This window comes from Rhododendron vialii, chromosome 10a, assembly GCF_030253575.1.
Source record: "Rhododendron vialii isolate Sample 1 chromosome 10a, ASM3025357v1".
NCBI lineage: Eukaryota > Viridiplantae > Streptophyta > Magnoliopsida > Ericales > Ericaceae > Rhododendron > Rhododendron vialii.
The window spans coordinates 4,059,766-4,203,271 of record NC_080566.1 but is presented as its reverse complement, the minus strand read 5'-3'; the positions used below and the strand labels follow the sequence as shown (position 1 = coordinate 4,203,271).

The 143,506-nt window shown below is 38.2% G+C and overlaps 10 protein-coding genes, 3 non-coding genes and 1 pseudogene across 15 annotated transcripts; 7 read left to right on the top strand and 7 right to left on the bottom strand.

The window, feature by feature from the left end:
- Positions 1–5,900: 5,900 nt before the first annotated feature.
- LOC131304141 (structural maintenance of chromosomes protein 4-like) lies at positions 5,901–18,249 on the bottom strand. Its single transcript, XM_058331270.1, has 28 exons — positions 17,857–18,249; positions 17,493–17,582; positions 16,767–16,868; positions 16,479–16,655; positions 16,263–16,393; positions 15,660–15,738; positions 15,426–15,583; positions 15,268–15,343; positions 14,921–15,049; positions 14,707–14,851; positions 12,953–13,083; positions 12,246–12,398; positions 11,968–12,157; positions 11,017–11,150; positions 10,268–10,426; positions 9,112–9,420; positions 8,858–9,034; positions 8,692–8,775; positions 8,403–8,612; positions 8,205–8,294; positions 7,993–8,114; positions 7,730–7,885; positions 7,529–7,636; positions 7,383–7,443; positions 6,889–7,023; positions 6,692–6,779; positions 6,513–6,585; positions 5,901–6,425 (listed from the first exon to the last, which is right to left on the bottom strand). The coding sequence occupies exons 1-28, from the start codon at positions 18,025–18,027 to the stop codon at positions 6,302–6,304; spliced, it is 3,762 nt and encodes a 1,253-aa protein (XP_058187253.1). The 5' UTR covers positions 18,028–18,249; the 3' UTR covers positions 5,901–6,301.
- Positions 18,250–19,953: 1,704 nt separating this feature from the next.
- On the bottom strand, positions 19,954–21,982 carry LOC131302760 (uncharacterized). The gene is made up of 5 exons (XM_058329564.1): positions 21,890–21,982; positions 20,860–21,789; positions 20,703–20,763; positions 20,517–20,608; positions 19,954–20,148 (listed from the first exon to the last, which is right to left on the bottom strand). The coding sequence occupies exons 1-5, from the start codon at positions 21,980–21,982 to the stop codon at positions 19,954–19,956; spliced, it is 1,371 nt and encodes a 456-aa protein (XP_058185547.1).
- An 848-nt stretch (positions 21,983–22,830) lies between these two features.
- On the top strand, positions 22,831–22,991 carry LOC131305741 (U4 spliceosomal RNA). The gene has a single exon (XR_009193303.1). It is a non-coding gene; the product is annotated as a U4 spliceosomal RNA (small nuclear RNA).
- Positions 22,992–23,248: 257 nt separating this feature from the next.
- On the top strand, positions 23,249–27,258 carry LOC131304143 (signal peptidase complex subunit 1-like). Its single transcript, XM_058331272.1, has 2 exons — positions 23,249–23,320; positions 26,824–27,258. Exon 2 carries the CDS (start codon positions 26,824–26,826, stop codon positions 27,100–27,102), a length of 279 nt encoding a protein of 92 aa, XP_058187255.1. The 5' UTR covers positions 23,249–23,320; the 3' UTR covers positions 27,103–27,258.
- A 1,585-nt stretch (positions 27,259–28,843) lies between these two features.
- LOC131302759 (small ribosomal subunit biogenesis GTPase RsgA 1, mitochondrial-like) lies at positions 28,844–41,824 on the bottom strand (annotated as a pseudogene).
- Positions 41,825–42,451: 627 nt separating this feature from the next.
- Positions 42,452–43,786, top strand: LOC131304142 (zinc-finger homeodomain protein 10-like). Its single transcript, XM_058331271.1, has one exon. The coding sequence runs from the start codon at positions 42,658–42,660 to the stop codon at positions 43,546–43,548; it is 891 nt and encodes a 296-aa protein (XP_058187254.1). The 5' UTR covers positions 42,452–42,657; the 3' UTR covers positions 43,549–43,786.
- A 41,207-nt stretch (positions 43,787–84,993) lies between these two features.
- LOC131305764 (small nucleolar RNA R71) lies at positions 84,994–85,100 on the top strand. Its single transcript, XR_009193325.1, has one exon. It is a non-coding gene; the product is annotated as a small nucleolar RNA R71 (small nucleolar RNA).
- A 3,947-nt stretch (positions 85,101–89,047) lies between these two features.
- On the bottom strand, positions 89,048–139,507 carry LOC131304650 (myb-related protein 306-like). The gene is made up of 4 exons (XM_058331985.1): positions 139,504–139,507; positions 91,162–91,417; positions 90,232–90,361; positions 89,048–89,938 (listed from the first exon to the last, which is right to left on the bottom strand). The coding sequence occupies exons 2-4, from the start codon at positions 91,292–91,294 to the stop codon at positions 89,245–89,247; spliced, it is 957 nt and encodes a 318-aa protein (XP_058187968.1). The 5' UTR covers positions 91,295–91,417; positions 139,504–139,507; the 3' UTR covers positions 89,048–89,244.
- LOC131304646 (uncharacterized) lies at positions 108,943–113,603 on the top strand. Of its 3 annotated transcripts, none has more exons than XM_058331980.1 (6): positions 108,943–109,142; positions 109,276–109,562; positions 110,019–111,256; positions 112,238–112,645; positions 112,914–113,143; positions 113,239–113,603. In XM_058331980.1, the coding sequence occupies exons 2-6, from the start codon at positions 109,444–109,446 to the stop codon at positions 113,491–113,493; spliced, it is 2,250 nt and encodes a 749-aa protein (XP_058187963.1). In that variant the 5' UTR covers positions 108,943–109,142; positions 109,276–109,443; the 3' UTR covers positions 113,494–113,603. The 3 variants fall into 3 exon arrangements, with proteins under 3 accessions (XP_058187963.1, XP_058187962.1, XP_058187964.1); XM_058331979.1 differs by having other exon boundaries at positions 108,963–109,190; XM_058331981.1 differs by lacking the exon at positions 108,943–109,142 and having other exon boundaries at positions 109,462–109,562; positions 109,993–111,256.
- On the top strand, positions 115,413–117,953 carry LOC131304651 (large ribosomal subunit protein eL34-like). Its single transcript, XM_058331986.1, has 4 exons — positions 115,413–115,644; positions 115,837–115,916; positions 117,334–117,443; positions 117,561–117,953. Exons 1-4 carry the CDS (start codon positions 115,566–115,568, stop codon positions 117,652–117,654), a joined length of 363 nt encoding a protein of 120 aa, XP_058187969.1. The 5' UTR covers positions 115,413–115,565; the 3' UTR covers positions 117,655–117,953.
- On the bottom strand, positions 118,801–118,881 carry TRNAL-CAG (transfer RNA leucine (anticodon CAG)). The gene has a single exon. It is a non-coding gene; the product is annotated as a tRNA-Leu (tRNA).
- Positions 119,922–122,135, top strand: LOC131304652 (uncharacterized). The gene is made up of 3 exons (XM_058331987.1): positions 119,922–120,159; positions 121,534–121,696; positions 121,805–122,135. The coding sequence occupies exons 2-3, from the start codon at positions 121,535–121,537 to the stop codon at positions 121,850–121,852; spliced, it is 210 nt and encodes a 69-aa protein (XP_058187970.1). The 5' UTR covers positions 119,922–120,159; position 121,534; the 3' UTR covers positions 121,853–122,135.
- Positions 123,628–125,804, bottom strand: LOC131304649 (protein FEZ-like). Its single transcript, XM_058331984.1, has 3 exons — positions 125,401–125,804; positions 124,828–125,129; positions 123,628–124,733 (listed from the first exon to the last, which is right to left on the bottom strand). The coding sequence occupies exons 1-3, from the start codon at positions 125,579–125,581 to the stop codon at positions 124,047–124,049; spliced, it is 1,170 nt and encodes a 389-aa protein (XP_058187967.1). The 5' UTR covers positions 125,582–125,804; the 3' UTR covers positions 123,628–124,046.
- Positions 134,338–142,652, bottom strand: LOC131304648 (protease Do-like 8, chloroplastic). The gene is made up of 13 exons (XM_058331982.1): positions 142,287–142,652; positions 141,817–141,944; positions 141,072–141,154; positions 140,857–140,955; positions 140,618–140,684; positions 140,283–140,358; positions 140,088–140,154; positions 136,904–137,121; positions 136,412–136,479; positions 136,137–136,216; positions 135,836–135,922; positions 135,347–135,454; positions 134,338–134,701 (listed from the first exon to the last, which is right to left on the bottom strand). Exons 1-13 carry the CDS (start codon positions 142,472–142,474, stop codon positions 134,573–134,575), a joined length of 1,398 nt encoding a protein of 465 aa, XP_058187965.1. The 5' UTR covers positions 142,475–142,652; the 3' UTR covers positions 134,338–134,572.
- Between the last annotated feature and the right edge of the window lie 854 nt (positions 142,653–143,506).

Here is a 143,506-nt window from a genome sequence, read left to right as displayed (position 1 = left end):
AACCCTATGAATGGTTCCGATTAGATCCACCCGGGATGAGCCCCATTGGCTAGATATATACAGATACAATATCCCCAACACTCGCTATATCAATATGTGCATTCCTATTTTATGATCAACGCATTCCTACGTTGTTGAATTTCAATACGCTCGAATGAACAGACTTGATCAAGTAGCTGGAGTAGCGAATAGAAGAGATGGCCCGTACCCAGGGACAAAGTCCCATGGTCGTCTTACAGATGTCTACATTACTCACAATGACATTCTCACGTCACATGTTCTAAGTTTGGAGGCTGGATTCCAGATTTCCTAAAAATTGGTATCAACCCATCAAAGCTTCTCTCCCGGTTCCCCGTTCTGCAAGGTTATTATCTTCTCTTTTACGAGATAGGTGACACCCTTTCCGGTCATTTTTTTTGCTGATTTCTCATGGGGACCCTTAAAATTACGTTCTGCACACATTGAACGGTTCGGATTTTCAAAATTTGATCGGGAAATGAAAGTCCCTCATTTTAACAAAATAAGGGATCCCTCACTTGAAAATTCCTCTATATATATATATATATATATATATATATATGTATCACCTTTAATTCAAAAAAGAAGTACTTAGTTTAGTTAGTGGAACACACCCGTAGTATATTCAAATTAAAGTCAAATTATTTAGCAACACCACGTGACTAGAAGAGGGTCTGTAGCAAAGGATAGTTGTTTTAGTTGGAAGTGTCATGGGTAGTGCTGGGGATTCATTTTCCAACCCTAAAGATATGACACATCTTTTCAAATCTTCTTCTTCTTCTTTTTTCTTTACAATTTTTTTGATTAGTTCATCTCTTCTAATCTTAATATTCTGTGCACCTCATAATTTGCGTTAGGGCGTCTCAATTAAAGTTTACCCAGCCAAAGATGGGTTATGGACACGGCATAACCAACTACAATACCCGCCAATTCTCCTCTCTGTGCCCCAAAAAAACTAATATCTATATTATAAAACAGAGCGGTTTTGTGTTGAAAATGTCGAGGCATATAAATGGGACCGGGGGAGTGTGCTGCACAGCTACGTGCTATGCAGCGTACTGTGCGGCCGCCGACGCCTCCTTGCCGGCATCGGCCCGATGATCGGAGACGTCCACTGTGTAGAGCTCGTCAAGTACACAAGTGTACCAAAAATCAGCCCGATCAAATATCATTAAGTGCCTCATCGGAACACATATAATTCAAAAAGAATGGATTCAGTGATTTTGATCCAGTGTTTCGTATCCATTAGGATTCATTTTTTTCCAAGTTATATGTATTCCGATGAAGTACTTAACGATATTTGATTAGGTTGATTTTTGGTACACTTTTATACTCAACGAGCTCTACGTAGTGTACGTCTCCGATCGTCGGACCGATGCCGGCAAGACGGCGCTGGCGGCCGCACAGCACGCTGCACAGCACACTCTCCCGGTCCATATAAATGAGAGAGCCTCTACAATCGTTATATCACTTTTATGATAAATTTATAGCCATATATCGGATCATATTTTTTAAGAATATGACAAATCTATCCCTCTGTATCAATGTATCTCCATGTAAATAATGTTGCCTTATATGATCAAACCGTTAGATCACTTTTATGATGATAAATTTATAGCCATATATTGGATCTTTTTATATTTACAAGATGACCTCTGTATCCTCACTTTTAGGCAATATATCTCTATGTAAATAATGTTGCCTTATATGATCAAATAGAAAAAAAAAATCTCAAAATGGAAACTGACGCTTTGTAGAAATTATAACTATTTCATAGAGCAATCAGGTAGTACGAGTAATTTATTTAAGTTAAAACTATGATACATTCGGAGGCATCAACTAGTAAGGTGATAAATAAGGAAATTTTGACACAATAAACATAAAATATACGATTCTTATTGCTTTGGTATCGATTGTGACGGCTGAAGCGATAAACATCCTCGAGTAAGTGGCCACTATTCTAGAACACTATGGAAGACTCCACCACATGCTAGAGTTGTATGGAGGAGCTCTAAAATATTGTGGATAAAAAAGAAAGGAGAGATATTTGGTTGGAGGATTCTAGGAGGAGAATGAGAGACATGAGATAGAAATGATCATTGCCGTTCATTGAGCTAATATAAGGAAATGAGGTCGTTTGTAAATAGCTCACAGAGTCCAAGGTGCACCTTTGTCCACATTGCTTAGATACAAGAACTTCATACCCTTTGTAATTACATTACAAAGCTCGGGAAACCCAATTCGAAAACCATTTTAGCTTCAAATGTCCCTTGATAAGTTAGCAATATTTTAGCTTCAAATGGTGAGTGGGGCTTTCTGATTGTGTATCATTTTCTGTGATGTTTGAAAAACACTCGTAAGTACGAAACATCAATTGCTCGGAAGGCTAATTACTAAGACTAAGGGTCTGTTTGATAAAACTAAAACTGAATGCTAAAAAATTAAGTACTGAAAGCTAAAAGCTGAATGCTGAATTTTTTAAGCTGACAAGCTGTTTGGTAAACATATTAAGTGCTGAATTAAAAAAAATGATAAATTAATTTTAGTTCTGATTCTCTCTTAATTTACTAATGGTCACAATGTACGTATAATATTGGTGGAATGGTGATTGTGGTGGTGGTGGTGGTGTGTTGGTGGTGATGGAGTGGTGGCAACAGCGGCGGTGGTGGTGGTGGCGGCGATGGAGTGCTGGAGATAGTGGTGTAATGGTGGTGGTGGAGTGATGGTGATGTAACGGTGGCAGTGAATGGTGGTGGTGGTGGCGGTGGAGTGATAGTGTAATGGTGACAGTGAGTGGTGTTGGTGGAAGGATAGTTGCAATGGTGGCAATGTGGTGGTGGCGGCGGCGACGGTGTGGTAGTGGTAGGGGTGGTGGTGATGGTGATGGAGTGATAAGGGAGTGGTGGTAGTGGTGGAGGAGTGGTGGTGTAATGGTGGTGGTGGTGTGGAGTGGTGGTCATGGTGGCGAAGTGGTGGTGGTGGTGGTAGTGGTGATGGTGGTGGTGGAATGGTTGTAGGAGTGGTGGTGGTGGTGCAAGTGGTTGTGGTGGTGGTATGGTGATTAAATGCAAGTACACAAGAATTCAGTCAGAATTAAGTAGCTCAAAGCTACTAATTTTTTTCAATTTTTTAGCCTACATTTTAAGTAGCACTTAATTTGTTAAGTAATGTATAATGTCGTTATCAAACTACTGAATCACTTATTACTTAATTGATTCAGTTTTAAGTGCTGAATTTAAGTTATCAAACAAGCCCTAAGTAAATCACTTCAGTAGCTGTGCATGCACCCGGATTGCCAGAATTGCAATTGGGATCTCGAGGCCCTACGAGACAAATTCCATTTTCTTGGTTATAGATAGCTGAGGTACCTAGACGGTACTCAGTATCACCTCCGGGGCAGCAGGAGATTGTGGATGCCACGTCCCCCGGGAGAAGTTGGTCTGAGGGGAAACCACGGCCGGGGGATGGCATTGGCAATCCAGAAATTCGGCTGCTATTATGTCGTGACCAGTAAGATCGCGAACATTGAATCTAGGAGCCTAAGCGTGGATCGTAGAGAATGGAGATTACGAGAATACGGAGCGTGTGTGTGGGAATGGAGTCGGCAAAAATAACGGGTTCATACAGTGCAAAAATCATAACAGCAATTTCTTAAACAAAAAACTTACATTGGTGGTAGAGATTATGTCCTCATCCTACACCAGAACTACACCATCAACGAGGTGCTGACAGAGAACACCAGAACTACACCATCCGACACCAGAACTACACCATCAACGAGGTGCTGACAGAGAACACCAGAACTACACCATCAACGAGATGCTGACAGAGAAGGAATGGGAGTTTTCCCACTGCTTTGACAGCAACCCCGTCGGTGTAAGCCAACTCCTCCAGTTGGACTCTATGACCATGATGAAGGGACAATGCAAGTTTATTATTTGACTCCAATAACCTTAACCTGGAGGGAGGGATAGAGACACGATCATTCGACTCCAATAACCTTAACCAGGAGGGATAGAGACACATCTAGACTGGGTAATCTATCGAGTGGGAAGTGTACATCGAAACCATCAAGTCACATGAACTTGTTTATGAATGTAAGTAGTCTTGGCAACAAATGATAAAGCTTAACCATGTTAAATGCATTCTCTGGTCATTAAGATCTTTGTATCCCGAATCCCGATTACTTGTGGTTGGCTTCATGTACCTTATTGCTCAACTCGCTAGATATTCTGGCCATCCTAACTGATGGCCAAATGAACCAATATTATCAAGATTACAAACAGTTTTCCTGTTTTCACAGGAAATGTTTGACAACCACCAGAGGATTTTGGAACCAACAGGGTCCTTGGCCCTTGCTGTAGCTATACAGTTTGCGAAATATTATGACTGCAAGGGTGAAGATCTTGTCGCGATAATTACCTGAGCCAACTTTGAAGATTTTGATTAAGATCGTCTACGTTCATCAATCGAGAAATTATTTTCCATGTCTTAGACTGGCGGCAGGAGTTTCGTGCTGCGGGAGGGGAGAAATGTTTTGTTTCAAATTTGGACTGTTTTTAGTTTGCTGAAGTATTTGTATGTTTTGGTTTGTCGTTCTCTACTTTTCTAATCTAATCGATTACAAGGTAGGTTATGTAGTTTTTCTAAAGCTTTAACTTGGTTGTTGCAGCATTTGGTGCCACATTTGTGCTGATATATATGTCATTGGCCTATATTTGTTAGCTCTGCTTCCTTTTGGGTTGGTGTTTATGTGTAATCTGATAGATGATTATTGTTTTGGCTAAAGCGTTCATTGAGCATGTAACATTCTGAGTACAAGGTTTGTTTGCCAAAAGGTACGTCTGAGATACGTGTTGCATCACCTGAAGGTAGCATTCCACATATTACCTTCATTATGAAGGTACCACAAAATGTGAGTTTAGAATCCATTCCTGCAAACAAGGTACTTGCTGGGAGGCGAAGAGCTAAATGAGTGGCTTAAATAATTCGACTTTAATTTGAATATACCACATTGTATGATCGGGAGAGAAGCTTTGATGGGTTGACACTAGGAAATCTAGAATCCAGCCTCCAAACTTAGAACATGTGACGCAAGAATGTCGATGTGAGTAATGCAGACCATGGGAAATTGTCCCCGATACTCGACCATCTCTTCCAGCTACTTGATCATGTCGGTTCATTCTATTAGCGTATTGAAATTCAACAACGTAGGATTGCACTTACATTCCGATCAAAAAATAGGAATGCATTGACATAATGATACAGTGAGTTTTGGGGATATTGTATCTTGTCAAGTGGCAACAAATGAATAACATGAAATCCTATACAAAAAAAGCTAACAGCAGCTTTGAAGATTTCTTGTGCCCTAGTGTGTTGTGCCAATGGGGCTCATCCCAGGTGGATATAATTGGAACAATGAAAAAATTGGTCCTGCTGGATTCCTTAGTTGTGATCCATGAAAAAACCATTCAACAACCCAACAAGATTAACAATTCCTCTCAAAGGACCAATATGTAACTAACTACTAGTAGTGTTGTGGCATTCACAGACCAGTATCAAGTGGATCAATGAACCCAGCAAGGACCGTACATATGTATCCATCACTCATCTGGGTGTATACGATTGGCCCAATTTCGATTGACAGACAAGCCAGTCCAAGATATTTCACCACATAGGTGCAAGTAGGGTTGTGGCTATTAGAAAGTTACAGCAGATGATCCTCTCAATCTTCTGTAGAATACAACTCGAAGCTGAGGCTACCATGCTTGGGTAATCCTAAGTGGTTTATCAAAGCTCATGTATGGCAATGGCAATGGCCACTTCTGATCTTGAGATCACATTTGTAATTTAGCTGTTTACTGAAATTCAAGCATGAGATTGGACAAGACAACCATATTTCTTTTGTAACAACTGATATTGAGAACTGATCAAGCTCTATCAGAGTTATCAAAAAAAATAGCAAAGTATAGGAACTTACAGACATAGATACAAAACAAACTACTGTTTCCAAGCGCAACGGATCAACATGGGGATGACTGCTTAATGATATCAATCCTGCTAAATAATAAGATAAACAAACTTGTAAGCATGCAAATTTCTCTTAACCGTATCCATCACTCATCTGTGTCCTAAAGCAAATAAATAGCCAAAATGCAATCAGATACAAGACCATTGACCAAAAGGGTTATTCACAAGCTCCAGGCATTGATGAGACTTCAATCCATGGAGAAAACACAACCATGACACAGGCCCCACGCAAATCTAGTGTACGAATCCCTTCTTAAGCAGCTGCTTGTTCACATACCACAAAACCTCCTGGGTTAATTGTGATGCTCTTAGTGCAATTATCTGTTTTGTAGATTCCAACAAGTCTATCCGCTAACTCAAACATGTTGTTCCTAAGGCTGCAGCAACACAAACCAAAAACACACCACTTAGAACACAACCATGAGAAACTTGGTAGTAATATCCAATATTTTCATCCAATGCACCTTATGATAATAAATTGGGCATCCTTCGTACGGTCTTTCACATAATGTCCCACAATGGAAACATTCTTAAAATCTGCCAATGTACGGGAACCAAAAAAAGTGAGAAATAAAGAGGGAAAAGTGGTTAGAAGAAAACAAAATAAAAGCCAATTTGTTGTTTTACCAACCCAGCAACATACCCAAAGCAGCATCAATCTCGTCCATGACATAAAGAGGGGTAGGTTTGTAGTGGTGGAGTGCAAAAACAAGAGCTAATGAGCTGAGTGTCTGAAATTAAAAGCAACAAAATGAGAAAATTCAACACAAAGAATCTATAAAAATTGGCTAGACTAAGACAACAGTTAATCAGGAGCCACTAATGCTTTCCAGAAAATACCTTTTCTCCACCTGATAAGTTCGCAATATTCTTCCAGCTTTTTTTTGGGGGTCTTACACTGAAAACAACACCCTCAGAAAAAGGATCCAAAGAGTCCACTAATTCAAGTTCCGCGTCACCACCGAGGGTGATCATCTGCGCAGGAGCACAAAACGAATATAATTCTCGACAAATGAATTACTAAAGATCAAAAGAAGTAGCATCTCTGAGGTACTTATAGAAGAACTCCCAACTTCAGCCACAATTGGAAAATTTTCCAATGAACCACGAGAACACAAGAACGGGAAGAGCAAAGTTCATGATTCATGTAAATGACAACAGCGCCAACTACAAGTAATATACTAGTGATACCACCAGCCTAAATTTTCAGCAAAGCAATAAGTAAAGATACAAGGTCAAATCAGGCAACCCGCTAATCCCCAAAATGTCAAGCAGGAAGGGAATCATCACAGATACTAGAAACCAACAGTTGAGAGAGCCAGTGAGCTTAGAACCTGATACATTTCTTTCAGCTTCAGAGAAATCGTGTTAAATCCTGCCATGAACTCATCTAACCTGAAAACCACCACCAATAAGCTAAGAAATAATTGGGTGGATAATTGTATCAAAATTTAGTGGACGAAATACCACTTAAACTTGCCTTTTCTTTCTCCAATCATCGTATTGTTTCTTTGTATCATCGCGTTGTTGGGTCACAGAGTTGAGCTCCTCTACTCGTTCATTGTACAAGGAAACTTTTCTCCGATATCTAGTACAATTAGGACTACACTTCAGCACAGAACATTTTGCACAGATGATAACTTCAGTTGTCCAATTCAAAAATCGACTAAGAAATGCATACTCTGAGATTGATTCAAGATTTGGGTTCATCTCTTTCAGTTGTGCTTCAAGCAGTGCCACCGTTTCAAAGGCCCTTTTCAAATCACAATCCCCAGCAAGAGTTTGATCTGTCAGAGTTGCTTGAAGCTTTTCTTGGTCCACCAAATCTTTTTGAATTCTGCATTTCGTGAAAATGAAGATAAAGCTGGAGACGTGGGGCTAAATATGCTTGAAAGTTATAAATGCCTTCTTGTTGTAGGATACAGCTTATAGATTGAGGCATACTGTTCCATATGTTCCGACAAAGCAATGTGCAAATCATCAAGCCTTTTCTTGTATCCTTTTCCCTTCATTTCCAACTCCTTGTAGGCCTTCTTCAAGTCTTGTAGCTTGAAGTCAGCATCAACCTGTGGCATCACCAATAAATTAGTTACACCTGTCACAATGTAAACGTACCAGAAAGCAGCCAAAATAAGAGAGAAGTTATTAGAAGGAACCTCAGATGCCCGCAACTCTTCGACAGATTTTTTCAGTCCTTCATAATCAGTTTTCGCTTTATCTAGTACATCTTTATGTTGATCAATAAGCTACACAAACAAAAAATAAAAGGGAAAAGCACACATTGGTTACAAGAGAGAACTCCTTTAGTTGATCTATCTTAACGGATAGTAAAACGAGAATGAATAAATAATAACCTCCTGAGTTTTCTTGTAGTTCTCTTGAACTGTAAATGCCTTCTGTTCTATCTCTTTGAATGTCAAAAGCAACTTCTCTTTCTCTCCAATAAGCCGTTCTTTCTCCTTCTTTGACTCCTCAATCCCCTTCATTAATTTTGCTATTGTCTTTTCAGCTGTTTCCATCTGAACTTTGTGACGATTGATCTCTGTGCTGCTTTTATCGATGTCCTAACAACCAGGACGCACGAATCTATATAAGTTTAAAACATCCCCTTAGGATAAATCTTCAAATCGTGCATGCACTTACAGTCTGAATCTTGGTGACTTTCGACTTCTGGTTTTTCAATTTTTCACCACCTGCATTCTCTATTTTATCCTGAAGCTCCAGAGACTTGAAAAGAGGGAAAAAGTGACACAATAAGCATTAACCAGAATGATCAGGTCGCATAATCGAAGATAATCCACCTGTCTACCTTTTCCTTCAGCTGTTTTGAACCTTGTGTAAGCCTGTCAATCTCAGTCTCTTCTGCAGATATAATCTTCCTGAGTTCCACAAGCCTATCAAGCTCGTCCTGTTTTGGCTGTGATGCAGCTTTCAGCGAATCAAGTTGCTTGTCAAGATAAACATGTTGTGTATTCAAACTGTCAATCTGTTCCATAACAAAGTTGTTAGCACGTAAATAAAACTCCAAATGGGAGCAACTATAGTTGACTTATTAGTTTTAACCTCTTTCTGGCTTTTAGCTAATTCCATCTCTAAAAGCGAAACAGCCTTTTCCGAGGCTTGGTAGCTTTTCACTGCATCAGCTATTTTTTGACGTATATTACTCAATTTCGCAACCATATCAGAGAGCTCAGTCTCAGCATTCGCAACAGCTTCAGCAGAAACACTTGTAGCTCGGATAGCCGTACCCATCTTACCACCACGTGGCTTGCTTCCCCCACCACTCATAGTTCCAGATCTTTCGAATAAAGCACCATCAAGGGTTACTACACGCCGAAAGTCCTTGTTTCCACCATAAGCAATACGAGTTGCCTAATAGTTCAGAAGAAGTGAATTAATACTTCTTGCAAAATAGAAGATGACTGTCATAGTGGAATTACTTTCAAGTTTGTTTCCATCATAAAACCAACCAAGCTCCAGATTTCAAGTTTGGCTTAAAAGCGGTCATTACTTTCAACTAGATGGAGGTTTGCGTCATAATAAAATGAATTCGAGTCACAGGGCTTCACTATATAAAAAGGGTTGAGCCTCGGGGAGGGGGAAAAAAGGACCTTTGCAGCCACTGACAAAAAATTATTTGACAACTTTCTGTACATTCTTTACCAGTGGGATGGCAAGACGTGCTCAAAATGTTGCGGCAACGAAAGGTGAGTTCGATTTTTCATTTTCTTCAATTTTTGGGTTAAAATTTTGATTTTGGTTAGATTAACTTGGATGAAGTTTGTACTGCAATGTCGAAATCTCAAGTTCGAAAAGAAAATTCTAGTTTGAAAGGGTGATTTCTTTCACAGCTCAGTGTCTGTCTATTACAGAAATAAAGGCAATCAATTGAGATCCTTCTTGAGAAAACCACAGAACTGGTCAGTTGTAGGAAACGCATGCATTAAGAAAGTAAAAAGGAAATTTATGGCAATACTATTTGCTTCTAAGCACTTTTTGCTTTGAAGGAGGGCAAGAGGGTAATTCCACATACCAACTCACCAAGGCAATTGCTGACTAGGGAGAGGCATAATGGACCCTTTAAACACACACACACAATACCCAAACTCCCGATGTGGGACCCAGCCCAGCTGACGCAGGCCCAAGAGCCGAGCACTTTTTGCTTCACCAAATAACAAACAATGTTAATTGTCTATGTGCTTGTGTAAGCCAAATATACCTGATCAATATCTTGGGCTACAATGGTGTTCCCCAATGCTGCATAGAAAGCAAGTTTCATTCTCTCATCGCGAACTTTTATTAAATCGTAAAGCCGAGGAACTCCCTCTGGAGTGCTTACTTTCTCCTTTAATCTGGGTGAATGATCCACTTGTTTCTCCTGCAACCAGAATAAACAAAAGGTCAATTCAGCAACTTAGAAACGTGTGTTCAAAATATAACCAACTTCTGATGCTTCGTGCCCAGGAAAAACTTAAAAGACTTAGCTTTGAACGTTTCAAAGCCACAAACGACTCCTTTGGAAACTTTTATTAACTATGACAGCCCTGTTATATTTCCAGAAAAACTTAAAACAGTAGGAGAATAGAAATAAACAAAGAGTTAAACGCCTATAGCATAAATCAAAGTGTCTCAATCCAGTTAAATACTTCATGTATAGCTCTTCTGACACCTTAAACTTTTGTCACAACTCGCAATCAGTGGTGGTAATCAATGTATGAAACTAACAGCAAAAAGTGAACTGGGTCATCAAATACAATTATAACCTGTAAGACAGTTCTACTCGTAATCGCTAACCACAAGTAGTTCATTAATCTAAAATCCACTGAACTGACTCATCATCCAAATTTGATTTCTAGCCAGTTGATTAAGGTTTTGGAAGCACTGTTCTAACTAGTACAGAACGAACTAAACAACATAACCAGAAAATAGAAAGCAGGGTCTGTGAATCACAGTTTACGAGATATCTACCAAAATCATGAAAGTAGCAACACCAAGGTTTTTCCTCCGGAGTAACTCCACACATGCTTGAGCTGCACTAGTTGTTTCCACAACAATATAATCAAGCCCAGGACAGGCCGTTGAGATGGCCACGTCATACTTTGCTGCACCAAGAAACCCAGTCAAACAAGAAAGGGATTAAAAAAAGTGCATAGGGAATAGTTACATTATAATGGTTATCAAAAGATGTACTAATGCAACAATCGATATGAACTTAAGCAAATTAGTAAAATAAGCAAACACAGGATAACTGTTTCATTTCTTTAAGATGACAAAAGCACAAAAAATATATAAACTAAAAGAGGAAACAAGATGTCAGTTTGTAATACTCCCTCTGTCACAAATTGGATGACAATTTTTGAAATTTGTGTCATTTTTCATTGCTTATATCTTTCAATCTATAATGTTTTTTACGAGTTTGAAAATTTTGTATAATAGAACTAATCAAGAACTATCAAACAAGATCCATGTTGCATATTTTTTGAGATTCATATTGAAAGATATAAAGAATTGAAATTGGCACAAATATCAAAAATTGTCATCCAATTTGGGATGGATGGAGTAATGAAGTTGCATTTAATGTATTTCAAGGACAACGGAGCAAGATAAGATCAAAGAATGACTTCGTTGAACAAACAGCACAGACAAATTGAAAGAAGTTAAGATCTTTTTACCGTAACATTATGAGTTGTTCCCAAAATTTTAGAAACTGTTGATGTTAAAGTATTTTAATGTTCTCAGTCTATTGGAACCAAGACGAGCTCTAGTTCTTTGATTCTTATCCACTTTGTGACCAAAAGGTGCAAAGAATCCGACGTGAGCATGCTCAATTACTTTTAACTTTACAAAACTATTTGGGTTACATACACACACGTAGGAAGGCAACCAGTAATTAATAACCTCATTAAAGGGAACTCTCACCATCAATGGCACCTAAGTCACCCATTCGACCATAAATACCCTGTATCTCGTTCATTTCTTTTGCTTGCAGTATTGCTTTCAACACAGAGCCCTGACTCTTTTCAGATTCCATGACGGACGAAAGCTCTCCAACCTTTTGCCTGGCAGCTTGTTCAAGAGGAATTAGTGCTTCTTGCTCTTTAAGACACTCCTGCAAAGGACTCTGTTGCTCTCACCCCGACGATCATGATCAAAAACATATATATTATAATACAAAATATCTACAAAAAGACATATACTTGTTCCACTTCACGAGCTTCCACTGCTTCAAGCCTGTTTTTCTCTAGTTCATTCTGGATGCTTAGGATGCCTGAAGTCTTTTTTCCGATTGTATTCTGTATGTCAATCATCTTTTTTTGAGCATCCCCATAAGCGGCACAACCAGCTTCGTGCTGAAACAGTTGACTATAACATTTAGATAAACCAAATCCACTAAGTTGAAAAGAGTAAACCAAAGAAATGCGGAACCATAACACTCCAAGTAGTCAAAGTAAACTTGCTTTGTCCCTGAGAAATTGTAGTTCCGAGTTTCTGACCCACTTTAAAAAGGTACTTTTATATTCAAGAGATGTTCTGTTCAAAAGCTCAGTCGGTCAATCAGTTTTGACAAAGATGTTTAAAAATTATCTTAACTGAGTACTATGTCAAATTTTACTAATTAAAACAGGTTTTCAAAGAAGGGTTAGCACACAAAAACTAATGTAAAAGATGCAACAAAAATGAAGTACTGGAAAGTAGTTTGATGCAGTAGCCAGTAGGTGTCTATGGCACTATTCATTATAGTTGGATATTTCATTCTGTACACTAATGTCTCAGGACAGGAGTGAAAGAAATAATGGTGCCGGGCAAGGAATATATCACCCTTGTCTAATAGCATTGCTTGTAGTTGTGAATGCTTTACCAAAAAACAAAAAACAAAAGCTCTCAGCTGGATTTCGAACCTCACCTTCTCATTCAGAAGTTTACTTTCCGTGGATGCAACATCAAGTTTACCCTTGTGCTCAATTAACTGTTTCTCCCATGGTTCTAGTTCTGCACGAACCTTTGCAAGATCACCACGGAACATCTCAATTTCAACTGTTTATCAACCAATTCAAAGATCAGATCCAATAATTATTTCTTCCACTACCACAAGAAAGATCAAGAAAGTACATTGCAGGAGTATATGACAACTTTTTGTTGATCAGGTTCCTATACTATAGGTAGTTCCATTGGCAACTTGACATCCATTCCCTAAGGTCTTTGGGGCACAATGGGGGAGAAGGAATACATGAAGTATGTGGATGCTTAATAATCTGAAGGACCATTATACAACAAAATAAAAGTGCAATATATAGAAAGATGGAAATCAATGGGGAAGCCTTGACCACAGCCACGGTATTTGTAATTATACTCAATGGGGAAGCCTCCGCGAGATCACATGCTAGTTTAACTTTGTATCTCAACACCATACTACCTAAGTTATGATACGTTTTGTTGGCTGCAGTAAAGATGAGTTTCTCATTTCCAACCAAACATAGTCAACAGACGACAAGACTGATAATGCCATGGAAACCAAGAAGGAAAAGAAAAACTCAAGGACATGAAAAGATGACCTTAAGTAATAAATCAAGAACCTCTGAGTTTCAAACCAGAGGGGGAACTGTGACATATTTGCACAAAGTGGCTATCCTTGACCCTCGTTATCCTGCTTGGAGTTTTTACCATTACACCAGCAACTTCCAATTGCAGTATTACCCAACCATCCAAGAAAAAACTAAGTACGCACACATTCACAAGGCCTAGTTGAGCAACACAAGTGGATAGGCATATTCACATAATGTGGAGAGAGAGAGAGAGAGAGAGAGAGAGAGAGAGAGAGAGAGAATCAGAAAGCACTCTACTTCACATAACTTAAAACATTATACACAACTTTTTTATGTGAAACAGTGTAACGAATAAATGGGAAACCTCCCTAATACTAAAATAGTCATAAGGGTAAATGATTTAGAATTGGGAGATGTTCAAAAACACGTATTTCTTACAGGAAAACGATGTAATGAAAAACCCACTTCATAATGAAGGCATTAAAAGCCCCGTTCTTACATCCAGCACTTGATAATATAACAAATGAGAAAATATGCATGCATGTTAAAGACTGAAAAATACATGTAAACTATGTAGCATGAATACTGACACAAGATTTCTAGAAAAATGGGGACACGGACACGGCAAGAGACACGACAAAAATAAATAATATTGCATTTACACCAGTGGAAATAATTAGATGTGTAAGCATGAAGCGTCAATATATGTAAACATGTATCATATATACATCATACTACAATTTCAAAACAAAATATTTGAAGTAATACACATTTACCCCCAAAAAATTAAAAAAAAATTGCATATTTAATCACTCATGTGTCCCGACGCGTCCCTCCTGTGTCCCTAACGCGTCCTTTCCGTGTCCCCGCTATGTCCCCCTAAAAAACTTAATCAAATATATTGGACACGCCATACGCATTTTGCCGGGTACCCACACCCCACCCCCCCCCCCCCCCCCCCCCCGCGTGTCCCCATATCGGGCACGGGAGTGTCGGTGCTTCATAACATGTAAATACTCCAAGTTTAAGATTTCCTAGATTATCAAATGAAAATAATACACAATAATAGACCAGCCCTCCCTCTAAGCATAACATACGTAAGAGAAGACAGCACCTTTAGCGCTCTCCTTTATATCCTCCAAGATTTTTTCCTGCTCTGACAAAAGATTTTGCAGCTTAGGAATATCTTCTTCCAGTTTTGGAATCATATTTGTGGAATCCGCTCCTTTTTTTTTGAAGTCATCAATCTTCGATGAATCCTGCAGTAAAATCCATCATAAGAGTCATGCCTTTGTTCATTTGTATTTAAGAATCTTCTATTACCATACCTTCTCAATTTTCTCATCAAGTTTCTTAATCCTTTGCTTCATGTGTTTCAGATCTTCTCTGTATTTAACATCCTGCCTTTCAAACTCTTTGAACTCCTCCTTACAACGTCTGAGTCCACTATCAAGTTCCTAGATTTTGCATACAAGATTTGCATAAGTGGTTGTTCCAATGTTTAAAAATCATAATGCTATAAACTTGTCACTCCTTATGGAAATACTACAAAGGTTAGTTAAATAAGCTCTCTTATTACAAGCAAAGAAATTATTTATGAGGAATGTGGAACTGGTATTCCAACAAGCAATTGAAATAAAAGCAACAAAGAATGTAAAACTGGTATATCAAAGACCTCTTGTTTCTTCATATACTTCATGTGCAAAGCCTCAAGCTCCTTTAATGTCTTCTTATTTTCCTGAATCTTCCCCCTGACATGGTGCAAAAAGTTTCACAATAATAAATTCTCTGCACCAAAACATGTGGTAGGTTTCATGTCATGACCAAAACTACCTTTCCAACTTAAGATTTTCTTCCAAGCTTGACACCTTATCTTGCTTTTCCGCCATTTCACCATCGGTAGCTTCAGAAGCCAGTTTTGTGGCTTTTTCTTGCCATTTCAACAATGACAACCTCTTCAACATATAGGCTTCTGCTTCATTTTTTACACCCTGATGGAACAGGATAAGACGACTAAAGGAAAGTACAATATTGAAAATGACCGGACATACAGCAACTCTAAAGTACCTCCAAACTATCTCTTTCTTTCTCTGCTAATTTAACCATTTGAACCACCCCAGACCTTTTATCATTAAGGACTTCTAGCCTACAAGAGGGGGAAAACAACATATAGTAGTGTTAGAAACTTGACATGCATCTGTTTCAGGTTGAGATAAAATTCATATGCTTATTGGTAGCAGTTGAAACTGCAGAGATGACATTAAGTTAAGGAAGTACTAGTAAAATTATATTCCAAAAGTGGTATTCATGTTGAAGTTACAAACAACCATGCAAGGAATCAGATGAACAGGGTAAATCACATTACCTCATTTTGGTAGGCACAGCACAGCAGGCAATGTCTCATCTTTATAAAGGTGGGAAAACGTACTTAAACTTACTTCAACTAAATAATCAAAGAGAATGTAGCCTAAAATTTTCCTCTTGTAAACTACTCATTCACGTTATACATCTCCAATTCCGTGTCTAATCTGTATGTCTTAACTACATAACAAGAACTGCATATTGAAAAACTAAAAGGACAGATGTGACACATGGCACCAACATAGAGGACTGAATGGGTATATAAAAGCATAGACTTGTAACTTTAGAAAATGAGGCAAAAGAACTCACTGCTTATATGACTCGTCTATCATTTCAACATATTTATTAGTTCCAATTATGTCCTCAAGATATTCAAGAAAACCTTCATCATGCGGTCCTTGAGCCTTCGGCTTCATCAGTGAAATCTGCTCAACTTCACCCTGATACATCCAACAAATACCCAAAGGAAATTATTAATAACAGACTCCAGGATAACTAGTACCACTTTCAAAAAGATTTCTGAACCTGAAGTATCAAAAAACGGTTATTGTCCAAGTCCACTCCTTTCCCTTTCAGCTTCTTGGTAACCTCTGTGAAATTACTCAGACGATCGTTGATGTAGTACTTAGAAGAGTTATCTCGGAACGCAATGCGTGTTATCACAAAATCACTTCCTGGAACAGCTTCATATGTACCCTCATCCTATTATCCATTCAAAGTACAACCGTAAACACCACACCCAAAAATGGAAATCCACAAAATACCATTTAAGCCGCAGAATTGCAGAAAACATAAGAAATGAAAGTTAGTTACCAAATCAATGATCTCCTGAAAGTGGACAGATACACCAGCACTATCCAGATTCTGGTGATTAGTTGAATTGTGGATAAGCTCTGATACTTTGTTGAGACGCATCTGCAAAACATTTAAACCGTTGTTCAACCCTAAATTGTGCAAAAGTCCACACATGTGATAGATCAACTTACATCCTTTATTGAGTTTTTCTTGTTTTTTTTGCTGAACTGAGTTTTTTCACCTTGTTTCCGATTCTTTCCTATAGCCCTTACTTGCTAAACAAGCATAGGAATAGAAAAGAACCCAGATTTGGACACTTCATATACTTTCCAAATGTTTCATTTGATGCACTGAGTATTTTTTTCCCCTCTTGTTGCGATTTTTGTCCAATTTCCTCCTACATTGACTGAAGAGAAGTAAAAGGTTGAAGGTTTTGTTTGGCTTTCTTGATCACTAGAAGTTTGGCACAAACTGTGTGTGCATACGTGGGGAGTGAATTGTTGAGCTTGAGAGATTTTACCACTTTGCCCAAACAGTTAATTCATGTTATAATATAAATAGTTGCAAAATTTTAACTTTATTAGGACAATGATGGAAATCACTGTTGTGAAACAACTTCAGAAATTTTGTTCACACCAATTGATGGTCTCCCTTTCCATTTTAGAAAAGATAGATCCTACGCCTTGTCTAAATAGAACCCTACCACGAGCATAGCTACATAAAAGAAAACGAATCAGCAATTACCTGCTTAGCTCGCTTTCCGAAGACAAATAACATGGCATCAATCACATTGCTCTTCCCACTGCCATTCGGCCCAACCACCGCCGAAAAACTCTGCCCTCAACCAAAAAAAAAATTCAAATTCAGTACTCCATATATAATTACATGGATGCATACATTAACCCCAAGGAATTGACATGTTTGAAACCTCCCATGTGTTATTAACTTCTTTAGGACCAGTGCATACAGGGCTTAACCCAGACTTTAATTGGGCCTCCCATCAGGGTGGAATTAGTCTCGAGAATTAGTCGAGGTGCGCATAATCTGATCCACACGCCTGAGTTATCGAGAGAGGGGGAAAAAAAGAACATAAGGCAGAAACCCTAACCTTGTGGAAGGGACCAACGCGTTGCTCGCCGGCGTAGGATTTGAAGTTCCTGAGGACCATTTCTCTGATGAAGAGCCTCGGGGTACTACTGGACGATCTCTCCCGAGTCGACTCGGAACCGGTGTGTGTGAACTCGTCGGTGGTCGGCGTCGTCTCCATCGGAACCCCCATCTGTTGATTTGTTTTCCTAAACCTAAATCGCTCCAATTTCTATGGATTCAACTTTATCCCGAAATCAAGCAGTCGAGGAAGTCGATCGATTGAATGTGGAATGGGATGACGATTCGATTTCCCTTGTTTTTCCAAGTTCTAAGAGCATAAATTAGTTGACGGGAGTAAAAAGGTGCTGTTTTTTTATAGAAAACGGAGATGGAAAGGGCGGGAAAATGAATTTACTCGGATTTTGAAACAAAAAGGCTGAAGGCTGGGCTGCTTCGTGAGTTTGTTCCCCACACAATTGACTAATGTTCGATTCTTAAGGTTATATCACACAAAATTAATTTCTTGTTAATTCTCTAGTCCTACCTAGGGTACAGTGACCGAACACGATTTATGTATTTCTTCCGGAACCCTCTGTTTTGGAATTTCATCCACATAATCAAAAACTGACGACATCAAAATGACATTACGACTTTTTCCTTCTTGATCGGATCCCCCAAACGTGTAGTGTAGATAGTCTGCCTTTGATTTTCGGCTTGACAAAAAAAAAATAGTCTACCTTTAACCGAACCGATGATATAATTAATTGAGATGCACGTAAGCTGGTTTAGATATAAAGAGGAGAGAAAAAAAAATACTTCTAGAGGAAAGAAATGATGGGGGGTTTTCACAACTTGGGTTTAGGCCATTGGGCTCTTCTCGATGTGGGTTCATAAATCGTTCACTGGTCCATCGATTATGCCTAGTAGATATGGCCTTAGAAAGTTGCACAGTAGCCCCAGTTAGACCCTGGTTAAGGGCCTTCAAGGGTGCGCATTTGAAAGTGAATTTGGGTCGTGACACTGAGGCTTGTTCCGGAACGTAAAATAAGTACTTATTTTTTAAGAAGATAATTTTAAGTTCAAAAATAATGTGTTTAGGCAAATAATTTTCCTACTAATATGGATCTTGTTTAATAGATATCATCAAGATCTTTAATACGGTGCAAAAAAAATTAAAAAATTATTTTTCATTTACATTATTTTTGAATTTAAAAATATGAAATAAACTGCTTATTTTTTAAGAAGGTTTCTGGAACGGGATTCCTCAACTCAAAGGGAAAATAACGGCCCATAACGTGTTTTGATAATTAATATCCGCCAATGACATTTCAATAGATCGAAGTATGTAGTTCTTTAGACATCGTTGTCTTCTCTTCTTCTTCGGTGGACTCAAGGTCAGTCTCCTCTCGCAAATCATGCTCTTCACTTTTCATGAACTTTTAAGCATGTTAGGCTTTCCATCAATATATGTATGCTTGATAATTCTCCGATCCGTAGATTGCGGTTCAGTTTTAGTGTTCTTGTGCCATCCATTTCTATTTTGATCCATTTGGCTTTTAGCTTTTATAATATGTAAGCATCGCATCTTCTATCAAATTTGGTTTCACAGAGTTTTTCAGAATGGATGTGCAATGCGTCCCTTGCTTGTGTGTATGTATTTATATATATATATATATATATGTGTGTGTGTGTGTGTGTGTGTGTGTGTGTGTGTGCGCGTATTTCGTTCTCAGGTGCTATCAACTCTTTTAGGCCTGGTCTGTTGCTCCATATTTAATTGGCCCCCATAAGTAGACGCTGGGATTGGTCCCCTGTATATCTTTGTGATGTGTTTCATGGGTTGAATCTGTGCAATTTTGGAATCCTCTAGGTTTTTTGAAAAAATTCGTACTAGATTTTGTTTAGGATTGTCTATGGGCGACCAATGGGTCTATCATAGTTGTCACGGGCGAAAAGCACACCAAGGCACAAAATCCTGTTGGGCCTGAGGAGAGAGACGCAAGGCGAGGCGCACCTATGCAGAAAAAAATAGGAAAAGTAACACACACTAATATTTCTAGTATTAATCACAAGCTTTTGCAAATTAGGTGTCGTAAAACCATATGCAACCCACCAATCAGTTATGTCCCTCAGCTTTCATGTAAACAATCATCTCATAAGTGATTTTATTTTGTATTTCTTCATTTGCTATCAACTCTGTTATGCAATTGTAAATCCCTGTCATAACCTCAACATTTTGCTCAACTTGTGGGTTTGAGTAAAAGAACTCCGGATTCAAAAAATGTCTCGCAGCATGCAAAGGACGATGCAACTGGATTGCTCACCTATTGTCAATAATATCATAGATATCATGGTATTTTTCAACCTTTTCGCCAAATGATTTGGCTATGGCTTCTTTTGCCAGCCTCATAGATGTATCCCATGGGAGGCTTTCTCTCGCTATCAAGCAATCTCAACACCTTCGCAAAAGGACCAACAACCGTAAGAGCATAGACAATATTATTTCAAAAAGAAGCCAACATAACATATCTTGCCACAGTTTTACCTAACTGCTCCTTTACCCATTTGCTAGATGTCCATTCTTTTGAAATGAAAATCTTCCTCAAATTGTTCTTTTGTTGATGAATCCTAGATAAAGCTGAGGAAAGTAGTTGCGAATCTTGTTTTTGTATGCATCACCATTTCCTTTTTTCCTGTAAAACGCCTCATCATATTAATTACATCTGAACGGGCATCAATATAACCATTAAACCTAATGACTTTTTCAAAACCTGCCTTAAGATGTGGTATCTTGAAAATATCTTCCAACATCAAGTCAATGCAATGAGCCGCACATGGTGTCCAATAAAGATTTGGTCACTTTACTTGCAAAAACTTTCCTATTAGAAGTTGAAACAAAAAAGAAAGTATTACTACAAAGTACAACCTACAAATGTTTAACATTTAGTATGAAATATAATAGATAAAATTCGTACCAGCTAATACATTAGCTAAGGCACTATCCGTGACAATTTGGACTAACATTGGGTTCACCGACGAGTTCCACATACTTGTCAAAAAATTCAAACAACCTTTTTCCATCATTAAAATAGCTTGAGGTATCAATGGACTTGATAAACATTGTTCCATTTGGACAATTCACCAAAACATGGATTAAGCTCCTGTGATTCCTATCATTCCATCCATCTGCGATTATAGAGCATCCATATTTCACCCAATCCTCTTTGTGATCCTTCAGCAAAGTATTAGTATTAATCACCTCCTTCTTTAAATAGGTGACCCATGTCTCATGGTAACTTGGTGGTTTCATGCCCGGGCCATATTGCCCAATAGATTCAACTGCGGTCCTAAAACTCGGATATTTAACTGCATTAAAAGCAATACCGACATCATACATCCACCTTGCGAATTTTGTCACCGCACGATCTCTTAGTTCTTTCTTGTATGGGTCATTCGCATCAATTGTTGGTTGTTTTCCTTTCCTATTTTTCACCACAACATCTGGATTAGGTGTGAAAAATACATCTATAGACCCTTTAGTCTTCAGCATTTTTGGCATAGGTTTAGAAACGGAGCCTTGACTGCTTCCAACGAATTTACCTCGAACAGATTTACCTCGCCCAACCGCCCCAATCGGAATCTCCATAACATCATCTTCATCATCACCCTTTGTACCATAATCATTAATACCCGATATCATTTGCATTTGCTCTTTCAATATTTCCTTTTTTCCCATATAATCATGAATTTTTAGTTTTACCTCGGGTAGGCATCTTGGACAACCTAACACGTCCCTATAACCTCCCACAAGGTGTTTCTTTGCCCAATAAACCCCGCCATTTGTTATTTTGCCACAAAAATTCCACTTAAATTTATTAGTGTTCGTGGGATCTACCAAATTGTGACACTTCCATGTGGGATTTGTTCTATTTGTAGTATCTTCGCTTGACATCTAAAAGCAAAAAAAAAAAACAAGTTCAATTTACATTAGCTCATAGTAAATAGCCTAAAGCTGCCTAATACACTCTGTGAATTCCAAAACTTATTTTTACTTTTAAAACCCTTGACATTAGGTAAAAATCAGCTACAAAGAAGCCAAATTGGTAACTGAGCTCTCGTGATTTTGCTTTTTGCTTCTCATACATATATACGTATGAGAAAAGAGAGAAAGAAGAGGGGGGAGAAGAATACCTCAAGAGTCAGGAGAGAGACGAGAGAGTTGAAGAGATCGACGACAACAACAGACCAGTTGGCGGTGAGAGATTGAGTGAGAGAGGCAGTCGGTTGAGACCCTTTTGTGGTTTTTTGGTTCAAATCTAACGGCGAGGGTAAGATCTTTAAAATCCTAGGGCTGAGATCAAATTTTAAAAGAAGCGTGCTTTTCTTGCGCCTTTTGCCTTGTCGCCTTTCCTCTCCTTTTGTGCCTACCCTGCGCTTTATTAAAAGTCGTTATGCCTGGGCTACCTCAAGGTGCAAGAGGTGCGCTGGGCCTCGCCTGGTGCCTAGGCGCGCTTTTGACAACAACGGGGTCTATGAGAGGAGGCTTTGGGATGACTAAGTTCTCCATCTTTGCAGTGTTCTAAAAGACGGCCTATGCGGTACCCTGCTGCCGCGCCTAGGGTCCTAAGCGGTTGTCTAGGCGTCGGCCCGATTAATCGGTTGCTAGGCGCAATTAATCGGTTAGGTGAGGCTATTAGGCGGCTCGGCAGTGTAAGTTTTTAAAATTAAGGACTAGGTGCTAGGTGGAATAGGCGGGGCTAGGCAGACGATTAGGCGGCTTGGCGGTATAATTTTTTATTGGAGTGTCATATTTAATGTTTTGTTTTACTTATGTTGTTATATTTGCACTCAAAACTTAGGGAGGGGGTAGGAGAATATTTAAAAAAATATAAAAATAGAAAATCTGCCGAATGTCTAGGCACCGATTAATCAGCCTATGCGCTAGGCGGTGCCCGGCCGCCCGACTATCGCCTAGCGACTTTTAGAACACTGCATCTTTGTGCTAGGAGGCAATGACGCAGGCACTGAGGTTTTAACCAAGGCTCGTCTATTGCTATTTGGGAACTACACCCAAATTCCTCCTTTCTATAAAGGCTCCTTTTTTGGGTTAAAGACCTGCAATTCAGTTCAAATATTGTTTAGTTCTTTAGCTGAGATTATCTATGAAGCATCGACACTCCAAAAGGGCGTCGTATCCACGTATTGGACACGGGGACACGCCTAAATATGTATTGGACACGCCACGTGGCATGTCTAATAATTTATATTATTTTTTGATAGGGGACACGGTTGGGGTCAAAATATAATTTTTTTAAAAATATTTGGTGTTAATATGAAATTATTTAAAACTTTTGGATTAAACTGTAATTTTGCCTTTAAAACCTATATTAATGGCCGACTGGTTCATTTTCACTTTATACTCTCAAATTCCAAGCCCTAGACAGACAACGACGAGGAGATCTCAGATTCCTCTCCTCTCTCGGGTATCTCTCTCTCTCTCGCTTCTCTCTCTCTCTCTCTCTCTGTCGTCCCTCTGTCTCTCGTTCCTCTTTGTCTCTCTCGCTTCTCTCTCTCTCTGTCGTCCCTCTGTCTCTCGTTCCTCTTTGTCTCTCTCTCTCTCTCTCTCTCTCTCTCTCTATGTGTCTCTGTATATATGTGTGTATATTTATGTGTGTATATATATATATATTAGTGTGTGTGTATATATATATATATATATATATATATATATGTATAACTGCTCCTGCATACTGTTTTTTATTTATTTATATTAACTGTATATATATGTATTTATGCCTTTAAAAGGATGACTGTTTTTTTACCTGCATACTGTTTTTATTTTATTTTATTTGAACCATGTTAATCTCATACATTAATCATATAGGACATGTCTTCCTCAATGGGTGCTAAAATGTTAAAACTACTACTAATGGTTAGTATTTATGGGGAAATATGAATGTTAACGGTAAAGTTGTTCATTATTTACATTTTGCAATGTAAGCATGGAGAAAAGAAAAAAAATTATAATATATATATATACACACATTCGCGCGCGCGGCGTGTCCCCGCTGTGTCCGTGTCCCCATTTTTTTAGAACAAAAGTGCTAGAGGCACATCACCCAGAGACACATCAACTATACCCCTCCCACATACAGGTGGGTCCCACTGTAACGGGACCCACCTGTATGTGAGAGGGGTGTGGTTGATGTGCCTTTGAGGTGATGTGCCTCTAGCATCTCTCTTTTTAGAATTGCCATGTCCCGTGTCCGTCTCCGTGTCCGTGCTACTTAGGAGATTATTAACTCTGTATTGTAACCGTAGACCTTCCAGTGACAAGATTGCTGCAGTACAAGTCAACATATTGATATTCTTACGCTATCTGCCGATCTGCGTTCCCATCATAATTGTGACATCATGAGAATGAGAGAGAATGTGGATAGATTATTGGAGCAAAGGGTCTTAAGCCCTCTGAATTGAGAGATTTAGTCCTCGTATATGGTTTTTTTTTTTAAAAAGAACAATGAATTTTAATCACATTGAAAGAGAGGTTCACCCCACAATTTTTAAGGGCCTGATTTTGTTGGTATAGAGTTGATACTCTTCATGGTTTCTATGTTGATGGGTTTGACCGTTTGATGGTTCTGAAAGTTTGAAACCACTATCTAGTATTCAAGCAGTGTAAGTGCAAATGCCTTTTTGTGATTTTGTCCATAAAATCTCTCTCTCTCTCTCTCTCTCTCGAAATCAATCAAATTGTCACCCTTCCCCTCTCTCTTGATTGGTCTCTCCCTGTTTCTTTCTCTCTCTATTTCTTTATTATGACATACATGGATATATGCTATATATGTGCACAGTATTTGTAAGTGGAAAATAGATAAATATAGTATATACAATATAGTATTAGAAGCTGTAATATTTACCGATGAAGGCGAAGGGGATGCAATTGAAGTTGACAATGGAAGGCGAAAGTTGATATGAGTGGATATTAATAGAATTTTCACTTCTTGTTTTGGACTTTTGGCATGTATTGAATGTTGGATGCTTTGTATTACTTTTGTTAGCGTTCTCATTGTCTGAAATGACTTTTGACATGGACACGTGCTTAATGCTTCATATTGGCAATTCAACTACTCTTTTTATTTCTTTGCACTCCATTTTTATCCCTAGTAGGAGACTAATAATAATAAAAACCTATGATTTTCACACCTGTATCCCCACCGTATCCATATCCTATTTTTTTAGGTATTGCCGTATCCGTATCCCATACCCGTGTGTGCTTCATAAACTGCGACAAAGTGAACTCAACTTGACGTAAACTTCCTTTCGGTATCACCATTGTATCAAACTGTTCTCCCTCCAGTGTGGGATTCCAGAATTCATATAAGGTCCGCAATTTTGTCTGACAACGGGTGAGCAGGGGTATTTGTCTGTGGAATTAAATGATTTTGATGAATCAACAAGATTAGGCTAGTTGGCTAGAATCCTTGCACCTCCTAATCAAGGGTTCGGCTGCCCCTCCCTTTGTCGAGACTTTCTCCCTCTCTGTGGGAGTGTATTTGTGGTGGATGGATTTGTTTTGTTTCTTTCATAGTGTTATCTCATGCATGGTTACAGATTGATAAAATGGATAATTTAGATGCATAGCAATGATTGCTCTATTTGTTTGGTCTGTTACTGATAGATTACGCAGCTTAGACCAAGTGCACCAATGATGGGTAGAATAACTACTCAAAATGTAAGGTTTATAATTTAGCTCGACAGTTTTTTCATCACAACTGCAGCAAAGCTCTCTATGTTCTCTGGATTTCATTACTAATATATTGCCTTATTGCTTATAAATGGCTGAGATAGGTATGAATGTAAAGAGAGGGGGGGGATAAAGTAGGTGAGAGAAACTCAAATGTTAATTGTTTAATCTTTAACTATGCTACAATCCCTCTCCAAAGTTACAGAGCCTCTGCAGCCAAAGGTATAATACCTTTGAGAGTACCTAGGCTGGTGTTGGTTACTTTTTTTGGATTTACTCTCTACTTAAGAGAAAGGGAAAGTAAAGAGTCTTATGTACATGCTCTTATGCTTATACTGCGTAAAATAAAATAAGTCATGGTTAAGGGGATTGCTACGAGGGTTGACGTGTGCCTGCCAAAGCTTGTCGTGGCTGAGCTTGAAGCCCGATTAGTTGGCAAACCAGACTTCCCAATGTAGCATGGGCAGAAAGTTTTGAAGGCCAGTTCTGCTTGGGGCCAAACCTATTTTTTTTATACAAATTGATTAGGAAATAAGTGTCTGACGGCCCAAGTCCCACCCTAGCATAGTACTTAGGGGGTGGGCAATTTTGGGGTAATGACTAAGAAATAAGATAGCGCAAAAAGAAAATGAGGCTTCTTCTAAATATTTGTAATTGATCATATGGTTGATAAAAAATCAACCAGGAGATTAGAATCATCAGAGGTCTCTGAAGGACAACACATGTAGCTGATTCTATTTTTCTTGTGCTGCAAAAAGAATTTCAAATGCCTGGTGGTGTGCCGTGATATTGACCACATTTCTGATCCCTATTTGCATTTTAGTGGGTTGGTCTGGTATGAGAAGTGCCTTGGTCTCAGTCATCGTTGTCTTTCTTGGTGAACTAGATAGATCTCCTTTCGAGATCATGATTTCCATTTTCCACTTAAATAGGATTTAGGATTCTAGTGTAGGGTATCTAATCCATATACGTCTTCATATAGTATATGAAGTGCTCTGATAATCCCAGTCTTTCTCGCTATATTCGTTTTTAGTCATTTCTAACAACTCATGAAAAGTTAAAATTTGTTCTATTTTGTACTATCGAGCATGTTTGTTTGCTTATTACATGCATGATAGAATGGTTTCTTTAAGATTCGTAGTGTCATTTCTTGGACTTGATTTCAGAAGGAATATAATCCATTATGTTTCTTTACTAATTGTTGATGGTGTCTGTCTTTGTCTCCGTCCCTCTTCCTAGATGGATTGGCAAGGGCAGAAGCTAGCAGAGCAGTTGATGCAAATTCTGCTTGTCGGTTTTGCGGTGGTGGCATTTGCAACAGGCTATGCATTGGGTTCATTCCAGACAATGTTACTAGTTTTTGCCTCGGGGGTAGTTATCACCACTTTGATCACTGTTCCCAATTGGCCTCTCTTCAATCAACACCCTCTCAATTGGCTGGATCCAAGTGAGGCTGAAAAGCATCCAAAGCCGCATGCAGCTAATTCTAGTTCGAAGAAGAAGACCAATAAGAAGTAGGTCTTTTTCACTAATTGTAATGAGCCTCTAGGTTTTAAGGACTTTCCGGATGTAATAGGTATCTGTCTCTGTGCTTTTTTGCTCAATGGGCCAACTTTGTAGCCTTGATTTTACATCTTTATACAATTACAGAAGGATTTCTTTTTGGGGCTTTCATCTTGGCCTTAATTTGCTTGGGTATCGATTATACCTGTCGTTCAGTTCTTTTCGCTGATTATTGGAGTGCGGTCCTCCATCCATGGGGAAAAGTCATTTCAATGTGGTATGGATCTCAGTTTTGTCGATGGTTCAGTAGTTCTTATGCTTTCACATGCATGATGCATTGGCTTTGTTGTTGTCCCTTGTACAGGATTTAACCATTCATCAGATCTGTATCTATTTATTTGCTGTACGTTTCAAATGAGGACCTCTTAACACGCGGATCGTGCGGACCTCTTTTTTCTGGATCAAATTTTGATGATCCGAACTGTTCAATGGGATAAAAACTGCAAAGATCAAGTTCTTTCCGGTCACTTTTTTCCTGATTTCTTGCAGGTATCCTAAAAATCACGTTTTAAACACATTGAACAGTTCGGATTATCAATTTTTGATCCAGAAATGGGAAGGTCCGCATTTTAACTAATATGGAAAAAGTCTTCATTTGAAACAAACTGTATTTATGTGTGTATGCATGTATGTATTGTGTTTTGATTAACACGAGGCATTAAGCTGTGCACATATGAATTAGTTGAATTTGTCAGTAAAACAAATAGAGATATGGTCTCATGAGGCCGGCATTTTTTTCTTCAGATTGTATCCCTGTAGGTGTGGTGATTCAATACCAGATTCATATGCCCACATAGTTCTGATTTTATTGCTGTGAGAGAGAAATTTATATTTCAGGATTGGTGAAATTTTTTCTTAGATGAATTTAGCGTAAATGTACATTTTTATGAGATTTTTCCTTGAGACATGTCTGGACGCTAAAGATTCACCATATACCACCTGCCAGCATTTCAATTCAAATTCCAACCCTTACTGTACGAATAGGATGTGCTAAATTCTCTCTTTTCAAAATCATAGTAATTTCAAAGTTATTTTTTTAGGACTCTTTGAAAATCTCATGTGGAGTATTTTTATATGACAGCGACCACATCATATGATGCAGCTCACACATCACATGTAATTGGTTTTACAGCGAGATGCACAATGCCACATTAGATAGTGAGATGCACAGTGCCACATTAGATAGTGAGATGCACAGTGCCACGTTAGACGATGACATGATGTACATTATAACTGTAGCATGCGCTAAAGAAAAAATGGTTGTTCCTGTATTTGAGATACAACCCAAGCCCTGCAGCAGATGAACCTGCAGTTCTTGAAGGCAATCTAACTTACAAGATGTAGAAAATGGTGGGGGTCGTCCGCCTAACTTTTGTGTAGCAGTTAATTATCTTAAGGGACTAAGAAAGCAAATGTCCGTCCACTGAAAGCTGTACCTACAGAGAAGAGGCCAGAGCTCACACGAAGCTGCTTTCTCGTTTCTAATACTAGTATTTGTGTGCTTAAAAGTTTGTGCACGTACAAAATTGCCATTGAAGCCTACTAAGTAGGAGGTTTAGGTATGTACACCGGATTCGATTCTCCAAGGACCAAGGCACTACAGAAACTAAAATGTTACGATTTCAAATCAACACAAGTGTAGCGTACGTAAAAGAAAACCGTAGGCTCTAAGGCATTCGTTATAGATTGCAAGAAAACCGTAGGCTCTAAGGCATTCGTTATAGATTGCAAGTGTCGACAATCGCAACTCTGCCATATGAGTGGAGCATGAGTGCGGAAAACCGTCGTATGCAGATTGATTGATTCTCTGTATCCAACCTTCTATCAATATTAGCTTTCATCGAGCAAGTGCTTTGCTCCATTTCTAAAGGCAAATCCTCATCTCTTCCCATTGCACTTTGTGAACCACTCAACCTCCATGGTAAACCGGGGTAGAGCAATGTGTTCTTCCTATTATTTTGTTTGATCGATCAACAGGTAAAGAAACTAGGCATGGCGTATAGAATGAGACATGTTTCCTACTGGCTTTCATGCCTCAAGGCTCTTAGTATGGAATCATCTAGCAAGTTGTCGTCGTCGTCATCAAGATCGTCCAGCTCCTCTATTATTGACTGGTTGACCGTCTTGCGAGATTGTCTCCGGTGCTTCTTACGCTCCAACCTTGGTTCAGCTTGCTTGACATCCATATCTCCCACTTTGTATCTGCAGGCATTAAAATACAGAGGCAAATCAGCACAAGAATCATGTAATAACACACATCCAAGGCAATAGACTAAGTTAATCACAAAAGCTAAACAAATTTCATCTAAAATCAGGACTTCTCAAGCGCAGTTTACTCACAATGGTCCAAAATCATTGCAATTTTTTTTATTTTTTTTATGTACGTAATGAAAATATCCACAAATAGTTGGCTAATGTACTTCTTCGGACAATAAAAAATGAGTATGCCTGGATTTTCTAACAATTCTAAAAGTATTTCAGATACCTGCAAACTCCAACATGAACGATGAGGTAGGAACATTTTCTCAGGGATTGGAAGTTTATATCCTGAACAACTACATGGAGACTGCCAACCAAAAAAAAAAAGACTACATGGAGACTAACAGATAAAGGAACAACCTCAACGAAGCCAGTAGTTCCAGCCTGTTCCTTCGAAGTGATCAGAATCGCATCGTGGCAAGAGTTAGTAAATGCCACAAAATATAAAGCACAAAACCAAACGGACAAGCATGACACATAAGTTTCAGCTACGGATCATACCTTACGTCTCCCTCTCTTTTGGTTCCAATTGTTCTCAACTGAAACTCCTCTCTGATTCTTATCTCATCAAGCAGCTGGAAAAATAGTATGGATATCTTTCCCAATCAACATTTACAACGCAACCCGGTTCACCAACATGCAAGCAATCGTTAAATGAGCATTTTGTGGGTTCACTATCCTCTAGCATTCTCTGGATCTGAAGAGTGAAGGAAAGTAATGGCAGCAGATGAAGACAAACAAACGACGTGATGCCAGAGACCGGCAGACCAACAACGTAAACAAACGAAAAGGCAAATGCACAAAGTTTGGGAAATATTGGGCGAGTGATTGCTCTGTTACTTTCATTAAACTAGGTTGGCTAAACCCAGGAGTATCAGCAAGATACCCGCCTCCAGATAGCGGAAGTAGAGAGACATTGCGAGTAGTATGCTTCCCCTTGCCACTTTTTTGTTGACACTTCTCCAACACGTTGATCTTCAAACCACTTGCTGTCTAACATCTGAAGCAGGTTACAAATAAGGGGAACAAATGACTGACTGGGAACACACAATGTAGACAAGACAACAGAATATCATAAGACCAAAGACAGCAAACCTCTACAGAATCAAACCAGTTATCCACTTCAGTGGCACCAAGAACTGGCTTATGGCTTCTCAAAGCATTGATCAGACTGGATTTTCCTACACCGCTTGGACCCACGATTACAGAGGTCTGTTCTCTCAAAGTGAACTGAGGAGTATCGAGTTCATGTTTTGATTCAACACTGCAAAAAAATTGGTTCATAGCCCACTTGCGAAGCCTAGTTTTCCATGCCTCTAGTGACTGCAAAATCCATCTCAAGGTTTTTACAAGATTCAACAACCAACAGAAAAAATAACAATTAGAGTAACACAAACACATACAACAAATCCTTTGAAAACAGGGGTAAATGTCAATGCATCAGTTCCAACAAGTAATTTCATAACAAACCTTTACCAAGCAAAATCATGCTTGCAAGGGATTAAGGTATCATCTCATATTATCATGTGGTACTTGTTGATTGGCTGGATTAGATCCAGAATTGTTACGAATCCTGTGAGAGGTCATTTGAATGCTCCATCCCCCCCCCCCCCCCCCCCATCTACTCCTTCCAAGCGGGAGGAAATTAAAAAAAAAAAAAATCAGATATACAAATCCTCAACTAATTGACTATATATCCCTTCACCATTAGCACAGGTAGTCAAACATGGCCTTAAAGCATGTGCATTTAACAATTTAGTGAGATTATTTTGCGAGATGTTAACCGACATGAGTCATTTTAGCTGGCCAATTGATCAAATAAAGCAACCCCAGCTAACATGTTTGGTCATATGGTTACACCCTTGCCACAGTTGGTGCTGCTGGGTTTAGCAGGGAGGGAGGGATGCAGAGGGAAAAGGGTGTTGGGTTGGGTAGGTTTTGCATTTTTTCACACTTCAAGGCATACTTTAACAAACAATTACCACATCAAATGGAGCACCCATTTGGTCTCTAAACTAAACCTTACACCAACCAATCGTTACAATCAAATTTGGATCCCCTTTTTACAATCAATGCAGAGGGAAAAGGGTGTTGGGTTGGCTGCTCCGATGTGCGTGCTGTCAGTTCCCTAGGCCATTAAACTTATGTTGCAAATAATCAATCAAATTTGCAATGCAAATCAAAATCACAAAAAAATATTCTATCGTACCAACCCAAACATAAGTGACAAAACAAGAAACCGATTCATTTCCTCTTCGTGTTCAAACAAATCCTTGAACTTTTCCATTACTTTTTACTACGGAGTACTAATTTGTTGCCCAAGTCCTTGATCCAAATACATTCTCAACTTCAACTTTGTTGGGCTCGGAGTGTCCCCATGGATTTGTTTACACTCCCTGCAACCGCTCTAAAAACAAACTTGCGGTTGCAATGTCAAATGCCATAAAAAACTTAATTGAAGCTCTCCCTAACACCAATTGGTTTTAAGAGAGATGATGGAAAAGCGGTCCGACAAACTTCATATGACTTACACTACTCATAAAATTAAATTTTTAATAAGCCTAAAAGAGAAACGATATTGAGAATGTTGAATCCCACATACACCCCAAATTCATACATAAAGGCAATTAAAGCTCAAAAAAAAAAAAGCACAAGTCAAGCATTCGCAGTCAGTGTGCTTAAAATCCAACTTCGGGCGCAAGGCGCGCAACATAAAATCAAATTCCTAATAGCCTAATACTAGCTACCATATCAATGAACCCTAAACTGATGCAAACACAGAATTAAACATCATTAACTCAAAAACGTATAACGAAACAACCGAACCTCTTGATCAACAAGCTCCGACTTATTGAGAGCCAAGGTGAGTGGAATCCCCGTCGACTCAGCTTCCACCAAAAACCGCTCACTTCCCAAAATACACAATTTGCAAACTATAATGAAAGAATTCACACCTCAAAATGCAGAATTCACACATCACAATTCACTCCCCAAGACACACAATTTACAAACTACTATAAAATGAAAGAATTCACACCTCTTAAATACAAAATTCACCCCCTCTAAAATGAAAGAATTCACCATCCAAAATGAAACAATTCACACCTCTTTAAATGCAGAATTCACACAGACTCTACACAATTTACATCAAAAAATTTCACAATTCACACTCTCAAAAAAAAAAAATTTGCACGTAATTTTCTATTCAATATGAGTCTTATTTGATAAATCTCTTTAAGTAGATTCTAAAAATATAAATTTTACAAAAAAAAATGATATATATAATAAAAGATACTATTGAGTTTTAAACTTTGTAATGCAAAAAGTAACAAATATATCCACATCAGCATATGTCAACATCAAACACATGTTCGTCGAAAAAAAACTCATCAACCACATGTTTATATGTTATCCGCGTAAGTAGATGAGGGCAAACTAGAAAAGAACATGTTTGAAAAGGGCTATATGGGATTGCGCGACAAAAAAGGGTTGACACAAAACCCAATACAAAATATGGGACCGGCGAGGAATTTCCCGATCGTTTATTCAGGCAACAATTTCCAATCAGATCACGAGACCCCAACATGGGCTTCAAGACTGCACAACAGAACACACCAGCACTTACCCAAATGGCCCATTAAAACTTGAAGATCAAGAATTTTGGGTGTTTTTGGGCCCGTCATTTCGCATTCTTTTATTTATTTATTTATCCATGTCATTTCGCATTCTTAGTTGGTCAAAATTACTAGCATTTTTATGAGGGGAGGATGAGCTTTATATTTTATGGACGACGGAATCAAATATCTAAAACCTCACACATTTAATTGCAATTAGATCATTTTTGACGATGTGAAAGATAAATATTGTAGTCTTGGTGGAATATTTAGGGCAAGTTTAAATATGTAAAGTTCCAAGGAAAAAATATGCATATTTCTACAAGGATTTCAAAACCGACTCACGTTACCATAAGTTCCATCCGCGCAGGATAACACCCGTCTTATCTTTAGATCAAGACAAATGGTTATTAATTGAAGTATTTCTTAGAAAGTAATTGGATCTTGATTTTTCTGTGAAAAATGAATATTCAGACCCCGTTCCACAAACGAAATAAGTACTTAGTTTTTACCCGATAAGAATCCATGTTCCACTAACTCTTTACCTTCTTATTTTGCCTTCTTATTTCTACATTTCAAAATCTGTTCCGTTTTCTAATCGCTTAACTCCCATAGGAAAATAAATGAAGTCGAATGTCTTATTTTAAAATTTTCCATTTCTCCTATTCATTTCCTCCACATATATTTGAAAATTCAAACACAGCCTTATGCCTTGTTTGGACACTTTTTGAAAAGTATTTTTCAAAATATTCCCCATACTTTTAATCATTTCTCTCTTTATCTCTCTCCACTTATTATCCCTACTGCTTTTTCAAAAAGTATTTCAAACACATCATTAAGGATTTGCAATTATTTTTGTGGGGGGTCAATTTGGCTCTGAACTGAATTCACCTTTTTCTTCAAGTGGGCTAGCTAGGGATGGAGCTGCTAATCTACCCCTTTCGGTAGTCCAACAGAAGAGATTATATTCTCTCACAATCTTATCCTATTTTTCACTGGGGCAAAAAAGGCATGAGAGATAAAGGATTAGGTTTACAGTATGGTCACCCATTCCCCCCTCATTCATATCTTCCCAAATTAATAAGACTTAAAAAATAATGGGGCTTTTCTTTGCTTCGTGATCCCTCCAAAAGCACATAAATAGTGGGCGGGGGTCCAAAGAATCTCTCTCTCTCTCTCTCCTTCCAGAAGTTTAAAGCATGCAATCCGCTGAAATGACATTCATACAGTAAGGGGCGTGCAAAAAAGCCGCTCACACGCGGACCCGACCCGATCCGATCCGAAGGGTTTCGGGCGGGCTGAACATGTGGTTCGGGCGGGTACAGGTTCCATTTCTGTTAAAAATTAGATTTTGGTTCGGAGTGCTATGTTTCTTACCCAACCCGACCAAAACGGACCAAAGACGACCAATTCATGAAGATCAGTATTGGATTTTAGTCGGACCGAATCCGACCAAACGGTTAGCGGACGGTTTCTACCCCTATTTGGTTCGGTTTGCAGGTTTGAAAATTTTGATACCCGACTTGTCGGGACGGGTTCAGGGTCAAACCCAACCCGCCCGACCCGTGCACACCCCTAATTCATAGCATTTCCTTTTGTTAAGGGTAAGGGTCATCATTTACTCCGAAGGACCGCGACCCGTCCGAAACCCGCCCGGTCCATCGGACTATTGTCCAACCCGATTCCGTCCAATGGGCGAGATAGTCCAGTCCGAAGTTTTCATGGGTCGGGCTTGGACCTATGAATTTTTACTCAACCCGGCCTGTGAGTCCGCCCGCAAGACCCGTCCGATAGCCCAAAAATCAGTGGCCTTGGGAGCATACCCATTCATTCCTTATGCTGTTGAAGACTTGGCATATGCAACTGTACTGCATGCCATTTCCATCCAAATGTTCCAAGGCAAAAGAAGAAGAAGAATGTTTGAATGTTTTTTTATTTACTTCTATTATTTAATCATTGTCTTTTTCTGTTGAGGAACAACAATTTAAGGGTGTAGTATTTACCAAAAAAAAAATTAGGGGTGTAGTTTTTTCATGCAAACTTTTTAAGTTTCCATTTTTCCACCATTCTTTTCAAAATTTGTGCGGCCCCATCCCGTGAGCCCCCCCGAACTTTGGCCCGCTAGCCCGTGGGCGGGCTTGGGCTTCAACTTAAGAAACACAGCCCAGTTCGCAAAAAGAAAAAAGTCCGCTCAGCCCTGCCCGCAGACGAGTTTGGATAGTGATTTGGCGGACTGGCCCGCCCTGCCCCAATGATGCCAGTTGTTGAAGAAGAAGGAGAAGAATCTTACCAACCATCGAACAATATCATTTCCGAATTAGAGAGGAAGCCGGCGAACCCTGGATTTCATGTCGTGACGACTGAATTTATGTTCTGGGAAGTCGAAGTTCTAATCGTATATTTTGGAACTTAATCTATGTACTTCAAATTAGATGTAATCAAATTATGCTTTTTGCTTTAATTAAGTAAACTGTCTTATATGTACTTCAAATGAGATGTAATCAAACTAAGCTTTCGCTTAATTAAGTAAACTGTCTTTTAAGTTAAATGAAATCATTTTTTAAGAGAAGATTTAACTAACGTTTAACCCAAAGTAATACTAGCTTCATTGAGAAGGGAAATTGACCACAATGTGGGATGTCCCTTTCAAATCAGACATTTCCTCTAAAAGCAATTATTGTTAAGTTCACATCAAAACGACAACTCATTGCAACTTAAGGACTATGATTAATTAAGGTAGCTAGGATTAGTAAGAAGGCAAGCACCATTCTCCATTCAAGATGAAATTAGCAGAGGTGCCCTTTGAAACGACAACCGATTGCACAATTGTAGCTTCTTGTTGTTTAATTGACATTAAAATGAGCAAAAAAAGTCTCCCTATGTTACCCCTAAAAAAAAAAAAAGGGTAGAAGAAAGGCAAAAAGTTCTAGAGTTGACCGAGCTAATACTGCAATATCGGTATCTCATGTAGTAACTCACTAACCTATCGACACCCCCTATGAAAACCGAGAAAAAAAAGTTCAAAGACATTTTGAGATGAACTTCTTTTAACCCAACAATATTGTTCGCTTTATATATTCACTCCCACTCTCTCACCCACAAGGGTTAAAAAGGTGAATTACCAAAGCAAAATTGAAGGTCATGGATGTCTTTTTATTGTCTACTAGATACAATGATTATTCTAAGGGAGTTAACATCAACTATTACTGGGGTGAGATGGTCTTGGTTCCAAATGATGTGGGTTAGATCAGCTATCAACACTTACACCTTCTGATTGAATTTCGACTCCATCACTTACAACCTTTTTATGATCTTTATTTTCTTTTATTTTAAATTTACCCTTAAACGTAAAAGTTAAATCTTTATCACGTATCCCCCTTCTTCTTCTTTTTTGTTGAAAATTTCAAGTTCTAACTTTATAGGTAAATACCGATGGAGCATGTACCTTCCAATATAAACCTAGGAGTACGAAGAATGATCGATGTCGGAATTTCATTTTTTTATTGATACACTGCGCGCAACATATATTTGGACTTTGAGGCATGAATTTTTGCAAACAACATGGGTGAGTTCTTTCACTATTTTTCAGGATCGATCTGTAAAAGTGAATTTAATTTATGAGAAATTGGCCGGGTATATTAGGTATCATCGTTTTCATAACATTTAATCTACAATTTCCTTAATTGGAATACTTCAGTTTCCAATAAGCATGTAGTGAGCCTATGGTACTTTACTAAACAAGCATTTTTTTGTTTTGTTTTTGTAACTATTTGTTTTGGTTGATTTATGAGCACTTCAACTAACGGTGCAATAAAAAATCATACTAGAAAAAATAAAATTAGATACCAAAAAAATGTTTAAGAAAATAAATAAATATCTCGAATCTCTGTAATTTTTATCTCCTTTTGTAAATAACTCAACGAATTTATTTTTATCTCCTTTTCCCCTAAATTGTACGTATAAATTGTACATAACTATTGCTGATAAAAAAAAATATTTGTACAAAAGCTACCCTGTTCCTAAGGAATATTATTACCTGCACTCGAGCAGTACACCACTACCCGGCGCAGTTTGGAACTTTGCTTTAGACTTTTAGTGGTCGCCCTAATACTCTTTTATCTACACACATTTTTTGGGTGTTCCACTAAGGCCTCGTTCTAAAAATCTTCTTAAAAAATAAGTAGTTTATTTTATATTTTCAAACTAAAAAATACTATAAATGAAAAATAATTTTTTAATTTTTTTTGCACCGTTTAAAAGATCTTGATCAAACAAACAAGATCCAGATTTATAAGAAAATTATTTGCGTAAGCATATGATTTTTGAGTTTGAAATTGCATTCTTAAAAAATAAGTATTAGTTTATTTTGAGTTCAGGAGCGGGCCCTAAGACTTTCAGAAAAGTCTGGTTTTGTCCTTATTTGAATTTGTTTTGCGTTTGATGGTTTTGCATCAAAAAATTTTGACTTTTTGATTCGTCTTGTTGAGATGAATTGGAAAAATAAAACAATTTTGCTTTTACCCAAGTATTTTGAACAATGACTACTTTTAAGTAAAAAAAAAAAGTTAAACTTAAAAGTGGTACTTGTTAAAAAAAATTGGGTGAAAGTAAAAAAAAAAACTTTTCCAAATCGAAAAGCCAAAAAAATTTGATGCAAAACGAATAAACGGGAAAAAAATTCAAATAAGAACAAAACTAAAAGAGTGGATAAAAGTTATAGAGTATCATGTGATGGTGCTCGAGCACCTCTGAAAAAATTCACTAAGACTATGTTCGTTTTGAGATTTTAGCTAATAGTGGAGAGATAAAAATAGAGAAATATAAAAAATATTTACCGGAAATTGTGCACAGAAAAAAATCCAAAATCTCAAATGCCAGACGTCAGACACTTTTGACTATGGAATCAATAAGGAACATATCCATACTTTTCCTGCTCTAAACCATTACCATAAACGTCTGATGGGATTGATTATGTCAACACATCCCTGATATGTACGAATCACATTTGGTGATGATCGATCATTCGTTCCAACTTGGAAATGGTAAAATCAGTTCATTGGACCGTGTAAAACTTGTAAAAGTGATGTAACTATCCAACAGAGTCATAGACAATAGTTACAGAGGGAAAAAATTTAAGAACATTAGTTAAAGTGTGCATATATAAAGAATCTCCTGTTATTCCGATATTTTCTTGCTTCATGGATAGTTCATCGAGTGGTTAACGAGAATCATCTAAAAGTATTATGACCTTCAAAATCGTTAGGTCCCGTTTCGTTAAGATTCTTAATTTTTAACTACTTATTTAGCTTTCGTTTTACAAAACAAATTATTCTTTCACGATTTACACCCTTAATAGATTTTGTATTTAACCAGTGGAGTAACATCGAACACCCCTCTTGTAGTAATCTAATATTTTATTCGATAGGTTACGTTATCAAGTCGCAAAGACAATGCAAAAAGTTCACTAACCCGCTAATGTACTTGGTATTTATGAACAAAAGAAAAACTGAGAACACCAAGGGATTGGTCAAGTAGTTTTGATATGAGATTTAGATATTTTGCTCGATTCATTCTAAGGCTTCAAGTTTGATTATTTTTGTCAACAACTTTTGGGGTCACCTCATCTCCACGTGTAAGTGTGTAAAACGGATGTGCGAGAGGCTGTAGGGATTCGTCTGATATGCGCATAAGTTGGTCTGAGATACTCTACATTACCAAAAAAAAAAGGAAAGAAAAAATAAATAAATAAAAGAAAAACCGAGGACAATGGAGGACAATGGAGGAAGTACTTGAAGGCAATGCCAAAAATGTACGTATCCTCCACGCTAGCTCAACATAATCTCCGTCTGTCACGTACTTAAGGATTTGACGGGATGGAACAACGATTCAATTGAAACAAAATATTGACTGAGGACGAAATAAAAACTTCAAAAATTGTATATTTATAGATGCCAGAACTTCTGATCTAGATAAAAAAATGGTAATCATGATGGGTGTAATTTCTACGTGCATCTAAAGACTATACAAACATCTGCGTGCAAATAGGATACGGGATAAGTGAAGCCAGAGCGCATCCGAATCGTCAAAACGTGTTTTTAGATGGCCTAGTTCCAAATATTCTCTCTCCTCATCAGTTGAACACCTCTCTCCTCTCTTTCTTTCTCTCAAATTCTAAACGTCTAAAATATGTTTGGATGGATAGTTTGGGATGCGCGCCAGGCACCGCGTGCCCCATGTCCTATTTGCACCTCAAAAACTTCTCACATGCTAGCATGTATTCGGACATCCGTGTTCGTAGCATTGTAATAACACCATCCACCACCGTAGTCAATGCCTCTCGTGGTCCAGTTGGAATTTTAGTGTAGGTGTCAATTAGAGCCCGTTCCAGAACACCTTCTTAAAAAATAAGTACTTATTTCACATTTTCAAACTCAAAAATAATGTAAATGAAAAATAATTTTTCAAATTTTTTTGCATCGTATTAAAGATCTCAATGAGATCTTTTAAACAAGATCCATAATGCATATTTTTAGATTTCAATAAGCCCATCATTTTTTAGCTTGAAATTGCCTTCTTAAAAAATAAGTACTTATTTCGCGTTCCGGAACGGGGCCTTAGTACTACCATACGATTATTTTTAAATTCCCCGCTAAGGACTCTGTCTGCTGCATAATTCATTGCTAGGTTGACTGGTTAGCGATAGTATTTTGACTTTTCATTATTAAAAATCTACTACTAATATAATAAGCCGATGAAATGCTATTACGTGGCAAGCAAGAAACGAAGGGCTCGACATCCACGTGTCGCCACACCTGTAAAACCTTTTAACTCGTGGCACCCATCAGTAACCTAATCGTTGCTGTATTTAATTGCTAAATTCTCGGTTTCCATGCAATGAGCGCCAAAAATTAGACGTCAAAAGTGATTTGGATCGGTACTTCCACGCCTGAGTCGCTTAATTCGCGTAAAACATCTTTGCAACACATTCCAAGCAGTTAAGGCTCGCTTTAAAATTTTTATTTTTCGTTTTACGAAACATATCATTTTCTTATAATATATCACTTTTAATTCAAAAAACAAGAATCATAGTTGAACACATCCTAAAATTCACGCGCATCAATAATTAAGTGTGGAAGCACCATACGAGAAGTTAAAACGCGAGCACGTGAACTTTTTGAAGAATTATGTGACAAAAGCTTCGCGTATGTGATAATGTCCGGTTGGTATGTTCAGCCGACGTCGTTTCATCAGTTACGAGAAAATGTTCCTTAATGGCACCAGCCGACAAAAGTGCCTTCAAATTTAGGGATGTTATGAACGGTGGCCTATGTTCCTCGAAAATAAAAAAAGAAGGGTGACCTAGAGACATCTAGGTCGAAAGACAGTTTTGCCACGATTATGCCATAAATTGCAACAGTCCATCCAAGTAGATCTTTGTAAAATATACATGCGGGGCCAATCCAAGTCCGATGGTCGAAACTTGAGATATAGAGGTTTGCTCTTTCTTAAAGTTTCAAGTTTGAAATCTCTCAAGTTCTATCAACTTCTCCTAGACTATAAAGCTAGTTTCTAGAGAGCTTTACTCAGACTTTATTTTGAATTATCGAGATGTCCATAAGCTGGAGCTGGCTAGACATTCTGAGTTATTGACTGCTGACCTCCGCCTACTCGATGGATGATAATATGCTAATAATTTTAAATAAATTTGAATATCAATACATATCTCACGAATATTAAAATATTTTTATAAATACCAATACACTTTTATCGAATATCAAAACACAATTACATCTATTAGTGATGTTAGCATTTTCGACTAGGGGTAGTTCCGTAACTATGTCCCATAAATAATTCGGGTTGAATGGAACATGGGTGCTTAAAATCAATTGTCAGGTTGAGTGAAAAAAAAGTGGTCCTGTCCTTGTACTGGCAAAAACTTTGACGAATAAGGGCGAGTCACAGTAAATGCTTCCACTCTGCCTGCACTCTAGCTTAATGTTTCCGTCCAAAACGGGTAAAAATTAATTACAACTCGGTGAAGCCAAAATCCTGGTTAACTCAGTCATGTCCCTCCGCTCCTAGGTCACATATAATGCCCCTGAACACTGGGACGAGCGTGAAATCGTCTTTCAAAATTATCTCAATCTACTAAAATTGAAAACGCTTATCGGGTGTGAAAGTAATAGGTTATGGTGAAAGATTATGTGGCATAGGATCATGCCTAATTTGTCACTGAGGAAAATATAAGAACATACCGATATGGACTGCAACATGAGTCATATTATTGTTTGAACAAGCTAGCGTGGCATTGGCTTTATTTGGATTTTTTTTTTTAAATTCTTCACAGGACAATAATTCCGAATTCTCGTGTTATGTCATTCTTCAAATAGCATATAGTATTAGCTGATAAGGAAAATGGAATTAATCGATGAATATGGAATTAGTCCATCGGATTTATGTTTGGTTAACCATAACAATGGTAAGAGCATCTCTAGCCCTTAGTCAAAATCACAAATTAGAGTAAAAACTCCCCCTTAATATATGAGCATCTCCAACTCAGATGTTGAAAATTGCCAATGTCCACCATCAACGCTTCTCCTCACCACCACCCACCAACTCTAACCAAATTTCTCTCTTGTCCAACACCTCCAACACCAACATCAAATCCACAGCCAATTACCACCAGGTTTCACCGGCCACCACTCCACCACCAATGCCAATTGGCGACCTTTCGAAAACCCCCGATTTGATTTTATGTTACCTATGTTGAAAACTTTTGCACCTCCCGTAACACTGAAAACCATTATTGACCGTCAAAATTTGTTGACCACCACCATCATCAACAACCCATCACGACTAGAAAATACCTGTTCAAAATCTAAGTTTTGGGTGTAAAAAAAAACAAAGGAATAATATCAAAAGGGTTGAATGCCTGGGTTGATTTTTGAGGGGTTTAAATTACGTAGATTTGGATACTGGTTTGGATAAGGGCTTGAGATATTTTGCTAAACTAAATGGACTGCCGACTAAAATGTCAACGGTCAAGTTTCTGTTAAATAGTACGAAGTATTATTTTAGTTGGTTGATATATTTAAAAAGAATGACATATTTAGAAATCAGTGAAAATATGAATTTCAGTCAAGTTAATTTGAGGGATTACACCCTAATAAGTTTAAGATTAGATTAACGTCTTGTCATAACTTATTGTCAAAACATGTCAAAGAATGAGAACATTGACTCATTGATTGAGTTGAGTCTTAACCCGAAATACTCCATTACAAAAGCAGCAGTAAATAGGCCTATTTATTATCCACATGACATAACCCAAGTGGGGTCAGAAACTTAACCCCATATTACAACCAGGGTTAATATATAAGAATAAAAATACTACCGTACTCCATAAAATGGTTAAGAATGACAACCACAAAACTTTGATCACTACCCTCATCATCATCATCATCAAACCAACTCTCCCCTTTCTCCCTCTCTCTCTCTCTCTCTCTCTAAAACCTCTTTCCTCCATCTCCCTCATCCATGGATAAACAACTAACCCTAAAAAATTCCACAAATCTAATCACCTCTTAAGAAAAAAAACGCTTGCTCCATTAAAACTGCAATTGATGATTTTGGAATACCCATGGAGAACAATATATCCACCAACGCCAGTATTAAAACCCCAGAAGTCGAATCCGAAGCCCCGACCCGGATCCATCCCATCAAGCCACTAGTAAACGGCGTGCTCAAGCGCCACCTCAATCCAACGCCGGCGCCCGCGGCGGCCGTGGTGACGTACAAGGAATGCCTCAAGAACCACGCCGCCACCATGGGCGGCCACGCGGTGGACGGCTGCGGCGAGTTCATGCCCTCCCCCTCCACCGACCCCGCGAACCCCAGCTCGCTGAAATGCGCCGCGTGCGGCTGCCACCGCAACTTCCACCGCCGCGACCCCGAGGAATCCCCGCCCTCCACCGCCGTCATCGAGTACCAACCCCACCACCGCCACCACCCACCCCCACCTCCCCCAGCACAACCACGCGGCGGCGGGGGCCACAGCAGCCCGAAATCGAACTCGGCGTCCCCGCCCCCGATCTCCTCTTCCTACATGCTGCTGGCCCTGAGCGGCGGTGGAGCCGGACTGTCGTGTCCCGCCCCGCCGCAGCATGACAGCAGGATTAGCCCGGGAACCGCCTCCGCCCCGAGCTCGGGTCGGAAGCGGTTCCGGACGAAGTTCACGCCGGGGCAGAAGGAGAGGATGCTGCAGTTCGCGGAGCGGGTGGGGTGGAAGATGCAGAGGAAGGACGAGGAGCTCATCGCCGGGTTCTGCGGGGAGATCGGGGTGGACAAGGGGGTGTTCAAGGTCTGGATGCACAACAACAAGAGCACTTTCGGGAAGAGCAAGGCCAACGGCAACAGCGGTTTCGAAATCGCCGCCACGATGCCGCCGGTTTCTTCTAATTACAATCACGGCCAAGACAACAACAATGGCGGTAGTGCACAGGCTGCTAATGGGTCTTCTTCTTCTTCTTAATCTTTCTTGTTAATCCTTTTGAGATTATGGATAAAAATAAGTACTACTACTACTAGTTAAGTACTGCTTTTATTAGAGATCTAGAGAGAGAGAGTGAGGGAGATCTAGAGAGAGAGTCCGGTCTTAATGTGTCTTATATATGGTAATTAGCTAGGTGCTCATTTAATTTGGGATGATCTTTGTTTTAGCTAATTAATGACTAGTGATAAATGAAGATCACTTTTGTTCTTGAGGATAACACTGGAGTCTGGAGGGGACTGTTTGTTCCACGGGAGAATTTTTTCCTTTGTTTGTTCATTGTTGTACCGATCTGCTGTTGCATTGCTTTTTGTCTGTTTTTTTTCAATTATTTATTTTTTGCATTCGTTTGTTCTTCTTCAGTGTCAATCTGCTTTGATCATGAAATTCGATGGTTGGTTTGTTTTTTGGATCATTAAAATTTGACGGGTATTTTTTGGCCTGTTTATTTGGAAAACGGGGCATGTAGTGCACCTTGCAGTGGCGCATCAGAGTTGTCCATCTCGGCAATCTGGTTTGTAAATGGATGGTCGGTTGTCGCACTACATGCTGCGCTACAGAATTTCCGAATCTCGTTTATTTCTTTTCGCAGTTAATTGTATAGTATGCTGAACATTTGTTCTTCGGCATACAGTACGCCAGTTCCCATTTCTGAAACCGAATCTCTTTTCTACTATGCCACACATACAGAGGGGGAGAGAGAGAGAGAGAGAGAGAGAGAGAGAGAGAGAGAGAGAGAGAGATATGTGTACTATTGCCTGAGAGAGAAAGAGCATTTTCTGGATTTCTAATGTTAATCCAGAAATGTTTAGTGGATAATTTGATTTGATTTTGAGCTGTAGGTATCATTTTGCCATTTTCTTCACCCCCTATAAAGTATTTCATCGTTTTGATTTTTTTCGTGGTTTTGGAAATCCAGAAGTAATAGCGGCAAAAGGGATAGATGGCGCATAGGTTTTGTTTGTTTGTTGAATGGGATGCATACAATTTCGGATTACATTTGAGTCGGTGAGTATTTTATAAAATAAAAAAAAATGTAAAACTTTGAGTTTAATCATTGGTGACAAATGTACTACTACTGTACTATATAACAATGGTTGAGGTTAAAAAAAAAAGTTGACAAAGAAAAAAACATTTAAAACTATTTTTGAATTTTTTGATTGAAAACTTTTACTTTTGATATTTACTTCCAAAACGAATAATAATAATAATTCAACTTCGATAATATTTCAAAGAAGGCAAACAGTGAGACACCTGAGTTAAAAGCGGACAGATCCAGAAATTTATCGGTTGGTGGGCAATTATTAAAAGAGATACAACATATCAAAGACAGTATTAAATTTTTTCAAGACAAATTGTAAAAATATTACCGACAAGATAGATAAATATATATCCTTTCAATCAACTTTTTTTTTTCTCAGCAAAAAAGATAAACTTACTTAATTACTAAGACATGATCATCTTTAACTATAAATGCATAGTTCAATTTTGCGCATTCCTATTTATTTTAAAAAAATGCTAAAGATAGTCCAATGCGATGTCATTAAGATTTAAAAAATGTATTAAAATATGTGAAAAATGAACGAGAGCATGTGAAAGTGTATCGAAAAGTGTAAAGTATTGAAGTGTGTTTTTTCTGTCCTTTTATTCCTACTTATTGGCAGTCCAGTCGGCGACTCTTATTTTAAAGGCAAGATAATGCTACAAAACATTTAAAAAATTATACTACAAAAATAGCATTAATTTTTTTAAAAACTCCAGGTTGGGCATATGTTTATATTTTATTGTTCAAAAGCATGTTGGGTGGGGCAAACTTTTACAATTCAATTTTTTTGAGAAAAAAAACTAGTATTATAATTCTAATAAAAATTTGAAACATGCATGGATAGGGCAGTCACTCGGGTTCAGCCGCTCTTGGCCAAACTCACCCTCAGTGTCTATCTACCATATAGTAATATCTTATGGAATGTGTTAGTGTAACAATGTGATCACTGTTACACCAATTGAAATCAACCCAAGAGCGCAAAAATAGTAAATATTCCTGCATTATGCGGCTAACCTGAAATTAACATGTTATAGTAATAGGCTGCTTTGGATAATGTGTACTTTAATTACTTAAATAAGCTCTTGTACGTAGGCCGTGGATATTATTATATTAATATATCAAAACTAAACCCTATCCATTAGATTAATCACTAATCAGTGTAAGTTAAGAAACATGCAGATCTCCTTTCCCTTGACTCTAATATTTTTTATTTAACTTACCTTAAAAGGGAAGGAGTGTTTGATTAATTATAAATGGAGTAGTAGTATTAATTATTAAGTGGAAGCTGACGCAAGAGTTGTTAGTAGTACAGTTTTGTCCATTAATTCACCCGAACTCTCTTATATCTCCTTCGGTTTTTTTTATTCAAGAACTCGTCCGGATCAACTTATGCAAACCACGAGTCCATGACTAATTTCGAGAGTTCGATTCCACCATCAGCTCGAAGTGAGTCCAGTCAAAGTCGAAGCAAAGCTTATACTAATACAATAATACGTGAAGGTTTCGAACATGAAAACTTTGAAGAAAACAAACTCCTAAGTCCGAGGCCTGGGAGGGTTGTTTGTTTGTGGGGGGTTTGTGGTTTATTGGTGAGGTCACTAAATTAATCAGACTTTTATTTTGGGTAAAGGGTTGCATCTTTGGTGTCGTCTGATTCTGAACACCCAACTACCCCAAGTAATGGGTCGGTCCTCTGGATATTGACTTTGTGACAGACTCGGGTAATTAGCTGGATGTGAGCAGTACATGGCCTGTTTGGATTAAGGCCCTGTTTGGTTTGCTAGTTTGTTCGTTTCTTTTTCCCTAAGTGAAAGTAAAAAATAAGGTAATGATTGAGGAGAGGGGTAGTAATTGGATGGAGGGAGAGAGGCCCTGTTTGGTTTGCTAGTTTGTTTGTTTCTTTTTCCCCAAGTGAAAGTAAAAAATAAGGTAATGATTGAAGAGAAGGGTAATAATTGGATGGAGAGAGAGAGAGAGAGAGAGAGAGAGAGAGAGAGAGAGAGAGTTGAAGAAATAAGGTAATAATTGTAGAACGAAATAAGATAATTATTGGAAAACTAAACTAAAATTAAAGTAAAATGGTAACCAAACACAAAAACTTTTTTGATTACTAGTACGAACTTTAGTTTGCTTTTTTTTATTACTAGTACGAACTTTAGTTTGCGTTTTTCTAAACTTATTTGTCCATACGAACTTTAGTTTGCGTTCTTGTAAACTTATTTGTCCATAATTTCTTTCAGTTTTTATTTTTTATTTTTCATTTTTCATAGGAGTAACATTTTGTTTAGCTTTTCATCGTAATTTTTTGAGATTAATCATTGATTTCGATGAGATGAATCGGAATAGTATAAAAATACAAACTGATGTTGTAAAAAGTTATATAAGACGACACTTTAAAAAAAAAAACAGTTGTGTAATACTTTTTTCCGTCTTAAGTGAGTTTTTTTTACGTTTGGTCATAATTTATTGCTTTTCATACACCTCTCGTTGAGACGGATGATAAATCCGAAAATTATAAAGCAAATCTAATAAAAATTCAAAAAAGACAAACAAAACACACAAAACAAAGAGAAAAAAAATTTAAGTTTACAAGAATCCATAAGTATTTGTTTGTTTGGTTTTTTTTTTTTTGCCGACGTGAGTGATGATGGTTTAGAGTAGTATATATTAGATTGTTAACCACCAATTCATCTAAAAGCTTAACTGTTAGAGAGAGGAAAAACTTTATTATTTATATTCTCAACATGCCCCTCACGTGTAGCTAAACTCTTTTTCATTAGCAAGCTAAACACATATATTTTAATCATTACGTAGACGATAAGTTTCGAACTTAGGATCTATTTGTTGGGAGTTTGTCCGATGCATCGACCTGCCAATTTGTATGGGAGTAATAGTAGAGAGTCCACCACATCACTTGGGCCCAATACATTGAATGACTCATATTCACAAAGGCTAAGTCTTATAAGTGGTGAGTCATCTAATTGTATATTAAGGTCCAACTCTTTTTTATTTATCCGATGCGAGACTCAACGTTCACACATGTTCTAACAAATCTCCCCCTCATGTGTGAACCGAACATTAGGCCTTAATCTCTCTCTGCATCCAAACTCTCCATTGATTCTGATCTACTACACTCTCAACCCTATCTCCCAAACTGGGCTTATTCTGCACCCACTCTATTGATTCAGAGTCATCTCAATTGGGAGCCAACATGCCTAGTCACTGGCACTATGCTCCCCAACGAGAACTCTATTGAGAGCCAATGTGCTCATTAATTCAACAGCACCGTGCTCCCCAACGAGCCAACTCCTTCGATAATGAGCTATCCAATACAACACTCCAACATCGAGCCACCTTGTTTCATTGGGAGTCACCTTGGATTTTTCTGCTCCATTGAGTGTCTTCTGTGCAAGCCCATTCAATGGTGTGCTGAGAGTCTTCTCATAGATCGTTAGCCATCAGCTCTGATAACATATTAGATTGTTAATTACCAACTCATCTAAAAGCTTAAGCTGTTAGAGAGAGAAGAAATTTTATTATTTATATTCTCAACAGTACATAAGCGGATAAAACGAGTAACTTGTCAAACCATCTTAGGCTAGGTTTCTCCTATTATCTAAACGTGGTTAAGCTACCGAGAAATATTATTCTTCTCACATACATCAACTACAAGTTCATTTAGAGAAACAACTAGTCTAAAGTTCTTAAGCTATAGGCAAACTTTAAGGAGAAACCCGCCCTTATTACGTTCTTTAATTTCTTAAGGAAATAATGTGAAGTACCAAACGTGCCCCGAAGATCTTCTTCTATACATAGTTTAACATCAGGTCTAAGGTAGTATTATTTTTGACGATCCAAGGTACAGTATTGCATAGGATCCCAAGGAGGCACTTATAATTGCCTCCCATTGTATACTCAATAGTCTCGTACTACCCCATTTAAAACTTCTCTAAGTTTACCCCGTGAATTAATTTATGAAGTCGGTTTCTCTGCCTGCAATTGGGGTGTGGACTGAACACCGTGCAGTTTGGCCAACTCCGACCTCATTTCACATCCATTTTGATGATCCGATTTGTTCATATTTCGAAACTCATTCAGTACTGCAGTCATTTAAAAACTAAGTCAATCGGATATCAATAATATCTAATAGGAACACATTCATGTAAAAAACAAAATGAGCTAGGCACACTGTATTATAACTGGAAGAACACATTCTTCTATAAATGTTCTTTGATTAGATAATATTCTGTATCCGATTAACTTGAAATTTTTTTTTTTTCCGTGAACTCCACAATGTGAACGAATCAATCATTGAAACGAAAGCAAAATAGGGTCAAGTGCAGATCACACCCAAACCGCAGACAAGTGATTTTCTTAATTTATTTTCCTCTGCGGCTAGCAACGTCTCGTCTAGTTTTAGGTGGTTTTGGAATGCAACATATAGAATAGTTTTTTGTGTTTTTTTTTTTTCCCTGAAACATAAAAATATCGATAAAACCTGATAAAAATAATATTGGGGGAATAAAACAAAGTGGTTTTTGCTGTTGTCCCAAGACACATTATTATTCTGTGATGTGAACTCTTTGATGCCTTGATGGGGTACCCCGTACCTTGTACCAAACTTGTGATGGGCTGGGAACCTGAGACGGTGAGACCCATTCCCATTGAGAAAAAAACAAACCCTTTTTTTTGTACCACTTGAGTTCACCGTATTGTTTGAATTGTTCAAATGATATTTTTAGTTTAGACGCCTTGGTATTTTTACCAGAAACAACTGATAATTTAACGTTATTCTGAAGACGAAAAATTTAGTATGAACTCACCCAAATGTGCCACTGTCCTTAATTGCGAGTCACTGGACTGGCAACCCCAACGCTTGGTGGTCAAGACGTAAGTCACATAATTCGTGTGTGGATGATTGAGGGAGGGCACATGCGTGAAAACGCCTATGAAATTTTCAGCCCAATCTACTAAAATTTACGAGAGCAAGAATTGAGAGCGTAGAGAGAGTATTGAGAGTGGAAGGGGAAGGCATTTTTAAGAATTATGTGACTAAGGTCAAGACTGTGGCTCAGGAATTTTCTCCCTCCTGAACTATCATATTCAAAACCTCTCAAGTGCAATGAAATCCTTTAATAGCCCTCCGCTAGTGGACGGTAGGATTGATCCTCTAGGATTAGTCAAAATGCAGGAAAAAGTTGACCTAAACACCTGAATTATCAAATAAGAAAAGTCAACGGGTTAGCATGGTGGTTATGTCTGGGGCTTAGGGATTTGCATAATTTTTATAACCGGATGTATGGACTAGCAGGTTAACTAATTATGGAGCCCTGGAACTAATGGTTGGACAAACCTTCTACTAGCCCTAAGGTTTGGAATTAATGTTTGGCCTTTGTAGGATTCGAACATCCACTCGGCCCAAACTCCTTAGGATTTGCTTTCTCTTTTGCCTCAAGTTTAAAACCTTTTATGTGCTATTAATTCTTATGAGCGAACGTGACTTTGCCCAGCTTAAACCGGGACACCCGTTAGTGGATGATGAAATAAGTCCTACAAAAATTAGTTGAGTGTGCGTAAACTGATCTGAATATCGTATATTTCCAAAAATAAAATAAAAAGGTCAATATAATGTTTGTATTTGGGAAAAAAAATCAATTGTAATGAATCAGTAAAAAGCAAGGAGCTAGTCCATATATGAATCAAACTTGGATGATTTAGAACAACGATGGGTAACAACTAAGGTTGAGGTCTGTATTAAATTCAGATCGAATTCGATCCATTGACAGGTCTCGTGACAACAAGTAAGGTTTGATTGAGGTCCTAACTAACATAACTTGTCCTAGGTTTGAGGTCCTAGAATGCGATTCGTGAATCGAAAGATACAATTCAGACACAAAAGATTTCAAGTATAAAGTTGACATAGGACAGGACCATATGCGGATGTGAGTGAGAGACACATGTTGTATGGAACTAATCAATCTCGACATCGGTGGGCCAGTGTTTACTCAAAAGCTCACAGAACCTCGTAAGGTTCTGTAGTTGGATCTCTTATCTTGGGGAGAGGATTCTCTCCGGTCCGTTCATGAACTGGACCGTTCACTTAGCCCATTTGTAGGCCATTCGCGAGCTTATTTTGATGATCTAAGCCATTTACGGAGTACAATTAAGAACTTGTCAATGCATCAATCATGTCAAAAATCAGGTTAATTGGCCACCCGTTGATATAATTTCGGATCTCATTTGTCTTGAGATAAATGGGGTTAAATGGGTTATGATTCTCTATTGTAGCCTTGTAATGGTCTAAAACAAGTGTGTTTCGAAATCATATTAAACAATATCCGATCAACTTGATTTCTAATGTGACTAAATTTCTTGACAAGCTTTCTAATATGGACAATTTGGATCGTCACAGTGAGCCCGGGAAAAACCCACAAACGGGCCAACTGGGCGGACCAGTCCATTTTCATGGGCAGGAGATGAGTTGATTCTCTTATTTGGATTCTCACAAGGGCGCCCCTAATTTCGCTTGGATGTGGCATTGTGGCTCATTTTCCCTTATATGTTTGGTTGTACCGTGGAGTTTAGAGCCCGTTCCGCAACGCAAAAAAAGTTCTTATTTTTTAAAATTGCAATTTCAAGCTCAAAAATTATGGACTTATTGAAATATAAAAATATGCAATATGTATATTGTTTAAAAGATCTCATCTAGATCTTTTATACAATGCAAAAAAATTTGAAAAATTATTTTTTATTTACATTATTTTTGAATTTTAAAATATGAAATAAACTGCTTAGTCTACTTGGGCTAATTTCGTACATGCTTTAACTATTCAAAACGTCCATTTTACAGGGTCCATTCAGTAAATCATCCACGTGAAAAATAATCAAGGTAATGGAATATTTGTAATTTCAAAATGGGACTGCGGACAAGCCGATTCCGGTGCTCTTATGAGTTTGGAGTGGAAATTAAATTAATGGATGGAATTGATGTCCACTCTCTGTCATAAAACTCTTGACTTTAATTTGTATTATGAGATTGAATGAGACATCTTAGGTTCCAAACTTCGATCAAGTACAAATGCTAGAGAAGAAAAACTATATAGTATTTGATTAAGAAAGCGCATGTGTTCATATTGTCGGAGTTTTTTTTTTCTCTGCTTGATGCCTCGTGTCGTGGATTCTTGTAATCTTTGTAATCCGTTTTTAAAGATTAATAAATTTTTCTTTGCTGTTCAAAAAAAGAAAGAAAAGAAAGCGTATGTGCACGAAACTTTGTTTACTAATGTCTACGTACCATACCCTTGCTTGGATGTCTAACATAATTTTAAAATATAACTTTGAACCCAATGTGTACGAAACTAATTCATGCATAGGAGTTCACATGTCCCATTTGCTTAATTGTACGTGTTAAGATTGTCGATTTTCTTTCACAATTTTTTGCGTTGTATTTTTTTCATAAATTCATCAGCAAATTCATAACTTAAACACTTTTTGCGTTATCTTTTTCATGAATTCATCCGCAAATTCATAACTTAAGCACAAATTACAAGTTAGAGACCTCATCTACACTTCAACAAGTTTCATAATTTGAAGCTTTCTAAGCTCATAGTTAGATACCGCGACCGTTTGAGTAGAAAGACTGCGACCGGACTAAAATTATCAATGTTTTAGGGGGGGGGGTCCAAATAATTTAGGCCCAACTGATCGAAGTTCTAGTCTAATGAAGTACTCTGACGTGAAGACCCAAAATTCCCTCAATCAAGCTACCCTACGTGCTAAAAATGACTATATCACTCATTTGTCTAACCAAACAGGGAATGGGGCTACGAATTAGCTCACGTTTTTTGCATGTCTCATATGTCCCCTCTTGAGACATAACACGAGCTAAGTTGGGTCAACATGCGTTTGTTTGGCTAATGAACATAAAAAGTACACTTCGATTTTATTTATTTTTGTTGTCGCGGACCCCATTGTGCCTTGGTGCATTATAGGTCTGTAGTGCGCGATATGAGCTGTCTATCTCTACAACTAATGGTTGCACATTTCAAACAACATCCTATCTGTAGGATACTTTTAGCGAATCCAAACCATTAAAAATACTTTTCGACGATTCGGATTGTGCACTGCAGGATCCCCGGTTTCCATTGATAGAGACCTTGTTTGCCAACAACAATTTACAGAAATTAAAATAAAAGAGTTGGACAAATATGCCTGGATCACATGGTGGACATTAATGCCTTTCATGTGCAATTGGAGTACTACAAATTCACTTGTTCAAGAGTGTTACGCAATTGCTTTTAAACCCTAATTAAATGGTGCTGCAGCCATGTGGAAAGAAAACTGCATATTTTGCATGGTCATGAGATGGGAAATGATCGATGTGCCTGGACTGTGAATGTGCAAAGGGATTCACGACCTCGCTAGCACTAATGCTTTTGTGACTACGTCCATGTACGAGAAATTTTTATGTATACCGGGGATACCAAACCCTTTGGTATCCCTTCCGGTCCATTTCATATGTTCTGGCCATTTTTCGATCACATTTGGATGATCGGCTCCGTTCATATCGTAGAGTTCGGCGAGAACTTTAATTATACCCAAAAATCGTGTTCATCGAACTTTAATAGGTACATGATCGGTACGCGTGAAAATTAAAGAAAATCAAAATTGGGTCCAAAAACACACAGAATCGGAATCCAGTTTTGATTTTTTTTTTCCCATTTTCACGTGTGCCGATCATATATCAAATAAAGTCTGATGAACACGATTTTGGGTACTATTAAGGTTCTTGTCGAACTCGACAAAATAAACGAAGCCGGTCATCAAAATGTGATTGAAAAATGACTGAAAAATGAAAAACAGACCAGAAGGGGATACCAAGGGGATTGGTATCCCCTCCCCGGATACATAAAAGTTTCTCGTCCGAATACCATTCTTTTTAAGTGTTAAGCATCTCTCCGTGCATTCTTTAGCACTCACTGAGATCAAAGCCGAAGCGAGAAGAAAAAGGGTCGACGATAGCACTAGGAGAACAAGAACCAAAGATTAGAAAACTTATAAGAAGAGTACCACCAACCACAGCTGTAAGAGAATTTGAAATCTTTCAGCACCCGATCGAGTTTAGTTAATCTTGTTGTTCAAAAGAAAGTTCTAGCCGCTATCTCGCTACTTAGCGTCTCCCCCTTTTCCTATTCAAGTTTCCGTGGCCGGTTAGAAAGCCAGAATGAGGAGTTTGAGCAGTGAAGGCAGCAGCAGGAAATTAAGGTAGGAACGAACAAAGGGGAAAGTACTCCGCCTAGCATTCCTTCCATCTTGAGAATGAGAAAATCTTCTTAACGGAAGTACCGTAAACAAGATGTTAATGAAATATTTTCGGAGAAAAGTTAATTGTGAGCAGTCATAATTGAAAACGAATCTCAATCATTGATTGCGCGAATAGACAGCTGAGGTTGCGCTGCTCTGTGAACAACCCAGAGCCTTCGTGAAAAAAGACCATCTCTTGAGTATTAGCCAGCATAAGCTCTGCCCACAGTTTTGCATAGGTAGAACATATGTGTCCCATTATATCATGTAGTAGAGTAAATTCTATCAATGCAATGGTGATACCTTACGTGGTATACAAAATGTGGTACTTAGACATGGTCACCATAGCATTGCTCCTCATTTTTTGATAACCATACTTTCTTTTTTGTCCTCGTGTGATATAAATTTACAAAATTAACCTTTCACATCACAAGAGGATAAGAAAGAGTGGTTATAAAAAAGAGGGCAGTATGAAAATCAAGTACTACCTTTCTAAAACGCTATTGTTTCAAGTAATTATTTAATATGTTCGTAGTACAATGTGTTTTTTTTTCCGTCGTACTCTTAACTAATACTCTCTCCGTCCCTCTTTTTTAGAGTCCAATATTCTATTTTGGACTGTCCCTTAATAAGTGGTCATTTTGTAAAGTTAGTGAATAAAAGTTGATGCATTTTTCATTTTGCTCCTAAAAATAGATTTCATTTTGAAAAGTTAGTGAGTAAAAGTGTAATGATGATATCTCTAGAGGGTAAGTAGAAAAAATGAATGTAAAAGTTGATGTGAAAGATATAATAATAATGTCTTTTTAATAAATTACAGTTACGAAACTAGACACTTAAGTATCTAAGAGCATCTTCAAGTAAGGTATCAAAATTCTACGCCAAATATATCTTTGGGTGATACATGTGCCAACTTGATGAGCCACTTGCAATAAGTTCACTTCAAGAATCTCTTGAAACTTTAAAGTTTTTTGTTACTTGTTTTTTTAAACTTCAGGGGACCTCGTTTATTGAAAATTAAGTAACATATTTGATGAGATGATAGTTTGAAGAAGAGAAAAGGGTTCGAATTCTCTCTGGTCCAAATTATGGACTGAACAGGACAAACCAAAAGCAAACATACATTAATATAATTAGTGGTTCAATTTTGTTCAAAAATCCTTACCGGTTAATTACAACATTAATTGCAACAATGGACGATCTGGATTTAAGACTGTCTTGTTCAGTCTAATTCACAGAATCCGAACCCTTTTTTCTTAATGGACAGGACCACGCCCTAGGCACATGACTTTGTATGATACTGATTTGAAAGATTGGAAGACCCACATGATCAGGGTTTTGGAGGGTTTATTTTCATTGGATTCCCTCATTCATAATGATTCTCAGTGATGTTGATCTGGCTTGTAACCCATTTAATGTCCTTACCGGGTTTGAGCTGGACTACTTTTGGAATTCCAAGTGGGCTTTTAAAATCAATGGGTTAAAATTTCCTGATAAGAAAAATATTGCCTAATGATTGAACGTCCTCTGTTAATTAAAGGCTCCAATGGCATAAATCCCTTGTAATAAGAGCCCTCAAATCTGGTTCAAAATCTTCGGAAAACTAGTCAAGATATTTTCTTTTGATAATTCAGGGCGTTCGGGCAAACTTGTGTGTACGTCGGACTATTCTCAACAGTCGTTTCCACAGTCGTTTCACACGCTTACTACGCTTACGTGTGAGAGTAAGATGACTCCAAGAGTTCCTTGTACGGAGAATTGAAGATCTTAAGAGGGATCAAACCCCTAAACCTCAAAAGATCAAAAAAGTCTTTGTTTTAAGAAAAGAACTTATCATAGCCTATCCCAAAGTTGGTTCTTCCCACTTGTGTAATAGGTCCAAAAGATGTCAAATTGAAAGATAATCAACTTTAGACTCTAATCCCCCACTAGATCTTCATTTCCTTGGTCTAAATTTGAGCTTCTCTGGGGAAAGATAAGGTGTATTTATTAGAAGACAAAATTGAGACATAGGAGCAGTAATTACTTGGCAATATTGGTGGACCACAACAGCACTAACACCACCAAGGTTAAGTTTGTGATAATGTGGTCCTTCTCTTTCAGTCATTTACTAGTAGACGTATTCTTGTGTTTCAGTCATATCAAAGCAAATTGGTTTTAGGTTGCTTAAACTTATGTGGTTGAGTCTCCACACGAGTCAATTGCCTCACTTCATCAATCCATACATCCACATGCATCCGGGTTGCAAGCGAGGGGAAATGTTAGATTTTATCTCACATCACTCACCGACCCAACCAATCTTAATTGATACTGTATAATTTAGAGGTTACACCATATATTGTCAATTGATTTTAAGTTGAAACCTTCCAAGAAATCTAACGGTTTGATACTTTCATTTTACGTTTTTTGTTACTGGATAAGATGGCACAATCATTTTCCCCTTCACTATTTTATTGCTAATTTATGTTGAAAAATAAGAACTAATAACATTGTCTAGTTAGAAGTGAGTAATTGAGGCAACGACTAAGGAGCACTGAGTAATTTTTTCCAAACAAATTTGTCTGCGAAGAGGTGATCCAAATCCAATGAAGTGAACCCCGTTCCTCTAAGGTTCTTATTTTTAAATTTGTCTACGAAGAGGTGATCCAAATCCAATGAAGTGAACCCCGTTCCTCTAAGGTTCTTATTTTTTAAGTACTTATTTTTCACTTTATGAGACATGTCATTCTCTCATAATATATCACCTGTAATTCAAAAAATAAGTACTTGTTTCCCTTAGCGGAACGGAAGGCTTGTTTGGCACTTGGTGTTGATATTGAGAATGAAATGACAAGAGTAGTGATCCATTAATGATATTAGCAAAATCAGCCCATATTTAAGATTTCCTTAATCCCATTACACGGATGGTGGTTTTAAGTGTTTTAATGGGCCAGGACAGTCCAACAACCAAGAAAAGTGTAATCCTGGGTACAGTCCATTTAAGTTCATCTTGGGCCTCAATTTGTCCTTTTTTTGTTTTTTGTTTTTTTGTTACAAACCTCAATTTCTTTGTTAACCTGGAATGACTGGGAAAGCATAAAATCTCTAGTTTAATGGGTTAATCACATTTCATCCCGTTAAGCTTTAAGCTATTCACATGTTGGCCCTCAATACTATATTATTGTTCTAAGGGTTTTCTTTCTAGTTTCTCTTATTAGTTTTTGCAAACACCTAATATCCTTCTGATCTCGTGATGATATCTGCTATGTAGGCACCGTGTAGGTCCCATGACAAATGTGACAATTTTGTATTTATCAATGCGGTTTCATTAAAACCGAGGGATATACATATATACACGAAAAATGGGGTGTCTAGATCAAGCACCCTACACACATCGGATGCCATTGATTTCCGCGTTGGGCCCTCGGTTTTTTTTTTTAAAATTTTTGGACGGCTTGGATCGGCCGTCCGGTGGCCGGAGACGGCCGCGCGCGGCGGTCGGTACCGTTTCCCTACAAGTTTCATCGGTGCAAATAGGATTTCCGGGTTTCATTACCTCGTACTCATATAACATGTGGTGCCTTACTAACAGCCTAACCACAGTAAAATGTTTACGAATTAAAGAAACAAAATTCGTGGCATGATGAAGACAAAATTATTTAGAGTTTGAAATGACCATCGTAAAAAATAATACTACATAGTTTTGAAGAGGCCAAATTAAAATTGTTAAAAATTTGAAGGGACCAAAAAATTAGGGGAGTGATTTTGCCACTCCCCTTTGTGTCTTTATTAGATGATTTGTTTTGTGAGATAAGGGGAGTAACATTAACAAAAAAGGGAGTGGCAAAAGCGATTTCCAAAAATTAAAATTATAATATTAGAGATATAAAGAAAAAAATGAGGAAAATAAGGTTATTCTAGAGTTTTGCATGTACGTTGTCGCCCCGTTCTTAACCCCCTGTGTCCGTTGATGCTCTTAATTACTTGTGAAAATGTGAACATTGTGACAAGTTGAACAAAAAAAATCCGCATATATTGGTCTAATATTAATTCGAGATGATACACTAATCATTCTCTATTTGTTAAGCTGAAATCAAATTTTGATCTTGTTATATTATCGTAAATATAAGTAGTATTCTCTCAAATTAAAATCATGTTGCAGCTAGGATATATAAAGGGTAAATTTCTTTGACATCGCCTGAGGTTTTTCTTAATAACTAATCCCCTATCTACGTATGAGAAATGACTGCAAACTCCTTGTGGTTTTAATATTCATTTCACTGACATCTTAACTAGCATTGTTCGACCAAGCATGTGATGGAATCGTTAAAGTGGCTTATATTGCTAAATTCACCATTTTGATAATAAAATAGGTAATAAAAGCTCTCAAGCCTCAATTTATTTGGACCAAAAATAATTAAGTTGTTCTTTCAGACCCAAACATTTCTTTCAGCGAGTTAAAAATAAAAGACTATTAATTTATTCTTTTTGATCAAATAAGCTCTTCCAATGGGTAAAAAACAGTGTTACTTTGATTCAAAATAGAGTCATTAGTTTTTTTAACTACTTTTTAGTATCAGAGGATAAAAGTCACTTTTCTCTCATTTCATCAAGTGTTTCGAACAAACAAGTGTTGATTTGTGGTATCGATGAAATGCACCTAAAAACCATAGGGGTTTGATTGTCTTTCTCATACATGAATGGCGTATCTATCATTAGGAAAAATCTCAAGGGGTGTGGATGAACAGTTAAATTTAGTCATTCTAAGCCAGGAGGATAGCAAGCTCTGCAGTCTGCACTTTACATGTAGCAAACCATTATTTCTTGCACACTTCTTGTTATGCATATATGGTATACCTTCCACATGGAATACCAACGCAAAAATTAATTAGGAGAATAGAATAGTTATTTGCAGATATGCAGAAAGCTAGCCATAAGAAAATATCTTCTTCTTAGGGTATGATTAAATTTAAAATCCACCAAAAGTATTTTTTTATTATTATAAAAACATCACAAGATCGAATTAAAGACAAAGTTTGCACAAAATTAGGGAGTGATCGATGCTTCAAAGTTCAAATATACACACCTATAGAACAAAGATATACACACGTTTTTCTCCACCCCTTCATTTAAATCTCGCAACTCTGTCACACGTTGGATACTCATTTTCCTCATCAAAGCATATCTCAAGCAGACAAGCACATTCCGATTTTAAAAGCACGTTCGCTATTGTTCGAAGAAAAACGTGTTTGAATTCTCCAAGATGCATGCAGTACCCCTTAGAGTACATACATTCATTCACAAACAAGATATGTCCTTTAGCACTGGTCTGGTTCAATATTTCCTCTAATGTAGAAAGAATTTGTAGAGCCAGTACAGAAGGCATTGTCACCTTGCCAAGATATTATACCCCAAACATGGCCTAAAGAGATGTCCAGATTTGACATCTGCCCAATTGAAATTAACATATACCAGAAGGTTTGGTCCCTCTCCATGTTCGATACCTAATCTGAGCTTTTCTGCATACGCATCTCATCATCACATGGCGAAATATAATTAATTTTCCCAGCATTTGATGAACTAATTATATGAACATGTAGCAACCAAAACAAAAAAAAAGCATCTCATAGTTCATTCTTCTTAGATCTCTAGCACATGCCTTTGATGCCCAAAAGGAGCTTGTTATCAATCTTTTTGTTTTTGCTTTTGCAATGTACATACGTTCAAGAATGTGCAAATGAGCTTGCATTTGTAGATTAGGGAGTTCATGACTCGAGATCGCCTTAATATTCCTTGACTAATTAGGTAGGGCTCCCATTCATTAATTTGTTGGGGCTGTAATTTAATACTTATGCTTGCGCATCTGTTGCAAAATCTTTTGTTCGTTTAGTTTTATAATATTCTGAAGTACCAAAAAAGGAAAAGAAAAAGAAAAAGGAAAAGAGAGCTTGCATCACTATTGAAATGGAATAACTAAATTCTAGTGTTAGAGATATGATATGTATATGACAAGATTAAGGACTTTGTATATTTCTATGTAAAAACATTGGATTTAATCCAAAAGCTTAAGTTTTTAAATAAAGGAGGAACTAGGCTATGTATATCCTCAACACTCTCCTCACATGCTGACATGCTCCGTTTCATAAGCAAGATAAATACGCGTGAATATTTCAATTATCAAAAACCCATCATCTATATGGTCTGCTCTAATATCATGTAGAATTGCAAAAACAACCCCAAAATTTAAACAATTAATCAAAAAGAAGAAGAACTTGATTGTGTACCCTCAACAATCCATAATCTTTGCTTGCTTTCAAATACAAAAAGCAATGAAAAGCAAGCAAGGACTGACTTGAGTCAATCTATGGTGGGTAGACATTGATCAAGAATAATCTAATCACCTTTTAAAGACATTGTTTAATAAATTATCCAATTTCCACGACAACCACCAGCATGATTAGGTAGATATGGGCCCAAAATCAACTCATCTTTTCAGACAGCTAATTTAGACTCATTCATTATTAGGGATTACAGCCATTCATCTCTGTCTTACTAAATTAAGAAAGGATAAATATTTTTAAATTAGCCTACTAAATTAAGGAATTAAAGATTCTCCCACTTACTTATTAGAAAATCTACATATGAATCTTCTACGTCTAAAATTTACTTACAATAATTACAAGATTTAAAAAAAAAATTAGGACAAAAAGATTAAATTTTCAAGACAAAATAAATGGCAAGGGAAAGAAGATACAAACAATCCAACTCACATCACATAATAGTACTCTCTCTTTCACAGTCACATGTAGTAGTAATTATTTACATCTAATCAATTGATACATATATAATTCTAAACAACTATCATCATCTGCTAATCAAATGAAAAGAAAGAAAATTGCCATCTTGTCTTTCCAAGAGAAGACAGCTACCTATTTCCTTCTTTCATTTCGTACATAATTAATTATCATTTTGAAGTTTTAGTCAAGCCCATCAACCGTGAATATTCAACCAAAATATATACTAACAAGAGGAGAATAATTAAAAAAAAGAAAAAGAAAAGAAAAGAAAGGAGTCTGTTGATTACATGAACCTCTCCTTTTTCCACCCAAACCCACAAAATTTTTCAAACGTTGTTTGCACTTACCCTATTCCCATTTGAAGAAGGTGAAGAAGACTCACTTGTTGCCGTCTCCAGATCGGCTTCTCTCCGGTGGAAGTTGCGGTGGCAGCCGCAGGCGGCACAAGCGAGCGCACCGGCGGTCCCCTCCTCTCCGCTGGCTATGAACTCCCGGCATCCATCGACGGCGTACCCTCCGATACTGGCGGCGTGATTCTTCTGGCACTCTGCGTATCTCACACTCCTTATGTTCAAAGATGAAGTGGTAGAAGTAGGGTTTCTTGAAACTGATTCGTTTCTCTTTAGGACCACTTGACGTTTTCTCATTTGAGAGAGAGAGAGAGAGAGAGAGAGAGAGAGAGAGAGAGAGAGAGAGATGTGGGAGAGAGAGGTCAAGTCCAGGTCATGTATTTGGTTTGTGGGAAGCCCTAACCCTAGGAAGGCATACTTATAGGAAGTAATAATTCGTTATTGATGCTTATCAAAAAATAATAATAATAAAAATAATTCGTTATTGACTTGGCACATTAACTTGCTGTGTCACTAGTTAATCAGTCTTATCGTATGTCACAATAGAAATTGAAAGCCTTTACTCAAGTTAGTATAGTTTCTGTTTTTTTTTTCTTTTGAAGAACGTTAAAAAAAAGGAAGAATTACCAGCATAACACAAAATAGAGAAGTGAAAAAGAACAACAACAATATGAAATCCAATAGATTGAGGTGGTTTAAACATGTATATCGCATGCAAATTGGTTGATGCAATAGTTAGGGCCGGTGAGTGTGATTACAGTGTATGGTACTAAGGGATTGATAGACTAAAATTGATTTTAGAGAAATGGTAATTGGAAACTACTACATAAGTAGGGTTGTAAATGAACTAAGCCATTCGCGAATTGTTCGAGGTAAGAGCTTGTTCGAGTTCGATTTGTCTGCTAAACGAACTGAACCTGAACCTCAATTCTAGGCTCGTTCCGTAAATGAGCCGAACCTGAGCCTAACGGTATTCGGCTCGGTTAGGTTCGCGAACCTATACTTAAATTTAATTAATAATTCAATAGGGGTCTATTTGTAAATGTAAAAAATTTTAAGGTTGTATATATAATTCAATACTTATTTTTCTCCCAAATTCTATACGATCAATGAGAGAGTTTGGGTTCGTTTGAGTTTAATGAGCTAAATCGAATCAAACCTGAGTCTTGACGATCTCAATTCGAGCTTAGATTCGGCTCGGCTCGATTCATTTGAGTTTAACGAGCCAAACTTGAGCCAAGATGTTCAAGTTCGAATCGAACCCGAGCCGAATCCAAGCCGAACTCGAGCCAGACTAGTATCTTAACGAACCCAACCGAGCCGAACCCGAGCCTTGAAAAATTTTAACGAGTTGAACTCGAACCAAGTTGTTCAGGCTCGAATCGAACTCGAGCCGAACTCATACCTTAACGAACCCGAGCCGAACTTAACAGGGTTTGGCTCGATTCGGTTCGTTTACAGCCTTATACATAAGTTTCTTCGTTTTTGTATATTGAACATGATGCGCGCCATTGAAACAACACAGAGGAAACAGTAGATTCATATAGTCGAATTTAATTGATTAGAAACTTAATTTTTTTTTTTTTGCTCGGCAAACGAAATTTTATTGCAAACTCGAAGGGGTACATCGAGGGCTCAATCACAGTAAGTAAACAAACTTACGCGATAAAGCAGAAAACAGGAAAAAAAAAGAAAAAGAGAACACCTGACTTCGGCCTCCAACAGAACATTGAAGGACAAGAACCTCACCTAAACACAAAGCACTCTTCACAGTTTTAACAACCTAATTCCATCCAAAAAAACCTTAAATTCCTTCACCGTATACACCTTAATATCGAACTTGGCCTTTACCCACATAGCAACTCTAGTCTTTACCTTGTCAACCACAACCTCAGCTGTCACCATTGTATTGTTAAACACATGCTCATTTCGCACCAACCATAACGACCACAACGTTGCAAAGAAGGAAGTTTCCCAAAGGCTTTTCTCCAAATTTCGGAATTTAGAGTCCATCCACCATCTTAGATGGGCATCTAGAGAATCGGGACAAACCCATTGAACATGCCACCATTCTAAAATTTGAGACCAAACAGCCCATGAAAATTGACAGTGCAAAAACAGGTGTTGTGGAGTTTCCATGAGCAATGAACATAGGGGGCAAGAAGAGGACTGTCCCTCTAAGATCATATTTCTGCCCACAAGCACCGACCTCGTAGCCACCTTGGATTGAACTGCCATCCAAGCGAAAATTTCCACCTTAGGAGGGCAAATGTTCTTCCAGAGGACTTCTAACCCCGGACTTCCTGTCTGCCCGCTGCTTTCCCATTGATTGTATACCGATTTGACCGAGAAATGATTATCTGAGGACCATCTCCAATTCAGGGAATCACAGCTGGACAACTGCAGAACAACGGGATGTAATCGGTGTTTTAACTCCTCCATTTGGTCATTTTCCCAGTCACGTAACCCTCGACCGAAAGTCAGATTCCATCTTTCAACTCCCAAACCTCTCCAGACTTCATTTACAGATGCCTCTTTTTGAGTTGAGATCAGGTACAGCCGTGGGTAATTGTCTCTAAGTGTCGTGTCCCCCAACCACACCTGGTTCCAAAAAGAAATCCTCAAACCGGAACGAACCTGTATTCTAAAACCCTCTTGAATTATACTTCCGATGCACGAGGATACTTCCCCAATGTTACAGATATCCCTCCATAAATTCGTGGCTTTACCCGTAGTCGGCATACGGGGGAGCCAACAATTGTGATCTAAATTGTACTTTCCTCTGATTACTTTCACCCACAGCGAATCTGGCTCTGAATTAAACCTCCACCACCACTTAGCTAAGAGGGAGAGATTTTGAATCAACAGATTCTTCACACCCAAGCCCCCATTCTCCTTCTTCTTACATATTACCTCCCATTTGACTAAGTGCATCTTTCTCTTGTCAATCGTATCCCCCCAAAAAAATTCCTTTGGATTTTTGCCAACCTCTTCGCCACAGACGCTGGCATTTTGAAGATAGACATGAAATAGATCGGCTGATTCGCTAGCGAAGAGTTGATTAAGGTGAGTTTGCCCCCAGACGAGTTGAATCTCCCTCGCCACACGCTTAATCGCCTCTCCATCTTTTCTACCACTGGATCCCACGTCTGGATCCTATTGGGATTGGCTCCCAAAGGCAAGCCCAGGTACTTAATGGGTAATTGGTCGACTTTACACCCCATCACTTGCGCTAATTAGGCCACCACATCCTGATGAGGAATCTTAATACCGCATAATGAGCTCTTGGAAAAATTAATTCTGAGTCCAGACATGAGCTGAAAGCATCTAAGGATTCTTTTGATATTAGACAACTCTTCCAAATCATTGTTGCAGAATAGAACCGTATCATCTGCAAACTTAATTAAGGTTCAGTTTGATTTGATAATCAATATGTTTATTTTTTTTTTGTCTGGATCTGTGTTTTAGAAATATCAAGAAAATAACTTAGAAGTGGAAAATCAATCAATATATATAAGGGTTCTTCTATTGGTAGTCCAATGGCTGTCCATAAACTAAGACGAAGACAAAAAAAGAAAAAAGAAAAACTATACCCCAATGAGAATAAATTCTTTACACCGCTAGTGTAAACGTTTGTTTCCTCCAAATCAATTGCATTGCGCAACGTCGACATGTTTTATTAATTGGGACCACTGTTTTGACACGTGTCGCAGTGCAATTGATTTGAAGGAAATAAATGTTTACACCGGCGGTGTAAAAAAATTATTCTCTACTCGAATACCCTATTTTCACTTTTTTATGCATTTCACACACTTCTATACAGTTTTTACACATTTTAATATGTTTTTCAACTTTAACAATTCTAGCATTTTCCTTGTTAACACAATCCAACACCATAAATTCATAAATGCATAATCAAGCCTAATAATCACGGTGTCTACGATTATTAAATGGTGACAACGAGAAAATAAAACGGTATCATTAGGAGAATTAATCATATCTCGTACTTGGCATGAATTAACCTTATGGCTAACCAAATTAATAAAATTAAGAGGAGGGATACTAATTAAGCACGCTGGTGATATAATAAGTACATAAACTAGTAAGCGACTGTCAGTGCCAAATTCTTACTTCCTCCGTCCCTTTATTAGACTCCAGTATTTTATTTTGGACTATCCCTTAATAAGTGTTCATTTTGTAAAGTAAGTGTAAAAAAGTACGTACTTTTTTCATTTTGCCCCTAAAAATATATTTATTTTTGAAAAATTAGTGGATAAAAGTATAATAATTATGTCTCCATAGAGGGTAGTTATAGAAAGTGGAGGTAAAAGTTGATGTGAAATGTGTAATAATAATATCTGCTTAATAAGTTAGAATTATGAAGTTAGACATTTAAAAATGGACGGAGAGAGTAAAAGTAATTAATAGAGACCAATTGGTTGTTAGAAAGAATGACCAGGCTCGAGAAAGTAATAAGTTTTCCTCCATAAGGTCACAGGTTTCATTCCCACGAAAGCCAAACATCCGAGCCTGTTCGTTTTGAGTTTTTTGGTTTTGGATTTATAGAGAATGAGTGTAGAGAGATATAGAGTAATGATTGAAAATATGAGTAATGATTGGAGAGAGATAGAGAAAAAAATGAGAGTAATAATTGAAGAGAAATAGGATAATGATTAAAATTCAAAATCCAAAACTCTTAAATGAACAGGGCCAAATCTTGGGGCTTCTGAAGATTATGCCTGATCGTTACTTTCAGGGTTCCAAATTAATCTAAATACGTGCAAGTTGGGCAGGACATTCGGTTATAAAAAGAAGAAGACGGTTTTAAACCCTAATTTTCTGTGGAGAATAAATTCTTTACATCGCGTTACGTTACAAAACTGTAGTCCCAATCAATAAAACATGGCGACGTGAAGCAGTATAATTAATTTAAAATAAATAAATATTTATACCGACTGTGTAAAAATTTGCCTTGTTCTCTTTGCTTTTCAAAAAGCATTTTTTGAAAAATACCTCATAGATTTTTCCTATTTTTAATATTTCTCTCTCTATCTCTCTCCACTTATTATCGCTACTATTTTTTTAAAAAAATTAAAAATTTCAAATCAAATCCAAATACAGCATAATCTCTTTTCTGTTGCCCTAAACTGAGTACCAAAAGGGCAGGTTGTGGGGACACTGAAACGATGCCAACAACATTTGTCTAGCTCCACCTAATAGCTACTCCTATAACCCTAGGAATTGGCGAAGTAGTCAAATTGACAGCTAGAGGCTTTAGAAAATCTTTAGTTTGACCTTAGGTTCCCACCCTCGTGCCGTATATTCTTGTGCGGGACCACTTCACGTGAGACTCTGTCCCAATTTTCGTTCGGCTTCCGCCAGTGGACGATAAGATTAATCGTCTAGATGCGCTTACCACAATTAACACCAAAGAAAGATTACGTGTGTTAGAAAATGTTAGCGAAGGCATAACTTATTTCTTTATTTTTTGATATCATGCAGCGAGTCCAAGTATCGCAATAAACATCGAAACTTGGCCCACCTGACATCCATGCCGATAAGACAAGATGTTCGACATGGGGTGGGCCGTATTTGGAGTCACCTTGTACCTCAGCCATCCACGCGTCCGTCTTGTAAAACGTCAAGAAGATAACGACATTCGTGAATGTGGAATTTGTTAGCAATTAATTAAAGTGTGTTTTTTGAGTTCAAGAAGCATGAATTTATATTTACTGTGTTTTCCATTATCACCCTTAAGACTCAAAACTGTGTCTTTTGCTATCCTTTAAGTAATTAATCATTACTCCTTGTCCCTTGAATGTATATTCGAACTACCTGGGTTGGCCCATGCACACTTTACAACACGTTTTTTGATAAATAATTTTGACAAATTGGTACTTGATTAATAAATTCTAATTTTATATTCTATAGTTTAATATTTTTTTAATTTAGAGAAACGGTAGTTTACTTCATTTTTTCCTAAAAAAAGACAGTGTAGTTATAAATACTTAATTTTAAAAAATCAAAATTTGGCTTACGTTTATGAGAAAGTATATATGGAAGTCATTCCCCTACATTTTTCTGTCTTTTCTCTTTAAGTTACTACCAAGGATGGGATCAGGGGGTCCAGTGGCAGTGACCGCCACGACAAAATTTTAAAAAATATAATTTTTATATGTAAAAAAAAATAATTATGCCCAACTTATATAGTCTCGTCATCACTAGATTTTTTTAGTATACATTTCACCACTGCTAGGGTAAAATCCTGGTTCCGTCCTTGGTTACTGCTGTGGTTGATGGATAAACATCATCGTCAGCTTGGCGGTTTTGGGTTGTAATCTTGGTTCGGGTTTTTTTTTCTTTCGGTCTTAAATGTTCTGCACTTTAGATTTTTTTAGCGGATGTTGCAGATTTGTTTTTTTGTGGTGTTTTGGTTGGCTCTTTGCCTTCCTTTGGGTTTGATTCTTGGGTGGCATTTTGCCAGTGTGCCGTTGATCGATTAAATCTTTATAATCCTTTTCAAAAATTTATAAAAAAAATTTTGCTGATTAAATAAAAAACATCACCGTCAGCTTGACAAAAGAACCAAGCTACAAAAAGTACCTGCACTCTCTAAAAGTTTGTTCAAAATCTTCCTGATTACAATCAAATCGGAATCAATTACAATCAAGGAAATTAAATCATATTATATTATCTCACATTCATATCACGAGATGATTATGAAGTTACATGTGATTACGATATTCTAACCATTATGATCAGCTCTATATATAACCTACCGAAGGGTCAATATATAAATTCTCCACAGTTGGATTCATACTAGGTCACGTTTTATTTTAATTGTGTGTAGCATGAAACAACGGTTTTGATACAGTTTTAAGGCATCCAATGGAGAATTTGACATAGAAAGACATTGGAAAATTTGCAATTAGAAAATTGATCAGTTTTATAATGTTCGTACGAGCTAGGCATTGATTGATGAGGTCAAATCTTCTGTAACGAAAAGTGTTTGTACCTCTATTCTTGTGCAATTTCAGCCGCATGATTGCACTATAGTCTCTTCCTGAGAAGAGTCTTTGATCTGTGCATATATTGCGTCTGACATTGCATAGAAACAAAGATACAGGGACAGACAGTACAGGTGACTTGAGGTGGGCATTGATTGACATTGTAGCTAGCTTGCCAATTTAGCAGTAGTAACTTTTATTCCATTTGTGTTCATGTGATTAGGCATCTCCAACATCCTCATTATGCTTTTCGTATAAATCGAATGATGATTAATTACTAATGTGTATCATCTATAAGACATTTAATATGGACCGACGTGTTATATGCGCAGGGGAGCATCGCAACACGATGCAAAAAGTGTCATCTAAGGTGACGTACATATCGAATTACTAGAAGGGAGAGTTAAAAGGTCCCTGAATTGGGCGGCTCATAAACAAACCAAGATTCGAATCTAAACTTGTGTTTGTTCGGTTAAATAAGTTCGTTCCAAATCAAAATTAAATTTGAAAATACTAATAGATAGATATCTGGGTTTGATATACTACTTGATGGGGACCTCAAGAAAAGTTTGATTCTGTTTTTTGAGGATGGGAAATAAAGAAAGATGAATCTAGGTCATTTTGTTTCTTTTACCAACCGAACCCATTACGTACCCATCCTTGTAATGCCCAACTATGATCGATAATGCTTTTTATGGACATTGTTTACAGCATCTTAATTAGGTGTCCGAATATCAGTTTCCCCCTTCCTAACTTGATTGGAATTTGACGTAACAATTCACCAAAACTAGACATGACTAGCTAATCAAACGTTTAATTTGATCCGAAATGATTACCAAAAGTTGGCAAACTTCGAGTTGATTGATGCAACTTATCCTCTGGCCGGTGCTTTTGATAATTCAGGTGTCCGGGCAGGCCAATTTGTCCTCCGAAGTTCATCAGTGTTATTTGTCCCCGATCGAATTTCATCGATTTCCCACCCCCAGACTACAATCATATATGTATTCATTCACTCAGGTCACGTAATCTTCCCTCTTCCGGTAGCACACTCTCCGTTCTTGTTCTCAATTTTTGTTATATGCTCTGTCGTTCTCAATTTTTGCTGTCTCAAATTGTATTAGGTTAAGATCTTGTCAAAAGATGCATTCATGCTTGCGTTTTTTTTTTTTTTTACTCCCGCTCAGTTTGTCACGCGCGCATTATGTGACATGGTTACGAACATATATGATCACTGAATGGACCACTTGATAATTACTACTTTCTTTGTTTTAGAATGAAAGTACTCGCATAATACAAGGGGTACTTGATTTGGACCACAGAATATTTACGAGATTTGGTTAGCTTATCTAAATGGAACGTGACCCTGACCAAAAAAAGAAAAGAAAAGGGACGGTGGAATTCTTGATAAATGAACTTGGACAATTCGAAGGGTATTTCGAGACAATCAAACAACCTCTCTTTAGTTTATCGTATCTCGACATTGTTGTAGTAAATGGTCTGGCAGCTGGTACATGTCTACATGATCCATTTCAGAATTCATGCTGGCCAAGCAACTCAAAGGACATCTGTTGCAGGCCGAGCAGTGTGGCTCGTGCCATTTCTGAACATGATCTAGTATGTCGATCAAACTCTGAGTTACTTAATCTTGACGTTCGGCACAACGAGGGCCTCCATAGCCGAGGGTCCTGTTAATTACGACTCCTTTAATCACCTCGGCCTCCAGCACTAATACGAACGGGAAATGCGTTCGGTTGGACATCCTCCGATGGTCGCACAACACGCTCGGTGCCGAACGAGCGAAGCCGTCATTCTAGCTCACCTGCATGGGGACGGCAACCTTGGACAAGATGACGTTCGTGACGTCATCCGGGTGGTTATCAGGATAAGGATAGGGGGGGGGGGGCACGTGAAGGTGCCAGCTCATCTTGTAAACGGTTACAAAACCCTAAACGTGACGTAAGATTGACGTCAGCCGACGCGTGTCGAGCGTTGGTGCAATCTTGGAGACCAAGCTGAGAGGTTCCCTATAAATATTCCATTATACCTTTTTGGAAGAGGTACGCATAGAAAAAATCCTAACTCCTAATTCCTAATTTCTCTCTGCAAGTGAACTGACTCTTGCACCGGAGGGCCATCTCGGAGAACCTCCGGTGTGGTCTTTAGTCATGCTTCATTTTGCAGGGTGAAGAAAGAGACTAGGAGCGGATCTCGAATCCACAGTTAGAAAGTGTGAACCATTCGGAATGGAGCCCCACAACATCTTGTCCCCTTTTTTTTTTTGGTTCAACACATTTTTCCTCGGATCCCAAACACTAGTCGCTCGCCAAGGTAGTTTTCAGTGGTGTTCCAGCTATCGTGGTTTAGCCTTTTTATCATGAGGCGGCAAACTGTTTTAAGGAGACTATTCATATAGGACTTGGATTGTTGTTTCAGTTGTTCTTGATTATTATTGTAATCTGCATTTTTGTTTGTATATTAATGAAATTGTTATTGGTTAAAATTCGCGGATTAAAATGTATTTTTTGCAACAAGTATCCAACAAAAGACACATAATTTGAGATTCGAATTGAAAGTGGAGAATCATCCAAGTAGATTTGATTAACAAGAAATCCACGTGCTTACAAAAAGCGGTGCCACTGAAAAGATTAATTTTAAAATGAGACCAAGTTCGATATGGCAAATTTGGGGGTTTAGGGCTATAGACAGTCTCTTCTAGACTCTATTGACTAACATATTCATACATCGCTAACCCCACTGATGTATAATATATGGGGGGAAGGAATTAGTGTCTAAAACTCATATAGTAATTGGGTCCTTCTATAGTCCGCCCAGGAGGCGAACGAGCGGCATGAGATTCATGGCGTCCTGGACGAGCGGCGTGAGATTCATGGCATAATAGACGGTACTTTTTGCAGTGCGTCAGGATAAAAGCTGAAGACTTCAACTAAAACAGTAAATGACCAAAATAGTCCTCCAACTTTACCCATATGGACCACCTATGGACGGACGATGGAGAATAGCAATAATTTTTTTTTTATGATGTAAATCCACATGTCACATGTTTGTTTCTTCTAGTACCATACTTGAGTGTTCTACTTTGTAAGATGTACGAGTACTTTCTATTTTGTCTAAAATACCTATTTTGCCCTTAACAATCCATATCTACCTTTTGCTCTTACAAATTCACAGGCACGGCTACTTCCTGTTGAAAAAAAAATTCACGGCTATTTTTTCCTTTTAATAATTCTGGTGTCCAAACAAACTTACTCGTATCTCAATTAATTTTGGAATCTCGATCCTACCGTTCACTTGTGTGGAGCCCAAATAAAGTTGGAGCAACTGTTTTGTATGAATTGGCCCTAAAAGAGTTGATAGCACCTTTAAGATTTCGAATATGAGACTTTACGAGGAAAAGCAAACCTTAATAACGCGATGTTATTTTGGTATTTTTCATTTTTTGTTTAGTTTTTCGTCGTAATTTTTGGGGTTAATCGTTGGTCTCGACGAGACGAATCGAAAAAGTATAAAAATATGGACCGATGTTGGAAAAAGTTCATATAAGACGATACTGTAGACAAAAAAGACAATTGTTTGATACTTTCTTCAATTGCGTTGAAGACCCACCAAAAAAAACCTTCAGTATGCGTAGTTTTGCATCAAACTTTTATGACTTATTAGTTCGTCTTAGCGAGAGGAAAAAAATATCAAATCTTATAATTTTTTAGAAAAAGACAAAATAAGTCCAAAGGATAGTTTGTCTTTTTTTTAAAAACTATAAGTTTTGATCAATATTTTTTTATTTTTTCGATTCCTCTCGTTGACACGAATTAATAAATCATAAAAAATTGACACAAAAAAAATGCAAAAAAAAAAAGAATAAAGACAAAAAAAAATAGGCTGCTGATTTTGCCACTCCCTTTTTGTTAATGGTACTCCCCTGTAAGTATATTTTTGCACCAAAAATACACTTGCAATGGAGTGGCGTTAACAAAAAAGGGAATGACAAAATTATTTTCTAAAAAATAAGTCAAAAAAACAATTTTTAACTTTTTTAAAAAAATCATGAGTTTCGATAAAAAAATATGTATATAAAAAGTTGTATTTGAATTGTTGTATATATAAATTAGTACTTATTTGGGAACAATCGACGTGCTTTTGTGGCAGAAGTCACCAACATGCTAAACTTTTGTTATTCAAAGGGAGGGGAGGGCTAATTTCATCATTTTGTTAATAGACCTGCCACATGCAATGAGAAAACGCACACAATTTGAAAGCTAAGGGACCCACTAATAATCAGCCCTTTGGGCGGATGGTAGATTTAGCAATAGTAATTTGAATTTTGAAGAAAAAGTATAATGCCTAAAGGGAAGAAAACAGAAAACGGAAAAATACAAACTTCCAACGAAATGTTGGAAGACCAAAAACAACAATAACAAAGGGAATACATCTGATTGTTGCGGTTTCGTACCATACATCGACCCGCTACCACGTGCTTGAAGTCCAATCTGTATGGGCGTAACGGCAGAAAATCCACCACTCACTTAAACCCAATACACATTGAATGACTCATATCCACTTAAAAAGCTAAATCTTGTAAGTGGTGAGTCATCCAATTGTATATATTAAGGTCCGGCCCTTTTTCTCTTTTTATTTGATATAGAACTTAACGTTCACACATGTTCTAACATTGGTCCTGTCTCGGCCAGGTTGAGGCCATACAAGGCCATGACAGATTGCATTAGGGCCGTATGCAAGAATGGTCTGGATAGGAGCCTAACCAGGCCAAAACACAACTGCACCACCACCCAAGCAGTAGTATCAGTACTTCATCCCATCACTTGTCTTCATCGTGCCACGAATTGGCATCTTCTTGTAAAAATGTGTCATTTCTGTTGGTTCCTTTTCTTTTTGGATGACAGATTGCCCCCCTCACTTTGGAAATTACAAAATACCCCCATTGTAAAAATGAAAGATTGCCCCCTCACCACCCGAGGTTTCTAAAAATGATGGATTGCCCCCTCATGTTTGGAAAATTACAAAATACCCCCTTGTCACATATCAAATTGCTCCCTTGTTGTGATGTAGCTGTTAGGAAATTCAACAGAATCAATGTGTCATCATCAAAACCTAATTACAATGGACCAAACTGTTTTTTTTAGCCTATGAACAGTAAAAGACTATTTTCACACTTCTGTAACCTTTCACCAACTATAAAAAGGACAATGTGATCTATTGTAATTAGAATTTGATAATGTTCGACAGATTCTGTCGAATATCCTAGCGGCCAATTCACTCTAAGGGAGTTATTTATAATGCCACAGGAGATATTTTGCAATTTGCCAAATATGGGGACAATTTGTAATTTTTAGAAATCTTGGGGGTGATTTTGGTAATTTATCATACCTTTTTGTATGTGCTGAAGTTGGATTTTTTACAAATTGCTCCATTGGCTTGAAACCCAAGGGCCAAGGGATAGACCAATGGGCTAAGCCCAGAGCCATTTCTTGTTAGTTTTATGTCGCACATTTTCATTCTAAAAGCATTGGAATTCTTCTGTTAAAAATAAAAGAAAAAGAAAAAGCAGGGAATTTCCAAATACTGTAGAATATTCAGTGTTCTTGGGACACCGCCACGTGGTATCACCCTCCTCCACCACACAATCGCGTGATGTCCGAACATTTGATCTTGAACCGTACATAATTGTGTGGCAATGAAGATGCCCGGTGCATTACGTGGCGATACCCCGAATATTCTTTTCCCTATAATACGTGTGTTCTTGCGCCCCAACCGCATTGTAATCCACTAAGACCAGGCCGGCCCAAATCACTTTGAACGCATGTCAAAACTTTTTTTTTTTGTTTTTTTAAAGTCACGGGCCACACGGCGAAACGTTGATTGTAAGTTTTTTGGTGTGCTCACAAAGTAATTTGCATGAATTTTGGTTAATATTGTAAGTTTTTCATGTAATATTATTCCTTTTTTTCGCATTCTTATAATCTGAATTACAGGAGTTGGAGTACAAAAATCTTCACTCGTTAGGGCTCTCGGGGCAATGCGTTATCTCCGATGGGCCTAAAGCCACATAATTATAAGGCTTTTCATATTGGTCCTATAGATGTGAAATTCAGCCTTTCTGGTGGGGGCCTTTTCCCAAAGAGCATTTTTTCTTGTTAGATCATTGGAAAAATAAAATTTGCTGAGGGAGGAGTGCCAATTTTGTTCACCCCACTCAAAAAGTGGACCGACATTATCACTTTGTGGATTCATATCATGCATATCCACTTCGATGATCGGATTTGTTCATTTCGTAGCACTTTAATCAACTGAATTAGATATTGAAAGCGGATCAAAAAAAAAAAAAAAGATATTGAAAAGTGCGATTGGCCTCCCGAAATACCCAACCAGTGCAGATTATTACCCCTCAAATGTTTCACCGTCTTTTTTTTTTTTGGGAGGCCAATCGCATTAGTAAAAATCAAGAATTGCACGCCAATCTCATTGGGGTAAAATCCTATTTTGTCTCTCTAGACTTTTGAGATTTTTTGGCTCCTATTTTTCCTTGAAATACAAATCAACTTGAAGCTTATACAACAAGCAGCAACTGTAGGATTTTGAATCAGTGGTGACAAAAATATATAAAATTTTTGCATACAAAACATTATAGTTACTTTGTATGACTGATTCAGTGTCGACAATAAAAAAAAACTATCAAATTATACAAAAAATATACAAGATTTTAGCACATTTTTTTTCACCCCAATTCGCTTGAGACAAACCCCTCGAACCCTAGTAGAGCCACCCCTGATAAGAAGTAAATGATGGGGTCAGGGCTATTTAATGAGAAGAATTCTTGGCATTGACTTGTACAAAGAAAGTACTTGAAATGAAGAGACTGAAGAGTCATCATTATGTAAGAAAAAGACACTTTTTCCATGTAGAATATTGATCGCATCCAAATTTCAATGTGCTTGCCCAATCAAACTGAACTTGAACAGCAAGCTGCATTTTTCCAATAATTCCCTAGTATGGGCCTATGGGGGTATGCAGCGGAGATGAAGGAAAAAAGCATTATTAGTCTCTCATGGCTGGAGTAATGGATCTCCAGCATTAGAAGTTGTGTAATATATATTTTGAAGGGGTTTGGCCTAGAAATGAAAAAAAGTCGTAAGTAGTATTATTTATCGTCTACGAAGTCGCATGTTCGAATCACACAAAGGTCAAAGATTCGAAACACTTAAGGGTTTACCTAGTCGTTAATTTTAGAGTTTCATAAATAATCGAAATGTATATAAATTGATCCAGACATCCGATTATGAAAAAATTAGTAAGAAGTTGTGTAACATGGAAGTATTCAAGTGGCCTTGCAACGCCCCTAATGCTATAAGAGGTCGAGATGTGACCATTTTTGAAGTAGGGTCTGAGTGATCACGTGCTATTGAAGGAGGACACGACCACGATACAATTCTTGAAGGAGTTGATAATTAATTTTTAGGACTAAATTGCACCTAAAATTCTTATACTTTTACTCAATTCAAAGCCTTATAATTTACTTGCAATTGCGAGAGTATCCCCGGTACTTTAAATCAAGTTGTAATGTACCCAATGCCGGGTTTTAGTTAGGATTTTGTTCTCTTTTAAGGTCTTAGTTTCTAAATTCTATCAAATCTAATGGGGTCATTTCATACAGGGCTTTGCATTGGGTTTAATTGCGCTCCCCACTATTTGAAGGTTGGGATTGGTCCCACATGGTTAGTCGAGGTGTATGTAATCTGACCTGAACACCTGAGTTATCAAAAACAAAAGAAAATGAATGCTAAGTACAAAGAAAATATACCCCGAAATCACCCAGAACAAGAATTTCTTACCGCTAATAAAAGTCTATTAACGGTTATAAATACCTTTAAAAGTGTATTCTGGATAATTTCCAAATACACTTTCTTTGTACATAGCATTTTTGAAGAAAAAAAAAGTTGTAATGCACACACTTCCTTTTGTGTGGCGTTTATGAGAGCGGAATCTTTTTCTGGCCACATCTACAATACCCCAACGGTTACAATAAAATCTCCCGTTAACACAGTGCTAGTGTCGCAAACAAGTGCACAGTTCTCACATACACTAAAGGTCCCGCGGACAATGTACTGCATTTGTGTGTGATTTTAGACAAATTGTTCACCAAAGTTCCCCTTTGGTTCCACTTGTAATTGTTCCTTTAGGAACGTGCCATGAAGGCAGCTGACATGCCAAATTCCATTGGTCTGACTGATAGAACTCATAGAAGGGCGACATTGTAGCTTGACCTAGAGAGTAAGATCGATTGAAACTGTTACTAATATATTGTTGAGGGGTGGAAATGTGATTGAACAGAAGCTCAAGGGTGCTAACTAGAATTAGCTCGTTTTCCCTGGATTTTAATAAAATGTGATTTAAATAAATGCTCTATCATTTTATTTTTTTATTTTTGATCCGCAATAAATGCTCTATCTGGAAGTGTCCCTATTGCAGTATGGCAGTAATATCGATGTGCACATGCTATACACTTCAAAGAACATGAGGAGGTTTTATGAGGTTGTGTCCTTGGGCACATGATTTTGTCTTAGAATTAGTTCACTTAGAAAAGCACGAAAATTACCTAACATAAACCCTAAACAACCAGAAACGTACATCATCTATGATAAGATTCGTAATTGTAATATAGAGTAGAAAAATCGATCTGTTGGAAACTCGAGTGATCGAATGAAGTTGGGCATTCGGAGCTAGGGTCTCCCGAGGTAACCGAACAAATCCACTTTAGGTCATCGAATCTGGACGAGGCACTTCTAAAGTCGAGCAACTACGAATGGTTATTGGTTAATACATACACCCCATAAAGTGTGATTGATGGTTGAATTCAATCCTCCTCTTACAATGAATTTACAAGTGTTGCGGCTTAAAGGTCCTCTTGTTGAAGCATATATATTGAGGAGCCTCAGTTCTGTTTTCTTCATGGTTTTCAAAATTCCTACGGGAAATTTCCATAATGCGTTCTTCGTGTAATAGAGAGACAGATGTAGCTCAGTTCAGAAAGGGACATTTTTATTTGGCTGCCCTTTCATTCCTGACTAAGGTCATTATTGGAAAAAGAATAAAACAGTCATACAAATGAGCCAAAAAAAAACCCTTCTTTGTGAATTGGTAGAGATCGATACTGATGATGAAGGGCTTATGGTTCATCCCATGCCTTTACAGCTAGCTAGGATTACTTTCATATTCTGGTTTCAAACTAAAGCCTTATTAGTTGTTACTACATTCAAAACACTTCACATGCATGCATTTAAGGCCAAGCTGCAGATTTCCAATGCAAATCCTCCTGCCCACAGATTCTTCCCTAACCAGATAAGATATTTTTGTGAGCCAGCAAAAAAAGAGAGAGTCCAATTGAGAGTGCCTTCCTTTTCAAACCAAGGGTATCTTGTGATCCTATTTACAGTACAGGAGTGAAATTTACAGCAGGGTTCCTTTTGAGATAGGAATTAAACACAGTCAACACTTGCCCTCTGCAATGATTTCGATCCATCAGTTCTATACAACTTTTGGGCGAAATTCAAGGTTTAAAAACGCGGTATTGGAAAACGTATGGTGTCGGTGATACGGTCACAAACCGGTCGATATTGGACCGTATCTGTCTATATCGGACGATACGCAAGTAAATATCGGTATCGGATGTCCGAGATCTCGTCAGGTAACGACCGATATGATACATAATGGCTTTATTTTAAACGGGGTGGATGGATGTTTAGAGCATCTACACTGGTTTTGTCATTGTCAATACTATCAGTAAAATGTTGCTTTGTTGGTTCGGCAAAAACCTTGTTTATCTCCCAGGTAAAAACCAACATTAAGGAACCTACAAATTTTGTTTATCCCACGTATAATTGAGGGAATAACTTGGAAGACAAAGGATGAAGCCCATCACGAAAAATGCTAGGTCTAAAACTTGTCTCATTGGAGCATCTCTAAAGGGAGGTAGCAAAAGTAAAACCAAACCAAATTTGAAGAGTCATGTCATCAAAATATACCCTCCAAAGGAAGACATTTTGGTGTAGCTCTCTCTCTCTCTCTTTAAGTTTGAAGAATGAGAAATGAGTATTTAAATTGACATCTGATCATCAATTATACTGTTTTTAATTGGTGGTTCATTTAGAGTCAAAGAAAGAGTAAAATATTTAAATTTATAGAGCCCATTGGAGTGCACTTACATCATATAATTCTTCAGCTTGTCACATGGGTCATCAAAGTACATATTTGATCGATGTAAAATTTTGCTTCTTCCCTTAGAGCATCTCCAATAGAGGTAACAAACACTAAAATTTGTTACAATTTTGAAGGTAGTTTTTATTACTTCTGCGAGATGCTCTTACACAATAAATAAAAAAAAATTAAAGGGATTTATCGTGAATTGTGTGAAAAATAGTCTAATCTCCACCATGTGGGAATAAAGAGCCATTAAGTTGGTTGGGTAAAATGCAATTCCTCCTTAATGAATGCGCACCAACTATAAGATTATATGATAATATTATCTTAGAGAAATGATAATGAGAAAATTATTATTTTTTGTTAGTGTCAACACTGTAGTATATATGTAGTATATAAAAGTCGTGTACCTTGCACATGGCTTATCTTAAAATACTTTTATCCCATGAAATGTAATTTGCCAATCAAACTCAAATTTATAATACACCGAATCATTATTTCAAGTTTGTGCATCAAGACGGGTTGATCCGACTTTAGACATGTTAGTGTATGCGTGAGTCAGCTTTTTGGGCTTTATCTTGGATATTTTAAAAAAAAAGAGAGGGTAAAAGTCATAATTTTTTAGTTTTTCGATTCGTCTTGATAAAACGAATCAATAATCCACAAAAGTTAGGCACAAAACTAACGAACGAAAATTTTTTTTGAATAAAAACAAAGCAAGAAAAAGCCAAAAAATCTTTATTAAAAAACCCCTTAGCGGACTTGCACAAATTTTACAGAAACTAGAAAGTCAAGTACTGGTGAATGGTGATGCTTCATCAATTCCAGCAGCATAATAGCCCACCATTTTGCAGTTATCTACATTGGTCTTCACCCTCTGTCACACACCATACGAGATGGAGCAGAATTAATTTATGAAGGGTAGTAAATTCGCATACTTTGACCTCTGTCTTAAAGATCCAATAATGTCCATAGAATAAATAATAATAATAATAAAAAGAATCAACCTGTCAAGCATAAGTCCTTGGGCCAATTGCTTGACTTGTCGGGTGTATTAAAATAAAGACGCGTCCCAAGCGTAGGACTCTCGACCAGTGTAGCACAAAATCCGGAAGTACCGGAGTCGAACCACAGAAACGGATGGACGGTGCTGACTCAAAAGTGTTGAATTCTATTTTATCCTGGCTCTTAGGTAGCCACCCCTAGTTCAAAGAGTTTGATTTACTAACTAAATTACCCAACTAAATTAATGAAATAAAGATTTAAAAAGGAGAGTACAGCCGTGGGAACTCAGCGTCCGCAACTAGCCTAACCAATATTTACTCGGGCCACAATTATTCACTTTGTTGATTTTAGAATAGGAAAAAGGATCCCTAACAAATGCGCACCACCTGTCACCAGTATCCGTGCGCATTCGAATTCCGGCGATGCCTGAGTTTTGTTTGTTAGAAGAGTTTTCGTCTTCTAAAACTGCTTAAAGATTAAATTAATTCGACCCCGAGGTAAAACATCAATTGAACTAGCCACAGGACGCCTTCGCCCCGTGGCCGCACTCTATGAATCTACTCACTCATAACTTTATTGAATGCAGCAATAATTTTAACCCTAGATCTAAACATGCTTCAACCAATTGAAATAAAAATATAACACAATACCACGGACTTGCGGAAAAAATAACAGATACGATTACCAGAGAAGAACACCAATTAAATACTGGAAAACCTTAAAGAACTTGAATCAAACTTGAATCTGAAAAATAATCCCTGAAAACAGCAGCCAAAAGTTAAGAAGCCAAGAAAAATAAAACGTACGTATCTCTGTTATGACCTAGCTACTAGTGTTAAGAGGGCTTTTATATTAATCCCTTAATTGCAATTAAAATCCTAAAACAAATCGGAATCGGACCCGCAACGACCCAAAACGCCACCGTTCCATAGCCAATTAACACCCTCGGTAGCGCTATATAAAAAATGGTATAGCGCTCGCGAACTTGTTTGAGGCTTTGACTCCGTTGACCTAGCTTTGGCCGTTGTTCTCTCTTAACCTTTAGGTAGCGCTACACCAAAAAGGGTGTAGCGCTAGTCAACTCTCTGATCACTTTGTGCAACACGCTATGCCACTTCTGAGCGCTGAACTCATTCCCCTGTAGAGCTCACGGAGATTCTGATCACTTCCTCTCGAGTTCTACTTCAACACTTAGTCTCCAAAGCCTTCCTAGCGCTCTAACTCCATCATGGTCTTTCCGAATACTTCTCATTAGCGCCAAAACATCTCAATTTCCTGCAAATCAAGCTCAAACACAAAATCCAACCATGTACACGTATTAAATGGAAAATGAGAATTAATAGCACGTCTAACGCGCTAATTTCTCTTACTTAGGCGCTTAAATTCATGAATTCCGCGCGCCTATCACATCCCCCAACTTGAACGTTGCTAGTCCCTAGTAACGAACGAAAAGAAAAATAACAAAACAAAGACTAACAAGACACGAATGGGAATACAAAGGTTATGTATGCTGTACAAGAAATAGGCGGGTCGAAAAATTTTCGCCTCCTCACTCACCTGCAACTCAAAAGCATGCATGCCTTGGCAAAAAGATGAACAAAATTAGTGCCGAAACACATGCAGAAATAAATGCCCCCACGAAGGCAACGATGCTACACTCGCTCACCAGAACACTCAAACATTCCATGCAAAAAGCGCTTGGCGAACTACGTGGGACCGAAACAAAGGCCACCACGCGCCAATCAAAGACAACGCTGACAAAGAATAAAAGCACAATATATATACAGTCACAATTCCACAAAATTAGCAACATTAACATAAAACATGCATGAACGAGAGTTTAACAACGTGCACAAGGTCCACTAAGGACTTAATTAGGCTTATAATGACCATGGTTCCGAACGAAAGGGAAACTACAAATTAGGCGGCGGCCTATAGTAGCGCAAGGTCATCTACCCAGACTAGCCGCCACCTTACCCTTAGCTACCAACATGCTTCCATTGGTACCAACCAAACAAAGTCCAACAAGAGATTTAAACATCCGTAACTAAATTTTTACGGACCCAAATACTAGAAAAACAAATATAATCCACCGACACTGAAAAACATGAAATAAACACATAAAATGACACCACCACCCTAGCTTCATGCATCATGGAAATCCAAAATTAATCCAAACTGCTCTCGGCAAAGTTGTCGCTGACCTCTAAATCTGGAAACTGAGGCGGTTGATACAGAGTCGAGGACTGCCCTATAACATGATCAAACAATCACTTATTCTGATGTGCCAGTAGGTGCTGATTTCTCCCAACTTGCCTCAACTCCACATTTTCTTTTCTTTTCTTTTTTTCTTTTTTTTTTCCGACTTAGCTTTATGGCCTGAAGGTTGGGTTTGGTTACAAAACATGACACCCATCAAGATTTCTTCACTTTCACTTCCGACGACAACGATGCTTCAAATCCAATGCAATAAGACACCCATGATGCACAATGCTAGACCCCCCAAACTATAGTCCAACCCACACACCGGTTTCTTAGGTTAGACTCAAGAACTGACTCGGACTGGTTTAAGATTGGACAAAGGGACACATATGTGGTCTAATCATGCAAAAATGCCTTGTCTCATCCCCTATGCACGTTACCAACTCTCACAAATGCATGCAAAACATCTAGCTACTCAATTGTGAAACAAAAGCCTACTATTTTCCGCAAATGCGAGAAAAAGAAAACAAAGAATATGGGAATGTTTATCAGGATGCACTATTAATTACGTGGGGACACATACTCAACGTAACGACAGCACTAACATGTTCACAAAAGCGCCAAATATATGCATGAACTTGAATTAAAACAGGCACAATAATTCGGCTAATTCTAACATGCTCGCCTAACAATACAATCAAGCATAACAAATGTATCCTCGAAAAAATTAAAAAATAAAAATAAAAATTTACCCTAAAATTACCTTAGCAACGCAAAAAAACATGTACTACCCTAAAATTACCCTAGCAACGCAACAAAACATGTACAAGGTACACCCTCCCCCCAACTAAAAAAAACATGCTATGTCCCCAGAGCATGGAGACACATTAAAAGAAAGCACAAGGGAGAAGAAATAGACCTACGGGTGGCAGCCAACCACCATGACCTCGGCCGATGTTCGAGGAATTTCCTGTCACCCGGCCTCAGGGCCATCACCATACCCTGCAAAAGACATTAGTACCGCCCGCTTGTGGTATCCGGGCTCCCAAAACAAAAATAAAAAGAGAAATACTCCACAAAATCTTCACGCGATCAACGTGTCATACTTTTCTTCCCATCCCTCGCCGGTGGGCAAGAAACGGGTGGCTATACAAGACCATGATGCAATTTTTTTTTCGCTTTTCAATTTTCAATTTTTTTTCCTTTTTGATATGAGAGAAGAAAAACAACTAAACAAAAGACAAGAAATAAAGAACTAAGAAATAAAAGACAAATATAAATAGATTGCCCGAAAACAACAGAACTTAATTAGTAGAATCCAATGTTACCAACACAAAATTGCCCTTACTAACCGGAGCTGGGCACACGATCCTTATTTTAATAGCGGCGTGCGAAAGCTATAAGACCCAAGTCAATGATGGGTACCCCTATTACTAGGGGCCGGGTCCACTTCTCAATGAAGAGAGTGGTACGCAAAAGCTACCCGTCGGAACGTAGCCACAACGGCTACACAATAGGGTCATCCGAATAAACAGGATTGACCAACGCCTCAACCAGTTCACCTACTTCACCCAGGATCGACCAACACCTCCATCAAACTCCCTAATTCTGGAGAATTTAAGAATGACGCCTCCTTGGCTATCTCTAGAAGATCCTTATATAAAATATTATCGACATGCTCCTGCACCAGCGTGTCGATCAAACTCACCTCATCAATCTTGACTCGGCTCTCTGCATTAAACACTTTCACCTCCATTTTCAAGTCCCCAAACGACAATTGGACTTGTCCAGTTTTACAATTCATGACAGCACTGGAAGTGGCTAGAAAAGGACGGCCAAGGATGATAGGAGTCTTCTCAAAGACCTCCGGTATTGGGCAAGTATCTAGGACAATAAAGTCGACAGGAAAAAGAAACTTGCCCACTTGAATTAAAACATCTTCCACCACCCCCTTTGGAACTCTCACACTCCGGTCGGCCAATTGTAGCGTGACCGGTGTGGCTCTCAAATCGCCTAGGCCAAGCTTTAAGTATACCGAATAAGGGAGCAAGTTGACACTTGCTCCTAAATCCAACAAAGCCTTATCGAATTTTTGGCCCGCGATAGCTATAGGGATGGTGGGACAACCAGGGTCCTTGCACTTAGTAGGGATCTCAGCTTGGAGAATGGAGCTCACTTGTTCCGTCAGAAGCACTTTATCCTGACTCTTGGTTCTCCGCTTTGACGTGCACAGATCCTTCAAGACCTTAGCAAACTGGGGAATTGCGTCAATGGCTTCCATCAAATAGATAGGAAATTGAACTTTCTTGAATAATTCAAGCATTTGAAAGTTCACATTGACCTTAGGTTTCGCCACCAAGCGATTTGGGTATGGAGCAATGGGCGGCGTTGGAGTCATGGGGCCCGCAGTTGCAGGCACTACCACCTCAGGTGACTCCTCATCATCCTTTACCTCCTTCCTAAGGACATCAACAATATCAGGAGTTGCACTTGGTGCATCAACCGGCTCCGGGGGTGGAGCTGGTTTCTGCTTTAATGGGATGGACTTATCGATCTCCTTCCCGCTCCTGAGAATGGTGACTGACTTAGCCTCCTCCTGATTCGGATTTTGAACATTAGGACCTGAAGAATTTCCCAAATAATGGGCACATCCGCTACACTACCCTGGGCTGGAAACTTACCCTTCTCCTGCTGTAGTTGACTGACAACTGCAGTGAGTTGTGACATTTGGGTTGTAAGGGCCCCAATTTGCTGTCTTGATTCGGTCTGAAATGTCATTTGTGACTGCATCAGGGAATTGACAGTATCCTCTAACTTATGATCACGCGCAGTCATCTGCGAATAACCTAGGGGAGGACCACGAGTTGATGGACCTGCCCCCCTAACTGGCTGTGGTTGGAAGTGAAATGGGATGACCTGGCCCTGAGGAGGCCTGGACGATTGGGCCTGTTGAAACTGCTGCGGCGGAGGTAGCGCAAGGGGTTGAACTTGGCCTCCACCTACGGGTCTGGAGTCCGACCACCCAAAATTGGGGTGATCCTTCCATCCCGTATTATACGTGTTAGAATAAGGATCCCAAGCCCTGACTGTGTTAACCTCTTCTTGATTAAACTGGCTCGCCCCCTTGGCGGCAATAAACCCAGGGCAAACGGTCGCGGTGTGCCCTTTACATTCACACCACACGCACACTTCCTCAATTGATACCTCGTTGACTGGACGAACCTGCCTCACCTCTAGCTCCTCTAATCTCTGGGCCATCTTCTCAACTTGAGCCTGGAGTCTCTGGTCACGAATGGTAACCGGGACAACGTTGGACCCAGAAGGTCCGGATCGCTCAAAATCGGATGGTTCTAAAGCCCTCTGCCTATCAGCTAGGTCATCTAAGAAATCCCAAGCCTCATCTGCTGTTTTGGACAAGAAATCATCCCCTTTGCAAAGAATATTCTATGTGCTGGACTGACCCAGCGTTTAGACCCAGATGAAAGAAACCGATTAACTGAATTCTCTCAAAGCCATGGTGTGGCAGCCTTAGGAGCAATTCCTTGAAACGCTCCCATGCCTTGAGAAATGACTCATCCCTCTCCTGTCTAAAGCCTTGGATTTGACGCCTGAAACTCTTAGTCTTTGCCTCAGAAAAATACTTCCTATAAAAGGCGTCACGCACTTGTGCCCAAGTGGTGAAGGATTGAGACTTTTGCATTCGGAACCACATAAGTGCGCCATCCCTCAATGTCGCCTCAAATAGTTTGAGGCACGCATTCTCATATTGGGTATTAGACGCAAGGTTGCGCACTAATCCCTCGAATGTCCGCACATGCTCGTACGGATCATCGCACTCCCTCCCGTGGAAACTAGGGAGACTATTAAGGACACCAGATTTGACTGTAAAGGCATTGCGTGCCTCTTGTGTCTCTTGAGGGAATACAATGGGTCCGAGAGGAGTAGTCCTCTCGGGATGCATGTGCTGTCTCAAGGACGGCGGATTGACTAATTGCCTATCTCCCATCTCGACTGACTCTGATTCTGACTCCGAAACTGACTCTGGAACTGACTGGAAAAGTGGATTGCTGACACTAACTGACTCAAAAGGCAAATCTATATAAAAATCACTAATGGGAATAGACTCTGACTGGTGCTCAGCTGAGTCTGACTCTAAACTAGAAGATGAAGAACTAGACAACACAGGCTGACTCGACTCCAGTTCTTTTCGAACTAAACGATGTGTCGGGTCGCGATAAAAAAGAGGGTCCTGTTTAGAGGACACCTTCCTCTCTCTAACTATGGTGACTCAACTAAAAGACAAAAATTACGAAAACTCACACTCTAGAACACACGTCGCCGTCCCCGGCAACGGCGCCAAAAATGCTTGACTTGTCGGGTGTATTAAAATAAAGACGCGTCCCAAGCGTAGGACTCTCGACCAGTGTAGCACAAAATCCGGAAGTACCGGAGTCGAACCACAGAAACGGACGGACGGTGCTGACTCAAAAGTGTTGAATTCTATTTTATCCTGGCTCTTAGGTAGCCACCCCTAGTTCAAAGAGTTTGATTTACTAACTAAATTACCCAACTAAATTAATGAAATAAAGATTTAAAAAGGAGAGTACAGCCGTGGGAACTCAGCGTCCGCAACTAGCCTAACCAATATTTACTCGGGCCACAATTATTCACTTTGTTGATTTTAGAATAGGAAAAAGGATCCCTAACAAATGCGCACCACCTGTCACCAGTATCCGTGCGCATTCGAATTCCGGCGATGCCTGGGTTTTGTTTGTTAGAAGAGTTTTCGTCTTCTAAAACTGCTTAAAGATTAAATTAATTCGACCCCGAGGTAAAACATCAATTGAACTAGCCACAGGACGCCTTCGCCCCGTAGCCGCACTCTATGAATCTACTCACTCATAACTTTATTGAATGCAGCAATAATTTTAACCCTAGATCTAAACATGCTTCAACCAATTGAAATAAAAATATAACACAATACCACGGACTTGCGGAAAAAATAACAGATACGATTACCAGAAAAGAACACCAATTAAATACTGGAAAACCTTAAAGAACTTGAATCAAACTTGAATCTGAAAAATAATCCCTGAAAACAGCAGCCAAAAGTTAAGAAGCCAAGAAAAATAAAACGTACGTATCTCTGTTATGACCTAGCTACTAGTGTTAAGAGGGCTTTTATATTAATCCCTTAATTGCAATTAAAATCCTAAAACAAATCGGAATCGGACCCGCAACGACCCAAAACGCCACCGTTCCATAGCCAATTAACACCCTCGGTAGCACTATACAAAAAATGGTATAGCGCTCGCGAACTTGTTTGAGGCGTTGACTCCGTTGACCTAGCTTTGGCCGTTGTTCTCTCTTAACCTTTAGGTAGCGCTACACCAAAAAGGGTGTAGCGCTAGCCAACTCTCTGATCACTTTGTGCAACACGCTATGCCACTTCTGAGCGCTGAACTCATTCCCCTGTGGAGCTCACGAAGATTCTGATCACTTCCTCTCGAGTTCTACTGCAACACTTAGTCTCCAAAGCCTTCCTAGCGCTCTAACTCCATCATGGTCTTTCCGAATACTTCTCATTAGCGCCAAAACATCTCAATTTCCTGCAAATCAAGCTCAAACACAAAATCCAACCATGTGCACGTATTAAATGGAAAATGAGAATTAATAGCACGTCTAACGCGCTAATTTCTCTTACTTAGGCGCTTAAATTCATGAATTCCGCGCGCCTATCACCAATGGCTCTAGCGTAGATGTCATTTCCTTCATCCTCTTAAACGTTCTTGATCTGCTGGCAATATTCGATGAACTTGAATTTTTTGGCGCGGCATATGTTTTCGACAAGGTCTTGGGTTCTTCAAATCTTACTCCAAGCGAGATAGTGGGTTCAAATCTCACTACAAGCGAGATAGTAGTGGTTTATACTCGCTTTCTGGGGCTGTAAATGAATCGAATCGAGTCGAACCATGTTAAGTTCGGCTCGGATTTGTTAAGGTACTAGTCTGACTCGAGTTCGATTCGAGCCTGAACAATATGACTCGAGTTCGGCTCGTTAAAATTTTTCATAACTCGAGTTCAACTCGGTTGGGTTCGTTATGGTACTAGTCTGGCTCGAGTTCAACTCGTTAAACTCAAACGAGCCGAGCCGAATCTAAGCTCGAATTGAGCTCGTCAAGACTCGGGTTTGGTTCGGCTCGGCTCATTAAACTCAAGAGAATCCAAACTCGAAACTTGTTTGATAACCTAAATTCAGCACTTAAAACTGAATCAATTAAGTAATAAGTGATTTAGTGGGTTTGATAACGACATTATATATTGCTTAACAAATTAAGTGTTACTTAAAATGTAGGCTAAAAAATTGAAAAAAAAGTAGCTTTGAGCAACTTAATTCTTGTGTACTTGTATTTAATCACTATACCACCACCACAACCACTCCCACCACCCTTTGCCACCATCACCGCCACCACCACCACCACCACTTCGCCACCATCACCACCACTCCACCACTGCCACCACCACTCCACCACCACCACCATTTCACCACCATCACTCCCCTATCACTCCATCACTACCACTCCCTTATCACTCCATCACCACCACCACCACCACCATTACCACACTGCCACCACCACTACCGTTGCCGCCGCTGCTGCCATCACCACAATGCCACCATAGCACAACTATCACTCCATCGACACCACTCATATATTGTCACCATTACACCATCACTCCACCGCCACCGCCACCATTACACAACCACCACTACCATTCATTGCCACCGTTTCATTACCATCACTCACCACCACCATTATACCACTATCGTCAACACTCCAACACCACCACCACCAATGCTGCCACCACTCCATCACCATCAACACACCACCACCACCACCACCACCACAATCATCATTTCACCATTATTATAAGTACATTGTGACCATTAGTAAATTAAGAAAGAATCATAACTAAAATTAATTTATCTTTTTTTAATTCAGTACTTAATATGTTTACCAAACAACTTTTCAGTTTAAAAAATTCAGCATTCAGCTTTCAGTACTTAATTTTTCAGCATTCAGTTTTCAGTTTTATCAAATAGGCCCTCGATCTCTCATTGATCGTATAGAATTTGGGAGAAAAATAAGTATTGAATTATATATACTAACCTTAAAATTTTTTAATTTTACAAATAAACCCCTATTGAATTATTAATTAAATTTAATTATAGGTTCGCGAGCCTAACCGAGCCGAATACCGTTAGGCTCAAGTTCGGCTCATTTATGGAACCAGCCTAGAATTGAGGTTCAGGTTCAGTTCGTTTAGTAGACGAATCGAACTCAAACAAGCTCTTGCCAAACCGAGTCTCGAATAATTCAATTCATTTACAGCTAGGCGCTTCCCCTTTCCCATAGATATGGAGTCTTGTAATTTCTCCTCATATTTGGCGAAAGAAGACATATATATAAGTCTCTGAATCTCTCTGATAAAGTTTTTTTATTTTTTCTAGAACCAAGCCAAATAAAATCAAGACAATTAGAAATTTAATTCTGACATCAGATATATAATTAAGTGGGTAAGCTTAATTAACAATATTCGAAATTCACAGCACCAACAAATGGGTAACAATCAATTCCTAGCTACGAGTCCACTAAAAAAAAAAACTCTTAAAATGTCAAGGCCTAGACCCAAAAAAACAAGAAGATAGTAGAAAACAACAAAAGATAGAATGAATTACAAATTCAGTACAATAATCCAGTCTAGACAAACAACTCTGCGTTAATATCAAATGAGAAGTCAGCCAATTCTTCTTTCCCTTGCACCAAACCACCTTCATCAAACAGCCAATTCTCAAGCATTGACAACGGGAATTGATCACCCACATCTGGCTTTCTTTCATCTTGAAAAGGACTGGCCTCAGGGGACATAGACTGTGAAAATTCAGAATTTGATGATTCAAAAGACTCAAAACCGAAGATCGATTCGAACGCCTCAGATAAATCAACACCCTCATCCTTTGGACCACTTTGATCCCCTTCACTAGAGGTGGTCTCATTCACACTTGAAGAATTTACTTGTTCTAGCTTTGGTGTTTTCTTCACCCATCCTTTCAGCAACCTGGCAATATTCTCAGTGCTTGATGCATAGGTAGATCCTTGGGTTGTTTTAGAATAGGAGAAATACCCATTTGAGGGCTTCAATTCAGGTATAATGAGTTTTGGTTTGTCCAAAGACAAGGCATCATTTAGGGCTTGTTTGGCCTTGTTGATATCAGTTTGTAGCTTTTTCTCCCACTGGCCCCTAGAGATTGAGTGGGAACTTGAAAACCCAATGTTTGAATGACAAAGAGGAAATTCTTGGAGTTTCTTGAGCTTCTTCCTCAGATGGGTGTTCCAGTAATTTTTGATGTCATTGTCTGTTCTCTCTGGTAGGTAAGAAGCTATGGCAGCCCATCTGGACCAAAATCACAATGACAATACATTAGCACACTTAAACCAAAGAACCAAACCCTTCAAATCTTGAGAGAAGGGGAAAATTGTAAGCTATTCTCGGAGTACTACGTGGCATTGTTTCATATTGCTTCAAGCAAATGAGATAAAAGCAACACACATTTTGGATCACCTCATGTCTCCCACTTGCCTACAAAAATGTGTCATCACCTCTCGTATGTCGTTACGAGATTTGCCGGGACGAAGTACTCCGGGAGTATTGAATTATTAAGGGAGAGAGAGAGAAAGGGGGGTTACTTGTTGCCTAAAAGGGCTTGGAGCTGGATAATCATCTTCTCCTCATCCTCTGTGAAGCTGCCTCTCTTGATACCTGGCCTGAGGTAATTAGTCCATCTAAGTCTGCAACTCTTACTGCATCTACGCAACCCTGAATCAAGTAAAAAAAAAACCCACAAAAGGAGACAGTTTTAGTGACTCAACACACCTTCTAAACATTTACACAAGAAATTTGGATACAGTTCTAAAGATGGTTCAGCTTTCAGAATCTGTTCTCTCATACCTTAGTTTTCTAAAATCTCGTTAGTCATGGACTTTGAAATTTTGTTTTAGGGTCTTGTTTGGGGAAAAAGAGCAATCTTTGGGTAAATACCAAAAGAATTTTTTCAACTTCTCTAGAAAGGACTTGGGCTTCCAGCTGATCAATGAGTTCTAGGTTCGAGCTGATGTAACAGCGTCGTCCACACCTCTATACTAATTTAACTCACTAATCCTACATCAGTGATGACGGGGAAAAAATGTCTTTAGAATCTATGTTTGCTCAAACTATCACAACAGAAAAGCAATGAGTGTTTGTCTTCAAGTAACATGTTTACACACATTTTCTGCAAAAAAGATTTCTCAAAATTCAACTTCCCCCTCTCTATTTCTACAGAACAAATATTCTTGTCTCTTTCCTTTCTTTTTTTGGTTCGTCGGTCAGGGTGTTTAGGTTAGCTTACGCGCATAACTCACCTGGACTGTTTCCTTACACGCACGGCTCACCTGGACTGTTTCCCTCCCCGGTTCGGTTAATATGGCAGGCTGGCCATCCACGCTGGAACAAGGCTATTCACAAGATCTCTCACTCTTAGCTCATTTATGCATTTCTAAATAAAAAACACTAAAGAGCAAAACAGTACAGCTCCTTGAGATCCAGAAATTGAAACAGAGAGGGCAAAGGAATCTAACCTGTCTTAGAAGGAACAGCCCTCCAATTCCCAGCACCATGTTCTTGGATATAAGAAACCAACATTATATCTTCCTCAGGAGTCCATGGTCCTTTCTTCACTCCCTCTTTATCACAACAAGGTGGCCTGCCCATTTCCCCCACACTTCTCCTCCTTTGGAAAACTAGAAAAAGAAATTCACTCTCTATTTCACTATTTGTCCTGGTTTTCTTGATCTCTACCTTTCTTGGGTCTTTGGAAAAAGATGAGACAATGGTCTTGTTGTGTGGTCATTGGGTGATATGGATTTATAGGAAAATAGTAAGACCCCCCTGTGGATTAAATTAAGGACAGCTGACCTAAAAGGAGAAAAAGGGTGGTTTGTGGCGGTACCCCAAAGAGTCAAAATGGACAAACAGCAGCTGGTGGTGGCAATTACTCTTGATAAGGGCTAAAGGCTAAAGTCAGCTGTGCCTATGCCTCTTTTGCCTCACCAAAACCGCGTGGCATTCAATGTGGTTCACTCAGATCTGATAAAGAGTAGTAAATTAGGAAGAGTGTTAGGGACAAAGAAAATTAGCAAAGAAAAGACTCTTAAAGTGTATATGAATGACCCAGATTCACTGTGCAGTGCATCAGAGCCATTCATGTACACTGTGCAGTGCATCAGAGCCATTCATGTACACTTTAAGAGTCTTTTCTTTGCCAATTTTTTTTGCACTTAACATTTCTCGTAAATTAAAGAGAAAAACTTCTTTATGGAGCAACTCGTAAACTTTGTTTATGGGCTCAATCGCGTGCGTTTGGACAGTTCGGATTTTAAAAAAACTTTGTTCATTAATTATCGAAACGGACGGCTGAAGTCGCTCAGCTTCGTAAAGAGCCGCTTTGTAGCGGCTCCGTAAATAAGTTTCTCTCTAAATTAAAACTCTATCTTTTCTTTTCTTTTTCTTTTTTTTTGCCCTCTAGTTCCAATTAGTTTTTTACACCTTTCCCATGCCATGACGATCTTGGCATTACGGTGATGTTGGTAATGTCGGTTCTTTACAGCTTTTTTTTTAATTTAAAAAAAGTTCAAAAAAAAGTTCATTTTTTTTATAACTGTGTGTCTTGGTCAGTTTGCACGTACTTCTACTAATTTAAGAGTTTTAAAGTTAACGATTGAATAAAGTTTAGGTGGCCACAAAGTTTAAAATGTTTGACGTACATACACATTGTATGAGCAAACAAAACAAATAGTACATCGGTTTTAAAATTCAAAAAATATATAATTAGGTACAGTAAAATTCCAAAAGTATGGATCAGCACAAGAATGCAAAGGATCACTTAAATATTATTAATTTTCTTACAGTACATTTTTAGTGACAAAAGTAGCAATTACGCTAACAAAATGGAATTTTTTTTTTCATTCCTAGAACAATACTCTATAAATTTTTAGGCCCATAATTTAAAATAAAAATTGGGAGTCTTGTTTGTACCATATTTTACCGCCTGTCGATAATCGACCGAAAGGTGATAATTATGGGAATGCTTTCTATTTTATTATTTCGTATTAATAATATAACTAGTTTTTATTTGTTTGTATTTTAATAAAGTGCAGGACACTTGGCATGCTCCTATACATTTGGAAGTTGAAAAAGACACTTGTCATTGTCCTACCTACTTTGAAGTTGAAGAGAAGCAACTTGGACAAGTGGCATGCTCCTACACACTTTGGAGTTTGTGGAAAGTTATTTGGACACTTGAAAGATGATGAAGAGTAATGAGAAGTTAGGAAGTTATTTCCTACATATTGTATTTTCTATAAATAGCCTCTTTTGGCTTTATTGTAAACTCCTTCAACAAATCAACTGTGTTATTAATTTTTGTCTACCAACCCATTCGGGTTATAACTAGGAGTAGGAGTAGAATTAACTTAATTTTCTTACTTTCGACGGGGATCCGTCCTTTTTGATTGTAAATCTACCTTGGAAAAATAACAAAGTCCATTTGTTATTTTGCTTCCGCTCCACCCCACTCCACTAAACCATCAATCCACTCCGCCCAATCGATGGGTCGATTCCGTTCTTGGAGATTGGCGGGTGACGGTCTTCTTTTACGAGTCAATTCATCACCACCAAAAAATAGCATTTGATTCATTCGCCTTTTCTTTTCCGGTGAAGTCCTGAAATACGGCAAGGAACTTCAAATCCGTTTGTGGAGACAAGCCGCATTCGCCTTTATTTTTGTTGTTGGCTTTGTTTTCCGAAATCTCTGTCGATTTCGATCGAGGGAAAAATTGGTAAACAGGTCCGAGGCGCTTGCTTTCCCCAGGTACGGCCCTGATGTTTCCTTTTTTTTAATAATCTGATCAAATCTATTGAAAGAAACACAACACTATAGAGTGAACATACAAGGAAGGCATACCTTCCTAGTACAGATATATAAAAAGAATTAAAGAAGTGCAACGAAGAAGCATACCAAAACATACTTACCTGGAAGATTAGACAGGAGGAGTGATTAGCCAAGATTGGCAGAGAGACATACATTACCAACACTAATGTTGTGATAATCGCGTTTGGTGATCATATTTAATTTGAAGAATATGTTAATTGTTGCCAACTACTACAATTAACACTACTGCATCGGTAAAAAAAACATGACAGATGAGACCCGGCCATATTTCACTCGTATTCAGAATATGATAATCAAACGTGGTAATATGCACAAGATTACTGATCAGATGATGAAAGATTTATGGGATCATGAAAAAGATGGTCCATGCATGCATGATGAACTTACGTGGGCCAGATGACTACAAAAACTCCAGGTGGCATGGGGACCATAATCATACGTACAGTGGATTGTTAGTTACCACTTGACCCTAATCTTTCTTTTTTAATCAGTATATACATGAGTTCAGGGAGTAAAACGAGCGGGGCCGAGACGAGCTTCAAAGAGTCAGGAGTCCAGACTCTGCTCGCCAAAAATGAGGTTAGCTCGAAAACTGGGTTTGAGCTAGTGCTGACTCGTGCTCGGCTTGTTTATAAAATCAGCCGATTAATCTGGCTCGAGCTTATTCATTTAAGTCTCCCAGTCAAACTTGAACGAGCTCATGACGAGCCGGCTCCGATCGTTTTAGCCCTGGTTGAGTTTAGAAAAACCAGAAAATGTTTCTAGAGTAATACTACCAGTAAACTGCATTTTTGTCTCTGTCATGACTCTTTGGTGAGAATAAGAAGGGAACAGCTAGCTGTCTTCCAGAGACTTTGGTCTCCCAAAAATGTTTCTTAGTATTTGGGATTTTCATTCCGATCAGGATGGTTTTGGCCCATATTTATTAATTGGGTTTATCATAGGCATAGCATATATAGTACGATCGATGACGACTGATGTGATTCCAGAAATAAACACATGTACAGTACGTAGTAGTAATTAATACTATAAAACTGGTTAATACTCCAGTACTCCCGATTCAGAACAATGTGCAGTAATTAGGGCTTGGCTGAGATATTTTTCAGTGCCGAGCGGGTATATACTATGTGGTACCTGCTCGGCGTATCCGAGCCGTCCGATACACTTTCGGACGGCTTGGATTGAAACCTCTCTCTTCTCTCACCCAACACTTTCTCTTTCCAAATCTGAATCGTTCAAACACGCAATGGATGGCTCGGATGCTCGAGCGGGCACCACGTGGTACCCGCTCAGCACTGAAAAATTTTCCGGGCCTGGAGAGGTTAATTAATGTGACTGCAGGGTTCTTCTGTAACCATGTGCAGTAAAATAGGAATTGGAGAGGTAATTGGATTTGCAGGATTCTTCTGTAAAGTTGGGCTAAAATTCTGGAGTCTGGTTTCTCCCGTAGAGTGGGTTGCGTCCACGTTTTCTTGATCGTCTGGACCGTTTGTGTTCCACCAGGCACTAGTAGGTGTGCAACCAGACAATGGCGAAAAGGCCTTGAAGTTCTATGGTTGGAACGAAACGATCCAATAATCCAGACCTATAGTTCTATAGAACCATGGGCCCCAGTGGTTTTCCGCCCTGTTTCATAGAAGGCATTATTGCGAAAAAGAGATGGCAGGTCGGTAGAAAAATATTTTTTTTTGAAAAAAATGATCATACATAATAGTGACGGAGCCACACGGAGACCCCATTGCAATTTTCAATAATTTCACTTTTACCTCAAATTATAAAGGCCATCAAAATTTGTATCAGAAAATTATACACATTTTTTTTCTCTTATAACACATTCCTCCTTAGTATCTTTGTCAAATTTTAAAAAAAATACTCTTTTACGTACTTGTTTTTTATAAAGACTCGTTATAAATATGTAGTATATTGTAGCAAATTTTATGTCTTAAGTTTATTTTTTCATGTTATGGTCGTTTACTACAAGTAAAAGATAGGAAATTCTAAAACCGTGCTTAATTAATGTATCCCACCGACCTAAATTTCTGACTACGCCACTCAATTACATCACGTGTCTGTCTGTGTAAACAAATTGAAATGATTTGAACCAGATTGATTGTATTTTTATTTTCTTTTGAACTTAATTACCACATTGATTGTTGATCCAAGCATTGACACATTCAACTCCTCAGGATATTGTTTCCAAAGACGCGTCTGTGATCCCGCACATGCATGTGCTGGGTGATCCTTTTTATTTTTTATTTTTATAATTTAGGTGTTCGGGTTAGCTTACGTGCATCTTGATTAATTTTTAATTGGGTAAATTCCATCGTCCATTTGCGGAGGCTCCAATAAAAGTAAGAGCAAATCTTTGTATTGACTGACTCCAAAAGAATTCATAAAACTCCTAAATCACGGGCGTTGACTACTAGACCAGCCCCTTCGCGTTGTGATGATCATCTACTATTTCAGTTCTCCATGTGAGCAATCAATATCTGAGCAAATGTTCAAAGAATGATTATGATATTGGAGTAATTGAGTTGGACTTAGATGTCATTTACTTATAATTTATTTAAACCTAGTTGATTATGACTAAGGAGACTCTCAGACGGAATGGAATTATTGTTTCCACAGGTCAATTTTTTTTTTTTTTAAACTCAGGTATCTGGGCCAACATGCGCACCTTGACTTTCACAGGTCAACTTGATTAGATTTTGATTATACTTGAAAGATATTAAATACATATTTTCAGAAATTTATTGGTCCTACCTCATGATGGCACTAGTTTTTGTAAGAACGCAAGCCAGGTCGGGTTAAAGGGCCTGAAAGCCTAAATAGGGTTTCGAAATTCTCCATGTGATTGTGAGCGGAAAACTAATCGATAGATGTGATACCGTCTTTTCTAGTTTAGCTGGGAAAGAAACGGTGAAATCCATTCGAACCGTTCAATGAAGAATAAGAGGATAATATATATATATGGTGGGATCTTAACTTCTGTCCCAAATACATGCGATGGGGTAAACCGACCAAATGGTGCTGAGGACAATACTCGTTATCGAATAGTATATACGTAGGTAGCGTATCTGCCTATCTATTTAAAACCCCTAGAAAAGTAATTACAATGCCGAATGACAGTGTATATATGTAGCCATAATATTGATTTTTTTTTTTCCTTAAACACAAACCCATTTTTGGCAGTTAGACAAATCCAAGGAAAAGAAAATATCGTTAGAAATGGTGCATCCATTCAACTACACAGTAGATATTTATAAATCGTTAATAGGCAAGAAAATATTTGGAAATGACCTCATTAAATATTTGTCCAGAATTTATTTTAGTATTTTTTTACTTTTCGTAACTTTTTGTTTAATTTGTTGTTGTGATTTTGAAATTAATTATTTGTCTCGACGAGATGAAATGAAAAGATATAAAGAAATGGACCGATAGAAAAATTCATATAAAACGATAATTTAGACAGAGAAGACATCTGTTCGATACTGCCGGACCCTACGTGGCAGTGCTTGGTGGGGTTTGTAGGGGACTGCCAATCTGCCATGTGGAGGCTGGACCTAGTAACAGTGGCTGCCACCCTAAACCTGGGCCATTGATGGATAACATATGAACCCATTTAAGCCCCAAAAAGTGTGCGATTCATTAAATTTTGAAACATGGGCCTGGCCTACTGAGCACTAATAAAGCTTGAGTTGACACCGCTCTATCAGTGGTGGTGGGGCATTGCATTTGGGCTTTCCACTCCAAACTTCCCCTTTCCCTTCCGGCATAAACTCAGAACTCAAGCTCGGCTAGTGTAAATGAGCCGAAACTCACTAACTTACTTAACGAGCCTCTTTATCCGAGCCAAGCTATCCAAACAAGCCGAGCTGAGTTTTGGAGTGTTGAGTTCGGCTCGCTTAGTGAACATGCCTAAGCCTTGAATTTGAGCTTGCCTCTGTTAAGGAAATAATTCTACATTGCTTGGGAGTGGAATGAGTGATTACTTAATAACATCTGGGACCTCTCCACTCATTGCCAATTGGCTTTGAGATGGATATAAAGTTTCTACGTGGTATCAGAGCGGGGTCCGTTCCACCCCACATTTTATAAAATTCACAATCCACACCTCACGATGACAGACCAGCAAAAAGGCTGCACGATGATAGGACCCAAAAGTGGCTACACGCGACAGACCTCAAACGCGGCTGCACGTGAGGGGGGATGTTAAGGAAATGAATTCCACATTGCTTGGGAGTGGAATATGTGATCACTTAATAACATCTAGGGCCTTTCCACTCATTGCCAATTGATTTTGAGATGGATATAAAGTTCGATTACTAGACTAGCCGAGTTGACCCACGAGCTGTTCGCAAGCCGCGCTGTTTATTTGTTTCCCTTATGAGTAGTTTCCTAACTTGGATCGGATGTTTGGGGCCCATTGAGTTTGAATTACTATGGATCTTTTGTACTCTAGCCTGGTGGTCTCGACCAGGGACGCATATGACCCGCAAAATTGCAAAGCTTATTGCTGAAAATTAAGGTTGGATCCATGGCAAGATTGATTCTCCTAGGTGAATGAAACTGGCCAGGCTTCAAGAAAGATAGATACATAACTGGGCTTCGAAACTTGCATTAGGTCCTGGAGTTTCAGAGTCCAATCATAAAGGTTGTCCACCGATTATGAGCCATTCGTTCCAATTCATAGGTTTGGTTTGGTTTGGTTTAGCTTCGATGTTCCTTAGTTTATAAGACACAGACATGTTTGCATTGATTGCCGGATTTTTGTGTGGAAAGATTGGAAAATGTGAGATTGATAATCGGGATAAAGGAGACATGTGGGTATAATAGATGCGATTGTATATAGTACATGATTAATTGTACAATGCTTGATTTCCGTGTGATAAAAGAAGTGATAAGGAGCGGAAAATCATTTTTGACCCCGTCAGATTAATAGGTCTGGATCTCTTACGCAGGGTATCAGTTGGGCAAATAATCACAAACCCACCCCCCCCCCCCCCCCCCATCGACTTCAATCCTATTTTTAGTTTCCCTCGCCAAATGTGAAACTAACTAATCCTAAAGAATATAAGACCTCACTTGTTCTTTTTGTACCATGGACGCTAGGATTATTATCACACCGTCCCGGAATCTTCTTTCGGATTGTTATTCGTATCATGAGATTAGTTCTTACTTTTGGACCCACAGGAATTTGGAAGTCTTTCCTCAAACAAAAATGTGTTCGTCATGGAAGTTTCCAAATAGCCATACCTGTTCTATTTCTAGAAGTCCACAAGTGGGGAAGGTTAATTGGGCTTATGCAATGCATTCTCTCCACAAAGGTCAATAGGTGGCCGGTCCACAAATCTCATCTACTTCTTCTATTTCAAATTTGGGGGGAAAAAATTGAACAAATAAAGGTGGCTGTGGTTGACTGAGGCCATGCATGCATCTCCACTAAATCTAATCGAGTAAAGAAACAAATTCATTTAATAAATTAGGTCAGTAACTTTTTAGCTAACTCAAGATATAACTGTGCGAATTCCCATTGTAATTGTCTACCTCGGGACATTCCTATTTTGAGACATATTTGAGGAGATAGACATCAATCAATTAATACCTTATACAAATACGTTTGAACCCCAAAAGCCTCCAGATTCCAAATCCTAATTTTAAAGATTTTTTTATTTTATTATTATTTACAAAAAAAATGGAGAGAGAGAGAGAGAGAGAGAGAGAGAGAGAGAGAGAGAGAGAGAGAGAGAGAGAGAGAGAGAGAGAGAGAGAGAGAGAGATTAGGCAATAAAAAGTTTAGAGAAATGTATATTATAAGTTTTTGTTTTTGTTTTCTTATGTTTATATTACGTACATTTTCAAAATTGCAAATTCGTTTGAAGTTATTTTATTCACACTTCAAATTCTTAATTTCATAATGGTAGATTTTGTCTTCTCGTGCATAGAATGGAAAACACACTACGGTGCAATGAACACGGGCCGGGAGGGAAAAAAGAAGAAGAGTTTTATCAATTAGCATTGTGCATGTTCGATCTGTTAGAGCCCAAAAGGAGGCAACAGTCCCACATCGTTCATGAAATGAAAAGTAATATGGTATATAAGTAAAGGCCGACCAGCTATTGTATAATTTGAGATTAATTTTTTGAGCCACATGGTTAAATGAATGATTAGAAAATCAACTGGGGCGGGTCGTTATATGTTTGCTGCATGAGCCCGAAATACACAACAATGTGAGTTTTGTTGTCTCGTGCATTGAATGAGTACAACACTAATTGGAAAGTACAATTATGGGATCCACTTTTGATTGATGGTGTATTTAAATTAACGCAATGCTAATTATACTATTGGAACACAAATACATAAACTAAGCTAACAACAACTTAACTCACACAATTGGGCCTTACTTCTTACACTTTTGTGTCATAACGAAATATAGGTAATTGATTTTTACACTCGTTTTATTAATAAGTGCATTTTCCCTTTTGTCCTTTCAAGTGTGAAAAAGTTTACAACTAAAAGGTTAATCTTGTAAACTAATATATAAAATGACAAAAAAAATGAGTAGTTGTAGAAGATCAGCGGAGTGTGAAAATCGGTACCATGAATAGAAATAGCATATGGAAACTTTAAACTTGAGAGTTCAGCTGTCTAAAGCAGAACAGTAAATCTTATACTTTTTGCACTTTCAATTTATCTCAATCGTAATTTAATATTCAAGAGAGAGAATTCGAAAAGTAGATCATTTTAACCAAAACTTAGAAATGCCACAATAAACATTTACAACCCGGTTCCAAGAAAAACACATAAATTAAGAACGTCGTGGGAATATATTGGCCCTAATTTGCAATCCGGGTGGCCTTGACCGGACGCTTCCAACTAATTTAGCCAAATAAAATCACATAAATATTGTTGTGGCTGCTACTATTACTTGTGAGAAAAGATGTAAGAATAGATGTAAATTTGGATCTCTCTCTCTCTCTCTCCATAACCAAAAGGAAAGGCAATTTCCTAGTGCATACACAGTCTCGTGAATCTGTTTCTTTGGTTTCCTCATTATTATTGTAGACCATTATTTTTCTTTGGTTTCCTCATTAATATCTTCCCAAGTTTGAATAGAAGTAAACAGTTAAGAAGAATAATAAAAGGGAATATAAATGAAAGACGTCTGCCCAAAATAATGGACTACTCCATTATTGAACAGAGTCTGAACAAACAACCCCTTGCAAATTTTGTTTTAATGCATTTCTTAATTTTGTTTCAACTTTTTTTTTGGATTATTGGTTCGTCTCAACGAGAACAATGTAAAAAGCTAAAAATTTCAACAAGGATAAAACCAATCCAAAAATGATCGTTGATGGTCTTTTTTTTTCTTGATCCGCACGTTGATGGTCATGATAGTGGAGGAGAAGTAACAAACTAAACATATGCAAAATCATTCGAAGAAACCAAATCACAAACAAAATGCATGAGAGAGACAAAGATATAGAGGGTTTGGCTTAAAAGGGTGTAAATCCACTCCACGAGCAAATGATCAGGAGACAAATCCGCTAATGTGAAGAGAACAATGCTCCGAAATGAGATACTATAATGGTGATAAAAACAAACTGTCCAGGTTTTTGCCCATCGACTGTGACCACTTTGAAAAGTCTTCCAAACAAACAACCCCTTGCAAATTTTTATGAAAATCCTAGCACTTATTATGGGCACAATTTGAATAGGATTTGTAGGATTCGGCTTTGACCCTGCGATCCAAATATTAGTCTTTTTACATTTGATTGGTGGCTTATCTTTAGAACTCACGTGCTCGGGTCGTGAAATTTCGGAACGTGACACCTAGAGTGCAAACGAAACCATCCGCGTGGATGGCTTTGATCCCCTATTGCCAAGAAAATCACTTAAATAATATTGTGAGTTCTACCATTACTACCCCTAACATTGCCCTATCTCTCTGGAACCAAAAGGAAAGGCCCACACGGCAATTTCTTTAGTGGCAAACACAATAACATGAACAAATATTTTACAACCACACCCAAAATTACACACCCTCTCACAAAATACAAGGCTCCCACACGCACTGCGCTTGTGTGTGAGCAGTGCGTGTGGGACCCTTGTGTGTTTTGTGAGATGGTATGTATTTAAGTGTGTAATTTTGGGTGTGGTTGTAGCATCTCTCTAACGTGAATCTGTTTCTTTAGTTTCCTTATTACTATTATTGTAAAACCATTATTTTTCGCATTAAAAAGCAGTTAATATCTTCCTAAGTTTGGATAGAAAGTAAACAGTTAAGAAGACTCAATAATAAAAGGGAGTATAAATGAAATGAAAGAAGTCTGCCCAAAATAATGGACTGCTCCATTATTGAACACAGAGTCTGATAATTACTCCACAAAATTGATTACGTATGTTTGGGGATTCCCATTTTAAGCAACATGTCTGCAAAAATCACTGCTTGAAAATTGAATGTTGTCTCCTCTCCCCTGTTATCTTTTTTTTAAATCTTTTACTTATCTGCCCTTTTTTTCTTTTCTTTTCTTTTTTTAAATCTTGTTGCGTTAAATTGACAAATAGCCCTTGACAGAGCTCAATGGAGGAAACGAATTCATGTAGCCGACTCCAAGTGATTGGGACATAAGATTCGGCTTGGTTTGATTTTTGCGTTAAATTGCCAATAGAGTGTTTATTAACGAGACGACATTTGGATAAACCAAGCTTGTCAAGTTAGTAGTCTCATTTCTTTCCCCAGTGGTGACCTGAGTTCGAATCTCTTGGAGAGCAGGTTTACAGTTTAGGGTTATGAATAGTCTCTGAATCCCGTGTGACAAAACTTTCATTCCAGTATTCTGTCTAGCATAACATGGCGTTTTTGGAAGTTGAAATTCACATTAATTAATACTCCAGTTGTATGTCTTCAATATGGGGCAAAATGGGAGACTCCGTCCAAACAGGATCGAGGATCGTCTGGATGCTCATATGCGATCAAGATTCTAAAGCTACTTGAAACCACATAAGGAGGGTGGTCATGTTCTTTTTTTTGTCAAGCGAAAAATCGAGGGTGGTCATGTTCATTCGGACAGTCGAGACAAGCAAATCACGTTCGAATGGGGTTAGGTCCGTTCAGACGCCTGTTATTGTCTCTAAGCTTATTTTAGTGAGATGAACTCTTTTCTGGGGGGAGGAAGTATTAGTGAGATCAACTTGTTAAACAGAAATACACAATTAAGAGGAAATCGAAAGGCTTGCATTGATTATTCCCCTCTCCCTGTGGAGTAGATACAAAGTTTGTGTATCAAATTACGTAAATCTTCACTACTACAATAATCGTGAAAGATGACAGTTTAAAAGTGTCATTAAACGTGAAAGATGACAATTTTCAAAACTGTCATTAAAAGTCTAAATCTTAAAATGATGATTTGAAACTGTCATTAATATCTATAAAGATGATACTTTTTAAACGTAATTATGTCGCGAGCTGCTCGGTTCGTTTACAGTCCTATGCTCTAGAGAGTATTGGTCCCGTCACACCACATCATTATCCGTAGAGGACCTTACCGCACTTATGTTGAGATCGAAGCTAAGGTCCCACCATGTGTGGATGGTGTTTGGAATATATTTTGTGCCAATGAGAGATTTTGATGACTTGAACCTGGATCTTGATCAACATAATCACTTAACCAACTCCTCATTGGTTGGACTGCGAAAATATAAATGACAACAAATACAAAAACAAAGGGTATTTACCGTTGCATTGGTTTGTCGCTTAACTGTTCAGTGTAAAATTAAGAAAATAAAGACTTGGCAGCTGGCAATACAGAGGAATGAAAACTATTTGTTGTTTTGTAATCTAAATTTCTATTGAAAGAATATAAAACAATTCGGAGAAAACAAGAATGGCATAACAACAAATAGAGGTAAGAAACAAAAAATTTATAACCGAGAAGACTCCATTTTGAAACATATTAGAGTACCAATGAGTGATATCCTCGGATTGAGTGAGGTAGAGCTTGTGCATCATTCGAGCCGTTCGTTCGGCAATCTAATAGTCCAGAATTCATATTGGCAATAAACGGTTTTGATGCTACATAGTAGAGATGAGATTTGAACCGTTGAATTGCCAACCGAACGGCTCAAATGGTACACAGCACAGCACCACCCGCACAGCAGTGCCTGTACCATCCCCCGGTTCGAGGTGAGGGCTAGCTTTACAGTTGAAAAATTGGGAACCTTAGCTCTAAGATGAAAATTAATGTTTCGAAGAACTGAAGATTGAGCTATTTGGATCCTTTTGAACACTAAAATTGTTCCTCTCTGAACAAGCCATTTTTTTCTTATAAAAAGAAGTGAAAGAATTTCAGACTTAATTTTCCTCTGAGCTACTTTATCTCATCATTTTAGGACTGACGTCGATAAATCACCGATGCTTTGTTTGGATTGGAATTTAAATTTTTTTTTGAAAAATAGTAGGGGTAATAAGTGGAGAGAGATAGAGAGAGAAATGTTGAGAGTAGAGAGAATCTAAGAGGAATCTAGAGGGAATTTTTTGAAAAATTCTTTTTAAATTGCAAAGAGAAAAGAAGGTGAAGACTTCATTTTGTGTATTACAAAAGAGAACAACGAGGGGGAGGAGATACAGACTATATACAACAACTACAAAGCGTGAATAGCAAATATCGTGATTTGAGCATTTTGGATTTATCCGTTCAAAAAAATAAAATAAAATAAAATTGATCTTGCTTGAAACAAGGACACCGAGTCATTCAATTACACCATGCTGCTTTATCTCATCATTTTAGGACCGACGTCGATAAATCACCAAAAGAGAACATCTGTAGTGACAATTGAAAAAAAGAAGGTGAAGACTTCATTTTGTGTATTACAAAAGAGAACAACGAGGGGGAGGTGATACGGACTATATAAAACAACTACAAATCGTGGATAGCAAATATCGTGATTTGAGCTTTTTGGATTTATCCGTTCAAAAAAAATAAAATAAAATCGATCTTGCCTGAAACAAGGACACCGAGTCATTCAATTACATTGTTCGTTTTTTTTTCCCCTCTTTTTCCCTCTCTTTTCAAAAAGAAAATAGGAAGGTGACATTGGCAAAGTAAAATATTCATATAACATTTTGAAATTCTTCTTTTTTCCCTTTTCCTACCTAATCTAGCGACCAAGGAAAACGCAAAGTGGCACCTTGGAGAGATTTATGAAGGACGTAGCTACATGGATAGGATCCTCTCATGTGATCTGATGATTCCTCGTTTGATCACTTATGTGACGCAAAATAAGATTCACTGTCTTTCTATTTGATAATTTTAACCGTTCATTTGATAACTCTCAACGTCTTTTATCATCTATGCAAACAACCAAGCCTAACGGATATCGGTATCCATGTGAATGAAGCACACTTGTTATGAGAGAAATGAATGGTCAAACTCGGGTCGTCCATTTCTTATGTCAAGTTAGATCAACCAAGTTTTTATTGATATTCGATCAACCTGATACTTTGCATGGACAATAAATGCATTAAGACATACAAAATGAATGGCTCAAATTATTTAAATATTGGAGCGTTGCTTCCCATGAAAAATCCACAAGAATAGATCTTGATTCGATGACCTGAGGCCAAAAAGACCCTTTGAACCTATAAAATTATGAAAAATTTAGAAAAACTCACGTCATCATCTACGTTATTAGCTACACATTCGCCTAATTATTTTCCAATAATTTTATAAGAAAATCATTATGTGAATACAATTGTCACAAGGACAAGGACCCGTAGAAAAGTTTTGTAAGAATCTTGTAAGAAAATGCTTGTACCCTTAACAATACAATATGGATTCTGGTAGGAAAGAAAAACAATTATAGGCTGATAGGCATAACGGGCAAGTGTCAAAAGAGGTGGCAACCTTCACAAGGAAAAACAAAATCTTGTATTTTTACCAAGAAAGTGAAAACTATGCAACCACGCTTAAATGAGTCGTATAAGAAAATTTACCTTCGAGCACTTTCTACCATTTTTATGCTAATCAAATACCAAAAATTGTCGTTTTTCCTATTTCTTACATGTTTTTTTTTTTTTTTATTATCATTTTTACTTTAATCAAACGGACCCAAAGTAGAGAACCCCAGCTAGAGACCAACACTTTGGATCTCCTACTGACGGTAGAAAGAGGAAACTGAAGATTTTTTTTTTTGACAAAAAGGAGACTGAAGATTCAAGTTCAAGTTTTGTTGTGTCGCTTACAAATTACATTTTCCCCCTTTCGGGTTACTCGAACTTTTACTTTGGCCATTCAATAATTTTTTAGCTTTCTTTTTCCATCTCTTACTTTTTTAATTGTTTAATTTGGTCACTCAATTTCTGACCAGATCCATCAAGCAAGCGCTATATGTAGCCACCTACATGGAAGAAGCATGTAAATTGTTATTGGATAGTGATAGGTACAGGGTTGGAGAAAATGATTGTTATTTAAACTCTTGGGTACGACATTGGATGATATTGGCTAGTCTATAGCCTTTGTAAGGATAAAATTTAAAGCTATTTTAGAGAGACGTCTTGACAGTGTTGTAAGCTTTAAGGGACTTTGATAATCATTCATTTTTTTAAGTTAAACTCGAATCGTGCATCTCGGTGCAACTCAACACAGGCGGCAACAGGTTATTGTCATAACACTGCAGCTAATTTGGTTGCAGAATCATGGGGGTTGCAAGACGGTTGCAACTGGAGGCTAGTCTCCGGCTTCGGAATACAAAAATTGGGACAGACTCAATGGTTATGGTGGATTTACTTGAACGATTGCAGGTACCTTTCTGCAGCAGCTGGAAGTGACAGAGTTGATGCATAATTGTCGCGACAAAAATGCTTGTGCGGATCAGTTGGAAAAATTGGGTTTTCAAATGGATGTTGAGTTTCATCAATTAGATAATATGTTGAATGTTGTTTTCAATTAAGAGCGGATGCCCGTAGAGTTTCATACTCTAAACTGATGTACTATTTTATTTTTGTCTCAGGTTTGTGAATTAGCTTACGGATGTGGTTGTCGGAGTCCGTTTGGCGCACGCTTAGTCTGCCGGAGTAGGAGTGCTAGATTGGTTGGTGTTGATTGTGAGGGTTTTTTTTTTTTCCTTTTTTCCTTTTGCTTTCCATTTTTTCTTTTTGTGGGACTCTCTCCCCTGCGTTGGACTCTCTTACCCCTCAGTAAGTCTATTGGTACAACAAAATCGTACAGATTTTGCGTACAGATTTGTTGTGGGGTCCACTACAGGTTCCACACAAATAATCTAAGCCGTTCATTAAATGTAAAATATTTTTTCAAAGGCCCTCGCAAAAAATCATCTCAATTCGATACTTATAGGTGCTCAATCTAATTATCTAACTTTTAATTTAGATTCCAAGAAAATGAAACATTATATGATTGGATTGAGAATCTATAAGTATCGGATTGAACTGATTTTTCACAAGAACTCTTGAAAAACTATTTTACATTTAATGAACGGCTTGGATCATTTGTGTGGGACCCGTAGTGGGCCCCACAACAAATCTGTATGCAAAATTTGTACGATTTTGCTGTTCCAGTATACTGACTGCTTACCCTTGTGGGTGTTGACTGGCATTTCTCCTTAAGAATCTCTTCCACTATTTCTTAGACCAGTCTCTATTCCTCCATTCCATTGGAATGTTTGATGAGATCAAGGTAGATTTTGTGAAGAAAAGTGTTGGTTGTTGGACATGAGAGTTTAGTCCTCTTTGCAGCTTCTAACTCCCCTCCATGGGGAATGTTTTTTTCGTTGCTATCATTTATTTTATCTTATCCTATTGTTCGACAAAAATTTAAAATAAAACCCACAAAAAATTTAAAAACAAAAGATTAAAAAGAAAAAATACTCTAATTCTTTAGAAGTATTTAATGAACCACCCAATGTTATACTACTAATAGCTGGTGCAAGCAGTGGTATTCCCAAATCCTACAAGTAAACGTGTGTGGTGTGTATATTAATTAATCTGGAGTTTTCCCATTTGGGGTTTTCTTAAGAACAAATTAAAGCCAGCTAAAATCCCCTACAACCAATTACACGTTTTGATAGTATTTGTTTCACAAAACCGTGTGAGCCGATTTGTTTCACAAACCGTGTGAGCCACGTACACACGCAGGAAATTTTGGTAACACGAATTTTATTTATCAAAAAAAATATTACTGCGTACTATATAACCAAAAACTGCATAACTTACCATAAGGATTTTATGTAATTCAACAGAAGCCAACCATTCCAAACTTTGGAGTCATTGGGAGTTATGCCTGATTGTTATTTTCAGAGCTCAAGAATTAATCGAGGTGCGCGCAAACTGATCCGAACATCCGTTTATCAAGAATATGTATATATGTATAGAAAGAATCCGCAACATACACCAAAAAAAAAATGCCTAACATTTTATGGTATATACCTAGACCTGGGTAACAGGTCGTGTCGGGTCGTGTTCGTGTCGTGTCAGTCGGGTTCGTGTCACAAATCACCCAACCCTAACCCAACCCATTTAGAATTCGTGTTTCTCGAGTCGTGTCATTTTCGTGTTTCGTGTCAGAAATGCTCAACCCTAACCCGTTAACTTCGTGTCCGGTTCGTGTCGTGTTATCGTGTCTGTTGCCTAACTCTATATAGAATTGCAAATATACCATATATTATGTATATATGTTCGTGAAAATGGGTGACACAGATTCGTAACCGTGTTGGTCGTGTCAATTTCGTGTCTCGCGTATTCAACCCGAACCCGACCCATTTAGAATTCGTGTTCTCGAGTCGTGTCATTTTCGTGTTTCGTGTCAAAAATGTTCAACCCTAACCCGCTAACTTCGTGTCCGGTTCGTGTCGTGTTATCGTGTCTCGTGTCTGTTGCCCAGCTCTATATATACCATCCTTCTCTAGGAGCATATCCAATCCATCTCTAAACACCCAAAATGGAGAATGGATGAGACATATCGGATAAAGATTTTGTAATTTATTCTCATTTTTTACATTTTATGAGAGAATTTAGGAGGGACTCATTGTACTTTTTAAATATTTAGTTCTCTAAATTGCTTTTAATTATCTAAAAAGAGAGACCCTACTTTCATTTTAGATACAAAATCTCTAAAAAGTATAATAGGTCCCTCCTAATGAGTCCTAAATTGCCTTACGAAAGTGCAAAAAATGAGAATAAATTACAAAATATTCCTCTAATATATCTCCTCCATTCTCCATCTCCATTTTGGAGTTTTTGAGTTGAGTTTTATGCTCGAAATTCTCAATTCTAGAAGTACAAAAAGGTTGGTCTCATTTTTCAGTTATTCCCCAACTACCCCTTCCAAAAAATTCTTAAAGTCAATCATGAAATTGACGTAAACTTTCAATACATTCGGCCCCCAAGAATGGAGTAAACTTTCAATTTAACCTCATTCTCTCTCCCTCTCTCTCTCCCTCTCTCTCTCTTACCCACACGGTGCAGAGGACAACCAGCGAAAAACTGACCCCTCAACTGATAAATTTCCCACATATGCAAAACACACACAACAAACCTCAGAATTCCCAGGCCTAAGCAACCCACATAGTAACTCAAAACCTAGTCGCTCGCAGGTAGTTATCTCCCCTTAAATCCTGCTTTCCACTCTCCCGAAATATTAGGTCAAATTTCCACCTCTTCCGCATCTAATTTCTTCACAATTCTATCCGTCAATCATTTGATGTTTCGTTTATGTTTCATTTTCAGGTACGAGGTCCATTCTTTCCCTGAAAAATTCACAGCAGCCATGAGTTCTCTGACCTGCTCTGTTTCTGTTTCCCCTGTTAGTTGCTTCGAAACGAATTTAAAGGCAGGTTAAATTGATGGGTCGATGAAAGCTAGTTCTGTTGAGTTTCCCATTTCGATTCAGTGGTTATGGGTTCTAGCACACATTTTATTTACCAAAAATTGGTTGTTTTTGTTGGAATCTTCTGGGTTTCTCTCTCCACCTACTTTGTTCCCCAGTTCAGTTTCTTCAGGGCCTACCTGTTCAGGTATCAAACTCGCTCTTTCATATTTAATGAGTTTTTTGTCCATAAATATTACTTACCGTCTCAAAAAGATTGTCGCCTTGTTGGTCTGAAAACGAAAACTTTGGGAAATTAAATAAATTTTTGAAAAAAATTCCAACTTTGTCACTTATTTGGTTTTTTTATCTGTAGATATTATTCCTGTCTCAAAAAGATTGTCGGTCTGCAAAATGAAATCTAAAAAAAAAAAAACCATTTATGTAAAGAAAAATTCATACATTTTTCGTTAAATTTAAAGATCCACTGATAATATAGTAACTCGCGGAAAAAGGAAAAAGGTGAGTTTCTTTTTTTCGGAAAAAGTGCGTCATAGTTAAGTTTTTGTTTTGCGGACGAGGCAATAGTTTGAGACGTTGATAGTAATTCTTCTTTGTTTTGTGTGTTCTCATATGAGGATTTTATAATGTTTCTTCTCTACAGATTCATAAGAAATGACAGCGATTCAAAGGGTACTTCAAACCGTGTGGGCATTTATTCCAAAGAAAACAGAGGAAAAGATTTGGATTTTATCGAGCCAAAGCCGGAGTTACAACCAGAGAAGCACAAAGAGGTAGAACCCAAGCAAGATTCAATTGATTTTAACGATGGGTTTACCGAGAAAAAGACACCAGAGTTCAGTTTCACGTTTAAGTTTCCGACTTACGAAGAATTCAGTCTAATCAGGGGAGAAATTGGGGATTCTATCAGGTTTGAAACGGAGGCAGTGAGCTTTAATCCAAATGAACTAACTAATGATTCAAATGTTGGTTCTTTTGGTGATAGAGATGGTGCAAATGATGGGAAGTTTTCGCAAATTAATTGCGAAGTAAAATCTTTTTGTGAAGATTCTGAAGAAATACCAGAGGAATCAGCTTATGGTGAAGCAAAAGCTATTGGAGAAGAGTTACCAGTGGAATCAACTAGTGATTTTTTTTCAGATGATGTACTGGAGAAAATCGAGGCAATGACAAACACAAAAGAGGAAGAAAATTCAGTTGACACAGGGAAAATTTTAGCTTCTGATGATGTTCAGGTTCACTCTGAAAAGGATTCTTCGGGTATGGATTCTGACTCAGAGTCATTCAGTTCGAGTCCTCTGCGTTCAGTTATGAAACGTTTGATGGATTCGTATAGCGATAGTTTTTTATCGGATGGGGATTTCGGAGGAGAAATGTCGGATTTTGATGAAACCAGTTTCGATGATTCCAACAAGGATCCCAAAGGGGTTGAATTTGATGAGGATGATAAGGTTTCAATGGAAGAACAAGAGGCTGATTTCCAAGATGAAGGGAATTTGAATTCCGATTTTTTATCAGAAAAAGATTTTCCTGGGAAAATGGACGAGTCAACTGATAAAGTTGATCCTGGAAAAGTCAGTTCAAAGGAAACGCAGGATTGGGATTCAGAGGATTCAAACAAGATGGAAACATTGTGGGAACACCAAGATTTGATAGAACAGTTGAAGAATGAGCTGAAAAAGGTGAAGGCCACGGGGCTACCCACGATTCTCGAAGAATCCGAGGAGTCGCCGAAAATGATGGAGGATTTGAAGCCATGGAAGATCGACGAGAAGTTCCAGCGCGCAGACCGAATGGACGACCTTCACAAGCTGTACAGGAGTTACCGAGAACGGATGCGAAAATTCGACATCTTGAATTTCCAGAAGATGTATGCAATAGGTATGTCACTCCCTTGATACTTCCCTCCCTTTTTTAGATTTGATTTCTTGTTAACCATCACCAACATTTTTGTTTTTTTTGTTTTTTTTTTCCCATTTGATTTCTTCCAGTGTTTGTTATTCTCATTATAGAAGCTGTGAAAAACAAAACCTGGCCTAGCCATTATTATCTGCAGAAGTTCCAACATAATTTAACCAATTGCAATCAATTGAGAGTAGTAATTAATATCACCTACCTATCATAATATGGGAAGTTAGGGAGATGACCCACCATATCTGATTAGTTTTGGCTAGCAGTAACATAAAAGAACATCAACCTTTTAGCATTGGAATGATGATGAAACTCTGTTTGGGTGGTAAAAGGGTGAAAAGGTAATTTGCATTGTTCCCTACTTTTTTCTTGTTGTGCTGTTTAGGTGATTTCAATATGCATGCAACTAAGAGAATATAGCAATGAGTATTGCACGTAGGGTTCGGTATTCGGCCTAATGGACCGAATGAACCAGAAGGCCAATCCCATTGTTCGGTATCCGGTGGTATAAACTGGCTGACACAGGAATTGAAAGCACGCGGATAAGAGTCAAATCTGTAATCGAGAGACTTTTTTGAAGTCTTTGGTTGCTAGGTGACCACTGCGCCAGCCCTAAGCTACTCCATAAAGCCCTATGCCTTTTAAGTTAAATGTCGTATTCATAGAACTAAATGTCAAATCCAAACCTATAAACTTTTCAAATTTCCCCCCACCTAATTTTCGAATTTTCTCATCCTAAAGTGATCTACATTTACGATGGTGGTCCACGAAACCATATTGGTCCCTGATATGTTTAAATGAACCTACCTTTCTTATTTATACTATCACACAACCTAGGAAAAAGTCTATTAAATAATGGTTGATCTATTCACAAATGACTTTTCCCAGTATGATTATTGCATGAGGGGGGACCTGTTACATCTATTTTTCAATCCTCCAATTTGATTACAGGTTTTCTGCAGCTTAAGGACCCACTCAAGTCGATTCCGACGTCTCAGAAATCTGTGGTTCAATCCGTTTTCCCGGAAAAGAATTTCCTAAGCAAGCGTAAGAAAACGGGGAGCGATCCAACGATGAAGTTCATGGAAGAGTTGCAGAGTGAGTTGGAAGTTGTGTATGTTGGGCAGATGTGCCTTTCTTGGGAAATCTTGCACTGGCAATATGGGAAGGCCTTGGAGCTGTGGGAATCAGATCATCGCGGAATTCGACTGTACAATGAAGTTGCAGGAGAATATCAGCAGTTTCAGGTGCTCATGCAACGGTTTGTAGAGGATGAGCCTTTCCAAGGGCCTAGAGTTCAGTATTATGTCAAGAGCCGATGCGTTCTTCGCAATCTTCTTCAAGTTCCTGTTATAAGAGGTAAAAACTCATAAAAACACTTTCGGTATGTCAATTGCTGAAACATTTTTGGCACGTCAAAAATGTCCAGTCAGAGATATGTTGGAAGCCGTTCGATGCAAATGTGCCCCAGATGCATCAGACCGTTCTAGTCACATTTATGTCCATATCTATGTCCAAAGAATTTCTGAAAAGGATATCATCTGCTTATATATAGTCTCATTCCTTAAGTTTGTGGCAGAAAGTGTTAGATACAAGTAGCTGAGTACCAAATCTAAATTGTGTGCAGAGGACACTAGGGATAGGAAGAAGGCAATGAAGAGAGGAGACTATGCAATTACAAGTGATGACCTAGTAGAGATCATCGAGGAGTCTATTCGAATCTTCTGGCGATTCGTTCGAGCAGATAAAGATTGTTCTAGCACGAATGCAAAATGTCGAAAGGGGCCTCCTCACATCGAACTCCAAAACCCAGAAGACTCCGAGCTTCTGATGGAGGTCCGAGCAAATCTGCAAAAGGTTAGTTCTTGTCAACCAATTTTTTCATTCCGTCTATCGAGTACTGCTCGATTGATTGAACACAAGTCACCAATGTACTCATCCTTGGAATGCAGAAGGAGAAGAAGCTTAGAGAGCTCTTGAGGTGCGGAAGTTGCATATTGAAGAGGTTTCAGAAGAGTAACGAAGACGGTTCGGACCACGTCCTGTACTTCTTCTCACAGGTGGACATGAATTTGGTTGCCAGGGTGTTGAACATGAATAGATTAACAACAGACCAACTGATTTGGTGTAGGAATAAATTAACCAAGATTAGTTTTGAAAATAGGAAGATACGCGTAGAGCCTTCGTTTCTGTTGTTTCCTTGTTAATAAAATTGTAATTAATTAACCCTTCTTTTCCCCCATTGTTTCATACCTAGATCTATCTAGAGGAATAGAAATCCATTTTTGTGGTGGGTAGAGATGGTGATTGACAAGTTCTTGCAACGTGTGTTCTGGGTTTTTTTTTCTTAGTTTCGTGAAAGGTAAGGTAAAGAAGGAATGTTGGTCAAGTTGCTTTCATTTTCATTCCAAGAAAAATCAGCACACAGCGTCCACACTTCTTTGGGTCATCATGATCTGGTCTGAACACATGAGGTTGCCCATTAGGAAAGATGAGCGTTTGAACCTGAACCGGCCGGTCAAGTGGTTATGAGAAAGTAATACGTGCTCCTTTAGGAGATTACATGTTTTATTCCCACGGAAGCTAAACATTTCAAACCTTGGAGTCACTGGAGGTTATACCTGGTTGTTACCTTCAGGGTCCGAAATTAGTCGAGCTGCGAGCAAACTGGTCCGGATATCCAATTATAAAAAAAGAAGGAAAAAAGATGAATAGACGGCTTCTGATTGCATTAGTGGAACGTTAGTCATGAAAATAAGATGCCCCAACTCTCACCTAACAATTATGCGTTTTTTGCTTTATGTCCACTGTCCACCCAAGTAACATAATTCGGGTGCGTGTGTGAAAGTACGAGTGCAAAAGCATCTTAAAAACACATCTCAAGTAAAATTTACGAGAGCGAGAATACATGGCGTGAGCCCAGGATGAGGATTGAAAGCAGGAGAGCAGTGCGATGATTGTTCTTTCTTGATTAGGTACTCAAATCATTTTTTTTTAAACAACAGAGTGTTCAGTCAGCTAACTTACGTGCATATTTGGTTAATTTTGTAAAAATAACAACCATCCAAATTTCGAGTGGCTCCAATAATTTTTTTTACTAGTGTTGGGAATGGAAAGTTTCTCAAATTTTGACATTCACATTCTCAAACTAACAAGCGCGAAAAAAATTTAAATAAAGACAGAACTCATTTTTTTGCACTTATTACTTAGCGAAACTAAGCCTTGGTATGCTCTTCGTTTCAAATTTGCGTAGCCATTTCCGTTCCATATATGAAGGTGGGCGTGATCCACAGTGAATATGAGTGTGAACCTAGAACTATTTTTTTAAATATACTGCGTAATGCGTGCCCACTTTTATTGGAGCGCATGAGACCCACAGTGAGTGTGAGTGTATATGTGTATGTGTATGTGCACTTTTGAGTGATGCTAGCATTTTTCTATTTAATACGATGCAAAAAAAATTAAAAATTATTTTTTAAAAAGGTAATATCAAGTTCAAAAAATTATGTGCTTACGCGAATAATTTTTCTATCAATATGGATCTTGTTTGATTGATTTCATTGAGATCTTTAATACGGTGCAAAAACAATTGAAAAATTATTTTTTATTTACATTATTTTTGAGTCTAAAAATATAAAATAAGTACTTATTTTTTAAGAAGGTGTTCTGGAACGGAGCTTTAATATCAATAAAGTTGTTTTGTTGCTTTTCAAAAAAAAAAGTTGTTTTTGTTTTGTTTTGTTTTCTTCACTTTATAAAAATACGAAAATTAAATACAGAAGGTCAACTTTCAAACTTCCTCCCGCGTCAAAAGACTCAAAACTCTCTCTTACTTACGGAGTATTTTTTTTACAATTAATGTGAAATCATAATCCGATTTGAGATAAAATTGCATTAAACAGAATAATTTTTTTCTTGCTTCCATGCAGAGCTCAAATACCGCGCTTGAGTTAGTTATAAACGCGTGATCGATTAACGCATAAACAAACAATTCAACATCCCAAACATGAGGTAAAATACCCTTATTAACATGATTTAATTGTAGAATAAAAACCTTTTTGGGAGGGTCTATTTGCTATTTTGATCAACTTTAATTCTCAACCGTTGAAAATCATTCACCAAGAGCCGTGAGATCTAGGGCTTCAAAGACTTGAAACTGCTACGGAGTATATATATACACTCTCTCTCCTCCGGCCGACTCTTTTGGCCCAGTCTTCATCTTCGCTTTACATCCAGAGAGAGAGAGAGAGAGAGAGTGAGTGCTGAAACCAGTGGGAAGATGGTTCAGAGACTCACCTATCGTAAACGGCACAGCTATGCCACCAAATCAAACCAGAACAGGATCGTCAAAACCCCTGGTATTCTTCCAAAACCCTAGCTTATATACATATCTGCGGATTCTGTTCTTGTTTATGTGTCCTGTAAGTTAATTTATCAATGCGATCCAAAAGTTCATGTTTTGGCTTCTGGGTTTTGCCTGTCTGATCAAGGAAAAAAAGGAAATGATTGTTGATTACTGATTTTGAGCTAAATTTTGTATGAATTTATAGGAGGGAAGTTGGTGTATCAGAGCACCAAGAAGAGAGCTAGTGGACCCAAATGTCCTGTGACTGGAAAGAGAATCCAAGGGGTATGTTTCTCTTTTGCTTTATGGTCTCACTCATCAGTGTAACAGCCCGTGACCTTATTTACTTTATTTGAACGAGGAAGTATATTGCAATTATAGTGTCATGTGTCTTGATTTCTTACCTTGCGTCAATGTGAGAAAATCACTGTGACTACTAAGATAGCATGTGCCAAGATCATTATGTCAGGTTTTGATCTACTGATGTCAACTAAAATTGGGTTTGCTTTGAATATTTTGTTTGGGACCAGTGTTCTAAAAGTTGGCATAGGTGCTAGGTACCCCTATTCCGCCTGACTAGCGCGTAGCAGTTGTTAGAGAAAAATTGTTTTGTGTTAACTTTTCAGAGATTTGGGTTCTTGTACAATTTGGTTAATCTTGGTTACAATAGCTTCCTAGATGCTAGTATGCTACTATGCTTCCATCGCTTCTTGCTTTTTGGAAAATGAAGCATGGTTTGAGCTGTTGAGGTGGTCCCTATCCTTGTCGACACTTAATTAGGATACTTGATCTATGGTTTGAGGAACTTGGTTGCAATTTATGCTTGCCATAATTATGCAGGCTTCAAAAGTAGGGCTGTGTTAGGCATGAAACTGGATATGGAACGCATTCTAGTTAGGTATTCTGCCTCTCACGGTACTATGGTTCAAGATAATGCGTTAGTATGGTATACTATTGACATCTTTGAGGGGGTAAAAGGAAGTCTTAAGGGCTGAAAAGTTTTGGTGGCATTTGTTAAAACTAAAGAAGCCGCTTTTCCTAGTACCGTCAAGACCAATATGTGACTCTCCAAATTGGAACAGCATTTTACGGTCATCAGTTGGTCTGTGTGAATCTCCAGGAACAATGTATGTTGTGTTTAAGGTTAAGATTATGGGAAGCTATGGTTGTCTGTTTTGCTTTTTTATTTCACCCGGTAAAGACCTCTGCATCAGCTTTTTGTCTTCGCTGCCATGATTGAATAGATTGTTTTAGAATTTTGTTAGTATCGTGTAGTACTTGGTCCACTATTTGTGAATGAGAGTAACTTCACTTGCATATGTTTTGCTGCTGCTTCTTTACTGCTAGCTCCAGTATCCAATTTTTACTTTTGGCCTTCTCCCTTTTTTCTCTATTTGTGCCCATTTCCATTTTTCTTATATTTTTTCACCCTTTCTTTTCCTTTTGGTGGCGGGTTGACGATTGTGGGTTGCAAGTTGTGTAATAGTATCATTTCTCCGGTTCTAGACATGATCCAATCATTGGCTTTCACATTGAATCGTTTCCCTCATGAGTGTTTTTTTATAGTTTGTTTACTTGTTAGTTAAATCGGTCTTTGAAGTTTGAAACTCGGCTATGCTTGCTGTGAAGTTAATGGGCCTGTGTTAGCAGCCATCAAAGATCTGTAAGAGATGTGACATCAGTTTTATTTCAAATTCTGCAGATTCCTCACTTGAGACCTGCTGAATACAAGAGATCTAGATTGTCCAGGAACCGTAGGACGGTAAACCGTGCCTATGGTGGTGTATTGTCTGCAGGTGCTGTCCGGGAGAGGTAATTGGCATCTATGATGGGACTCCTGTGATTTTCATTAGTTAACAAGTACTTTGATGTGTAAGCAATTGGGCAGTAATCCGTCTTTCTGATATTTTCCCATTGTGGTTGTGGTAGGATCATCCGAGCCTTCTTGGTCGAAGAGCAAAAGATAGTGAAAAAGGTTCTGAAGATCCAAAAGGCAAAGGAGAAGCAAACCTCGAAGAGCTGAAATTGTGGAGTGATAGAGCAAAAGCTCTCTTAGCTTCCATATAATGGTTGAAAGTATATTTTGAGTTTGATGATGACGATGATGAAAAATGTGGAAAATATAGCCTCGTGGTTCCTTATTATCTGAAAGGATGTCCTTTATTCCAGTTTGCCCTAGACTGATTGCTTGGGTACTTCTTGTTCATTTGTCGACAAATCGATCTTGTTTCCTGTAGTTGTTTTTATGCTGTCGGAATATTTGACATTTGATTTCTCAGCTCATTGTTTGTTAATGGTTTATTGTCATTATTCCCAGTGTTACACAGTTCTGTTTGTGCTGCATGAGTTTTTGTGTTGAGTTGGAGGGAGCTATGCTCTGTTTTGGCATACGTACTAAATGTGCCCCCTCTTCTCTTCTTTATTTAATTTTCACTGGTACAACTTTCTCATAAGTCATATCCATGAACCAAACACAACTTGAGGCTTTTAACAAAGGAGGATGTGGAAGCCTCCGTGAAAACGGAAAGTCTTTGCACACGCCTTTGATTTGAAACACAACTCTAGACATAATTGTTCGGATCCGTTTGATGCATGTGAACTTATGTACATCAAACAGTTCCGGATATAATTGTGTTTGGAGTTGTGTTTTAAAGTTGTGTGTGTGGCATTGTTCCAATGAAGATTGATGTTAATTGATGTGTAGGGGGTTTTTTTTTTTTTTTTTTGGGTCAATATTGCCTCAATGGGGGGAAGTGAGTAGGTTAGTCCATAGAGAGTTCAGAACGTCTTTTGTCAAGTTAGTCCATAGGAAGTTCAGAATGCCTCTCGTTAGGTTAGTCTACAGGGAGTTCAGAATGTCTCTGATGAGACTCGAACTCTAGTCTTCCTTGAGTGAGGACTATAAGATAACCGCTTGGGTACAATCAAGCGCGTCGGTGGATATATGTTTGAAGATGGGACATTTTGGCACCGAAGGAAAAGGGAATGAAAAAGCCTAGTCTTCCTTGTGTGAGGACCATAAGATAACTGCTAGTCTTCCTTGTGTGAGGTCTATAAGATAACCGCTTGGATACAATCAAGCCCGTCGGTGGATGTGTGTTTGAAGGTAGGACATTTTGGCACCAAAGGAAAAGGGAATGAAAAAGGAAAAAGAGAGTTCTTGAGTGATTGTCAAGAATGGGATTCGAACCCATGCCCTTTCGGACCAGTACCTGAAACTGGCGCCTTAGACCAACTCGGCCATCTTGACCTTTTTCTCTAATTTCTCCAAATCCATAATCATAAACCATACCCTTCATAGCATAATGTACATCATTGTGGAGACCTTAAATCATGGAATTGAACCATTGTATACATTGAACAATCCAAGGGCAACCTGAATTATTCAAGTCCTAAAGCCTTACTACGCATAAGAAACACAACAAACTACATACTATTGTTATATCGTACCGAGTTGAATCTCAAACGATTTGTAAACATCTAAGTACTTATATCATTAGAGCATGAAAAAGTCACTCTAAGAGTAAAATCTCAGCAACATCTCCTATGGTAAAATCATTTCTCAAGCCAAAATCATTACTCCCTCCGTCCCTTTTTAAATGTCCTATTTTGTAACTCCAACTTATTAAAAAAACATCATCATTATACCTTTCACATCAACTTTTTTCTTCACTTTCCCTACTTATCCATCATTATTACACTTTTTACTCACTAACTTTTCAAAATGAAATATAATTTTAGGAACAAAATAGACAATGTACCAACTTTTACCCACTAACTTTACCAAATGGACACTTATTAAGGGACAGCCCAAAATGGAATACTGGACTATAATAAGGGGACGGAGGGAGTATTTGGTATGAGGTATGAAAATAGAGTTTCAGCGTGCGGTTATTTCCTAAGCTAAACAATGGCGTTGGCCTTTATCAAGTTAGGCTTTGTTTGAAACTTATGGAAAAGAAATGAAAGGAAAAGAAAAGAAAATTAAAAAATTTTCCCTTTCATTATTTGGTTGGAAGAGAAAGAGAAAAGAAAAGAAAAGTTTTAAATTCAGTGAATTATTAAATTTTTCCTTCTATTTTCCTCTCATTTTCCTACCTTCTTTTTTTTTTCTTTTCTTTTCTGTAAGTTCCAAACATAACCTAAATTTGGCACAGAAAATAGAAAAAGCCATTATTGAAAGTATGTGCGTGGTTATAAAATTATTAATTTCCAACTGTCAAAAAATTATTGGTTTCTCTATATGATAAAATGATTTAAGTGATCTAACGGCCATCATGAATTAAGGTAGCAATGCCCAGCCCAACGAATCACCACCAAAAATAGAAAAATTCCCCATTTTGCCCTATTTGATTTCAACCCTCAGCCCTAATCTGCCTCTCTCTCTCTCTCTCTCTCTCTCTCCTCTCCAAGCGCTGACCACGCGATCTCCCTCTCTCGCTCCCCATCCGACCACACCGTCGATCTACACATCGGCATCGCTGCATCACTCAACCGTCCAGCCTCCACACGCGACCAGTACGATCAAGTAAGTGCGATTCCAGATGATCTGATTCTTCACATACTTTCTTGGATTGTTCTACCTTTCACCTGAATGCATGTTTCTCACACACCCCTTTTTTTTCCTCGATTTCGCATGCTTATGTAGTGAGCGTTGAATTTCTGGTTCTATTTGGGTCGATATCTGTAATTGGAACGGCATTTTTAGCTCTAGTTCAATTTCTTGAAAGGATGCAAGTGGAAGGGCAATTTTTGCTGTATTTGGGCAAATACATACCGTGGAATTGTTTTTGGTTATTTCTCAGGGCAACAAAATCACAGCACACAATTTAAGAATAACAGAGAATCATATGAAGGAGATACAAAATCTGAACCATCTTCCCTGATAAACACTACACTGACATACAAAATCTGACATACAAACCGAAACCGTTCGGTTATCAGCTGAACCACAACCGAACCGAACCCATTATCTCACATCCTCCACCATATCCGCACCGGCGGGGAAAATTGCGGTTATGGCTCGGGTAAGAAAACGGTTACGGTTCGGGATCCTTCATCTGTTTGTTTGTTTCGAGATCCTTCATTTGTTTGTAATTGGTCTGATTTGTCAGCAACATAATATGTTATTCTTTGATAACTTTTTTTGGGTACATTTTAACATTTTTATCATGCTTTGATTTCTAAATTCGCTTATGTTACTGTCCCCACGTCAAATTATGTCTATGCTTTTAGGCTGATGACTTTCCTGAAGTCATATCGGTTGTGAAAACTTCAAATTTTCTTTGCTAATGTAGTAGCTTTGTTTTTTCCGCTTCCTAATTTAGTTAAAATGTTTTACCGAAAGATTCAGCCAACCACGTTTCAATGTGATAATTTGGATTTGCATTGGAAATACTTCTGGTTTAGTTTCCTTTGATACTTGGAAGGTCGAGAACAACTTTGTTGGGTGATGTAAATGAACCTATCTTCCTCTCTTTTCCTTTGTCCCTGGGTCAGTTCCCCAGTACGTTATGGTTTTGTCTATTGCCTCCATCAGGATTGACTAGACTGTTCTTCTATACTTGAGCAACAGCGATGTGGAATTCTGTAGTAGTAAAAGCATGACATGGCTTAGTTTGGTCATGGCCCAAGAAAATGAGCTAACCATCCAAATGGACCCAATCCTTTTACGATATGAATTTGGTTAAGAGATTTGTTGGCATTGTTGAGCAGTGACATTGTGGAGATGAAGCTTTTAATATGCATGCAAATAATTATGCACACTGACACCAGGCAAACACAAGAATGCGTATGATAGTGAGATAAAAGGGGTGTTTGGGGGAAAGAGAGAAAGTGTGGAAGTTGCTTATGTGCTGACTGCTGAGATATTCAAATTCTATTCTTTAACCAAATGATGCAGGATGTCGGAGATAGAGACACCCTTTAGGCCAAGGGAGAAGCTTCTTGAGAAGCAAAAGTTTTACCAAAGCGTCCACAAACACACGTATCTTAAAGGTCCTTATGACAGGCTCACATCGGTGGCCATCCCTGCAGCTCTTGCTGCTTCATGTTTGTTTCTTATTGTGAGTTCATTTCTACTCCTGGCTTTGAGATTTTGCTGTTTGGGGCCATTTTAATGTGATTTATTTTGTCACGACACTTTTTTCTTAAATTTTCTGCTTTCTGTCCAGGGACGGGGCATCTATAACATGTCTCACGGGATTGGAAAGAAAGAATGAGATGGTGTTTTCTGCTAGACGAGGGCCCTGTCTGGACACTCAAGTTCTTAAATTTATGCTTTCGACTTTGTCTGGTTTTGTTAATAATCCCATGGGTGCAAACATGGTGGTAGCAACAGATGTTGAATCTTCTTTGTTGACGACTTATCTTGCTTGTTCTTTACCTTTTTAATTCCTACTGATGCATGGTTTAGTTTTTGGATTGATATAAGATCTTGTGGGATTTTTGCTCTGCTCTGTATTTCATGGAATTGTGAAAGATCAAGACTTGTGCATGACAAAATTCTCCTCTATGCAAAATAGTTGCTTGTATAATTCTCCGCCATCAAGTGGTTCCATAGCCATTGGATGGTTTGTGCTATGTGAACAAATTGATGAGTTTTCTTACTAGGCATCGTGTTTGTGTTGAGATTCAGATTAGCTTCAGCAAATTCAAGATTCAAACTCGTAGCTTAAGAGTTTCGATTTTGTTGGTTATTCTAAATCAGTTTCGAAAATTGAGTAATTCTATGCATCAGTGATATAGCTCAGCTTCAACGTTCAATGTTGGCGGAACTTTTTGGAGTTACGGTAGTATTCGTCTCAGGTGACAAGAATGTTACGATGGAAAACAACCTGGTGTTAATGGGTTTTCTTTTGCTATTACTTCCTCTTTCTTTCTCTTCACAGATCAAGCTACCTCTTCCAAAAAATTTAAGGAAAAAAAAAAAAAAAATCAAACTCCAAACATAACATAACAGTGTAGGGGTGTTGACCGCTAAAAAGAAGTCACAAAAATCCTTGGCTCCATGGTTTAGGTGCTGCAAAATGTGTTCCTATACCATGATACTCACTTTAATTTGTGATTTTTGTTTTCCAGTTCCAGGGCTAGCATGGAATATCATACAATTACGCAAGTCTCACACTAACAAGAACTCGCCCACCCAATTTTGGGGTCATCCAATTATCCTTGATACACATAATCATCATATCTATGGGTGTGAGTTGCTCGATATATTGTCAATCATATATAATGATACAAATTCATGTGAGTTATTGTCAATCATATATAATGCTACAAATTCATGTGTAGAACCCACGCCTTGAAAGCCAGATTACAAGGAGACGATGTCCAAGAAGCAAGAAGGAAGAAAGACTAAGTTGAAACACGATATTCCTGCTGGGTATCCATGAGTTTTCAAACTTTATTTGAAATGTTTGTGCTGATAGAAACATTAACTTCAAGACATGGACGCGGGTAGTTGACTGGTCTGAAGGGTTGCGTGTTGTACGAGCAATTCTTGTGTATGCCTCGAGTAGTGTTACTTCAACAATTTTCTCAGTCGTGGTAAGGCTGTGGGAAACCTGGTTTGGTTCATGGAATGGCTGGAAGAACCCCGGCAGAGTGCAAGTCCTCTGTCGAATGTCAATGCAGGTAAATCAACGTTTGGCTTTTAATTTCGTGCGTCTTGGCAAAATATTGCATGTATTGCAAGTTCCAATTTATGAAATATACTGCTTCATCATTTGTCATTTTCCAAATGCCAAATATATCACTTTTTAGGCCCACGCCCTTAATGACTAATAAGTATTCTAGCTTTGACTTAAATTCTTTGATTTTCTGTTCTAAAATGTTGCGAACCTTTGCATCCTAGTAAAAGTTTAAGAAGTAGCCCTTGAATCAAGTCACCGAAAGTTAATGAACCTCTCAAATAGCTAGACATGATTCGAAACATACACAATGCGAAAAGGAAGATGACTGGAGCAAAAAGAATGGGAAAGAACAGCATGGTTAAACAGTACATCTTCGCTTTAAGTACATGTTGATTGATCGTAATACAGGAAACTGTACACTAAGACTAAACAGAATACGTCTTCGATGCAAGCCCCTATTTTACTTAATCCAAAGCGAGATGTAAACTACTTACCCGGTATATCGATTCAATTTAGGATGCCATTCACTCATGGTAAGTAGTGGACATCTCACTCGGAAGACTTGGCTTCCATTCATCAGCAAGATCTGATGGCAAACTGAATGGAAAGACAAATGATCGGATGTTTCCCCATCCGTTACTAAGACTAAGACTGTAAACAGAATAGGTCTTCGATGCTAAGACCGTAAACAGAATATGTCTCGATGCTAGCCCCTACTTACTTGATCTAAAGTGAGATGTAAACTACCTACCCTGTGTATCGATTCAATTGAGTATACCGTTTACTCATGGTAAGTGGTGGACATCTCACTGGGACAAGGGGGTGAATCCCATTGAAGACTTGGCTTCCATTCGTCAGGAAGATCCGATGGCAAACTGAAAGGAAAGACAAATGATCGGATGTTTCCCCATCCGTTACTATCATGGCCTTCACTTGAATATTTCCTTAGTCCCAGATCATCCTCTAAACCGCCTATGCTGCCCTGCATATCTTGTGAACTAATAGAGAAACCATTCAACTGTCGTTGTGGCTCCTGAAAGTCTATACTCCCGCAGTTTTTGCTAACATCCCCTATTATAGCAGGTGGTAGGTTGCAAAATATGGAGGAAAAACCATGTGTGTTCTTGGTGGTGAGTTCTGACATTTCTTGAGGTGAAAATAAGCCTGTGGGAAAGGGAGATGTTTTGGTAACTGTTGGATTCATGGGTTTATAGGAGGGGACATCCATAGGCGAAAAACCGGCAGTAGAGACCTGCTGTAAGTCATAGGTATTGCATAACTGGGAGGCTGATCCAATGTCAGTTGTGCAAGAAAAGAGGGTCTCCGAACTTAAATGAGTAGAGTGCGGTCCGAAGTTCAGTATATCAGATGCTGTAGTTTCTGGTATTGGGGATACCCAAGAATGAGAAAGTGCTCTTTGTGCCATAGAGTTGGTTTTCTTGAATATCCTGCAAATCGCCCATGCCTCCTGTAGGTACAATGATGAAAACAACAATTTAGCTTGTGGTTTAGCTGATAAAAACACCCGTAAAACTGAAGAATCCTAAGAATTACAGACTTACATTTGCAGGAATGTTTTTGTCGAAAAGTTTCTTAGGTGATGCCGAGTCAGAGATAGAAGGCAGTCGAAACTCGTGCATCATCCAGTCAGTTTTGAGTCCTTTGGCAGCTCTACCCCTGTAGAAAACCAGGGACTTCTTGAGACCAATGCACTTGGTGCTATCAGAGGCGTAAATTGGCCGGTCTGTTCCGGTGGCCTTCCAAAAACCAGCTCCTGTGACACGGTTTGGCCGTGCACTGTTCCTGTATTTACGGTCCCTTGGGCAGTAGAAGTACCATTCTTTCTCACCGGTAGCTGCCAGCTCTGGTGAAAATCAAGGAAATAGCTTCTATTAGTAAGAAATGTATGGTATATAGTAGCTGAGTCAAGAAATTTTCTGTACAAGAAAAGGCAAGTGAACTTCTTGCGTTGCTAGTTTGCCTGAAGAAAAAAACAGAAAAAAAAGAAGAAGAAACTTCTGTTTATGTAGGATGTAATCCAACCAAGAACCCGAAAGGATGAAGAAGACAACAAAAGCAAGTTAAGAGTGTTCGTATTTCGTAAACTTCGCGCATGGAGTGAAGGATTATCTTACTTGGAAGATCCCATGGATCATACTTATAGATGTCCACTTGCTTAATCAGTTCAATAGGAAGAGGCCGCTGCTGAATCTTCTTCTTCAAGTAGAACCCGACAAGCTCCTCATCTGTCGGGTGGAATCTGAACCCCGGTAACATGACATCGTCTATCCTATCAACATCACTCTTCTCATCCATGCTCTCCTTCCTTTCGTTTCTCTCTCTCTCTCTCTCTCTGATCGAAAACTAAGACTTCAGGTGTAAGTCAGAAACTGAAAACCTGAACGGAAAAGAACACTAGGGTACCTTTGTTTCTGGACCAATTTAAGCTGTGAAGCAACTCAATGGCGCAAACTCAAGAGTGGAAAACAGTATTATTTCTCTTGGTTCAAAAAGCCAAGTTATGCTTCCTGAGTAGGGGTCTGACTCCGAAGCCTTAGCCACCTTTTCTGGGTAATTGCAACGGAGAGTGTGTTCTGCGAAAATCAAGAATAACTTAGGGGAGAAGCTTAAATTAAGCTCTCTCTCTCTCTCTCTCTCTCTCTCTCTCTCTCAGAAACAGCTACCATGGAACACAAGTCAAGGCCGTGGACTTCTACAAATGAACCTCACGAACACATTTTGGATTTGCTTGTTTACATCCAAATTTCCAAATCTCAAAATAAACTCTCAACTGTTCATGGGAATGCGCGAAATCATACCGATTTCACACACCTCTCGCGCTCTCCCCACGTGTGCTTCTCCTAATATTTCGTCGCGATATTCGATGGAATTACGAAGCAATCTTCTGACCGTGACATTAGTTAAATCATTAGCTTTTTAAAATATACTCAGTCTTGGAATTGTTTCTTTTTTTTGTAAACCATGCACTTAGCCGTTGGCAATTAAAATAGCTCAACTTTTGTAGTCATTCTAGATACTCTGAAAATTATTCTGAGACCCTTTTTGGGATAAATATCAGTAATTCTTGTTATCCAAAAACTGCCACTTTCTATTCCATTCTTTTTTCTTTTCTTTTTTTACGGTCAAGAGTGTTGGACTAGCTTACGCTCACCTCACTAATTTCCTTCCTGGTCTGGTCAAAGGCAGGCCATCGACGCTAGAACTTGGGAATCATGGGAAATTATTTTCTTTCGGCCTGACTCCAAGAATCGTATACTGGACAATTGTGTGGGGAACAAACCCACAAACCGGTGTAACCTTGGAGCTTTTTCGGTTATTCCATTCTTTCTCAGGACCTCTGACCCCTCATTCTCTCTCCCAGTCCCAGATATGAACTCCTTACCTGCCAGAGGCATGGGATATTTTGGATCTTATGTAGATTGTATAAAGTAAGTAATACATTATAAACAACCATTTGACTATTAAAGGAATAATCAGAACATCTCCCTCTGGAATGCTATAATAATAAAATACCAGACCTGTAGAAATATTGGTTCTATGAGGAGGTTATTTTGCACCTTCACAGTTCACACTGACGAGAAAATTAATGAGGAAAAATAAGGAACTTTACATATCTATATAAGTAAAGATATACACATTTTTCGGAATGTTGGGTGTCCCGGACCAGTTTACTTGTACCTTAGATTAACCTATATACGCATATTTGCACTAGTAATTTGCCTTTTGTCCTTAGTATTTGGGCTTATATGTGTGTCTGGTATTAGGATTTCTTGTTCGTACATATTTGAATTGAAGTATTCATGTCACTTGTAACAAAAGTGTTTGCTTTAGGTGTGAACACCGGTATGCTTCACCACTTATATATTATATATAACGGCATTAATAGCCACACCTTTCATATTTGATTAGGTTGTGTCACTTTCATGGAAGCTTGTAGTCTTGAATAACTCATGAAAAGAAGCTGCGATTATAAAAACCAAGAAAGAAGATAGAAAGAACGACGCAAAAACGCCATGCTTCACGATGTCATTATAGACTTTTTAAGAACACTGTTACTATATTCTATTCATCTCTAAATTCTTGTAAAAATACCATGAAACGATTCGAATTTTCCGAGACATTTAATACGCCATTACTTTATTTTTTGTTCATTGATTGCTTCCACATAAACTAAAAACTTGAGTGTAAACAAATTAAATACGAAACCAATATGAAAAGGAAAAATGGAATGAGGACTGGGTAGTTCATCTTGGCTCATTTTCAGCAAAAATATTGTGCAGCAACTTCTCAAAGATTTCCCTTTCATACTAATTCCACCTTTGTTGGTCTCCCTCTTCTAGAAGAGCATGACTGTTTTGCCGTCACAGTTTGCTCTTAGAGCTATTTATTCCCCTCACAATTTGAAATTCCTATTTTCACATTGGGTTCACTTACTCTCTGGTTCAAGTTTTGGACTGGATGAGATAGTCCAAATCTGGACTGTTCATTACTACAATTAAAGGTTCGGAAGTTTAGGTGGAACTGCATGTTATATTACATGTTTGGCCAATTCACATGACTAGGAGTAGATATTAGTTATAACAAGATTCAACTCGATTAGGCTTGGGAACTTAGTGTCTATATATGTTCTCATAAGAATTTCGCATATAACTTTCCATATGTATAAACTTGTACATGTATATAACGAAATCTTATAACTTGTACGAACTTTTAAAAGTTCTAAAAACTTAAATTTTAATATGTTTTTATAATTTTATATATGTATGAACCTATCTATGCACAAATTAAAATTTTTGTTTATAGTTTTAGACCTGTATGATAGCATAAATATCTAATATTTAAGGCTCGTAAACAAGTTTGAGTTCGACTCAAACCTAAGCAAGCTCGGCTCAAGCTTGGCTCGACGAAGTTTCATTGAGTTCGAGTTCGGTTAAAAACTAACCGAATGAACTTGAACATTCCAAGACTCGGCTCGATTGGACTTGTTTGCAACCCCTACATTCAGCTATGTCAAGATGATGCACTGGTCAATATATACACTTTTGATCTTTTCATTTTGAAGTGGGAAATTCCTGAATTTCAATTTTTTGGAAATGCCACACCCCCGACCTTAGAAGCCGCAGACGTTTCAAAAGGAACGAACAATTTGCAATTTGTTACCGTTGTTTTCTTCAAAGACCACAGTGCCCTTGTCTAAAATTATGTCAACCCTTTCTTTTCTTTTTTTGTAATGCTGAATGTCCCGATGAGCTTGCATGCGTCTCAAACTGATCCTTATAACTCCTTTCATAACCGTTTCACACGCTTACGCTGTTAAGCTAGCGTGAGGGTGAGGCGGTCTCAGGAGTTGCTGGTAAGGGCGGGAGAATTGAACCTAAAACCGAAGCAAACCCTTAAGTCACAAGTCAAGACCACCAAGCCATTACTACGTTTGACATTTCATTGACTAATTAAGAAGAGTGCCCAAGTTTTGAAGGAGTTGGTGCTTAAGTTTGCTAACCATGTCTGCTCGTTGGAGAACAAGCACCGAGTCATAAATGAGTCTGCAAATCTTTAGAGTCAAATGGCCCAACTGGGGAACCCAAAAGTTAGTGCAATTCTCCAAAATTTTAGCCCTCGTTTGAAACCCTTCCTGTCTATTCCACCAGGGCCAGGACCTAGGTTTTGCAACCCGTGCGTGCAAACCCAAGTTGGAAAACGGGTCAAAATTCTTCAAACCAAAGCTTTCTCGTACTTACCTCTTTCCTTGTGACCATTAATCCCTTTAACACTGCCATGTCAAATGCTTTACAAATTAAACTCGCTTTGACTAACTTCTCTTACTGACCGTTACGTGGTGTGGTAATGAATCTTTTCGCTAACTCATGTGTCTGGACCAGTTTACGTGTATCTCGACTAATTCTGCGAGACCCCAACTATTTTATATTTACCTTCGGTATGAGAAATAGAGCCCCATATTGGCTTAATATGATAGGAACAACTCAACCGCCACATTTGTAACAAGAAAATTTTGAAAAACTTGTTAGTTTGTAACTTTAAATAAAGACGTTTTATAATTTCGTTTTTGGTTGTTCTTTCTCTAGTCATCTAGAAGCCCAAATCCATGGCCCTTTTAATCAGGCTCTAGAAATAAAATGTTGTGAGAGTTCCTGTAGAAGTCAACAATAACAGCACCACAAGTAACAAAGACAAGACTGTTAATCTACAGCTTATATTATTATTATTATTATTATAGTATTCATATGACATAACCCACATTCACACAAATGAAATTTAGGGAGGCAGCGGACCTAAAGAGCTGAAATCCATCCGATGTGGGATGAGAATAAGAGAGAAAATGTACTTATATTCCGAAACAGGATTTATGTTCAGGTAAAACTCATTACGTAACAAAATTACTAGCCTAACATTTGGTTACATTCTTAGTCATCATGCTTACTATATAGTATATTTTTGAACAACAAAAAAGAATTTATTAATCTTTGAATAGAAGGACACAAATAATTAAGATTAAAAGTACCAAGAGAGAACGGCATAACAAAACAAGCATCCCAACAAAGTTGGCATCATGCATACCATATAGGATCTTGTCTGGTTATCAGTGAGAAATCAAGGTATAATCTCATTGAAAGAAACTTTCATTTTGAAAGTGCATAGTTGCTTACATGTTTTGAGTTACAATTTGAATTTCGAACCTTATGGTTTGGTATGAGCCCTATTCGTATCTCAAAGGAAGTAATTAATAAATCAAAAGTTGACTCATCATCTTAACTTATAGTGAATTAGTGATATTAAATTTTCCTTGAAACAAAATTTTTGGAAGGAAATCTATTGGAATTCGTTCGTTATATGGTTATGACTGAAGAAAGGTTGCAAATCCATGAAATATTGATGGGAATTTGTTTCCAACAACAAGATTATTGAGTACAGGAATATAGGTAGTATCAGTTTGATAGTGAAGTTCAAGATTCTTATATGGTGGGTAATTAGTGTAAGCAACTAGCAAAAGACAACATAAGCAATGAACTTCATGAACTTGATATATAACTAGATGATGGACAGCATATTTTTGAAGTGTTTGGTCATATTCGATTTTACGGTAAGAGTACCGATTAATGTATCATATTATTATTTTATTTGTGGGTGTCTAGACCAGTTTTACGTGGACTTCGAATAATCTTGAGTTATGAAATTAACGACCGGACAAACCTCAGTGATCCCGAGAGGTTACCGTAGCTGATATTAGTAATATCATGGTAAGCCACTTATGATTTTATTAGTACTTGAATTAGCACATTTAATACGTAACCTTTTATCGTACAAAATTCCAAGTCTATAACTGAGATTATGTTAGAGTTAGGCTACAGTTGAATTGAGGAGTGAAAGAATAATTGAAGTGCTTTTTTTTTTTTTTTTTGCCAATCGATAACAAATGATATTATAACTCCAACCAAATATTACATCAAGATGAAAGTTCGTCCTTAGACAAAGGACCAAGTAACCAAGACAGCGGGCCGGGATTAATCTCACAGATTATACCCTAAACCAACTAAACATTTTCTTGCAGAAACAAGAAACAATCCAAAACAATCCAACTGGGAGAAACCCAGCCAGGAGAAAAACTTACGGCAAGAAACCGAAGAGAAAACCTCCACAAATGGGAGAAGAAGAACCAAAGGATCGCAAACCAACAAGAAAATGAAAAAAAAAACATTGCCATCATCATCCACCAACATAGATCTCCAACTCCGGCGACCCAATCATGCACATAAGACCCACGGAGGCCAAACATTTCTAAACCTTGGGACCACTGGAGGATTTGCCCAATCGTCCATCTCAAGGCCTTGGAATTAGTCGAGATACATACAAGCTGACCCATACACCCGGTTATAAAAAAAAAAAAAAAAAAGCAGTGAAAGAATAAGACCCACAATTCATTCAAAAATACACATTCAGATAAGATAATAGATTTCGTCATAGCTTATGGTACAGTACTTTTTTCAACTTTGCCGTCTAATTTTACGGCGTTTTCCATAAGACCCAACATTTAACAATTCAGAAATTAATATAATAGTTGAAAAAACCGAATTAAAAGTGTAAAATAATTGAAGTAGAAAGCTTACAAGCATCCTATCCGTGCATAAGCAAGAAAAAATCCTGTTATGTAGGAGTATAATGTTATTTTTAGTTGCAGGTTAAAGGTTTTTTTTTTAATATTATTTAGCTACCATTATTTATTTACTAGTAATTGTTTGTGCCTAAAGGTACGGCGCAATGCTTTTTAAACATAGACTAAATGAAGTATCAAATCCCACTTTTTCGAAGGTTTTTTTTTGGATATAACGGTTCTTTTTAACGCCATCTCATATGAGGTGAGTCCCGGATATGCTTATAGTCTTACCTCATGCGAGAGAAGCATTACAAGTTACCGTGAATTAGAAAAAAATTTCTTCTCCCAACAAAATCTACTTCTCTGAAATTTTCATTTTAAGAATAAGTTTCAAACATGGTCCATCTAACCAAGTTCATAAATAGCCTAACACAACAAATGTTACCAAATCTGTTTAATTATGTTATTTGCATTCAGGGATAGCATCAGAGATATTAAAAATGTATAATCATACGGTATTCTAACTCGAATTCAATTTTTTGAACGTCCACTCACTCAAAAGTGACACCCCTATCGCACTTGTTTTCTTAACTGACCTAGAAAAATAGAAAAGCAACATAGTTCCAAGATTACATATAACCAAGTAAGGAGTAGAGTTTGAAACTCTGTCTACCCAAAATGCTCCAACAAAAAATCTACAATCTTCAATCCCACACAGATTATGAAATTCCAAATCATCTAAACCAACGGCTCAAGTTATATTGAACAACAATTTTGTTCTCTTACCTATTAGTTAAAAAGAAAGAATTTGACGCGAAGAATTACTCATGGCCGAAAATATTACTCCTAGCAGCGAAAAATTACTCTTGGCTGCAAATAATTGCTCTTGGCCGCATTGAATTGTACTTGACCACACATAATTGCAATTGGCCGCAAAGAATTGTGAGGCCAAGTGTAATTCAACGCGGCCAAATGCAATTCGACGTGGCCAATAGCAATTCGTAGCGGCAAGTGCAATTCGATGCGGCCAAGAGCAATTCGTAGCGGCCAAGTGCAATTCGATGCGGCCAAGTGTAATTATTTGTGGCCAAGAGTAATTCTTCGCGGCCAATAGCAATTCATAGCGACCAAGTGCAATTCGACGCGGCCAAGAGCAATTAGTAGCGGCCAAGTGCAGTTAGATGCGGCCAAGTGTAATTCGTAGCGGCCAAGAGTTATTATTTGCGGCCGAGAGTAATTCTTTGCGGCAGAGTGCAATTCGACGCAGCCAAGTACAATTCGACGTGGCCAAGAGCAATTCGTAGCGGCTAAGTGCAATTCGATGCGGCCAAGAGTAATTCTTCGCGGCCGAGAGTAATTCTTTGTGACAGAGTGCAATTCGTAGCGGCCAAGTACAATTCGATGCGGCCAAGTGAAATTCGATGAGGCCAAAAGTAATTCAATGCGGCCAAGTGCAATTCAATGCGGTCAAATGCAATTCGATGAGGCCGTGCAATTCAATGCGGCCAAAAGTAATTCTTGGCCAAGAGTAATTTTTTGCAGCCACGAGTAATTCATTACAGCCAAGAGAAAATTTAAATACAACGGTCATTTGCAATGCTCCTCTTATATGAGGTGGCACTTATATATGCGTAGGACTCACCCCACGACCATTGTATCCAAAAAAATTTCTAGGGAGAATCTATATGCCTAACTATTTCAAGAAATTGTAGGTATGCAATTATTGTTATTGCTTAATAATCCAGTATACTGTCATTTTCATGGACGTTAGTCATTGTACCGAATCTATTAATTAGGCGGAGAAGTTTTTTAGCGCAAATAGGATATGTCCACGTGGTATCTGAGCACGCATCCGAACCATTCAGAGCACAACATTTTAGACCTTTTACAATTTCACTAACATGTAAATATTCGTCACGGCAGATTGAACCAATTTCAGCGACAGAAATGCTTGGGTATGAGATGTCCGGAAATGATTGTCTATAACTGTTCAATGTATATTAGTCCCAAGCTAAGTCGCACAATTCGCATGTGCGAGCATGAAAGCGTCTGTAAATTTCATCTCAGAGTACTAAAATTCGTGAGGGCAAAGATCGAGAGCGTGAGTGCAGTGCGAAGATTGAGTGTGGAAGTGCATGACATTTTGAAGAATTATGTGTCTATGGTCCTGTGTGGCCTGTGATTCATTGATCTGCAACCCTCCTCCGTTGGTTCGTGGGTTTCTTGTCTTCTTCTCGAGTCATGCACAGTGAACGCACGACTAAGACCTGGCTGGGGTTGCCCGGCAAGGCCCTCCGGCGAGAGGATGAGAATATGCAGAGAATCAAGTGAGAAGTTAGGATTTTTTAGGTAGTGTAGAGTGTGTACCTTCCAAAGTAATCATCCTTCAGAATTTATAGAGTCTCCCCGACTTGCTCTCCAAGCATCGTCATGTGCCTGGCACGAGCCAGATGGCGTCATCGTGAGCTCACAGAATAGATCCGACAACCGTTTTGGCTTGAGCTGGCACCTTTCATGTGCGCTCATCATTATCCTCTAGCATAACCGCTTCTGTCACGTGAAGGGCCACGTGGCCCGGCGGGCAGCCGAGCCTTGAATGTAACCGAACCCCATTCCCGGCCGAACCTGGTATATGGCCGAGCCCGATGGGCGGCATGTGCGAGGAACACGTTGACAAGTGCGCCACCGATGGTGGCCGAGCTTGAATTACGTACGGTGCCAGAGCTCCCTGAAGAATCTTCCCAACGGTGAGTCTCGGCCAATAGCCGAACCCAGTTCAGGCACGGTAGTGGCCGCCGACTGCGGGTGGTTGCGTTCGGTCCGCTACAGGTCCCGCGTGTATCATATGGCTCCCATGTGCATCAACAGTTCCAAACAGATTTTGTGTCCGGATTTATGTCTGGACATGTACGTCCTTAGCACTGCTCTCTTAACAAACGGCTTGAAATGAAATGCATCATTACATATAATTGCTAGTACAATTCATTCATGAGGTGAAGTCTTACATCAGCCTACGGTAAACATAAAATCAATACATCAGAAAATAAGTACAAAGACAGGAGTGGAAACTACTGCTACCCATTCTCTCTCTCTCTCTCTCTCTCTCTCTCTCTCTCTCTCCAATTCAATATGAAGGTAAGAACTACAAATAAGTACATGGCTATCAATCTCCTTTGTCATGAATCGTTTTGCTCTAAAGGTAGAGGCAGCTCCAAGTTCTCATTACCCCTCTGAATCTTCAGGAGGACTTTGTCCCCAACATTATAGTCGTCCAACGCTCTATCCAACTCCGCTTTACTTCTAACCTGTTCAACCAGAAAACAACAGTAAGTGATAGCTTGTGGAATTTACATGGGTAAACTACACAAGAACACCGAGCAGATTGTTCACCCAAAAATACGTTCTGCTTAATGTACCCCCTTCATTTTGGAAAATCTATCGGCGATACACCAAATTGTTCACCCAAAAGAAAGTGAAAACAGATATGGAAGTATATCATAGCAGATTGTATTCTTCAGCAAACACTTATATAGTTATATGCAAAACGATTCCATCCTAATTTCCATCTCCCCAAAGCAGAAAGTCTCGTATTGTGATTCTGTCATTGTTCAATAGTTATCACTGGAAATATTCAACATTGCAAGAGTTTTCAAGAAATCCTTATCAAGAAGCAAAATAGAATACCAGTACCACATAGAACAAAATGCACAGTAAATTATCCTTTGAGGCCCATTGGTCCTTTGGTGATTACTTCCAAATTAGAGAAATCATAAAATCATGCGTACCTAAACATAAATTTACATTTCTACTTACACACCCAAAAAAGTAAACGTATTCCCACACGCGTGAAAGGTGACATGCAAGGCTTGCAAGCACTAAGCTTGCAGCTTTGACAAATGGAAACTAACCAAATATTATTGACAAAAGAGTTGGAATAAGAAATAGCTCACAGGTTTGTTGTCCACTGCTACTATTATATCCCCCAGCACAATATTACCAGCAAAGCCCCTTGTAGTGGGAAGTATCCCGGCTTTCGCTGCAAGACTATTTCCTGGAACCTACAACACCATAAAGGAAATTCAAGAAAATATACCTGACACATAGGCAAAAGACATACTCAAACTTCAGGTTACAACATCACCGCCACCAACAATAACAGAACCCATCTAGTGATTGGCGTATGGGCGGGAGATCAACAATAATAGAACCCATCTATCTAGTGATTGGGGTATGGACTGGGGAGGATTGGAGACAGACCTAACATTTGGCAATATATACACAAAGTGGCTGCTCTCAGAATATCACTGAAACAATAGCCCTCCTATACCTCCAGGTTCAGGTCACAACACCAATTATTTAAAAAAAAAAATTACTTACCAAAGAAAAAACACCAATATACATAAAACAGTTTTGGAGCTCTGAAAATTATGGAGGTATACCCGCAGAACTAAAGCTCCATTTCGCACATTAAGTTGATTCGCAACCAAGTCGGGAGCAATATCCACATTTAACCCAGCTCGATAAACCTAACATGGATGGAATAAACATAAAATTATTATCTGGCATGCTTCAAATTCATATTGAACAAATTCCTGCAAAAATGATTTCCAAAGAGCCATTTTTTTAAAATGTTGATAGCAGTTCTTAAACCCAAGTTGTGAGAGAGAAAAGGACACATAGGATCCGATTAGGGTAGGCTTAATAAAAGAGAGAAACTGATCTAGTAGCAAGAGAACATACTTTGCCAAATTGAATCAACTGAGGTATTATCTTTGCGACGGTTGAGGATGGAATTGCAAACCCTACACCAGCAGATGTCCCTGCAGCAACAAAAACATAACATCACTCTATCTGATGAGGATTTCTAAAGAGAATACCCTCGAGTAAATATGGAGTATAGGCCTCAAAAAGGGCTTTTACTATGACCACTCAGCACACTAACAGGTACCGACAACTTTCATTAGTCTTTTCAGATTCTTACACATGATGCAATAAGGGTGGAGGCAAGGAAGTACCTGTCGAAGTGAATATAGCTGTGTTGATCCCAATTAAATTCCCTTTTGAATCCAGTAGAGGACCTCCACTGCCAGGATTACATTGAAAAGTGTTGAGAATATAAATAATAAAGTTGCCCCTCTCTCTAACAGCTTAAGCTTTTACATGAGTTGGTGGTTAACAATCTAATATGGTATTAGAGCAAGCAATAGATCCAGGGTTCAAAACTCACCACCTACCTAATGATTGAAATTTACACATGTTTAGCCCACTTATGGAGAAGAGTGTGGCTAAACGTGAGGGGGCGTGTTGAGAATATAAATAATAAAGTTGCCCCTCTCTCTAACAGCTTAAGCTTTTAGATGAGTTGGTGGTTAACAATGTAATAAAAAGAACACAACTGGAAATCCAAAAGTTACCCAATACACATTCACAAGGGATGAAACGAGAACACCATACAAAATAATACCGAGAGAAATCAGAACCAGAGAATGGATATTCACACAAAGTACCTATTTCCGGGATTAATAGCTGCATCTGTCTGTATACCACCACCGATTGTGACTCCACTTCGACTAGATATGTCGCGATTCAGTCCACTAACAACCCCAACAGTGAGAGTGTGATCAAAACCAAATGGATTTCCTATAGCTAAGCATTGTTGGCCAACTCTTAAAGAAGACGATGTCCCCACCTTGATTGGCCTCAGCAATTCTTCAGAGGCTTCCACCTGTTGTGTTATTTATGATGTTAGGGATTCATTTTCTAAAGTCAGATCAAAAAAGCAAAATTCATTTTCGAAATATCAATTCGTGAAATATGCATAGTGAGAACATACAGGTTGAACAAACCACAAAAACCCCTCGAGCAATTTTAAAGATGTGCATCTCTCTTGGCGTGGTATCCAAAAATGATGGACTCATAGATACATTGCCCCCTCTAAAGATGAAGCCATTGAATGGGAAGTACCAACTAATCATAACAAATACAAAAAACGGAACCAAGAGAAAGAAGATGAAATCAGATGCCTCTTTTTTTTTCAGATGAAGAGTGAACCGTGTTATCAAAAACGCCTTGAGGTGGTGAACCCTACCGACTCAAAAGGCGCCATGAAACAAACCATCTAGCTGCACGTAAAGACAAAAGCCCCAAAATAATGAAGGAAACTCCTCTGGCAGGCAAAAGATAAGGAGAGAAGAGAAGAGATCTCCGAAAACTGCAAAAGAGGAAGATCGACATTCTCAAAAGAGCTCCCATGCATTTTGTTCACCTATCGACAAAACCTGTTGCTGTGTGCCAAACCTTCATGTCAGACTTCATTGGCCCGCCAACCCAAGAACCAGTAGGTTATAGTTAACTCCCACTGAAAGCCCGCATTTCCCATGTGATACCAAAAGCAGAACAAACCAGACTCTACAACTCTCTCACCAGAGGGCTACGGAGGAGATGGTGTTTCACACTCTCATTTGTTAAACATGCAACATCAAATGGTCACCACTTTATTTCTTCTTAAGGTTGTCACTTCAAGATAGCATCATAAGTTGCTGTCCAAGCAAAGAAAATGACACAAGGAGGAGCCTTACTTCGGCAAGCGCCTCTAAATGCGTGAAAGTAGCTTCCGCGCTATTCCTTTAACTGGTGGTAAGGAGGCACTCAAAAAACACCTTTGTTAGAAGCACCACAAGCCATAACATCAGCATGATGCCGCACGACTGTACCGTGCAATGAAATGATAATAGCCACCACTGACTTCATCTCGCAATCCTCCTAAGCTATAAGAAACCAAGAACTCTAAACAGTCCCACTAGCACCAGAAGTGTGAGAGTCCTCCTTGGTCGCATTAGGGTCAGAAGCCAACCATAGAAGATCCAAGAATGCCTCTCTGAGTTGTCTATGACCAGTCCAAGCACCAGCCAAAACCTCACCCACCTACCAATACCCATGGGTACGATTCACTGTGCATATTCATTCCTCACCCTCATGATGCCCCTTGTGATGCCCTTCTACAAACTCATCCAATAAGGTTCTACTACCGAATGGTGCACCCATTAGGGGGTGTTCCGGATGAACAGTAAAAGAAACTTTAGGAAAAGAAAGGTTTTTCAAACTCAAAAATCATGTGTTTATGCAAATAATTTTCCTATCGATATGGATCTAGTTTGATAGATCTTATTGAGATCTTTTAAACAGTGCAAAAAATTTTGAAAAATTATTTTTCATTTTCATAATATGTGAGTTCGAAAAACCTTTCTTTTCCTAAAGTTATTTTTACAGCGCATCCGGAGCGGCACCTTACACCTACATCCCGCTATTCCTACAAAATTCTCTCCATTTGGGCTTGCTGTCCAAAGCAAACCTCCAAAGCCACACCAAACAAGGCTTTCTTAATAACAGCCAATTAATGGACCCCGACCCTCTGTTTGAGATAGGCGGGCATACAACACCCCAATCAACAAATGGAACTCAAATTCATCCCTAGACCTCTGAAGTGGAACCTCTCTAGACCTCTGAAATGGAATATCTCTACAATTTCTCTACTTTCCTGGCCATAGGACAAGGAATAGATGATAGATGTCAAATAAGTTGGAAGGCTACATAGGGTCGCAATACAAAAGATAGACACCAAGTAATAAGCTGGATAAGGTCAATCTACCTCCTTCAGATATATAATCTCTTTCACGTAGCAAAAGGGATAGCCAAGGGGATGTTATTTGGGCTGGCAGACTGGCACCATTAAAGCAGTGATGTTACCTCACCCTTCAAACGAAACTCAAATTAGTTTGCAATTCCATTGTGTTACTCCTTCCTAATGTGTTACTAGATTGTATAGATGCACAGTGGTGAAGATGAATAATAAATTCAATGTACACAGCAGCAAACTAGTCCATAGGAAATATTTCTGTCCCTCTCTTGAAATTGAATAAGAGGCATGTCACAGAAAATCTGAGAAGCAAGTTAGTAAATCAATAAAATACCATGAGGATGACAATAGAGAACATGCCATAGTTTAAGTAGAGGCTAGCATTTGGTAAACACTAAGTAGAGAACTTAAATTCCGCCAAAGGAAACTAACTCTGCACGTCTGGGGAAACGTCCTAGTCCAAATTCTCTCATTGTTCCCCATTAGAAACCAACCCAAGACTTCCTTTTCTCTCATAGGTGATAAGAAGCCAACTCATATCACTCTTTTGTATTCATCTCTCCACAGTTTGATCTACCTGTGCCCACATAAGAATATTTTTAGATTACACCCAGCAAGTTAGGATCACCCACATCATTCTGGCATCATACTTATTAGTTAGAAAATGTATTTTGTATTGTCGTCTAATCACACGATGACAGTTGACGCATTTGGAACATACAACTATGTATTTACTAGGGATCATAGTCTTACACTTTCAAATGGCGATAGGAAGGCTAAGCTATCCTACATGATTAATTCCACAATTAAAAAGAATGATAGAGCTTAGACAGCTTTTTTTTCATTAAATCACTGATGAGAAAAATTAAATAGGAAAGAACAAGTGTTATTCAAGAGAAACTACAACATAAATAATCATCCCAAAAGAAAAGGAGAAGTATTCAGCATAGTCCAGGCCTTATGAACTCAAAAGAGAGTACATAAGTATGGGATCAGCCAACATGCAACAAAAAGGCAGAATTCCATGAGTAATAAAGTTTCAAGATAATTTTTACCTTCAACACAGCAAGATCCTTGGCACGGTCTGCACCAATCAGCGTGCCCTCGAAATTCTTTTGGACCCTTTTCAAAAACCAAGCACAATAAGGAACTGAGGCAAAAAGAGTAAGAATGTGCACTTAACTAAAGATTGACCATCCAGTATGCAGTTCAATCAATGAAATACTGGCAAAGGACACTTTGAAACTTACCCTTCTGAAGCAAGAATATTAACTCGTGCAACAACTTGCCCACGACTTGGATTTCTCGAAAGGGAATTACCTATTACTAGACAGTTGAAAGAAAAATGGTTTAGTCAGATTTCAACCCCCTTGTTGTAACATCAAATCATTCAATTCCCATGCTGTAACTTAAAACGATTAACTATCATTATCATCTCAACAGTTACCGAGGGCATGACACACTCACCAACCAGGTGAATGACAACTTAACGCAAAGTAGCTAATTTCATTTATATGTAATACTTATATCTTCCTGTATGATAATGCATGCATGCAAAAGCACATAAATCGCTTAACTGGCTTACCATGATAATTTGTTACAATGTGACCTTGTCCATCCCAAACCACTCCAGAACCATTACCTTCAGGAATCTGCCATGTACAAGCATGAGAAGACAGCAAAACAGTTGAAGTACACAATTTCCGCACTTTATTTATGTTATAATAATAAAGATTTAGTGCATGGGCCACAGAATACATCTAGGCTCTTGTTAGCACCATTAAATGTTCAAACATAACTTGTCCAAAAATTGCACAGGATTACCTCCACCATACCCGTAACATTTAGCTGAGGACGCAATGTTACATCAAAGATGTTGACAACAGCATAAGTGTTCTTCTCAAAGAGTTTCACAATCCTTTCCTGCCAAAAAAGACATAAATCACCTGAACCACCATAACCGAGGGAGTGTGAAATTGACAAATGCACCACTCAGAAAGAAACGGAGAACAATTTGACTGAAATAATTGCAAGTAAACCTCAGAAGGGAAGAGTCCACCAGAAGGATAAACAGGCGGCGTCACTTCCTCAATTGTGACAGACGGATCCCCTAAAGCATGGGCTGTATATCCAAAGTTCGAATAAATGATCAGTTGGAAAACTGCAGGTAAGAACGAAAGAGCACACCTAAAGTACGAACCCAAGTAATTAAGAAAAATAGCATGAATAAACATTGACACGAGTATGGAGATGTCCTCCACTAATAATGTTGAATAAAGATGACATTTGACTTAATATCTACAAAACCCATAATGCTTGGCATTGCCAAAAGAATGTGCAGGCCATTCGAACGCGAAGCTATTACACTGTAAGAGGTCAATTAGCTACATTAGAGCCCGTTCCAGAACACCTTCTTAAAAAATAAGTACTTATTTCATATTTTCAAACTAAAAAAGAATGCAAATGAAAATTAATTTTTTAATTTTTTTTGCATCGTATTAAAGATCTCACTGAGATCTTTAAAACAAAATCCATATTGCATATTTTTAGATTTTAATAAACTTATCATTTTTAAGCTTGAAATTGCCTTCTTAAAAAATAAGTTCTTATTTCGCGTTGCGGAACGGGGCCTCATTTTCAATATACCAAAACGTGCATAAGGGACATAATCAGTGAACAATTAGATTATGAATCTATTCCGTTAAGTGGGTCAAGCTGCAATACACACACCTCTTTTGAAAATGAAAATTGCATCAAAGGGAAACAAAGCTGAGTTGTGCGAACCTGATAAGTACCTTGAAGGATGATACCATGAGTACATGAATACACTAGTAAACAACGTCCGACGAGTTGTGAAATTCGAGCTCTTCTGTATTACTTCGACCAAATCATTTCCGTGATCTCGACCAATCCTAAGAGCAACACAAGGATTAATAACTCAATTCCAGAGCAATAACAAGGTTGATTTTAATGGTCTTTCAGCCAGTCTCATCTCACCAATTTGATTGGCTGGATAGACATGGTCACATGGGATTAAACAAATGTGGCTCAATTTACATCCAATGATGAAATAACTGTTGGAAACTGATTTTGTTCAAAGGGAATTTTTTTTGACAACATTTAGCCAAAATTAAAGTGGGAAGGTGGGACCAGTGAGTTTTAGATAATCCTAAATATTGGGTTTGATCTCTGAAAAGAGAGAACAACAAATGATTAGAAAAAAAGTTTCTTTTTTGGATAGAATTGAAGAGCACCTTGGAGTGGAAATGGAGGGAGCTAAAACGACGTCGTCGTTGTGTTGTGCTTCTGAGGGAGAAGAGAGAGAGGAAATGCAGAGCTCGCGCCGACCCAAGCAACGTCTTGTTTGTGTTGGGATCTGGTTTCGATGATGAGGTTGCGGAAGAAGCTGAATACGAGAATCGCATGCTTGTATTACTTGCATTTCTTTCTCCAATTCTTGCGGTATCCCCTAACTTTCGTTTGACAGCGAGAGAGAGAGGAGTAGATAGGGTTTTCTCTCTCTCCTCTTGTCCTGCCTCAAGTCGAAGTACGAGAGCATCGAAACATCCGAAGGTATCAGGACCACTGAACTTTCCGACAGCTAAGATTGAAAACGCGATTGCATATGCTTAGCCTGGAACATCCTTCAAATATATCAAGAAACGCGAAAAAATTTGCTAGGGGTATATTAAAAACGAGAGCGCAGGTTTACTGGCAAGTGCGGGTTTGCTGAAAATTATGTGGCTAATGTCTTGTCTTTCGTCATATTACTTTGTTTGGATTGATGTTTGAAAAAAAATTTGAAAAATAATAGGGGTAATAAGTAGAGAGAGATAGAGAGAGAAATGTTGAGAGTAGGGAGAATTTAGAGAAAATTTTTAAAAAAATACTTTTTGAATCCTAAAGAGAAATCTTTCAAAACATCTGACGTTTTCATTTTTAATTCTTTAATTCTCTCACTGTGCTCTCGTGTTATCAATTCCCTCTTTTGCAAATTTTAATATGTTAAGATGTGATTCAAATGCACTTTCACGCTCGCACCTGCACTTCTACTCACGTTCACTCACACGCACGCACATGCGAATTTGTGGCTTAGGTCTTGCCTCTAGCTACATCTCTTTCTTTGAAAATGTTCACCATTTTCACACTCTAATTTTTCTTGTACATGTATTTAAATTTTGTCTTTGTTGTATCACATGCGATAAAAAAAATGTTTTATCGATTGTATTGTGCACTTATTTAATACTCCCTCCGTCTCTAAATAAGTGTCCGGCGCGCAAAATCAGACCTTCAAAAAGATGCATTTTTTTCGTTAAAAAAATCAATTTTTTTTCACAAATCAATAGATAGCAATAAATTCTATTAGATTGTGAAAAAAAATTAAATTTTTTAATAAAAAATATGTATGTTTTGTAAAACCTAATTTTGGAACACTTATTTAGGGACGAAGGAAGTAATAAATAATAAAAGCTAA

What these genes read in the sequence shown, in the direction of transcription:
- LOC131304141 (XM_058331270.1), bottom strand. Translation starts at nt 18,027, where the DNA reads ATGGGGGTTCCGATGGAGACGACGCCGACCACCGACGAGTTCACACAC. An exon ending in TAGCTAAAAGCCAGAAAGAG is followed by an intron (nt 9,035 to 9,111) that starts GTTAAAACTAAT and finishes GTTATGGAACAG; the next exon opens with ATTGACAGTTTGAATACACA. An exon ending in AAGAGTTGCGGGCATCTGAG is followed by an intron (nt 8,115 to 8,204) that starts GTTCCTTCTAAT and finishes GTGATGCCACAG; the next exon opens with GTTGATGCTGACTTCAAGCT.
- LOC131302760 (XM_058329564.1), bottom strand. Translation starts at nt 21,982, where the DNA reads ATGTATGAGAAGCAAAAAGCAAAATCACGAGAGCTCAGTTACCAATTT. An exon ending in TAATAGGAAAGTTTTTGCAA is followed by an intron (nt 20,609 to 20,702) that starts GTAAAGTGACCA and finishes ATCTTAAGGCAG; the next exon opens with GTTTTGAAAAAGTCATTAGG. An exon ending in TTACAGGAAAAAAGGAAATG is followed by an intron (nt 20,149 to 20,516) that starts GTGATGCATACA and finishes TGAGCAATCCAG; the next exon opens with TTGCATCGTCCTTTGCATGC.
- LOC131304143 (XM_058331272.1), top strand. Translation starts at nt 26,824, where the DNA reads ATGGATTGGCAAGGGCAGAAGCTAGCAGAGCAGTTGATGCAAATTCTG.
- LOC131304142 (XM_058331271.1), top strand. Translation starts at nt 42,658, where the DNA reads ATGGAGAACAATATATCCACCAACGCCAGTATTAAAACCCCAGAAGTC.
- LOC131304650 (XM_058331985.1), bottom strand. Translation starts at nt 91,294, where the DNA reads ATGGGCAGGCCACCTTGTTGTGATAAAGAGGGAGTGAAGAAAGGACCA. An exon ending in GGCTGTTCCTTCTAAGACAG is followed by an intron (nt 90,362 to 91,161) that starts GTTAGATTCCTT and finishes TACTTGATTCAG; the next exon opens with GGTTGCGTAGATGCAGTAAG. An exon ending in CAAGCCCTTTTAGGCAACAA is followed by an intron (nt 89,939 to 90,231) that starts GTAACCCCCCTT and finishes ATTTTGGTCCAG; the next exon opens with ATGGGCTGCCATAGCTTCTT.
- LOC131304646 (XM_058331980.1), top strand. Translation starts at nt 109,444, where the DNA reads ATGGGTTCTAGCACACATTTTATTTACCAAAAATTGGTTGTTTTTGTT. An exon ending in TCAAGTTCCTGTTATAAGAG is followed by an intron (nt 112,646 to 112,913) that starts GTAAAAACTCAT and finishes AATTGTGTGCAG; the next exon opens with AGGACACTAGGGATAGGAAG. An exon ending in TCCGAGCAAATCTGCAAAAG is followed by an intron (nt 113,144 to 113,238) that starts GTTAGTTCTTGT and finishes CTTGGAATGCAG; the next exon opens with AAGGAGAAGAAGCTTAGAGA.
- LOC131304651 (XM_058331986.1), top strand. Translation starts at nt 115,566, where the DNA reads ATGGTTCAGAGACTCACCTATCGTAAACGGCACAGCTATGCCACCAAA. An exon ending in CTGGAAAGAGAATCCAAGGG is followed by an intron (nt 115,917 to 117,333) that starts GTATGTTTCTCT and finishes CAAATTCTGCAG; the next exon opens with ATTCCTCACTTGAGACCTGC. An exon ending in GCAGGTGCTGTCCGGGAGAG is followed by an intron (nt 117,444 to 117,560) that starts GTAATTGGCATC and finishes TGGTTGTGGTAG; the next exon opens with GATCATCCGAGCCTTCTTGG.
- LOC131304652 (XM_058331987.1), top strand. Translation starts at nt 121,535, where the DNA reads ATGTCGGAGATAGAGACACCCTTTAGGCCAAGGGAGAAGCTTCTTGAG. An exon ending in CTTCATGTTTGTTTCTTATT is followed by an intron (nt 121,697 to 121,804) that starts GTGAGTTCATTT and finishes CTTTCTGTCCAG; the next exon opens with GGACGGGGCATCTATAACAT.
- LOC131304649 (XM_058331984.1), bottom strand. Translation starts at nt 125,581, where the DNA reads ATGGATGAGAAGAGTGATGTTGATAGGATAGACGATGTCATGTTACCG. An exon ending in TGATCCATGGGATCTTCCAA is followed by an intron (nt 125,130 to 125,400) that starts GTAAGATAATCC and finishes GATTTTCACCAG; the next exon opens with AGCTGGCAGCTACCGGTGAG. An exon ending in ACAAAAACATTCCTGCAAAT is followed by an intron (nt 124,734 to 124,827) that starts GTAAGTCTGTAA and finishes TTGTACCTACAG; the next exon opens with GAGGCATGGGCGATTTGCAG.
- LOC131304648 (XM_058331982.1), bottom strand. Translation starts at nt 142,474, where the DNA reads ATGCAAGTAATACAAGCATGCGATTCTCGTATTCAGCTTCTTCCGCAA. An exon ending in CCCTCCATTTCCACTCCAAG is followed by an intron (nt 141,945 to 142,286) that starts GTGCTCTTCAAT and finishes TGTTGCTCTTAG; the next exon opens with GATTGGTCGAGATCACGGAA. An exon ending in AGGATCTTGCTGTGTTGAAG is followed by an intron (nt 137,122 to 140,087) that starts GTAAAAATTATC and finishes ATAACACAACAG; the next exon opens with GTGGAAGCCTCTGAAGAATT.